The following is a 121,896-nucleotide window of genomic DNA, read 5'->3' as shown; positions in this document are numbered from 1 at the left end:
CATTGAAGTTCAATTGTTGGCATATTAGTTAGGTGAACGAATTATTGTGGTTATAAGAATTTCCTTCTTTCTTCAAAAAAAAAAAAAATGAATTTCCTTCCAATTACTATTTCAAGTTAATACAACTTTGTTTTCAAACTGAATTAATTTGTTAACGACTACAATGTTTGATAGTTTCGGTCGTCTTCCACCTTTAGTGTTGTCTCTTTCAATTCAATGCGTAACATTTGCTCTGGAGAGGAAGATCTTAATGCAATCACTTGCACGATTGCCCCCAGGTGTTTAAATACCATAAATTGTAAGTTTTTATATAAAAATGTGTGTGCAATGCAATGAAGTGTTGAGTTTTTTTTTTTTTTTTTTAAGGAATAGGTTTTATTTTAGAATTATTGAAGAGTGCCTCAAACACTCATTATCAAGACCCTTGAATATTTCAACATTTAATACCAAAATCATCGCAATCTCAAGTGCATTTGAACCATCGATTTTAATTACTCAACTAACTCCCTCTATTTGTCTGCTTGATTTGCTAAAAAACATAGGACTAGGCTAAACAACTTTTTTGTATCATGTTTAATTTAAAAACCGGTCATGGAACTAGACAAAACAAGTAGCAAAAGACTGTACAAAAATAAGAATCCATGTCTCTTAATAAATCCATGAGACAACTTTTTGTACAGAATACAGACTAAAAATACCATTTTATTTGCCAATATAAATTTTTTATTGTACTGTTCTGTCAGTATTTACTGTTTCGTCAATCAAACACACCCTTTAATTCATTTTATTTGAAATTTTTAATTGCTATTTCCAACACTTTTATAGATAGCAAATAAAAAAAATATATTCAATTATATAATTTATACATAAATGGAATGCAAGCATACAACAAGCTGTGAAATGTTCTCTAAAAAAAACAAGCTGTGAAATGTAAGTACTAAATACAACTCAACCCAATTACAACTGCTGGCCGGGAAAACTTGAAATTTTCATTTGATACATGGAACTGTACTTAAAGGGCAAAAAAACACTCATTCAGGTAAACTGAAATGTTTGGTAAGCTGAAATGCCTGGGATGAATGTTTGGTAAGCAATTACCATGGAAAGTGATACTTTTATAGCATATACAACACGACAAATTGGGCACAAGGATACAGGATATATATATTAAAAAATTAGAGGATAATATCCAGGAACATGGTGAACGGTTGAAAAGCAATGCTGGAGATAAGAGAGGGGAGGCCATTTGCACCGTGAAGGAATTTTACTTGCAAAAAATTCAAGATTGATTAACATACAAAACAGGGACCAGTCCAGCCATCTTGCCATCCCTGCCAGGACGTTTCTTCTTAACCTGCAACAAAAAGCAGACAATCAATAACTGATTTTCCCATACAAGAACATGAAAAATCCCAGATAATCCTAGATCTAGTAATGCAATATTACTTCGGCTAAAATATGGTTTTGGTCCCTGCAAATATGTCTCATTTTGGTTTTAGTCCTTGTAATTTTTTTTTGTTGTTTTTTGTCCCTGCAAATATGCCTCGTTTTGGTTTTGGTCCCTGGCCCCATTTTTGTGATGATTTGCACACGTGGCACATGATGACTGAACCCATTTAATAGAAAAATAGTCCCTGCAAAATCTTTTGATTTTTAAAAAGATCCCGGCAAAATATTTTACTTTTGAAAATAGTCCCCGGAGGGATTATTTTCAAAAACAATATTTTGCAGGGACCAAAAACAACAAAAAAAAATTACAGGGACTAAAACCAAATGAGGCATATTTGTAGGGACCAAAACCATATTTTAGCCTTCACACAAGATACAAAGAGATGTCTCCTCAAAGACTTACATAAAACCAGCCATCTACTTCGTACTCAATCTCTACTTCTTCTCCAGCGGTTAAACTCAACTGCCAGGAAAAACAACGAAATTAATCATCTCCATATATGCACATAGAAAGTCAATCATACACTGTAACACATCAACGAGGTGGATACAGCAGCCCAGATAGCCCAATAAAAAATATAACCATCAATATGTGAGTCCTTGTCCCTGAAGGAGTGGCCAAGGCCAGAAAGCCCAATTGAAAACTATATACATAAGGCTTGATCCCTGTTTTCAACCAAAAAAAAAAAGGCTTCATCCTTGCTACTAAACATATCTCCCCCCTGACAAATAACCACTAGCAATTTGTCTACCAAGAAAAATATGGGAGCCCATTACATCGTAAAAGCAATGTTAGAATTTAAAAAATTTAAATCAACTCACTTCATCATCTCCTCCTGCCGTGAAGTCATAAAGTGCACTTCCAAATTGTGGATTTCCAGATGAAATTCGTTCATCCTCTTGAGACTCAAAACTACGAGATCCCGTCCCAGCTAAGGGATTCTCAAATGATTCATTTCTTTGCATGCCAGGAGAGTATGGTGGAGGCTCCTCTCTTATCTGAAAATATAGAGATTTAATAACAAAAACTTAAATTAGAAGAATAAAATGTAGCTAAAAAAGGATCTTACCGGAGAACCAAGACCCTCATAAATAGAGGGACCGCTACCTCGGCCAGCCTTGTCCTGCCATGGATGATTCAGATTATCATAAGTAATTAGATATACAAAATAAGTTGCCGATAAGAGAATGACTCAAAATGTGAATAAAGCAGTGATATTACAATATGCTAAGGTAAGATTGTTAGGAACTCATTGATGCAAAATCATTCTTAGAATATCAACAAAAACATCATAGCATGCGAGAGTGATGCATCATAGATTAGGAGAATATTTGGTACCGTATTTTGTGATGCTCCATATGAATTGGGCCGTGAACTGAACAGTGAAGGGTAGCTCATTCCACCAAAATGGGATGATATTGATGTTTCAACCGATCCAGTTGAATCTGGAGATGATGATCCCAATGACTTCGCATCATCTTCCTGTTATTGCAAGGAGTGGATTTTAGTAATACACGCCCTGTAAATAAATTTCAAGACCCAAAGCATCTTAAAAGGATCTGGCTTAATCTTTACCTCTAGTTCTGTAGTTTCTAGAAGTGTTTTTGCCCACATATCATCATAGCTAATAGAAGGCCTAGAGATTATATTCTCCTCATCAACGTCTGGGGCATCAGCTCCTGCACCCGCCAGAAATTCGTTTACCTAATGCCAAAATAAAAGAGTGTTTTCAATTAGAGTCAATTAAACTTCAAATAACAAGGAATATTAGCATCTATTTTTGCATGCATGTGTATGTGCATGTGTTGGAGAGATGGACTGTAATTCTCTAGAAATATATAGAAAGAAATATACATTTAGTAAGTACAATAAAATGAATTATCTTATCAGATTGAAAAGAAGGAAATAAAAAGACATAAAATCAATAAATTAACAAATTCATACCCTATTCATTGCGGGTGTATCATCACCAAGGTTTGCTGCCCAAGCATTTACGAGGTCATCATCAAGGGCATCAGGCTCAGCAGCAGCTGGTGTTTTGGATGATTCATAGATGAGATCAGATATACCAGTGGCAACAGCTGGATCGCTCAAACCAGTTGATGCACTAATATTGTGGCGTGTACGGTAGATGTCAATGAGCTTGGCACTGTAAAAAATTTCAGGGGAAAACCATATATGTTTCATGGTTTAACCAAAACATCATGATTAAATTATGGATGATAGCTGTAGAGATTTGTCATCTATATACTACAGTGCAGAAAGGAGAATTTTGGTTTATGTTCACTCCGAAAAACCAAACGTGTAAAAAAACATGTTTCCCCCCTAATTCAACTAATTTTTTTTAATGGCAAAGATAATATGTATTATATATATATAAATAGAAAGAATGTACTAGGGATACAAAAAAAAAAAACGAGCAAAAGATGTACTCAAGATGATAGAAACACTATCAGAAATAAAGCAACAAATAATTCTAGTAAGGATAGTAGATTTTGAAATCATTCAATAAATTGAAACTTAAAATAAATATAGCCTTTTTCTGGACAAAAAATTATATTTTTTAAATGAAGTTGATTACTCCTTTCTACTTCTGCTAACAGATTGTTACCAACAAACCCCAGTTGTCAACTTACGAACTAAGTCAAGAATAAAATAAAAAGAAGGTGGATCCTAACACTAAATTGCCTATCACCATAACTCTTACCCGAATTTCCCACTAATCAAAAGAAGTTTCTCCGAACTGAAATCACACTCAAAACTAACCAAACAAACAAAGTGATTGTAAGTCTTCTTTTAGTATATTGACACTCTTCCCTGCTTTTTATACTGCTGCGTGTCAGATTTTCTTTTAAATTGTAACATACCCAACTATTTTGTTTTGCTTTCAAATTCCCGCTCCTATCATTTTTTGATACCATTACCAAGGGTTATTGGTTAAGCTCCCTCCATTGGGGATGCTCTTAAAGGGTTTAATTTCTACAAATGCATAATAAACTTGCGGATATAGAGCTCTAATGCATTGTTTGGATTGGAATAGAAATTGAAAGGAATGAAAGTTAAAGGAATCAGAGTAAAAAGTAGAACGGTTTTTTAGTTGTTTGGTAGGAGTGAAAGTGGAAGGAAGGTGATGGAGAAGAATGTGGCTTATATGACACAAATATCTGTATTTATTTAATGCATATAACTAAAATATTTTTTAAAACATGGACAATCGTCTTTTCAGCACCATTATTTGTCTTTTTGTGACTTTCCTTCCACACTTGAGAGGGTTGAAAAAAGGACGTGGGACCCACTAAAAATTATCAATCCTTTCAATCTTGAAGTTGTTCCAAACGGTGGATGGATCTAGAAAAAAGAGTTATCCATCCTTGCTCAATCCCCTCCCATAATCAGCACAAGCAAACAGTGTAAATAAAGATCTTAAGCCAGAACTGCAAAAAATGATAACACTCAAAAATCTAAACAAAGTTCTTGGCCCGTTTTGAAAAGCTGTCCCACTTTCAAACCACTCCATTTTGAAAAGTTATCCTCACTTCCGATGCACTCCATTAGATACATTTGAATGATTAATCCAAATAAAAAATGCACTTTAATAATTCAGTACCTTATTGGACCCAATGGTAGATACTTTGCTCTTGGAACATAACAAAACAATGAGACAAGGTCTAGCAGCCTTTCATGGGTTTCATATAATTTCTTCAATTCATCATCAGTCCACTCTTTCTTAGCATTGTCGTGATTACGTACTTCCCTAATCATAAGCAAAAGCTCACGAACATCAGTAATCAGGACATCAAATTTGGATCAAGCATGAAATTAGGATACGGCTCTCACTTGATCAAATCATCCTGTGCTTTATACATCTCATCCAGAACCTTTATCATAGGACTTAATAAAACTCCCAGGCCTGTACCACTTGCTCCTTGATCTTCCCCATTGCTAAGATGCACATCAGAGAGCTGTGACTGCAGACCACCTTGTGCCAAAGTGTGCAGAAACTCGTAAATCTGTAACCTGAAAGGTTCACCAGATCTAATTGCCATTGTTGTAAGAGCCTGAGCAGCAATGATTCTAATCTGCAAGTCCATTCAATAGATAATAATAAACAGCAAGAACAAACAACTGTCCAGTAAAAATATGCACAAATACCCAGTGGTTGAATCTGACTAAAACTATGGGGAGGCCAACTAACATTGGACTATAATTATAATATGTATCAACGTTCATAAAAATATAGAGTAATACCACTTAACAAATCACTTCAAACTTTGAGATAAGGGTAGTAAGGTTGTAAATAAGGAAAATGACTCAGATGAGTTATACCTCCCAGCTTCCAATGAATGCACACCTCTGAAGCCTGGTCAAGGCACCAGCAAGAGTAGGATTACGGGAACTAGCAGCAGCTACCATTTTGTCAGCGTCTAACATCATCAACGCAGTACCAGGAGGGGTAGCAGATTCCCAAGCATATTCGGAAGCAGCATAATTTGCATTCTCTCCAAGAAACCAAACCTAAAAGCATAAGTAGTCAGTAAGAAAATAAATTAATGATTGGGTTGCAGAAGCTGAACAAGGTCTTCTGTATAAATAATAATGCTTACAGCAGCTTGGACTAGTCTTTGTAATGCAAGAGCTGACTTTGGATCAGATGCAGACACTTTGTCAACAGAAGTCAGACCAAGCATAGATCCTGGTTGTGGAGGTGGTAGATCAAGGACAATTGTGACTGCTTCTAAAGCTTTATGTTTCCCATCAGGACCAGCTCCAACAAGACAAGTCTGAAAACAGATTCATCATTTAGTAAATCATCCATTCAAGTCGAATTCATTACTGACACTGATTATTATACGAACATAGTATCTGTGTGTATGAATGCAGTTGTATGTGTATGTATCTATTTTATCATCATTTCACCATTCCATTAAAAACAGATGCATATCAAACAAATAACAAGTTCAAAAAATTGTCATAGTAAAACATAAACAAACATACTTTCCAAAGTAGTTGTAGCACATCAGCATCAACCTTTCCTGGAACTTTAGTTGCAAATATTCTGGCAATTTCAAGAAGAGTAACAGCCATATCTGGAGAAGCCTTCAAAGACAAATTGAAAGTAATGTTAGGGAAATTTTATGCAATCCATTTTGTTCATTTGTTTCTAAATTTTATGATATCCATTTTGTTCATTTGTTTCTAAATTTTATGTATTCCATTATCCATGGATACAAAAGTACTCATGCACATTGCTTCATGAATACAAAAGTACACATGCACATTGCTTGCATGAAGTTGTACAAACTTACAAGGCTAATAATATGACAAAGTTATGTCGCATAGGTTGAAGATCATGCCTCTCAATTAAAGCACAGATAATTTTCATCCTAGTTCAGAGACCGGACAAATAATGTTTGAACATTTTTTGACAGATGATAACTTAACCAGAAAAAATATACTATAATACTTCCTCAGTCCCTAAATATAAGAATCAAGGGCGGATCCAATAATGTAGCGAACAGGGGGCTGAATTTTTTTTAATAATAAATATCATATAAAATTAAATTAAAATCACAAAAAAAGATTAGACAACAAAATAAAATAATTAATAATACTATGATATGACTTTAATATATACCCATAAAAAAGACTGATATAATATAAAAGTGTACAAATAATATATTAGTATCTATATAAGTACACATCATATTAAAATAATACTATGGTATATATAACATTAGTAGAGATGTGTCGGAGGCGGGGTCAAGCAGTCCTTGATAGGAGCCCGTTGAGTAAATCACGGGAATTAACAAAGTTTGTTTTGGTATTAAATTTGTTAGCAGTTGATATTATTTTACAAGTTTACCCTTTAGGAGAGAAAATTAGTTAATGTTTTTATCACAGTATTTAGTGCCAAGGTAATCAGAACCGGACCGAACATCAAACCGGTAAAGGCATGGGTTCGAGGTTTAAAGGTTCAACCGGGGTCGAACCGTTGGAATAATTCATTTATATATAAAAATTAGGTAACATTGGAATAAATAAATAATGTTTTTTTTATTGAAAAATAAAATCAAGTTTGGTAATATATTAACCAAAATAAAAAAAATAAAAAAGTTACTTATATGCAAGGTTTTGCAACTTGAGAGTTTACCTCAACTCGTTTTGCTTAGGTAAACTCGACTCGAGAACTCGTACGAGTTTACCTAAAATTAAAATTATATTAAATTTATTATATGCAAGACACATGTAAGCTAATATATTATTGTAAATAGGTCAATAATGCAAAATATAACTTAATTACAAGGGAAAATTATACCAAACTACCATAATAAAACATTATGTTCAACTTAACATCAAAATACAAAAATTAACGCCCAAAATCATAAGTTTCATAAGTCTCTAAGTTTAAGTCATCCATAAACCATCCAAAAAAAAGGAAGTTTCACAATTTCCTAAAGTTGTTAATAAAACTATCTAAAAAATAAACTGGTTAATTTCTTCAAAAGGTCAACTAACACCACCACCGCAACCCTAACTGGCGTCGCAATCACCGGCGTCGAAATCTGAATTTCCACCGTTGGAATGCAACCATAACTGGTATGTGCTCTCATGTTCATGGTTTGAAAACTCAGGGAAGAAAGAAAAAGGAACGTTTTATTTCAGGAACAACGTGTTACTGTAAAGGTAACTATTTAGTAAACGTTTCAATCTTTAGGCTTGTTGAAAAGGAATTGGGTTTTGAAAAAAATGGGCCAAAAAAAGGGCCAATTTTTTTTATTTTTTTTTAAATGTATACTCGTAAAACTCGGTAGAGTTTACAGGAGTTTACCCAGTGTTAACTCGGTCAAACTCGTCAAACCTTCATTTTTTCTTCTATTTTTCAATTACAGTTTTTTAACTTTTCTTAAATCTGAATTTTTGCTTCTTGAAAGGAATCATAGGGTCCAATTCTCTTTTCATCTTCTTCGCGTCCTACTTGAATACTTTGAATGAGGGTTTCTCCATGTGCTGCCTTTATGAAGAAAGGAAGAAAGAAGAGGAAATTGAACCAAGGCCATCGTTCTTGTCTTTTTTTTATTGTTGAAGAAAAGATCAACTGTGGTCCAACCCATCAAACCTCCTGAACCGGCGGTTTTTCCGGTTTCACCGGTTGTTCACCAGTTTGTTTTCCGGTTTTATGGCAGAGCGGTTTTTATACCATTCCAGACCGGACATAGGTCCGGTTGAACCGGCCAGTCCTGTCCGGTTTTAATTACCTTGCATATTACAAAAAAGATGTAACATGATTAAAGACTATTTTGGTAAACAAAAAATTAATACAGTTGAAAATTTAAAGGGGGTCATATAAAAAGTGACAAGCAAAAAGCTCAAGAGGATCCAATATTTAGTGATGGAGATAGTATAAAAGGGATACATGATTTAAGAATAGTACTTTTCTTCCAATTATACCCTTCATTTAAACTTTTTTTTTTTTTGAATCAGCAAAAGTTTATTAATAAACCACACCATCACAGCCTGTGAATAGTGAGCTGAAAAAGTTACAAAAAAGGCACAATAAGGACACAAACAACTTGCCAAAGCCGAACAGCACTGAAAACGAAACAAAAACGCTAAGCAGAAACATACAAGCCCCCTGTCAATACCATAAAAACCCATCAACAGCAACAAAAGACTATTGAAATTACAATTTTATCTTCTTTTTTATAATATTATTTAAATCTTTATTTGAAAAAATTAGCTAAATCTCTTTATAATAGGAACAATTCCATTACAATAGGAACAATAGAAGTTAAATCTTCATTTAACTGTGGGATATTCCAAAAAAATTATAATAAGATGTGATAACATAAACATACAATTATGCGCAATAGAAAAGCAGAAAGACGGGCACATTAGTAACGTGCCCGTCTTTACGCTAGCACTGATTAAGAGTTAAAAGAAAAGACAAGTGCCGGGTATTATAAAATCATTCATAAGATGTCACTTAATAGTTTAAACTAAGTTAAAAGAGTTCTTGAAGTGCCATTGGAGCCTGCATAAAAATTTGACCCTTACTACCCCATTCTTCTAAATTAAGTTAAATCACAGCAAAATGTATCCATGCTTCAACTCTAAAGGGCTCTTGTTAGCCTTTCACCTCATAACTTAAGCTTTTAGGAGAGTTGGTGTTTGGAACCCAGACAAGTTGAAATGAAAGGAAGATAGAAAAGTCAAAATATAAATTATTGAAAACTAATTAGGAATAGAATTCTGGCCAAGGGTTTCACCTTCACAAAGGATCTCTCCTTTCACTCGCAATCTAACAAATATACGGAATGATCCCTTCCTTTCCATCCCTTATTTACTTAACCATCCAGTCTCCTCTTACTAACACTAAAAAAATTGTCTCTGGCAAATTTTCCTTCTCTCTTATCCTAACAATACCATCAGGTCATCACCCCTCAGTTTAATCCTTGTTCTCCAGGTATTAATCTGATAATTCCCTCTTGTTCAATCATAGTAGTTAATAGCGGATAGCGGCGCGTAGCAGCCGACCCCAAAAATGCTATAGCGGGATAGCGCTATGACCGCTATTTCATAAAAACAAAAACAGCAAAAATAAGGAAACAAAGAGAGCATAATAGAGTTTTATATGAACAAAACAGAGGATTGTTTGTACAAACTACAAACAGAGAGAGAATAATGGAGTTTGGAATCAATAATAACAAAGAAAACTAGAACAAAAAAGTAACAGGACAACAGAGTTTTGAGATTGTTAAACAACAAAAAATAACAGGATAACAAAGCAAACACAACAAAGTAGAGAAAGATTTACAGCAGAGGTGAATAAGTTTTACAGAACAGCAGAAAAGCAGAGGAAGATTTACAGAAATACCCTTGTTTTTTTTTTAAACCAAGGACAATTTTGTATTTTCTCTTAAAATGAAATTGCGGTTCTAAACCGCAAAACCGCTACGAAGTGTTGCGCCGCTATAGCGCTGCTATCTCACACCGCAACGTTATGGCTTGTTGCGTACCGCTCCGGCACCGCACCGCGCGGCCGCTATAGCGGCGCTATTGACTACTATGAATCATACATGAACCCAGAGCCCCCATCCCCCCACCTCACAGGTGTCCACTATGGTGCAGTCAGGGCCAGGTTGGTTAGAGTGCCACGGATAGACACATCCCTATTGTGCATGCCCACAGAAACTCTGTACATGACGACTCTGAAACAACCCGCTAACCGTTGCAAGTAGACTGGTGTCCGGCAGCTCCGACAGAGGTGGTAGGTCGACCGAACTGTCCTGAGACTTGCATCATTCATACATTGTCACTTGCTTCCTCCTTTTCTTCTCCACACTTTGCTTTCTTGTTACCTATTTTTTCCACTCTTTACACCATGACTCTCACTTGCAATGACTTTCATATGCTACAACTACTTTAGTATTCTTTTTGCACTCAGCTTCTCCACCATCAACATTCACCTGGATATCCTCTACCCGAACCTCAATCTCAAGCATATATACCAATGGGTCTTCTTTTGTTTTTATCACTTTATATGGTTCTGGTTTTGTTTCTTCATTCTCCAGCACCTCCTCCCATGGCTAATCTGATTTTGGTCTTGCCTGTTGTTTTTCTTCCCATCGGCCAATTTAATTATGTCTTTGCTTCTTGTTTTTTCATCCAACTCCATGTGTCCCTTCCATTAAAGCCAGGCAAGTCCTGTCTTTACCAAAGCCAGGCAACTCCATGTGTCTCCTCTTCATTGAACTTAATTCCACATTACATAGCATTTACTTTATCTCTTCAATCCTTCCATGCTTCTTCATGATCTTAGTGTAACTGGAGAGTCAAGACTCTTATCTTAGAATAGCTGGAACCCCAAGAAGGTGGCTATATCCCCCCTAGAGCTGGTCCCTTGGTTATTTCTTCCTCAATGAGAGATCTAGAAAGCTAAACCAATTTCTCAGGAGCCCAAGAAATTGAAAGCAAGAAAAATAGAAATAATAAAAAAAATAGAGGTGTTACTGAAAACTGAGCTTAAAATGAAGAATCGAATTCTCCCTAAAAGTAAAGGGTTTTCCTTCATGTAAAATCTCCCTCCTTTCACCCACAAGCTAATGTACAAATAACCACATCCATCTGTTAACCCTCTATTTATCTAACTATTTTCATTACTGACTAACTGCCTACCTGTCCCTAACCAGTTTTCCTTCTGTCCTATCCTAACAGTTGGTTTTTGACATTCAGCAAATTAACCTATATTCTTAGCAAAAAAATATGCATTAATCCTAATCATATGATTATATCCACCACTCCTTCAAGTAATGGTTTATTCAACAACCCTGGGGTGCTTAAGAGTGATATATCAGTGATAAGAGATAGTTCAGTTACCTTAAAACGGGCATGTAGAGTGAGTAGTACATCATTCAAAAGAGCTGCTGACCAAGCTGGATCAGAGAGTTCTGATGCAATAATAGATTCTAGTTCATCAAATGAGTCAATTGGGCCTTGCATCCAGATTAATGCCTTGATCACCATTGCTCGTACATAAACGCATTCACAGGCAACTGTTGTCCGTACCACTTCCATTAATGAAGCCAACATACCCGCAATGGTATCTCTACCAGCAGTTCCATTGGATACTGAAGAAGTTCTTCGGATACCTACATCAAGGTATCAATTCTTTAATTAGATAATAGTTCAGCATGCATGGTGAGATAGCCTATTTAGTTATCATTATGTAAGACTACAAATTGCAAACATGCAAAAATAACTAACTTAATCGCAGCATAAATCATAGTATGCCTCCCGATGAGATTGGTTTGATCAAACACTAGACCTATGAAACTACAACGCTGTAAAAAAGATAGATAACAAAGGAAAGAAAAGACAGAAAAGCGATGAATAACGGAATTTCTTTCATTCTCTCAAAGGGAAAACCCTTTCTCAACTTTAATAACAGTTCGTCACACTTTACAACTATAGAAAAATATCACAACTGTGAATGATCAACTTTTGTAAAAGCTTTAGCTGTTTGGTGAACACCGAAGATTGGTTTTATATTTCTAATAATGATATTTAATATTCAAGAACCTTTGTGACTGATGAGTCAATAATTAGTTATTTTAGTATAATATTTGGTTTCGTTTTAACTAGATTTAAGTTTATTTTATTTTAATATTATTTCCTTTTAGAGCTATTTTACTTCAATTGCATATTATTATATTTCAGGAATGAATACTTGATGGATTGAGTCTTGGAGCAAAAGAAAGAGGATTAGGAGCTGATTCGGGTTGAAAATACGAAAGATTGAAGACAAAAATATGTTTCCCCAAGTCAGAAGCTTGGCATGGCCAGTGCCACCAGTTGGCACGGCCGTGCCACCCCCCTGAGCCTCTTTTGCTGCTTTTGCTTCATGATCTTGCCTGTTTTGACCAAAAAGCCCGTGGTTTCTTGCGGAACATTCTAGTGAATAGTTGCTTAGGTTTTAAGTCGACAATAAGAATAGAGTAGCTAGCTATCATAACAATTCATCTTTTATTCTTGGAATTCAATAAGTGACAATTGTCTTTCATTACTTTACTTATTTTCCTTTACTTTCTTGTTGTTTTACTTTATGTTTTTCTTCTTCTTCTCCATGTCTACGATGAACATAAGTGAGTAGACTCTTCTTGTCTTGGGGTTGTTGAATAAGTCTAATGACATAATCCTAATCAAACCAAGTTTTAAACCCTAATTTTATGTAACCCTAATTTCTAATCTAAATTCACCGTTTTAACATGAATTAACCATTATCAAACTGTAGAAGCGAAAGTGGAGGGTTTGATAATTGTTAATTCATCATCTCAAATATCAATTCATCAAACGAAAGTGGAGTTTTGATATTCGAACAAGTGAATTTAGACAAGGATTGCAAAGGCAGCGAAATAGTCTTTGCAATCCTTGAGACATATAAGTTTCGAACTTCAAGGATTCTAATAGTAATCAAGTCAGCGAAATAGGCTTGGTTGCTAGAGGAACCAAAATCTAATAGTAATCAAGTCAGCGAAATAGGCTTGATTGCTAGAGGAACATAAGAGAAACTTGTCTTTAGAAGTTAGGTCTGTCTAACATAAGGTTCTGGGTTTAATAGTTTGGTTTGTGAAGGGTTTGTCATCATGACGGACCAATGATCCCAAGGCTCTCTTTTATTATTATTTTCAACCGTAAAAAAATCAAATCTTTTCCCATTCAAACCTTTTCTAATCATCAATTAAAGTTAATTGAATTGAACAACTCTCTGTCGGAACGATACTCTTTTATTACTACACCGGTAGAACCGTGCACTTGCGGTTCATCCCATCAGTAACCATCTGAACCAATATGTAATTATCCATAACAATGATGATGATTATGACGATGACGAGGATAAAAAAGACAAAAACCTTGTCAACACTTCTAAGCATGAACCATTAAACAAATAAAATAACATTACTTTCAGGGTGTGTACTTTCATCCGAGTCATTCAAATCTGCAGCCTCAGCAAATGTATTGACATGTGCTCCTTCGTCAACATCCTGTATGCCCACAGCGAAAGCAGCGGCGCGACTTTTTCCCATCTCCTGTACAACTCTAGCTGCTGCATGAAGCACGGGTCTAGAAAAGCTACGGAAAGAACTCTCTAACCTGGAAAGCAGCAAATAGTAGGCAGTGTGCATAAATACTAGGTAATTTCTACTTCAAATTTTGATGACTTGAGAATTCAAGGAGACAAAATAGACAAGCACACGGAAAGAAAATAAAAAAAATGAGTCTCTAAACCTTCTCATTACAAGTTTTATAAGAGGTTGTGGTCGTTTTATCTTCTGTGCTTTATCTTTTGAACTTTCCTTCGATGATGCATCTGGTAACTTGAGAATCTCCCTGGTCAAACGGTACCACCCAGAAGCACGCTCCTCGGTCCTGAAATGTAAACAAGATAGGATTACAACCAAGCCAATGAAAAGACGATAAAAATGTTACAGAATTATAACCTAGCCAATCAAAGATTTTAAGGTTACATAGGAGATAATAAAGACTTCGCTATATGATATAAATCAAACCTCTCGGCGCTATCATATTTTCCAAGTACACACAAAATTGCCTCAAAACAGACTCTTTCACTGGGATCCAACAGAAGTTGATAGAGCACTGAATTGAACTGGGATCTAATATCTGGTCTCTCTGTACATGCATGTAAAACAGAAATTCAATCATCACAAACTTCTCAAGGATCAATTTTCATTAAATAAAACAAGGAACTTAACACACCAACCATCTAAAGATCTAGCTCTCGATATTGTACAGCATAACCTCGCTAGAGAAACTCTAGCAAGAACATCGTGCAAATGGAGAACATCTTGTATAGCCCCTGCAACATACACAAAAAATTATGACTAAACATCTATTTTTGTACAACATAAATATAGTAATCAAAACCCATAAAGCTTAATTTCTTACAATTAAGGCAATAAGTTGGAGCAAAAAAACTCAGGAATCGAGTATGTAAACAAATGTTTTGATTTTATGGTATTTTTTTATTCTATGTTTTTTCAAATATCTGAAGTAATGTGGGAGTTCCTCTCCACACACAAAAAATCACAAGACAGATCTTGAGTTATATAGGTGCTTTGATATATTTCATCAACACAAAACTGGCTCTTAGTCCTTAACTATTGGTTTTACTGAATAAAGAAGACCCCACATTCAAAGACATATTCAAACAAACAAAAGGAAAAGAGGGAAGAAAGAGATGCTGAAGATCCAGGACACATACCTCCAGGCTGCACTTGCTTTCCTGCAAAAGAATACCCTTTCAGTATTAGATTTAAGATAGTAGAATACAGAGAATTTGTTTCGAACATTTTAATTACAAAAGAATGTGATAAATCACCATTTCAAGGGAAAATAATTATGAGGATTGTGTTATTACCTAAGGCCATTGCAACAGCATAAGGGTCCCTTGCTGCTATCTCAGAAACAATTTCCAGAGCATTTCTCACAGCAACCGGATCAGCAGATGAAATCCTGAAGTCAACTCTGTTTAGATCTGGGAACTTTTTTTTGGTGAAAAATTTATATCTAGAAACTAAACAGCAAAAACAAGGGAGATATGCAAAAGCTAAAAAACTATGAAAAGCTAATTTAAGCTCCAAAATAAAATAAAAGCAAGTAGCAAAAAATTTCTCAAACAAAGAAAGGCAGTGAATAGTCCTGTCTAAGCCCTGGTTCCTGCAATTTCCAGAATACAGTGTTCGTCTCAGTCGAAAGATACCAGACTACTGCGAATAAAACTTATCTCCACAATATTCTATTATTGTTCTTCCCAATTTTTCAAAAACAACCTAGAAAATGAACTTAAATTCATGTATTTTTATCCCCGGTACATGTTTTAACTAGTGGGCTCAACAAATTATGGTCAGCTTCTGATTTCAAGAAACGGATTGGGCACACGCAGCAAACCAGAAGGCAAAACAATTTTTCATTTGACAAACCGTTATAATTGGGAAGAAAGAAGGAACAAAGGGGGAGATGAGATATTCCCCATAACAGAGAGAGAGAGAGAGAGAAGAATGCAGCAGGGTTGTTCAATCACAATAAATCAGATATTCAAACACCTTTGAGAAATTCAACTAATTGGAAAGCAAAAAAGATTGTAAGAAAAAAGCGTACAAACCACAAGCAATATTCAGCTATTTGGCAGATTAGACTACATAATACTTCGACTTCAAATGTCATTGCCTATGTTTGCTGCCTTCTCATGTCTGACTATGTAATGGCATCCAATATCTTCTATTTGTTTAATTCTGTTTGTAGCATGCTCCTAGAATTTTGTATCTTCCATTAGAATTGAGTAACTATTAGTTGGCTAGATTTAATATCTATAGATAATGAGCCAAGGAAAAGTATATTTAAAGGAGCATTAACGCTGCCATATATCATCTGAAAAACCAAACCAGAAGGCATTGCTAGTTGCTGCTACACTCGGGCAAAGGATGAAGGAAGAGTTTTTTCTTTTAACAGCAGGATGAAGGAAGATTATAACTCAAAGTGAATTTCTAAGGACCCACATGGGTAACATAGACCCTAAGGTTGATATTACATTCATTCTGACAAGGGTGAAAGGCCTTATGTAGCTCTACTCACCAATGTGAAAGACGAGAAATTCTGAAGGGAAATTTCATAAATACAATATTTTAGATGTTTTTATTGAAAATTTTGTTTTCTGTTGGCGCCTAATAACATTTAGTGGTCTATGTAGTCCCCATTGGACCACAGTTTAAGGTCCTTTGTAGTTGTAGATCCTATAGGTCCAAGCCATGAGCCGAAATATGCACAGAAGCCTGAAAGATAAACTTCTCCCTAAGAATATATGTATGTGGGTCTTCAACTACACTTGAGCCAAATACACCACAAAATAGGAAAGAAAGTACAATTCTGTAGCGCATTACTTAAACAAACTCATGCATGTGATATGCAGAAATCTGCATGTTGCAAAGAAAAACTCCAAGCAATAATTAGTAAAGATTAGATATAAGAGCAACTTACCCGAGTACCGCATAATGTAGAAATGCTGGATTTCCAGGATCTAGAGGGAGTCTTCTCAAAGCACTCAAGGTAGCATATTGTAGATTGCTTCGGATGATAGACTATATGGCAAGCAAATTAAAAACATAAATAGGACTGCTACTAAATTAATGCTTCTATTTGACAATATTAAGCTTAGTATAAAATGTTTGCAGATTTTGATAGATCTCGGTATAAAATTACATAACATGAAATTAAAAATACAAAGGTCTCTTATAGGATATCATTCAACAGATGAAATAAATTCCCAAAAAAGAACACCAGCTCTAAAAAGTAAATTAGACCCTTTGAGATAGTGGTTCAGATACAGCAATTTCGGTACCAGATATCGAGAATATTGAAGCCACTATATTTCCTCCTTTTAGCAAAATTCTTTTCAGTTATATAGACTTTAGGCTCAGGGAACCCATTGAATATTGCATGAGGAAAATCTCAAAAAGAACCAATCAGGCAGAAGCCACGAAAAAACTAAGAAAATCAATAGTCTATGCTAAAAAATGTTTAACTTCAAAGGATCTCCCACCAAGCTCTAAATAAAACAGGTGTTCATAGACGGAACTATGCTTCACAATTGAGTCTGCGGAAAGATTCATTAATTCTAAGTGTTTATACCTGTGAAGCACCGACTCAAACACCGGACATGTAAAAAACGGTAATCATTTTAGTAGAATAATTGAATGTAAGAACAATTAGGGATGGCAAAAAAAATAAAAACGTGCCCACAGGTATCCACAGATAAAATCCGCCACAAGCACAGGGCGGTTAGCTTAACGGGTATTTAACTATCCGTTCCTTTATGGATACTGACATAGATTTGATGGTACACATGCCAGTGGGTATCTGCACCCGTTAATAAATTACTAATATTATATATATATATATATATATATATATATATATATATATCAGATTTCGCTTCCTAAAAGAACTCTATATATGTGTAGACTTTTTTTTTTGGATGTTGAAAACTTGTATGGACTCAAGAATTTGTATGGATTAAGGAATTTGTAAGAGTTATGAAATTTGAATAGATTATGTATGGATTAAGGAATTTGTAAGAGTTATGAAATTTGAATAGATTATGTATGGATTATGAAATTTGTATGGATGTTTAAAAGTTGAAACTTCTAGGTAATTAAAAAAAAATCCAATAATCCATGGATATCCGCGAATACACGTGAATTACCCGTATTGTGGGTACCCACGCGGGTATGGGGTAGGCGCTGGTACCGTATGTACCCATTGCCATCCCTAAACTGCATGTCAGTGTCGGACACATGCTCAATGTGAAGCATCGGTGCTACATAGGTTTATACCCCTGCTTCACCTTTTTCTTTGGGGTCTTAAATATGTAGGAACTTCTATGTGTGTAAACATCAATATTAACATATTTGTTATATGATGCACTACAAAGATTCATACAATGTCAGGATCTATTGTTTTCCCCCGAGAAAGAATTTGTTGAAATAGCTAGCTCTCGCTACATTATCTTTAAGAGCCTAGAATTTTGCAGAGCTTTGGATGGCAAGATGAAACAGTTCCATAAGGGACTGAAAAATATTCACTAAGTTTAAATAAATATGTTTAAACACACACTCACTAACCCACATGCATCAGGACAAGATAAAGAATAGTTCAAAGAAATAACCGTACTTCTTTATCAGCACCTTTACCCCCAAGTATGCCTTTCTTTCGCTTTTGCGAAGGATCACCAACCTGAAAATTGAAAAGCGAAATTGCAGAGTATCACCAACCTAGAAAACTGAAGAAAGTTGAAGTACAATGTTTTCACAACTCCTCTAACAGAAATAACATTTGTTAGAATAAAGTTAGAAAGGGAGGAATCTTTTCTATCCAAATCAAGTATACTGACAAATTTTTTACTTAAAGCTACGTGCATGTTGGCCACCTTTTCTAACCAAAGACCTAAATCTTACTCCCTCTGTCCCATAATAAGCGAGCCTTTTGTAAAAAAATATTGTCCCAAAAAAACTGACTCATTTCACTTTTTAATGCAATATTAATTACTTTTTTCCAATTATAGCTCTAATTAATACTACTTTCATCACTCCCAATTCAATATATTCCACTTTGCATTTATGATAATGGAGAATGCACCAATATATGACAAGAGCACTTAAAACTATTTTTCTCTCTCATTCACTTATACATTTTTCTTAATATGTGTGAAATGAGCAAATGGCTCACTTAATTTAGGCAACAACTTAATTCCAAATATAAGTGGCCACGGGAATAATTAAAACGAAAATGTACAAGAGTCAAAATTGTATATGTGTTATAAAGATAATAGAAAAGTACAAACCTTCTCTAGTATGCCAAATACAATTTCGTACAATCTGGACAAAACTTCAGAGTCTGTTGAAGGAGCATATGTAAGCGCCTTCAAGGATTGCAGTCTCCGAGCATGAACTTCAAAATACAAGTTGAACAGGAATCAAGACATTATATCAATGATTCAATATGGATTGAAATTCCCTTTAAACATAAAACTACATTTCTCTTAGCTTCTTTGTCTCATGTACCAATCTCACTTTGGGTCTCCGTAAGCAACTTATCCCAAACTCTGTGAACCTAGTAATTCCCCATCTCTCCCATCTTTTGTTTACATGGATTGAAATTCAGATTAACAGCCCAAGAGCAACGATAGCTCTGTCTAAAATCAAGGCAAATTACAAGTGTGTGTGTGCACGAATATTCACTTTGTGCCATTAAAGGTTTAAAACTGTGAAAGAAAAAAAAAAAAGTGATTAACCCTTACATTCTACATCAGCATTTGTGGCTTCTTCACTAAGCTGTTTAATTATTCGCGGCACAACATCAGCTCGAGTAACACCTCCAACTGCATCGATGTCAGCCAGAGCATCCCAATTAGGGGTGGGTATCCCACCACCTGAGCTCAAACCTTGGGAACCAGTGTCAGATAAAATTCTGGCCAGATAGTAATAGACATATCGCAGTACACTTTTATCCTCACACTGCTGATTAAGCTACAGAGAAAAGACAACAACATATCATTTTCCCAACATACTAAGCAATGGAAAACGAAATTTCACAAGAAAAATGCAGTAGACCCTTATGTTGTACATTTCATAGAACATCCAATTAAACAGTAGGTCCATACAGTAAAAATACAAACTGCCACGAGTTTCAATCTGAATCCAAAACCAACAACACAAGCTGCCGGGGTTTTAAAATTTTTTATCAAAAGGACAGGTTAAAGGGAAATGGAGCATACCATGAGAAGAGAAGGAGCCAATGAAGGATCCACGGAATTATAAACTGCAAGTTTTGGAAATACATGCTGCACTAATTGCCTCTGAGAACTTCTCTGAGACCATTTTCCCATTAAAAAAAAAAAACATTAGAAATTTTCCACATTGGAGTTCAAACACAAAGAAATTTGCCTCAATTACCTGATCAGAAGTAGCAGCTAGTTCATGAATACTTCTAGCAAGTTGTGAATACGAAACAGGCTGCAAAAACAAAGATCAAACATGTTACACGTATAATTACACATTATCAACATTACCTTCTAAATTTCATGTACAAAACCAATGGTATTAAACTAAAAACTAACTAATCCAAAATGCAGAACAAGTTAAGTATAAAATTATATATCACAACGAAGATAAGAAAGAAAGGGTGAAATCTCGGAACCTTTTTCTTTTGCTTTTGAGGCAAGATATTGGTTCTAACTGCAGCTTTAGCAGCGGAAATGGTATCATTCTGGATTTGCATCAGTGCAGATCTCTTCGATCTCTTTTCCGTGGCAGGTTTACCTAGCGTTGAAGATTGAGATGTTGACGGCGTTGCTGACGGAGTTGGAGCAGCGGTCGAAGATGAAGATGACGCCGGCAACGGAGTTGGATCGGCGGTTATCAGATCCATTAGCGTGGTTCCGGAAGAGTCCTGCATAAATCGAAGAGTTAGGAACGTGAAGCGTGAAGTTCGAATTTCGTATAGTGTGAGAAAGTGAGAGAGATTACCGCCATTGATTCTTTGCTGTTTTGTGATTTGTGAAATTGTGATCGCGTTTTCGGTTTTGTGTTCTCTTCTCCTCTGTTTTTGTTTTTTCGTCACCGTGAGGGTGGCCAACGGTGAAAATGGACTATTTCCGGCATTGTTTCATTACATATCAAAATAAAATAAAATAAATCAAGTAAATGAGAATTTAATTAAGATATTTTGTCGATGTACAATTATTTTACATCATGTGTTACAACATTAATCAAAAAAATAGAAAAGTTGTCAAAAAATTTCAAAACGTAGGTTATAAAAAAAATTTATAAAGGTCATTCGCCAAATTAGCATCATTCTCAATTTGTGGATTTTATATATGTTATTGGATGGGTCAGACTCAGAGTCAAACCAACAATAAGTTTCAAATAGCTCCTCCTAAATAAGTCTACTTGGGTTGTGGCATGAGAACGAACAGACCCATGAGAAAGATTGTTTAAGCAGCCCACGACAGAGAAGGACATAAACTAAGGTGAACAGCTAGCAAGGTTCGTGGCACAATAAGAAGGCGGATCAAGGTGAACAACCAACATGGCACGTGGCACAGGAGCATGTACATCAAAAGGTGAACAACCGACATGGCACGTGACTTATAGTTTACCATTAGAGGACAACAATTGTCCTCAAAGGACCATGATTGCCCTTTCAATGCAATTGTCTAGGCAAAGGTAAAGTGGCCTAAACCTTAGTCATCCACTGTAAATATCGTTCTAAAGTTTTAGGTCATGTATGTTTATTGTTCATATAGAAAATTGTATTTATTATTGTCTCTTTTGTTAGTAATTTTATACATTAAACTACAAGATAAAAAATGATATTAAGGGACCAAGCAATTCTTATTGCACCCTCAAAGGTTATGTCAAATCATGTTGTGATCGTAACAAAGGAGATGTAACTCTTTACAAGTGTATGAATCTCTTTCCATTAATGTTTTGTCACACAAAGTTGTTGACAAATCAAGATCTACAAGAATACTTGCAAAATGTTTAAATTTATTATTTGATGTTGCTCCATCTATTGATATAGAAGTGTCAAATTTGGGTGCAATTACAAGCAAAATTTTGGTTTCTAATATTCCCAATTTGAAATTGAGAATGCATTTTATTTTTAAAATTTGGGTTTAAATCTTTTTCTTCCCATAACAACAATCGAAGAGTTTTTAGTTTCAAGAAACATGATCTAATTGTCCAAACACTTCGCAAATATTTCATGTAAGATAAATTGAATTTGCAACACTCATTCTTTAAGGAAACAATCTTAATGGGTTTCATAGAGGAAAATGTTAACAAGTGTCATTAGGGCGTTGTTTAAGCAACTAAAAGTAGTAATTTTTGCATAGAAACTTATATAATTATTACTTTTACATGTATTTGACTTATGTTTTCAAGATAAAGTTTTTTTTAATGGATTCCTTAAACAATACCCTTAGGGCACTTGTGAGTACAACCCATTCATAAATTTAGTAACCTTAAAGCAAAATTCGTCAACCTCTCTGGGAGCTTCACCCTCAATAAGAATCATTGTTCCATATAGTCATTCTTACAACACTTTAAATATGCTTATAAGTAGAAAAATGGCAATTGAATTATATAAACATCACAAACATTGTACAATGTATGTGATAAGGTCTTGTTTTGTGGGGAAGCATAAAAAGTGATAACATAAGAAATTGCAGCAGGTTGTGGTAATTTATCAATGAAGAGTCAAGTGAAGAAAATATCATGTTCTCGTATCTCAACGATGTCAAGCAATGCAAACTCACGAAAGGTGAATCACAAATTCATACAAATGACATAGTGAACTAACCTAATAATTAAATCAATCTCTCGGTCTAGGAAAGAAATTTAAATGAACTTCGTCTGTCTTGTATTGTTTATCTAGTTATATTATCAATGAAGCGTTTATTTTTTTCTCATTGATACATTTTTAATCTTTGAATGCCAACTCAATCAACTACTTCACCAACCACTGGTAATAAGTACGGGAGACACAAGTACGGGACAAAAGTTTTTACTGTTTACCTGTATGCACAATTAACACAATTGAATAAGTGGTCGATTACATATAATATGTGGTTAACAATGTCATGTATTTGTACGGACAAGTAGGGTGTACCTTTTGAGCACGAGTAGGGCGTACCTTCAGTTAACAATGGATTTTATATATTTGTCAACAACATGGCCGTAGAAAAGGGAAAATATCAACGAGTAGTATAAGAACATTATGTAATAACCAATATAATCGTGTATATGTGAATAAGTAGGGCGCACCTTCTGAGTATGATTTGATTAGTCGTGACTAATTATATGGATCTCTGTTGGATAATTCTAGTTTGCTGTGATAATCGAAAGACTAAACAAGTGGGAGCTTGTATCTGGTTTAAACAAGCTCCTTGATACGTGGAACAATTTAGCAGTTATTTGATACTTAGTTGATGTTAAAGTCGGCGTAGCACATTAGTGCTTCTCAAATCCTGTTACCAAGCTAGTCGATTTTACAGCTTGACGTTGGGAGTATATTTTTTGCGGTGTGTCGTACTTTATGTAAATGTAAGCACTTCAGACACTCTTGATTCCTGGCGTAATGATTGGACTGTTATGATGACATGAATGTGCACTTTCATGCGGTTGATCCTCAAAGTAATTAAGTTGGGCCTTTCAGACCTGCACAAAGACATAGTATGTTAAGCAATACATGTCATTTTAGCATTTTTTTTTTATCATTTTTATATGTTACGACACCATTTATTATTTACTGATTGTTTCTATAAATTATTTTAGTTTTTCTTCCGCATGCCAGTAATAGAGATAATTTTCGAAAGTAATATCTTAATATGTCTTTAAGATTAATTACATTTTCTAACATATGCACATAGTGCCAAAGTGGCATAGATATATTTTGAGATAAATGTAGCAGTAATAAATTTTGATATTAAATATCTTTAATAATATATTAAAAAAATTATAAAAATTGATTATTCTGAAAATAATCGTCCAGACAAACTCAACAACATTATATATGCTATAATTTATTTTTATATATTGGTAAAAAAATATGATTAAAATATATTACGTGACACATTTTTAAAGTAAGTCATTTAAACTGGGACGGATGAAGTAATAAGTTTTGATGCATTTTTTTAAGCAACAAAAATATATTCTTTTTAATAAATAGTTTATTTATTTATGGGAAAATGGATAAACAATTAATTACTAAAGGAACTGTATTTTTATGGAAACTTGCGTTGTTATTACATTGAAAATAGATACTGTTATATTGAAATTTTTTATGATAAATTATAGTCAATATTTTTTAAAAATCGATATCCGACCTAATGACCGATTAATCAGAGGGTTCCAATCTCACTGTTCATTTGATGGGTGTCCATTTAAAGCGAGAGCAAAACTCTCTATATATTAGTCCATCAAAATTGGCATTGTAGAGATCGAACCCAAGACGAGCATACTCCAAAATTCCAAAGCCAACACCCTAGCTAAAGACCAGAGTAAATACATATTAACTACACTATCAATTTTTTTTTTTAAAAAAGGAAAATGTTAAAATATACTAAGGATCCAAATATAATAATTTTATTTTAAAAGTCGTGTATTCAAATTTTAAAAATACCCGTTTAATAAAAAATTTCTTAAAAATACAAAAACTTATTTTTTAAATACAATTTTATTTATTTTTAGTTTCTTAATGTGTACTCATACGACACGAGTTTGTATACTTAAAAAAGACATTATCAACTTTCATTTTTTTTTGCAAAAATTAATTTTTTTCATCCTAAAATAACCGAGTCATTTGAAAAAAAATTATCTCCAAAAAATCGATCCATTTTACTTTTCGATACAATATTAATTACTTTTTTCTTTCAATTACGACTCTAATTAATATTACTTTTATCACTTTTAAAAACATGAAAAAATTTACAATGAGGAATATCAACTTTTCTTTCATACTACTATTGAATTCAAAATTTACAATAAGGACATGAAGAAACATAATTGAGGTTAGGGTTATTAAGTCTTTACCCCCTTGTAATATAGGTCATTTATGGTTTTCTTCCTGTAATTTTTTTTTTGATTTACCCCCATAGACCAAACAAAAACCAATTTTTTTTTTTCAAGAATATTTCGTTTTTGTTTGGCCTATTAGGGGGGTAAATCAAAACAATTTTTTTACAAGGGAGTAATTCAAAAAAATATTTTACAGGGGTAAAACCGGAAATAACCTATATTACAGGGGATAAAGACCTGTTAACCTTGAGGTTAAACATTTATTTTAGCAAAAAGATGAAGGATGACGATAGGCCAGGTCATGGTACCGTACATATTTATGGTAAAATACCACATTATCATTGGGAAAAAGCAAAAAGGAGATGAACGGTGAGGATAAAGTAAGATAATGCACGCAAGAACAAAAATGAACGGTGACAATAGCGCAAGTAATGGTAGGTTTCGTTCAGAACAAAAAGTAAAAGGAAACGTTAGTAACAACGTAGAAACCAGGAACACAAAAAAAAAATGTGTGACTACGCGTATTAGTACACCTCCCTCTCCCTCTAACACTAAACCCAACTCAAGTATGTCGTGAAGAGTGCTTAAAATACGGAAAATTAGTAATAAAAAAACTTTTTTTAATTTAATAAATAAATGTGAAGACTTTAGAATGTTAGAAGTGAAAGAAAGAAAGAGACCCTAAACAAACGAAGTGTATTTGATCCGTTAAAAAATAAAATTTTATTACTATTTTTCTGCTATTCACAACACAACTTTTTATCAAAAATATAAATACTAAAATAAGTGTGTCATGTCGTGACTTGTTATTAATTGTTTTGTCTTGTGATGTTCTGTTCGGCATAAATAAAACGCATAAAAAATAAACAATAATTAATTATATTATTTAATTAAAAAGAAGGAAAAAAAGACGAAAAGAAATAGCAAAACGAAAAAAAGAAAGTCGTCAGTTTTCATTTTGTTGTTGTTGTTGTGTGGCTTCTTTGGTACGGGAGGAAGAAGAAGAACAACTCAACTCAACTCAACTCAACTCAACTCAACTCAATCTTGTTTATTTTCTCTTTCCCTTTTTCCATTCTTCTTCTTCGATCTCTTCTCTCTCTTTTCAATTTTCATCATCGGAACTAACTTCAATACTTAAGTCAACACAGGTACTCTTTCTTCTTTCACTTTTCAGATTTTAGGGTTTCTTCATTTCTTCACTTAATCTCTTCCTATTTCATGTAAGATCAGCAAAGATTTTCTTAATTTGTGCTTCAGATTTGATTTTCAAGCTCATCTAAAGAATTTCAAATTCTCGACTTCATTTACATTTTCTCCGTTTTTTTCTCTCTTCTGTCTTAATTTCGTTAATTCTCTTTCAATTTTGCTTCTTTTTCTATTTTATATGAGGGTTATGTTGCTACTCGACCTTATTACCTTTAATCAATCATTTTTAGTTTCACTTTTTTAATTTTAAACTTTAATTTTCATTTATTATTACACTTTGATTTGCTTACCTAATTGTTCTCTTTAATGTTTAAGTAAAGCAAGTTTTTTTTGTTTTTTTGTTGAGCAATTTGGTATAACAAGTTTTGTGTGTTTTTCCTTTTACTTTTTTTCAAAATCGTGCGTCATATGTATTTATTTCTTAGTTTTAGAAAGAAATGATGATGTTGGTTTACCATAAGCGTTTTTTTTTTTTTTTTTTTTTTTTGTTTTTTTTGTTTTTTGTGTTCTTAGAAGCTCTTTGTGCGTGTTTTGTCATAAACCTAAAGTATTATTGTTGGAAGCTCTCAAGTTTCAATTTTTTATTTTTTTATGGTTCATTCAAATGTTGGATTGCTGTTTGTTAACTTTGTTGCTGTGATTGAAATATGTAAAATCAAATGCTAATGTTTTGTACTGTTTTTTTTCTTCCAGGTGGTTGGTTTAGTTTGCAATCTCTGATGCTGAAGAAATAGCAAAGTTTGAAGGCTTTGCTATTCTGCGAGTGAAAAAATGTTGGACGGTGGCGCCAAGTTCCCCATAGATCTCAACAAGAATAATAACAACTTTTACGATTTCTCCCAAGGCTTTTACCACAAGCTTGGTGAGGGTACCAATATGTCAATCGACAGTGTCGGGAGCTTGCAAACAAGCAACGGTGGAGGATCGGTTGCAATGTCGATTGATAACAGCAGTGTTGGGTCCAATGATTCCCATACCCGCATGTTGGATCATCAAGGGTTGAAGAGGCGTGCCAATGATAACTATTCTGTTGCACACAGCGCCAATCGTCGGGGAAGAGTTACTCATGCATTGAGCGACGATGCTTTAGCTCAAGCTCTGATGGACAATAATTCTCCGACTGAGGGGCTTGAAAATTTTGAAGAGTGGACAATTGATTTGAGGAAGCTAAATATGGGTGAGGCTTTTGCTCAAGGAGCTTTTGGGAAACTCTACAGAGGTACTTACAACGGGGAGGATGTCGCTATCAAAATCTTGGAGAGACCTGAAAATGATACATCAAAGGCTCAGTTGATGGAACAGCAATTTCAACAGGAGGTTATGATGCTGGCTACCCTGAAGCATCCCAACATAGTTCGTTTCATAGGTGCATGCCGTAAACCTATGGTGTGGTGCATTGTTACTGAGTATGCTAAGGGTGGATCTGTTCGGCAGTTCTTAACCAAGCGCCAAAACCGATCAGTTCCCCTCAAACTAGCTGTCAAACAAGCTTTGGATGTTGCAAGAGGCATGGCATATGTTCATGGTCTGGGATTGATCCACAGGGACTTGAAATCCGACAACCTTTTGATTTTTGGTGACAAGTCAATCAAAATTGCCGACTTTGGAGTAGCTCGGATTGAGGTGCAAACTGAAGGAATGACTCCCGAGACTGGAACATACCGTTGGATGGCTCCGTAAGATTATCTTGTTTTCTTTTTCATTTGTTTGATATTAATTGATTTGATATGCGCTTTGGCTTCATGTTGCTGAAATCATGTTTTGGGTATGTTCTTTATTACCGTTAACTTTCCCAATGAAAAAATATATATTTATTGATGGAAAGATAGCTAAAATTCTAAGTGTTGGTAACAAACTATTGATCTGTAGACCTCGTAGGTCAACATCATGGTTCTTTAATCACAATTAGTTGTCTGTGATCCTGAACAGAAATGACACACTGCTGAAATAGGAATTGCGCTGCTTTCTTTTTGGGTTTGTTGATTGCTGTAGTATGGAGTATGGACCTGAACATGATTTCTATCTTTGCATATATCTGTAATTCAATTGTTATGTATAGACCTTTGAAGTTGCTTCCTTGTGATCTAGCACGGGATTAAATCTTGGAAATATCCTCTCAAATGATAGGCATGTCATATGGCTATATACATTGAACCCTCCTTAGTCCTCACAATGGTGCATGCTTTGTGCATTGACCACTTTTTTTATCATATAGCAACCAGCGTATGTCGTGTCTTAGGCTGAAGCCTCTCAGTATGCAGTCTGCAATGTCATAGCAGCATTATATGATATACTGTTATGATAGGTGCTTTTAAGACATGTTTTGGTACTTATTTTGGGCTCTTTTTTTCAAGATATTGGGATCCATTATTTAGTTTTTTTTTTATAGTTACCATGATGGATTATAGCAGAAAACTAGAAGACCGTTGAGTTGCAATAGCTTGATTCTTTTTCTGGAAATCTGGTAGAAGGAAGTGGAATCTTTTTCTTTTTTGAAACTGTTTTATAATAATTCTGTTAACTTTTCGTGAATCTTAGGCATGCCCACAGGGCTTGCAGGATTAAGAAAAGAACAATGTTTTAATGACTTGATTATATATGCTATGCTATGCTATTTTTTTTTTTTTTTGGAAGGTAAATGCTGTATTTTTGTGTTTAACATTTTACCCTTGGTAGCTTTTGGTAGTTAGGTTAGACCATGACCTTACCATGTGTTGCCTTCAAAAACTAAAATAAAACATGACATTAGGTTAAAAAAGCTGTACATTTTTTTCTCACTTTTGTTTTGTCAATGTCACATCACATACATGTTTATTTTGTTTGAATCACTTTGGTGTTCTTTAAAGAAGCATCATTCAGTAAATCTCCAATTCCTTGTTAGGCATTTAGAGTAATTGTAATGATGTTTAGGTTTAGTTATTTTTATTTTTTACCTTCTTTTTAGGGCTTTCTTCTAAGGATAACTTTACCATCTCCTTTTCTTTCTTATTTTATTGTTATACTATTTTTCTGTTGAATGAAAGATGTCTTTCTAGATCAAGCTCGCACCCAATATGACAATAACTGTTCGGATATTTATGCAATTAATTTGAGAACCCATGATTAAAATATACTCGGTTCATTTATGAGCTGTATATGATATAAATCTAGTCATGTCTGCATCAGTGCCTGCATGTTTTCATATGTTTCTGCTATCCCTAAAATCCAGTTGATGATGTATCATAATATTTATAAGCTAATTAGATTGAACTTTTTGAAATGCTGAAATTCATATCTGGTTATTGAGACGATGTTTCTTGATCTGTGCAGGGAGATGATCCAACATAGGCCTTACACACAGAAAGTGGATGTATATAGCTTTGGGATTGTTCTCTGGGAGCTCATCACTGGTATGCTTCCATTTCAGAACATGACAGCAGTACAGGCAGCATTTGCAGTTGTCAACAGAAATGTCCGCCCAATCTTGCCCAATGATTGTTTGCCTGTTCTCCGTGAAATCATGACTAGGTGCTGGGATCCCAACCCCGATGTTAGGCCACCATTTGCTGAAATTGTAGCAATGCTTGAAAGTGCTGAGATTGAGGTCATGACAACAGTTCGGAAGGCCAGATTCAGGTGCTGCATAACCCAACCAATGACAGCGGAGTGATCCTGTTAAAAAGCATATGAAAAAGAAAGTTATAAAACATAGACTGGAAAATATGGGGGCAAGATGAGACTCTGACTATATAATAGCTTTGTTTATTTGTGTGTTTTATTTCTTTCTTCTGAAGGAAAATTGAAAATATTATCTGAAGACCTTTTTATTTATTTGGTTTCTGTTTACCGAACCGTCTTTTGAATTAGTAAAGAGATGATGTATGTTATACTTGCATGTATTACAATTATGTATAGCTTCTGAGGGCAAGATGGATTTAACATCATTGTCGAAATCTTTTGTTATGTATGAAGGTTGGTTGCACTACAAATACCCCAGGGATATTGACATTCTCCTGGGGTTGGATGGCTGTCGGGCTTAAAAATTCGGATAGCAAACAAATTTCTTGAGTTGTCAAATTTGATCGCAGCCTTTTAATTACAAATTACAAAAGAAAAAGGCACGCTTTTTGTATTTAAAAAACTGACATTTTGTATCTTATATCTGCAGATAGATCGTATTGGTGCATTTGTACCAAAAAAAAAAAGATCGTATTGGTGCATAACTTCAAGATTTTTTTTGAAAGATGTTCAACAGCATAAATAAGTATTACATTAAATAAATACGTATCATTACAAAATAACAGAATATGGTAGATTTAATGGCAATGACTTGTGTCTATGAAATTTTGTTGACACCGTTGAGATCGAACATGAGATATTAATAGATAGATTGTAGCATGTGTTCTAAATCTAAACATGGACACTCCTGAGAATCGAACACGAGGAGGTATTAATAGAAGATTTCCGATTAGAGGTAATAAAATTAACATCAATTAATAATTGATGCATTAATGAAGTCATTCGTTGCCTTTTAAATACAAAATAGGCAATAAGAAGATTGAAATGTAAAATCAGTGAAACAAAACATGGAAAGAAAATTCAATCTCCAAGAGGGAAAACAAAAAAGTTTAAGTAGAAGAAGAACAGAGTTGCAATTGCAATAAAAAAAAAATCTATTAGTTGCTATTTTCTTTAGCTCCCCCAGTCCAATAAGTTTTTTCCGCAACAAGAATCTTTTCTGGGTTAAAGGGTCCACTTTCATGATCCATTATGTTGCTCTTCCACTTCATTGCATCAGTAACACTTTTAATCTTTGTGAGAAGCTCTACTCCTTCTCTGAATACCACTGTACCTTCTGGCCTCAAGATTCTATCCATCTCCAATAGTATAACAGTAATGTTGCACCTTTCATACATAACAATTAATTCAGTCAAAAACACATGATAACAATTAATTCAGTCAAAAACACATAATAATATGGAAATACCAACCTATCCTGATATATGCCAAATACACCAGCTGCATGTATGAGATCATAAGTTCTAGGGTAAGTTGAGAAAGCTTCACACCAATCATGGTAAGTCCCAATGAAACCTCTTTCAAAGATTGCACCAAGAGTATCATGAGCTGAATTTGAAGGAACAACATTCATAACCCAAACTGGAAATTTTAATAATGCTGCTGCAAATCCACCAAGGTAAGCATTCATATCAATAATGTTTCTATATCTTCCTTGAGCAATAGGAGTGATATGCTTGTAATGTGACATTCTGTCCTTCCATAATTCATTGTCCTTTTGAAATTTCTCTGCAGTGATGCTTGGTATTAAACCACTACTAATTCTAGGAGGTACTGCAAAGGCACGTCTTGGCCATTTTTCTAGTTCCCCTCCAGCTACTTTGCTTGGGCTGGTAACTTCTGGTAATGGAGTTATGCACTTTTCCATATTTTGGTACCTTTTTAAATGTAAATCAAACAGAGAAAAATGGTAAACAAAATATATCAAATTTTAAACATGCAAAGGGATCTTACCATATATCAACTGTAGAAATGATATAAAGAATACTTACCAAGCCATGTCAGGATTATCAGACTGGCAAATATGTGGTGTTTTAAAGACTTGTTTAGTTTGTACACATTCAAGGTGATTTTTAGGCTTTTGCCAAATGGAAAGGTCATCTTTCTCAACAACTTTCTTCCAACATATGCGTTTGGCAACTTCCTCTATGGAATCTTGCTCTTGCTTTAAATCCTCTTCAGTTCTTTCCCAGCCCCTCCAGTATTTCTTCCATCTAATAGGTGGGCCAGAAAGAATCCAATAACCACCTGGCCTAAGGACTCTATCCACTTCAATCAAATACATACCATCTGTGCCATGGAAATTTGCAAAGCTTTCATATTAGTTTATTACTTATGATTGGCATACGATTTTTTTTAACTCTTCTTTAAGAATAAGAGGATTTAAAATGTCTCTTAATTGCAAAATACTACCAAATTGTGTAGCAAATAAAAATAGTAGTAGAAGTGTGAATACCAACCATTTTTGTTCCATGGAATGAGGCAGCGAGAACAATGAGCCATATCAAAAGCCCTTGCTGGGTATGGTAGCCTTTGTGAAGCCATGATACCAATCATAGCAGGAACTCCTCTCTCCAATGCAAACTGTACCTGAGCTTCATGTGTATCTCTTGGTGCAAATGACATTGCTATTATGTCCCTTTTCAAAAGGTAGGCACCCCAACTTGCTACCTTTATAATTAGAAGATTCACATTAAGGTAATATAAAGTGTTAGCAACATATACATGATCCTAACATTTAATCAAGATAAAGTATATAGATGAATGAACTTACACCACACCCTGTATCAATTGCAGTTCTGATATTACCAGTAGTAAGAGGAATAAGCTCATTAATGTCATCAATATACGCATCAGCACCCCGAGGAAACATGGTACCTCCACCGGGGAATCGAAAACGATCGCCTTCAACTTGAATCCAATTTTGAACAGCTTTCTCAATGCTAAGCTCCTTGTGCGGAATATTATCATACCAAGCATAATCTCTACTTTGAGGCCATTTAAAAGGTGTCTTATATTTTGGAGGAGCAGGTATAAGACAATACAAAAGTTCTTCTTTTGTAGGACAATGTCTCTCCCTATATTTCAACATGTTTCTGTCAAATTTTCTACCTCTAGCTGGATCTTGACATGGAGTGTATTCACTATATGTCATGTCACATGGTGGAAACTCTTTTATCCCTCCAGAAGTACTTATTTCAAGTGAATGATGACTAGCAAAATCTAATTTCGAAGACGAAGAAGATGATGAAATTGAGGAAGAACTAGCTGTTGATCCAACATTACAATCTACTTTTGAGTATGCCTCAGATTGGTTAGTAGGTGTTGCTGTATTTTTCCATGCACCCATTACATAGGACAAAATACATAGACCACTTACACCTAAAATCCATGTGAGTCTATTTCTCTTGGATTCAAGCTGATTATAATGCTTTGGTGATCCATTGTAATCCTTGGGCATTTTTTAGCTCTGATCACAAATTTTCAAATACACAAATTCACATTAGATTAGAAAACATAACAAGTATATATTATTGCCACAAATTTGATGAAAGATTAACACATTGAAACCCACATCACATCAGTCAGCCCTTTGGACCGGCTATAGGACTAATCTTCAGTCCGGCTGATTGAGCATAATTTTATCTCTTTATTCTTAGCCCCCTCGATGTGGGCTAATTCAATAGGACATTGGTTGCGTAATTAGTTTCTTTTTTTGTTTATCAAATTAATGGTACAATAATTTGACATAGAAATATTATTACAACTAAATTATGGAAAAATATTGAAGTAATTAATATAATTCTTTTTTTTTAAAGGGAACAAAAGAGCATACCTAATATTTTATAGTGAAATTTAAAGTAGATATTCTACTCAATATTCCTCAAATAATTGGAGTTGTATTATTCTATTCTATTTGAACAACATAGATACAATTATACAAAGACAAGAGAAGAGATTGAACAATGTGATGATAATAACAAAGAAAGAAAAGGAAGGTGAATCTTACCAGAGATGGTAATTAAATATTGAGCAGAATAAAAGAATGTGACAATATTGATGAAGAAGAAAAAAGGATAAAAAGAATAATAGAAAGGTGATGTTTGTTTATTGCTATATTTTGCATATTGCTTAGTTCCCTAACTTCATGTTCATCCAGTGACATGAAGGAAGTTGTGGCTTAAAAAAAAATAGCGTTAAGTTGGATTTAGTCAAAAAAACTATTTTTTGTAAAGATGGTAAATTATTATGATCCTATAAAAGGAGATATTTGAGCCTCTAATTACTCTCCTTTCAACTGTTTCTAAAAGGTGTGTGACATTGCTTCTTCCCGTAATACTCGTATAAGTAACAGAGTCTATGTTCATTTAGTACCCAAAAATAAAGTCTATGTTCATACTATAATATATGACTACTACTAATTTTTAGTGAATAATTGAGTTTTTTTCTTCAATTAATCATATATTTTGGTCCTTTTCTTCTAGCATTCAAAAAATATTCAATGGGAAGAACTATTCAAATAAATATCAACAGACAACAATACTTAGCAATTATTGTCAAAAAAACAATACTTAGCAATTCTTTTTGTCTTTTGATAAAAAATATTTGGCAATTCTAAATAAGATCAAGAGATCCAAAAATCCTATTCTATGAAAAAATATTTGGCAATTCTAAAAAATATTTGGCAATTCTAAAAGTGGTTAATAATATTTTATGGTCCCTTCAAAAAACATATAGATTAATCAAATTTATGTTAAAAAGTGGTTAATAAAATAAGGAAATTGATTAACAAAGCAACCCAATTTTTATGCTACAAAAATCCTATTCTATGAAAAAAGTTTGGCAAAAAATAAAATAAAATCTGTCCACCATGTAAATATGAGAAACAATACAAAATATACTTTTTTGTATCCAAATGTATGTTCACATTTTTTCATGAGAGGCTAGAAACACATTATTTCCCACAATCTTTTATTGAGTTAAATTATGCAAGGGCACACACTTAAAAAATAGGTCCTATTTCTGGTGATGGAACCCTCATAAATTTTATCAAATAAAAGAATAAATAATATTAGAAAGTGTATTGAAAAGATAACGGTGTTAACATTTCATTGTATATATATATGCACACGTCAAAGTCAAAGTATTAGCCAACCTTTTTTGAAGAAAAAGTAGCCTCCACACACTCAAGAAAACACGTTTATAATTTTCCAAAATAGAAATTGCAACATATTTTAGATAGGCCATAATACAAGGCTTGGTAGTGTTTCTTCTTCTTCGTCATTTCTTAGAAGAAGGTGTGAAGAAAGTATATCAATGTTTTTGAGCTTGGTGGTATTAATTAAATCATGACTTATCGGAACAAGATAATAAAGATAAGCCATACTGATAATTAAACAACAATTTTATTAGTAAATCGTTACTCAGTTTATAGAGTACATATCGTAGGACCCTAATTAAATTTGTCTTTTTATGGAGGGAAGATTCTTACAAGTTACAAAAAAAAGCGCGTGGAATGAATTATATTTGGAAAAACCATCTCTATCTCTATCTTCTTCTTGTAAGTTTCATTTCATTGGACGGACAGCTAGCTGTTTGCAAGAATATAACTAGCAAATAAATATATTCATATACAAATTCATAAATCAGATTCCAGAAATAAGAAATTTCCTTCCACTGATGAATTCTTCTACGGGTAATAACATATACTCTTCTTCTCATACACAACCTTCAATTAATGTGGTTCTTCTTTTAACTGCAGCCAAAGAAACTACTGCAACTGCTAAAATGGAGCACAAGAAAGCAACAACCAGGAAAAACACAAGTTTTGCATGTAGGGTTCATCAACATGGTAAGTCACCTCTCTAAATATTTACCTCACATTAGTTATGTGTTCGTTGGTCTACTTGGATCTATAAATTTTAATGTACTACTTGATGTAACAATTCTCTAATAATCAATATTTTTTTAGGATCTTAAATTTTTGTGTTTAATCAAGTATATATAAATTCATTGCAGTAAAACTAGGTCCTAAACTATCAGAGACTCTGAAGGGTAAGTTGAGTTTGGGTGCAAGGATAATACAAGAAGGTGGGAGAGGGAACATTTTCAAGAATATTTTTGGTATGCAAGAAGGAGAGAAAGTGTTGAAGGCTTCACAATGTTACTTATACACAACAGCTGGTCCTATTGCTGGTGTTCTTTTCATCTCCACCCAAAAAGTTGCATTTTGTAGTGAAAGACCAATAACCTTCTCTTCTGCATCAACGGGAGAGTCGCGCAAGATACCGTACAAGGTACGTAATTATTAAGAGTCCCACATTGAATAGTTATATAACAAATAGTAATAGAGCTTATGAGTGGAGTTGATTTGCACTTAATATATAATTTGGTTTTTTACGATTGATTTAGGTTCAACTCAAATTTTAAGTGTAGTTAATCTTTATCGACCGACCTCAACTTTAACATATCAAATTAATACTACTAGTTTTTGTAATCACATTTGTTGTATTAACTGTTTTCATATCAAGGATTTGATTAGGTGCATTTTACTATGCAGGTTTTGATACCAATTGGGAAGATAAAAGAAGTCAATGAAGGGCAGAATGTGAATCAGGAAGAACAAAAGTATATAGAAATTGTTACTCACGATGATTCTGAATTTTGGTTTATGGGATTTTTACGATATGAGAAAGCTTTTAGGAATCTTCAAAAAGCCATTTCAATGTCCATTTAGCCCTACTACACATTGTATGATTTTTTATTTTTTTTTATGTTTGAGATGTACATAGGTCTTTGAAGTTCTATGTAAATGGGATTTTCAATGTCAAGTTAGTAGAATTATAGTTGTTTGTACTCTATAGTCTATTACTGCTAGTTGCTTCATTCCTTCACTTTCCTTGGTGATTATGAACACAAGATTAAGTTGTATGTCATGTAAAAACAAGAAAGGAAACCAAATGTATGTATAAAATTGTAAGACTGTAATAGCTAGCTATGTTATAAGACTGTAATAACAATTAAAAAAAAAAAAACTACGTTCAATTCTCATTGTAGGATTTCAATTGAAGTATTTAGGAACCAAAATTCATTCATTTACAATTTATCCCAATTGGAAAGAGAACAAAGAAACAATTTTCGAAACAAAATCATCTCGGCAAGCATATGTAGCAGAATGCTTTTAGCATATGTTTGATTTTCCTTTAGGACAGAAAATTTGAAGAGCTTTGCTGTACTCATTAGCATTAGTGACACACACATATTGCAAGATGGAAGCATAAATAACAAGTGATTTTTTTTTAGTCAAAACAAACTTAATTCATTTTATTGGTAATCAAATGATCACTAAACAATGGTACAACCATGAAAATTATAGTGGCTAGTATAGGAATAGGATAATCTAGTTAAGCAATGCGCAACCTGGTTGACTTGTCTCTGGATAAATCCACTATTTAATCAGTGTGCAAACTGAGAATAGACTTGCACTGGTTTACAATATCACCCAGTTCAGTTGTAAAACAGGAGGGACTGTTTATGGCATTCACTACTGTTTTACTATCTGTCACGAAAATAACCTGTTGGAGGCCTTGTGAATGAGCAAGCTGTAGAGAACCGCAGGACCAAACTGTTCGACCCCATACGAATTTGCCCTCAGAGTCTCTAAAACAAAGGCCAATTTTCATAACTCTGTTGGCTGAAAATAAAGTAGATTTGACACTGCATTTGAGAAAACCAGGTGGGGGTTTTATCCATCTGTCACGGGATGTTTGAGTCTCACATTGGTGATGTCTTTGCCGCATGATTCACCATTAGTGAAGTGAATCTCGAACGGTCGTGAGAAGGGATGGAACACATGTAGTTTTATTTCCACACAACTTTGAGTTTCTACATTTCCATAGCCTCCAAAACATCATCATAAAGAGACGTCTGTCCTCATCGAGCATCTTTTTCAAGATTTTGAAGAAAACATCAGCAGAGGACTGGGATGTTCCAGTATTGCTTGCTATAATATGCGAAGATTTCCCCAACATTGCTTTGCTATCGGGCAGATAAGAAAAACATGCTTGCAGTCTTCAGGTTCAGAATCACATAGAATACAAATATCTTCACACTGAACCCGTTTATTGATTAGATTTCCGCGGGTAGGCAAGCAATCATGGAGGGATCACCATAGGAAGGGGCGGACGCATGTAGGAATATGCAGTTTCCAAATTACACTCCAATTGCGTTGAATGAATTCACGAGCAGGTTCAACAATTAGCAATTAGCCTCATACGTAAGCTGTATGAAGACTTGACAGAATATTTTCCATCACTTGACACATTCCAGATACGACAGTCCATGATATCTCTGCTAAAAAGAGGCATTTGAAAAATTGCATCAGCATCAAAAGTATTAAAACTAGCACTCCTCGTGTCATTGTTCCAAGAGAGAAGATCAGAAGACATCAGACTGTGTACTGTCAACCCGAGAAGGTGAGGGTATGGCGAATCTAAGGATCATTCCAAATGTTAATTTTGGAACCATCTCCAGATGTTATTTAAAAAACTCACAATACATAATAAATTTAGATGCATACATATACTATACACACTGTTTTTATTGTTCTTGCATTTTTATTTTGAAAATTGTTAATGATAGTAACGATAAGTTTTATCTCTAGAGTAACTCATCATCTTATGGAGGGAATTATGCTATAAAACCTTGGCATGGACACAATGCAATATCACATTCATAAAAAAAGTTGTGCTTTGTAGAAGTGAGTGAATTGCATTGAAGATATGAATATCAGCTGGGTTTATAAACATGCACTTAGGATTACATTCATCTGAGATGGCTTCAAGTTCATGTATCTACCTCATGTCGTAAAATGTAGTGAGAGTTTATTTTTTCCTTAGTTTTGAAGTGTACTACTAATGGCCAGGCCAGGTCTAAGGAATTTTTCTTACAATTTTTTAACTTAACCAAATGAAAGTTAAAAAGTGGAGTGATAAGGAGGTTAAAAATTCGACTCTCATTTTTAAACATAAACATTAACATTTGTTTGTTTAAAAAAAAAAAACAAATAAAATATTCCATTGTTTGTTTGACCCAAAAAACACTAAAAAGAGCATCTGATTCAGAGAATTTAGGAAAAGGTCCAGAAACAAAGCATCTACAAAAGAAGGGTTTACACTTGCACACATACAAAAAATTCAAAAACCAAACACACCGGTTCGGGTATCAATAAAACCCGACCCGACCCGGAAATTGTTATGAAGCGCCAATTTCTTTAATTCTAGTAGTAACAACACTGTCACAGACTCGCCGCCGCATCCCATCGCTCCTCACTCGTGTCCCCTACGCCGTCTAAGTCTAAGGTATGTTACTATCTTCTTCTTCTCTCCTTGTTTTCACTCTTCACAAACTTTGATTTCTGATTATTTTTTTTCTCTCTGCTTTTACAGAAAATCACTGTGCAACCATCATCTCTGTTACTCTGCACCCACCCTTAGTTCAAAAGGTATAAACTTTATTCATTCATTCTCACCACCAAAATATACTTACACACACCATTGTACACTTCTTTTTACTTCGACTTTTGTTTTACTTCTGTAAGTTGTTTTTTCTCTCTCCCTCTCTCTCTATTTCAGAGCTTCCCAATACTTGATCGAGTATATGGCAGCTGCTGGAGAAGTTGGGGTATCTGAATTCCTTCAGGTTCGACTTTACTTTATTCCCTTTGTTTCAATTACCTTAAAAACAAATACTCTTTTTTTCAATTACTTTAAAAGCAATTGACGGGGTTTATGATTTTGTTTACAGGGTACATGCAGACAAACATTGTTTTTGCTAAAAAAACCTCAGAAATCTACAAGTCAATTGCTTTGGGGTACCCTTTGTAACAGGGGTCGTGTTTCAAGTTCATCTCGAAAATCGTTGAGTTTGAGATGTCAAGCTCAAGAAAATCCAAGAGTTGTGGTTTCTGGGACTGCTGCAAGTTCAGTAGAACAACATTCTGGTTTGGTCGAGAAGCCTTCTGCTCTAGTTATTCATTTTTACCGTGTACCGTTTATCCAAGAAAGTGCAGCTGCCGAGCTTTTAAAGAAAGCTCAAGCAAAGATCTCTAATCAGATAGTGGACTTAAAGACTGAACAATGCTTTAATGTTGGCCTTGGTTCACACCTTTCAAGCGGAAAGCTTTCGGTTCTTAGATGGCTTCTTTCAGAAACATTTGAGCCTGAGAATTTAGGAACTGAGAGCTTTCTTGAGAAAAAGAGGAAGGAGGGTCTGGAGAAAGTTATAGTTGAGGTTGGTCCCAGGTTATCATTTACCACAGCATGGTCTGCCAATGCTGTGTCAATTTGCCAAGCATGTGGTTTGACAGAAGTGAATCGTTTGGAACGGTCAAGGAGGTATTTGTTGTATACAAATGGTGAATTACAAGAACATCAAATTAATGAATTTGCAGCTATGGTGCATGATAGGATGACTGAATGCGTTTATACCCAGAAGCTAACATCCTTTGAAACCAGTGTAGTTCCGGAGGAATTTTATTATATACCTGTCACGGAGAAGGGGAGGAAGGCATTGGAAGAGATTAATCTGAAGATGGGTTTCGCATTTGATGACCAGGATTTGGAATACTACACCAAACTTTTCAGAGAAGATATTAAGCGTAATCCAACGAATGTGGAATTGTTTGATATTGCTCAGTCCAACAGTGAGCATAGCAGGCATTGGTTTTTTACCGGAAAGATTTTTATTGACGGACAACCTATGAATAAGACTCTGATGCAAATTGTGAAAAGCACTTTACAGGCAAATCCAAACAACTCAGTTATTGGCTTTAAGGATAACTCAAGTGCAATTAGGGGTTTCCAAGTAAAGCCATTACGACCAGTTCAGCCCGGTTCAACAAGTCCGTTAAACTTGATAGAACGCATCATGCATATCTTATTTACAGCTGAAACACATAATTTTCCATGTGCAGTGGCACCTCATCCCGGTGCAGAGACAGGTGCAGGAGGTCGCATTAGGGATACACATGCAGCAGGAAGGGGTTCGTTTGTGCAAGCAGCTACAGCTGGTTATTGTGTTGGGAATCTCAACACCGCAGTGCTCTATGCTCCATGGGAAGATCCGTCCTTTACTTATCCGTCAAATTTGGCCTCGCCTTTGCAGATTCTTATTGATGCAAGTAATGGTGCTTCTGACTACGGGAACAAATTTGGGGAGCCGTTGATCCAAGGCTTCTGTAGAACTTTTGGAATGAGACTTCCTAGTGGGGATAGGCGGGAATGGTTGAAGCCGATCATGTTTAGTGCAGGAATTGGCCAGATTGACCACCTTCATATATCAAAAGGAGAGCCTGACATTGGAATGCTGGTTGTTAAAATTGGTGGTCCAGCTTATCGTATTGGGATGGGAGGCGGGGCAGCCTCAAGTATGGTTAGTGGACAGAATGATGCTGAGCTTGATTTCAATGCTGTGCAACGTGGTGATGCTGAGATGGCACAGAAACTTTATCGTCTTGTTCGTGCTTGTATTGAGTTGGGGGATAAAAATCCAATTGTTAGCATTCATGATCAAGGTGCTGGTGGGAACTGCAATGTTGTGAAGGAAATTATATATCCAAAGGGTGCTGAGATAGATGTCAGAGCAATTGTGGTTGGTGATCATACAATGTCTGTTCTAGAGATTTGGGGTGCAGAGTATCAGGAGCAAGATGCGATCTTGGTGAAGCCAGAAAGTCATGAGCTCTTAAAATCAATTTGTAAAAGGGAAAGAGTTTCAATGGCTGTGATTGGAACTATTAGTGGTGATGGACGAGTTGTGTTAGTTGATAGTTTAGCAACTCAGAAGTGTCTCTCAAATGGACTCCCTCCACCTCCCCCTGCTGTGGATCTTGAACTTAAGAAGGTCCTCGGTGACATGCCGCAGAAATCTTTTGAATTTAATCGAATTGTTTATGAGCGGGAGCCACTTGATATTGCCCCCGGGATTACAGTAATAGATTCTCTGAAGAGGGTATTGAGTTTACCATCTGTCTGTTCAAAACGCTTCTTAACAACAAAAGTTGATAGGTGTGTTACCGGTTTAGTGGCACAGCAGCAAACTGTTGGCCCTTTGCAAATTCCCCTTGCTGATGTTGCTGTTACCGCACAGACTTTTACCGACGTGACTGGAGGTGCATGTGCCATTGGGGAACAACCAATCAAAGGTCTGTTAGACCCAACGGCGATGGCTCGGTTAGCCGTTGGAGAAGCACTCACCAATCTTGTATGGGCAAAGGTGACTTCACTTTCTGATGTCAAGGCGAGTGGAAATTGGATGTATGCTGCCAAGCTTGACGGGGAAGGGGCTGCCATGTATGATGCTGCCATATCTTTGTCAGAAGCAATGATTGAACTTGGTATTGCTATTGATGGAGGAAAAGACAGTCTTTCTATGGCTGCCCATTCCGGAAGTGAAGTTGTCAGAGCTCCTGGAAATCTTGTAATTAGTGTTTATGTTACTTGTCCTGATATTACAAAAACCGTGACTCCAGATTTAAAACTTGAAGACGATGGTGTTTTGCTTCATATTGATTTGTCAAAGGGTAAGCGTCGATTAGGTGGATCTGCTCTTGCACAAGCATTTGACCAAGTTGGAGATGAGTGTCCTGATGTTGATGATATACCTTACCTTAAAAAGGTCTTTGAAGGTGTTCAAGAGCTTCTTACTGACGAACTGATCTCTGCCGGTCATGATATCAGTGATGGTGGGCTACTAGTTTGTGCGTTAGAGATGGCATTTGCTGGCAATCGTGGATTTGTTTTGGACTTGAATTCACAAGGCAAGAGCCTTTTCCAAACACTATATGCAGAAGAGCTTGGGTTAGTTCTTGAGGTAAGCAAGAAAAATTTGACTAATGTGATGGAGAAATTGAACAGTGCGGGAGTTTTGACTGAGATCATCGGTCAAGTTACTATCACTCCATCAATTGAAGTTAAGGTTGATGGGGTGACTTGTTTGGAAGAAAAAACTAGTATTCTTAGAGACATGTGGGAAGATACTAGTTTTCAGCTGGAAAAATTCCAAAGATTGGCTTCTTGTGTGGATATGGAGAGAGAAGGGCTTAAACATCGTTACGAGCCCTCATGGGAACTGACATACACTCCTTCCTTCACTGATGATAAGTACATGTCTGCTGCTTTAAAACCTAAAGTAGCCGTGATAAGAGAAGAAGGGAGCAACGGAGACAGAGAAATGGCTGCAGCGTTTTATGCTGCCGGTTTTGAACCGTGGGATGTTACTATGTCAGACCTTCTTAATGGTGTGGTCTCTTTGCAAGAGTTCCGTGGAATTGTGTTTGTTGGTGGGTTTAGCTATGCCGATGTGCTTGACTCTGCAAAGGGTTGGTCCGCTTCCATAAGATTTAATGAGTCTGTTTTAAAGCAGTTTCAAGAGTTTTACAAGCGTCCTGACACTTTCAGTCTAGGTGTATGCAATGGTTGTCAACTCATGGCTTTGTTGGGATGGGTACCAGGACCTCAAGTTGGCGGTGTGCATGGTGCCGGCGGCGACCTATCGCAGCCTAGGTTCATTCACAACGAGTCCGGAAGATTTGAATGCCGCTTTACAAATGTGACAATAAAGGACTCACCGGCTATGATGTTCAAAGGTATGGCTGGTAGTACAATGGGGATATGGACTGCTCATGGTGAGGGAAGAGCTTATTTCCCGGACGAAGGTGTGTTGGAACGTGTTGTTCATTCAGATTTAGCTCCTGTAAGATATTGTGATGATGCTGGTAATCCAACAGAGACATATCCTTTCAATGTGAATGGCTCTCCTTTAGGAGTAGCAGCTATTTGTTCTCCCGACGGAAGACATCTTGCAATGATGCCTCATCCAGAGCGTTGCTTCTTAATGTGGCAGTTTCCATGGTATCCAAAGTTGTGGAATGTTGATAAGAAGGGGCCTAGTCCTTGGTTGCGCATGTTCCAGAATGCTCGAGATTGGTGTTCCTGAGATGATGATCACTTTTTTTTTCTCCTTTTCCTTTGTAATGTTTTATGTTGTTTATGCCTAAAGTTTTTTAGACCAGATTATTAATAACTTGTTTACTGATGGAATATTTGCTGTTGCTATCATATTCTACATCTTTTGAATTTCATTTAGTGCTTTCTAATATATGCTATTGGAAATTCTTTAGAATATTGTTACCTGTTGATTTGTGATAGGTCTGCAGATTAATCAATAAATTCTCTCTTTACTGTTGAATTCCATTTTTGTTGATAGCGTTTTCCCTCACATTTTTCTGCGATTCTTTGTCTGGTTTGTGTCGATCTTTTTGTTCAAGGGGTTCTTCTATTTTGGCGTTTTCCTGTGACATGGAGAATGTGGTGGATGTATTATGTCGAGAGATCTATAATTCTCTGAGGCTATTGGTCGATGTTCCGACAGGAAATTCAAATTTTTTGTCTGCTTGTGGATGCATCGCAGAGAATGTCGAAGCTAGGCTACCCCATTACATTGATATCTCTATTTTATCCCTTTTACTGAAGACTATATAAGGATGTGTTTGTGGTTCGATTGGAGCAGGTATCAATTTTCTGATCTGAATCCACATAAGATTGCTTCGTTTGTTTGTTGTGTTCTTCTATTGAGTTTGGGGTTTGAATCACTGATGGAGAAATCAATTGTATCACTGTAATTACATAGCAGCGCCCTGGGAGTTGCAATGTACAAGATGTCATACTTCTCTGAGGATGTGGGAGGTTCCATCCTTTTTGAACCCTCAACAACCAAACTCAATAGAGATGGTGCTTATAGATGAAAAGGTTAGTAAATTGTTCTGCTCCAATGTTTCGTTTCTTCCATCTTTATTTTTTGGGTTCTTTCATTTGTTTCTTTAATTTTTTTTTTTTTTCTTTCTTTCTTTGTTGTGTGTGACTTTGAACTCTGCTATTTCTCCATATATGCACACTACACTGCACGCCATATGTTTGATAAAATGACATAGTGAATTCTGATCAAAATTAGCATCACCATATGTTTGATGTTTAGTTCTCTGCCTTTATTTTTTATTTTAATCAACATATTTGAGTAATGTTGTAATTGATCATGTTGAAAGTGTGGATGTGAGTTTCATTTCAATGCCATTTTTTTTTTTAGTTTGTTTGTGTTAATTGCGTTTGCGATTTTTCAGCGAAGAGGAAAAGTTCGTGTTTCGAGTGGACGATTCGGAACGGTTGCGTTTGAGTCTGATCCTGATCAGTTGAAAAGTGCTAGAGAAGATATCAAGGAGCTTCTTAGGACTAAGTTCTGTCATCCTCTTATGGTAATTTTCAGTGCTTTTTCTTCGATTTTGTTTAATTTTTTATGATTTTTCTGAGGAAGTATATTGCATTTGATTTAGCGTTTTCTTTGTCTGGAATTGAAGCAGTATAGTGTAAGCTTCAATAAATACATTTTATAAGTCTATACATTTTAAACTTTATCAATAAACACTCTTTTTTATTAGGTCATAGGCCTCACAGGGGCATGATAAAAGATATAATTATACTTACATGCTACAAGATCTATCCTATTATTACTATTTTCCCCTTGAATGCATTATGAGCTTTCAATGACTATTTATATCATTGATTTTCTAACATTTGTTGAATTGCTACTTTTTGTATCTTACATTTTTACGGTTTTTTAGGATGAGATTGTTCTTTATTAAGCAAAAAATACACCATTTTAGAAGCAAAGAGAAGAGGAGGAACAAGTGGCAAAGAAGAAGGTATGGTTGATGTATGTTATTTTGTTCTCAATATACCTTTTCAATGGCATTTTTCAACTGCTTTGGATGAGTTTTATAATTTCATTTGATGTATTAGCTGGCAGTGTGTGTAGGAGATTCAGAGTTAGTTAAAATAAAATAGGTGACATTGGTGGTAACTGTGTGTTATTCAAATTGTCCTGATGTAGTCCAACTATAAATAAAAAAAAATCTGATTTACAACTTTTTTCATATTATGTTCAAGCTAATCCCACAACTCTAATTCAAAATCAGGTCCATAATCCCACAGCTCTAATTCGAAATGAGGTCCACAATGCAAAACATTTGGTTCCAAAATCAATAATGTTTTAGTTGTTTTCAACCTGCATCACTACATTTAAACTTGACAATCTTTCTTTTTAGTTGCTCAAAAAAGGCTAAGTCTTTCTATTTATCTGTACGAAAATGTAAAACTATTACAAAAGAAGTTGCAAAAGCATACTATATTTTTTACTGTTGCTCTTTTATATAATGAACAAAGAAGGTTAATTTTACCTTTGTATCTATTCAAGTGATTTACAACATAATACGGTGTATTTTCATAGCCCAAGTGTTTTACCATTTTTTTAATCATGTTCATTCTTCTTTTGATTTTTTTTTTCACCCGTATTCAATGAAATCAATAACTCTTACAGAAGATAATAGCCATTTCTACTATGTATCGGCATTTCCGGTGGGATCGATTTTTTCTACAATTTAATGTGGTTTTCATGTGGAGTGCCTTTTCTCCCGCTGAGTAAGCACTGTAGTTGATTTTTTTTTGTTTTTTTTTGGATTTTCGGCATGCGACAGGTTTGTCTATGTTCCAGGCCTGGATCTGCTATTTTTCCTTTGTCTTTATCCATACATTCCGTCTTTTAGGAAGAGATCTTTGTACCCTAAATTCTCATGTTTTGTTTTGTTGTGGATGTACTTGCTTTGTGGGTGTCAGGTTTTTCTTCTTTTTCGTCGTTTTGTTCCTGAGATATTTAAGTTTGTCTTGTGGTTGAAATCTCTATACTACCCCCTGCTTGGTCTTTATATACGTATGTGGCTTAGATGTTGTGGTCAATTTGCGCTTCCGTCTTTCATTCTTGGCATAGCTAATGTTTGTGTTGTTGAATTCTTGGGTCTGATATCCAGTTCCAGTTTTGTGATGGAGAACTCCTTTGATTTGTTGTCGGAGGTGTTGCCCGGAAGAGAGGGTTTGGCGTTTTAAAGTCAGGGTTCTGAGGATGTGGGAGGTTCCATCCTTTCTGAATCCTGAACAACCGAACTCAATAGAGATGGTACTTATAGATGAAAAGGTTAGGTCATTGGTTATTGTCTTCATTGTTTTCCATTGGTGTATCCTTTAGTGTATGGCCCTTACTTTTCTGTGCAAACTAGGTTACTTGATTGCGATTGATTTATATCATAGGATTTCATGAATATGATGTTTGCTTCTTATATCTTCTAGAGAAGCTTATATCTTTAAAGAATACAGTGGAAGAATTTTAGAAAGTTCCACTTTTAAATGATCTTACTCTTTTATATTATTTTTTACTAAGTTTGCATTTGATCATATTATGAGGAGTTATGAAAAGTTTCACTGTAGCATACTACACTTCCAGCTTCACAGTATGATTTCCCTCCTTGAATATATTTCAAGATGCCTGAAAAGATACTAAAATGTATTTGAACCATATTTCAATTAAAATAAAATAATGAATGTGTGTGTTAAAGGCAAGATAGTATATATTTGTACTACACTTGATTTGGTTTTCGATGATATAGAGCAAATGATTATAAATATTGATATTGATATACATCAACTTTGGCTTGAGGCAGATTTTTATTTAGGTGGTCAACATGTGTAGATAGTTTAGTATTGAGAAACCTTGATGCTAAGTTTAGCATTAATCAACCTGCATGAGTGGCTGCTTTTGCTATTTCTTTTCGCTATTAGTTGAAGATTATAATTTGAAATAGCGATGTTGTGTCGTTCTTGCTTTGCTTTTTCCCTATTCTATATTATGATTTTTTCCAAATTTGCTAGGAAACCTACATCAAATCATAAAGGAACCATAAGTTGTTATTACTGCTATTGTTGTTGGTTTGCTACTGCTGCTCTAAATGGGAGTCATAACATAAAGTTTTTTCAATCAGATTTTGGGTCATTTTCTTCATGGTAAACGGATGAAAGAGCCAAATGTAGCCGAGTTTATATTAGCACTAGCTGGTGTAAGCAAAAAAAAAAAATGGTTATGGCATGTGCTACTTCAGCAGGCTCTACCACACTAGCTTTAGTTGTTGCTGTTAATCAAATTAGTGGTGGCTAAGTCATTTGCATTGTCGTAAACCATGAAGATCTAAGGGCCTAATTCAATTTCATGGTTGGAAAAGAACAAATACCAATGTTAGACCAATATGAATGAGCATTTTTTTTGCAAATTGACTGTAATCTTAAGAGTTTGACAAATTAAATTATTGTTTTTGTACTGCCTTTGCTTTGGCTTGGTATATTTGGCTATTAAATTCTGCAGTGGTGGCATGGTCTGTTTTTTATGACTGTTTAGTGGAAAAGTGGATTTCATTAACTTAAGGGTGTCTGGTGAATAGATTTATTGTTTTTGTACTATTAAATTCAGTTTGTTATGTTTGGCTATTAAATTCTGCTGCGGTGGTTGTGAAATTGTGTTGTGTTTGCAGATTTTTGTATTATGCATATATTTGATTATGCCTTATTCTCGGGCGTTTTGGTCTGCATCTGTAGCAGTGCACCTGTTATGCCTATTTTGTATATCTATTGCGCTGCAGGAAAGAAGAAATATCAGTTTGCCACTACATCAGCCGGAGGAGTTGCGAGCTTGAATGCGCAACTGTTTTGATGGCCTGATTGTGGCACAAGCCGTGGAAGTTTTTAGCAGTGTTTAGTTTTCTCCTGTCTAGCACAGTCTGGGGAATCTCATGTGGATGCTCATGATGGTTTGTGGTTGGTTTCAATGATTTTTGCGGTGTTGTGTTGTGAGGTATGATGAGCTTTTTATCAAGTTTTGGAGAAATAAGTGGTGCGGGGTTGTGTTAAGCCACTATGAAAGCTGCAGCTGGTGTTCTCTTAGTAGATTCAGAAGGACTGTGGAAACTAAGGTGATGTACAAGAGTATTTGCCGATGTCTTTTTTCTTCTGGTTTTTACCTCTGGTGTGCAAAGTTTTCCCGCTGACTATATTTCATTGGTTTGGCTATTTTAGAGCTCTGATTAGTCGAGTGGGGGCCTTGGTGTTAAATCTCATTGCTTGAAGCAATAGGTAGTTCATTGCATTGGGTGTTTTGCAAGATCATTAGAGACTTATAGCATTAGATTGTTTTGTTTTTTGGTGTATCTCTTCCAGGATGTATTGATCTATTTTGTATGATTTTTATGGGCCATAAGATGTTCCTTGGTCACTGTTGACGCTATTTAATAAAACTCTTCCAATTATCGACCCAAAAAAATATAGAAGATATTCCAAAAACAACTTCAAAAGGTAGGAAATAAAATGTTACATCTTTTTGTATGTTTTTATCATAATTGGTTATTTGTTATTTCTTAAAAAAATATTATTTATTTAGTGGTTTATTAAGTTAATTTTAGATGTTAGTGTTTGATTTTTATAATATTAGTTTTTATGTTTCATGCAATATATTTCAAAACACATTTTTTATGCAGGACATGTGCATTTGATAAACACGTTAAAATTGTATCACTTTATATTAATTAACCAATGTCAATCTCACCCGTGAAACCCATTAATATGGATTAAAACTACGTCATGGAAAAAAGAAAACTATAGGGACCAAAATATGTTACTTTTTTTATGAGAACTAAACAAAACTGACTATGCTTTTTAGGGACTAAATATTTATTTAACCCAGAAAAATGAATATGTTCTAGGAGAAAATTTACCATTCGATTACACGATTGAAATAGAGAATTGATGCAAAAATATTATGTAGAAATTTTTTAAGTTTTAGTATTCTACACTTTGTATCTGTGTCGTGGACACATCATTCATTATGTAGCATGTCGTCAACTATAATGCACATAATATTGTAATCATGTGTCGTGTAGAATCTGAACGACGTGTAGTTAAATGTCGACCGTTTTTCACCCGTGCGTCGCGCGGGCACCACACTAGTAAAACTTTACAAGAGTTCTTAAAAGCACAGGCCTGACACTATTTCATATAACATATCATTATATTGACATTTATTCACTTGCACTTCCAGAAAGTGTAAAATGTCTGGATATGAGATTCAATTTATTGTAAGCATACACTTCTGTAGATAACACTTATCCTCAATTCCTACTAGTCCGTTCAGTTTTTTGTTTTGTTTTGGGATTCATAAAATAGGACTGGTTAGATAACACATAATAAAGTTGATTGATGACAATACTTGATAGACCCTGGAAACTATTTTCATGATTAAATACCCAATTTCATTTTCGAAGTTGCAAGGTGAGTAATACCAAGGATGAATTTGATAATAATTTGGAGCAAGTCTTCCATCTGTAATCTGTTTTGGACAGCTTGGGTGGTCACTTATTGTCCTGATGGCGGTCTTTATTTAGGGAGCTTTTCTATACCATTTATTATTTGATGATGTGCATAAGAATAAATCTTTTTCTGAGTGCGCCGGCTTCAAGGTGATTTCTACTTGGTTATACATCCTTTGTGCTTTCTGCTTGGATTGGTTCTTTGTATTATATGTAGGTGGATTGTGAAATGCTTGTGTGGAACATGATGATAGACTGTCCATTCAGCTTTTGGACAAAACAAGCCATTTTCTTACTATTAATGGTGTGTCCTGCATTGTTTATATTAAGAACAACCACATTAATGGAATATATCTCTTTGCTTAACCAAGTGTGCAGAGTCTATTGTTTCTACTTAGTGCATAAGTCAAGCCTGCTTCTTGCTTAGGAATGTTTAATGTGTTGTGAAAGTTGTGGTCAAAATTATCATAGCCACTAGTAGACTTGGTACACAACTGGTCATTGTTCTATTTATATGTATATGTATTTTATGCTTTGAAAGTTATCTATTGACTGTATGACCTGCTAGTGTTAGCTAGAGTATAAATTGAACATGGTAAGGGACATAACTAAGCAAATTCTGTTTTTTGTTTATGATGTTCTAATGATCAATTTTGTTATTTTCAATTCTCTGTTATGCTGTTTTAATGATCAATTTTGTACCAGATCACTTTTATCATTTTTAATTATAAATCACTACCGATAACTTCAGTAAGCTTAGTTTAAACTTCTATTGAGCAAGGACAATAGAGATGATAATCACCATGTAACGTGTAGTGTAAAAAATTACAATTTCATCTTTGTATTTTTGAATCAACACCGTCTGATCTAGATTAGCAGCACTTGTACCAGATCACTTCGATAATTTTCTATTGGAAATTACTCATGATATTAAAATTTCAGTAAGGTTAGATTTAAAGTTCTATTCGGCAATCACAATAGAGATAATGTTCACCATGAAACAGTGTAGTGTAAAATATTACAATTATGTCTGTATTTTTGAATAATTAAAACTAGTGAAAGAATTATAATCTTTTTCACAATCAAAGGAAAATATTTAGCTGGCGTCTTTACACTTGAATTGACAAAAGTATCCTTAAACTTTATGAATTTTCACCATTATCTCGCACTTTTCTTATATCCTCCCTTCGTCCTCCTTTCCATTATCTGTCTTCTTTTCTAGAGCCATAAGTGATATCATAAGTGATATCATGGAAGAGGCATACGACATAATTAATAACATTTTTTCATAGCATGAAACCTCAAGTTCATTTGTGAATTTTCTCTTAAGATGGTGCTGATTGAGTATTAGATAATGGTAGTAATGTTTTGTGAAACTACATGATTATCAGACTAAATTGAGTATCAAGCGATCAGGTTTATTTTGATACACTCTTCTTGGTTGTGAATTGTTTTCATCTCATTAATTCTCTGTAAAGTTCTACCAGTAATTTTGATTTACTCCTTTGTGTCACTTGGGTGTTACACGTGAGAGATGAGTTCATTATCTTGTAAGTTTAACATTCAGTCTTCTTGTTTTACTCCTCCTTTATACTGAGAAGTTCAACCTTACGGTTCGCTGACTGCTTAATACTACTGTTATCTTACATTTAGGTTTCTGACCTATAACTTAAGTTTACACAAATCTGGAGAAATTAAGAAAGTTATGTGTCTGTCTTCTCTCTTTGTAACTACGATCATTTGATCAGTGACTTCGTTTGAAGAATGATGCTACTCTTGCTTCTTTTACTTGGTTTTTTCTAAAATTAGGTGCTACAGCATAATACTTTTGTACACGTGTCATTTGGTATTCACAGGGTAATTGTTACATGGTTTGGTGTACCACAGAAGTCTCTTTTCTCAATCCCTACTGTTTTATTACCCTATCATACTACTGTTCTCTTACATATAGGTTTTTGACATGTATTGTGATAGTTTATATATTTTGCTGGAGAAATGGGACAGCTTGTGAGGGTCTCTTGTAACATTGATCTGCTGTTCAATGGTTTTTTTTTTTTTTTGCAACTATTTTGTCACACTTCTCCATCAAACTACTGTTTTCTTACATTTACGTTTTTCACATGTAATGTAATGGAGTAGTGGTCAGTTCTGAAGAAATTGAGACAACTTTCTCCTTTCTCTACTTCACTGTACCTTGTTTATTTTACTGTCTGAAGTTGAGAAATTGGAGATGAGTGCTTCTGTTCTGTACTATTTATCTTCTGTCAACTAATTACATGAATCAACAAGTTAAATTTTCAATCTCTGTGAGGCTTAATTTGGCGATCTAATTTAGATGTGAACGTTTATGCTTTCGCGCTTCTTCTTGACTCTTCTCATAAGCTTGGATTTGATTGGCATGGACTTTCTTATTCGTCCTTGGGATATAATTGGTCATCTTTTACTTACATATGTGTTCTTGTTTATGAATTGTTGTCCTAATTGTGTAGAAGCTGGTGTTGATGATTTTGTGTTTCTTTCTGTGTTCAAGTTTTCGTGTGTTTTTTGTATGTTGGGGACGACATAACTTTGATGGAGAGTCTGTCTATAGTTTTCTTTTACTGTTGTGATATTATTTGTTTATGATGATGATTTGGTTATAATTTGGTTATATTTCGTGTTGCTAGGATATAATTTGGTTATCTCTTTAATTTCAGTCTTTGTTTCATAAGCAGCATCCATTTTGTCATTTCCTTTGAGTTTTCTGTGTGGGTGTTACAGGGGGAGTAAGCCTATTAAGTGTATAGCATGCAGAGAGGTTCACTTACTTCCCATTCAGCCTTGGGATGAATAAAACTGGTCATTTTTTCTTACATCTGTATTTGTGCTCTGCTAGAGTTGCAGTTTTTATGTTTTTGTTTCAGGAACATTGAGTATGAAGCATACAAGATTCTAAGGTCTTTAGTCTGCTTCTATCAAGAAGTTTATTATGGACTTGTATTTTAATATGCTTTTATCAAGAATATCACAGGCTCTTCTTTGGTGGATTGGTTTTTCAAGAATTGTTTGTTTATTTTTGGATTATTGGATATAATTCTTCATAATTGGATAATTGAGACATGCGTTTATCCGTTTTGCAGCGAGCTGAAGTCTGGAAGTCCAGATTGTTTTGTGATTGCTGACACAACATATACGAACGGAGAACGGCTTCAGATATAAATTGAATTTCTTCAATGATTCATTATTTATTATTTTCAATTTTGAGCTGTAACTACGAGACGAATTGAACTGTGAACATGGTTTTTCTGCAGCCTGGTTTGTCAAAAAATAACCTGCCATTGTTGATCTGCATCCTCGAGTATTGATATGGTGATTGCTAGTAAATTCTTTTCTTTCCTTATTTCCTTACGAGAAGCATATATTTTACACAATCATACTTTTCCATAATCTTTTTTTACCATTGGTTATAAAGAATTATTTGTGTAATTTTTCAATATAATTCTTCCTTTGATAATTGAGAGATCCGTTTATCCGTAGTAACAGTGAACTGGGAAGTAGAATGTCTTGATTCAACAGAAAGTAGAACAGTTCCAGATAGATAAATTAATTTTCTCCGATGAAGCCTCATTATTTTAATTTCTGAGCTTTGATTGGAAGGTATACCAGAGATAAATGAATTTTGATCATTTTTTCTGCAGAACAAATTGTCAAACTATTGACTTTCTTTGTAGCATGGAGTTTATTGTTTTCATTTGGTGATATCTATTAAAATATCTTATTTTTCAAAATTTCTTTATCGATAATGAGAGCATATACTTGTTTATTCGTTATTTACTCTTTGGTGTTGCAGGAGTTTAATCTATGAACATATTGTCTCTTAGGATTCTATCTATCTTCCTTTTGTGTTTTATTCTTATTATTTTCTGGTTGGTTGTTTTGGTATCTTGATGCTGGTTGGTTCTTTGATTTGTTTTTGATCTTGATGTTTGCTGTTTTATTCATATTATCTCTTATAGAGAATGTTTTGTTCTAAGGTATTATTACTATTTGCGTATCAGATAATGGTAATGTTTTGCAATTGCCAATTGAGTCTCAGAAAATGGCAAGTTTTTGCAAAACTTGATGGGTTAATCTGTTCTGCAGCGATCCTTGAAGTCTTGATATAACATACAAGAACAAGAAACGGCTTCAGTTAGATTAATCAAATTTCTGTAATGAGCTGTTCAACTATTTTAATTTCTAGGCTTTGATTGGAACACATATGAATTGAATTTTGAACATATATTCCTGCAGCGTGGTTTGTTAATGAACAACGTTCTTCATTTGGTGATTTTATAAAATAATACTAAACCATTATTTGGTGATATAAATTAATTTCTTTTTTGTTTTCAAAATTTCTGTCAATTTTCAGAGCTCTTGATTTGTTATTTACTCTTCGGTGTTGCAGGAGAACTAATATGTGAACATATGATTTCTTCTGGTTCTATCTATCTCCCTCTTGTTTGATCTTTCATGTGTTGTTTTTATAATCAGAGTCACTTCTTCTTTATGATCAACAAATACATTTTCCGGGCTTCGATTGCAAGACATGCAAATTGAATTTTAAACATGTTCTTAATTTAATTTATTTGATAATCGAGAGATCCTCTATCGGTTTTGCAGCGAAACCTCTTGACACAAGGGACAAGAACGGCTCCCAGTAGATAAATCAAATTTCTTTAATGAAGTGTTTTTAATAATTTTAATTTGATTGTAAGGCACACAAATTGAATTTTGAGCATGTTCTTAATTATTCTGCAGCGTGGTGGTTGGTCAAACTAAGCATGGATTTGATTTGGTGATATCTGTTAAATTATTTCTGTAAATTTTGGATTATTGAATATAAACTTTGTTGGATAATCGAGTCATACATTGGCCGTTTTGCAGCTAGCTGAGAAGTCTTGATAACTGGAACGGCATGATACAACATATGAAAAATGGCTCCAGATAGATAAATCAGTTTATTCAATGATTCGTTCTTTATTACTTTAATTTTTGGGTTTTTGCTGCAAGTCATGCAAATTGAATTTTCAACATGTTTTCCTGCAGCGTGGTTTGTAAAACTATTATCTGATTGATGCATGGAGCCTACGATGTCATGAATTTTAACACATCTGCTGACTCTTCCTTTTGCTGATCGGTTATCAAAACATGTTTAGATTCAGATAGATAGACAAATCTGGTTAACATGTTGCAAACTCAATGGTCATTTTAGAATATTAAATAATGTGGAGATTAGGTTGATATGGAATGAGAGAATGCGAGGATATACAAAAACCAATATTGCTTCTTGCCTTTATTATGAATGGTCTTGGAATCCAAGAGAATGCCTAAAGAGGAGGTAAGGGCTCGGCGTGTTCCTGGTTCTGTACAGCCGCATCTATGCTGCTGCTATATGGTTTTGAGTAGGCGTTTTTCTGCTGTTGTAGGCTTGTTAGGCGTTTTTGCAGTGTTTTTTGGAAAAGCCTTTTGGATGTTTTTTCTGGTGTGGTGCTGTAATTTTAAAGGCTTTGTTCCAGTTTCCCAGCCTCTTGCATGTCGTCTTGTGCTAAGCTGCATCATTTGAAATAAAATTAAGCTGTTTAAAAATAAAAATAAAAGGTTGCTATGATCTTCCAGTTCCGAGAACTAAATTGGATATTTATTTTGAGGTATGAATATTATCATTTTTAATCATTTTAGAATGTGCAATTATTGATTATCTTATCCCCTGTGAAAGAAAGAAGTCGGTACTCATGCATGATTATGTAATTGATTTAATTCATCTGACCAATATATGTATTTGATTATTTCCTTTGACTTCAATGCATGAATATTATTACCTCTTTGATATTTTAGGGAACCAACATTTCTTAAATATATAAAAACAGAGTTTTTATGATAACCAAAGACTCTTTCGATTATAAAATCATGAGAACCAAACATAATTTACAAGACTTGTTGAGCTGTCAGATTTATCATCCTTCTTAGAGTAAAAGGATAAACATCGTTGGCATGGCATGGCATGGCATTGCTTTTCATTAAAAAATTGCAAATTTTGACCGCTGCTAATTAACGACAGTGTTAGCTTGAGGGAGTCTTCATCTTAGGAACGAATTTTTTACTACTAGTATTTAATTTATAAGCGTCAAAGTATGCAAAGGCAACTCCCATATAGTTTTATAATCAATTAGTACTCATTTTTTTAACTTGTATCCGGTCCTCGATCGACCGGTTAATTTAGAATATCAATTCTAATATTCAAACTCCATTTAAAGTTAGAGTAAAAACTCTATATAAATTAACCTACATAAATTGATATCGACAATATTTAAATATGAGATGGGCATATTCTAAAGTTTCAAACCTACACCACATAATAGTATAGAATGATTTGTGGGAATCCAAAAATGACCAAATTTTTAAATACTGTTACATTTTGATCTCATCATTTGAGTCTTTATATACCTTTATTTAACTACTTATAGTTATAACCTCTATAATAATGGCAAATGGGCGGTGTGAGGGTGGAGCTCTCCTTACTATTACTATGTCAACAACAATATAAAGAAGTATATGGCTCTAAAAAATAGAAAGAAGTATATGAATATAGAAAAATAAGAGAAGAGAATCAAAATTTCGTCGTCCCAAAGAATACAACTTACACCTACGTAGTAAAAGATAAAGTCACTAACTATTTTATAGACTCGTACTTAAGTCACAGGTTGTGGGAAGCGTAGTATCTATCAGTTGGCATCCTTGGTTTATTTTGAGTGGGAAAAATGGTTTATCAGAGTAATAGAAGGATGACAAGGATAAATTGTTTTGAAAAGGATAATTCTTTTTTAAAGAAAGACAAAATTGCAATAGTCATGAAAAAACTTTAAATTGCATAAGAATTAATCTCTATTATATTCATCACTATGGTAGTTCCTTAACATAGACTCTTTAAATGGACCACACGTTACACATCACTTATTTATAATGTTTTAATAAAAGTACCTATTAAGGACTCAATGACTCCAATGAAAGTACACTAATATGTCCACTAACTTACAACATTAAACAAAAATAATTTATTTATTAAATTATAAATTACCTCATAATATTTAATTATAATCCTTAAAAAAAATTAAATTATAAAATATTTATTTATTTATATGAAATTAAATTTCTGCCACATTTACTAATAATTTGAAAATGGAAAAATTAACATTACAAAATTTACATTCCTTCGTTAAAAAAAGAATAATAATAATAATAATTTGCATGAATTACATTTTGTTTAAAATGATGACAAATAGATAAAAGAATATTTAAAACAACTATTAATTTTGGTGACTCCTTAAAATATTACTCCTTTTTACAAGTGGGATCAAATAGTACACATTTTATTATTTTTTTAAACATGGAACCCGTTAGTTACTCATGAAAGATAAAGTCCTTATATAATTGTTTGTTCCTTAACGGATACTCATTTTTTCTTTCTTTAACGAAGAGTTCTTAACGAGGAGTGATCCTTATTCTATTTGAGATGCTCTAAAGTAGCAGCCAGCACGAGGGGGGTGAAGGTGTAGAGAGATAGTAGAAATTAAGCAAAGCATCTGATTCGTTGGTAATGAAAGACTTGAAACCAAAGAAAGTGGACTTAGTCAATTCGACAAAAACAATTCTTAAACTTTTCTTCATTCAACATTACACAATTTTACACCTAAATCCATGCAATGATTTTCTCCTACAGTAATTATTTACTAGTAAACCATTAAATTGGTTCTTTGTTTGTATTAAATTTTTAAATTGGTTCCTAACTCTATTAATAATTTAAGATGGTCTCTATCTTTGTCAAACTTTTCTATAATTTGTCTTTGACTCTATTACTTGTTTAGTATTTTGAGTGTTAATGGTTCAATATTTTTTAAATATTATTTAATGGTTCATGGAATAATGTCTTTTGGATGTTATTTGATATGTTAATGACTTAAAATACAAAACAATTAATAAAGTCAGGGACCAATGTGAGAAACGTTTGACAAATACTCCCTCCGTCCCAAATTGTATGTCACTTTAGAAAAAATATTTGTCTCAAATTGTATGTCGCTTTACAATACCAATGAAAAATTAATGTTACTTTTCTTATTATATCCTTAACTATTTATTACTCTCTTATTTCAATTCATTCATTTATCTTTCTCATATCATTTATTGAGGATAATTTTGTAAAACAACTCATAATATCTCTTTCCCACGCAATATTAATTATATTTCTTAATATGTATGAAATGTCCAAAACATTATACAATTTGTGACGGAGGGAGTACAAGACATGAATCATTTTGAATTATTAATAGATTCATATAACAATTTGAGAATTTAGTAAAAGACAGTTTACTCAGTTATTTTTTTTTTTTTTTGAAGGACAGTTTACTCAATTATTTATTGTTTTAATTGAAAATTCTTTTTATTTTTATTTTTTATAAGATTAACTCTTAAACAGAAGTGGGTGTGGGTAGGTATTCCTGTGTATACACAGTGACGAAGATCCCTATGAACGACAATTCTCTCTATCAAGCTTCAAACTTTAACCCAACCCAGGTCTGAATTTTTCCTCTATTTTCATTTCCCTCTTTTTTCTTCTTCCAATTTTCACTCAAATACTTCAAATCCATCTTTGCTTTGAAACAACTTTTTTCTGATACATCTATCATTTTTCCTTTTTTTTGATCTTTTTTCAGCTGTTTCAGATACCCTTTTGCCTAAAACAAACTAAAAACTTGAATTGAGTGAAGAATTTTGTAATATTTGTTCATTTGTAAAGTAAAGTAAAGTAAGGAATCTGTGTTGGGTGGTGAATTGGGAAGAGGGTTGTGGTGTTTGTGGATATGGAATTGGAAGTTGTTGAGGATCAATTCTATGATACAAGGGAAGATTTGTGTTCTGTTTCTGATGATGGTTTTGATTATTGTTTAGAATCTTGTTCTGGTGGTAATATTATTAATAATAATGAACATGTTACTAGATTCAATGTTTGGATTAACAACCTTGATAGTGTTCACCGTAGAAGATTCAATTTTTTAAGATGGATGGGTTTAGAGTATGATGAGAATTCAGTTGAGGGAGATGAGTTTGGAGACGATCCATCTTGTGGAGTTGACCGAATAAGCAGGACTATGTTCAGAACTGTAGAGGGTTTTCCCTCAACCTCAAACCAGATTGTGTTAGATTCCTTGTCAAATGAAGCTTCTAGTTTGTTAGAAAATCGCGATGATGGTACGGAGAATTTGACATGTATGATAAAGAATTTGGATGATGGAACAGAATATGTTGTAGATAAATTGGATCAGGAGGGAAAACTTGATACTCTGCGTGTTCTGGGTTCGAACCAGTTGATTAGTTTCGAAGAGTTTCATAAAAATATTGGGCCGTCGTCGTTTGTTCGCCGACATCTGCAGAGAGATGCTGAAAGTACTAGATTGTTGAGTGTTGCCAAAAAGAAGATGAAGAAAGGGTGGTTAAGCAAACTGGATTCTATTGCTTGTTTTTATCACAATCAAGGGTTTGATGAAACTTGCTGCAACAAAGACTTTGATTCTAGGATACATAGAGTCCGTGTTCATCCGCATAAGAAGCGAGTTAAGGAGCTTTCGTCTCTTTACACTGAACAGGAGTTTAAAGCACACAAAGGCGTTATTTTGACGATGAAGTTTAGTCTTGATGGAAAATATTTGGCTAGTGGTGGTGAAGACGGCATTGTTCGTGTGTGGCAGGTGGTTGAGAATGAAAGATCAAATGAATTGAACATTCTGGACAATGATCCATCAAATATATATTTCAAAATGAATCAGTTTACTGGTTGTGTGGCTCCCCTTGACGTAGATAAAGATAAATTAGTTAAAACAGAGAAGTTGAGGAAATCATCTGCTTCAACTTGTGTAATCATCCCACCAAAGACCTTCCGCATATTGGTGAAACCTTTGCATGAATTCCAGGGGCATAGTGATGACATTTTAGACCTTGCATGGTCTAAATCAGGGGTTAGTTTCCTACAGAAGCAAGCTACTCTTATTTGTCTTACACTATCTTCAAATTTGCTTATCATTTTTTAGTTTTATACAAATGGAACTCACTGTTCTTTGCATTCTTTCGTTTGTTGCAGTTTTTACTGTCATCCTCCGTTGATAAGACTGTGCGCCTATGGCAAGTAGGGATTAGCAAATGTCTTCGAGTTTTCTCTCACAATAATTATGGTGCGTCAATTTACCTTGATTTTTAAGTGTGTCGAATGATTTTGATAATATTGGTTTTCTCCCACAATAACTGTATTTCCCTATATTTTTCTCACCCTAATATTGTGTTTTTTTTTTGTTTGCTGCTAAATAACACTTTGTTCGGATTTTCCTTTGATGCAGTAACATGTGTGAATTTCAATCCCGTAAATGATAATTTTTTCATCAGTGGTTCAATTGATGGAAAGGTGCGCATCTGGGAAGTTGTTCGCTGTCGTGTTGTTGATTACATTGATATCAGAGAGATAGTCACAGCTGTATGCTTCTGCCCTAATGGACAGGTCTGTTTCGTTAGACGTTTAACTGTAAGAACATTGTGGCAGGAAAGTGTCTTTTTTGTTTTGTTCCTGAAATTTAACTCATTCTTGCAGGGCACAATCGTGGGTACCATGACCGGCAATTGCCGTTTCTATAATATCCTAGGTAAACACACATTTAGCTCTGTAGATGTTTGGAATTGTGTTAAAATTTGAAGCCTGCATACAATGAGTGGAATATAGACCCTGTTTGGATAAACAGCTTAATAAAGCTCTTATCATATGCGTGCTTATGTATAAGCTGTATCTGTAACAAAATATAAAGTAAAGTCAAACTATTTTTTTATGAGCTATAAACTGTTCTCATAAGCTATCATGAAGAGTTTATGGAAATAAGCTGAAAACAGTTTGTAGACATGTCATACGCTATTTTCATAAACTTTCCCAAACAGTTTCACATGTGATTACGTCGGTAGATAGACCCATGTAAGCCATTCAAAACAGGCATATAATACTCAATGTATGAATATTGAAAATTTTGTATACGAGATCTGTAGTAAAAATTTAGCAATTTAATTTGAGCATATAGTGTGAGGATTTTGTATCTTCCTTTCTAACACACACACTACACAACTGAGTGGTAGATGTGTATATGTTCAAACAATGGATCACTGTTTTTTATTTTGATATTTTCTTATACTTGTGACATAAAAGAGAGGTTCAAATTTTCAATACGAAAAATGGTTATAAGTAGCAGTTACTAGTTTCTAATGATGATTTTATTCTTTTACCTTCACTTGTTTAGATAATCATATGAAAATGGATGCTGAATTTTCGTTACAAGGCAAAAAGAAGACATCGGGGAAAAGGATCACTGGCTTTCAGGTTGGTTATTTCTTTCACACCACCTTTTTCTGCAGTTTATTGCCTTTCTTTCTCTTCCTATATAAAATTATTGACAAGCGGGTATTAATCTTGTATGATTATTTCTTCAGTTTTCGCCCAGTGACCCGACCAAATTATTGGTTGCTTCTGCCGATTCACATGTCTGTATACTCTCTGGAGTTGATGTCATCTACAAATTCAAGGGTAAGTTCTTCATATATGCTTTCCTCATATTAGAATATTCTAAAATGCATCCCTTAAAACCGGTTTGCAAGATATAAGCACTACAAAGGTCATGTCTAGGCGATGTGGGACTAGAACCACCCCCTTACACCCAACACAATGAAGGTGCTAGAGGCTGCTATGAATGCATCCCGAATTTGCCGCAATTACGGCGGCTAGGAGTGGTCAGCAATTAAGTCCAGGGATTGCTTTGATACCATTTTAGAATATAATTTGATACCATTTTAGAATAGGTCTGACTCAACTCTACAAAATCAACTTATAAGGTGAGGTTGTCCAAGCTTTATAAGCATTGCAAAGGTCGTATCTCTAAGTGACGTGGGAGTAAACCCACTCCCTTACATTCAACACACTGAAGATGCTAGAGGCTGTTATGATTATGAATGCATCCAAAATTTGCCTCAATTAAGGAAGCTACTGCAATTTTGGCGGAATGTCCTGCATATCTGGTGTGTTCCAATGTGTATTTTAAATTCCTTCAATGAGGACATGATATTGGACAATGGACATGCATGGGATTTTCGCTTTTTTTTTTGGCTTTGAGGACTGATTTCTCCCATTATTTTCATTTGTTGTACAATTATGTTCATTTTGGTAGTAAGTCATTATACCTCTTCTTTTTTTGCCTTCAGGTCTGAGAAGTGCAGGTCAGATGCATGCTTCCTTCACCTCTGACGGGAAACATATCGTTTCACTTAGTGAAGGTTCAAATGTTTGTATCTGGAATCACACTGGCCAGGATAGGAATACTTCCAAAGCAAAGAAGATTATGTCTTCTGAGAGTTTTCTATCCCACAATGCAACAATCGCCATACCTTGGTGTGGCATTGAGTCAACGCCGTTGTCTCCTTCACTCGGAGAAGAGTTGATTCAAAGGTCATCTTTGTCTTCTCCTGATTGTTTCTTCATGAGTCGCGGATTTCTTTCCGAGTTAGTCCCAAAGGTTTCTGCAACATGGCCTGAGGAGACGCTTCTTGACTCGGGTCAAACTGTTGTTTCTCCTACAATATGTAAATCAGAGTATAGGTTCTTGAGAAGTGCTTGCAAGGGAATGTCTAATTCTCACTTGTGGGGCCAAGTAATTGTAACAGCAGGATCTGATGGATTCATAAGAGTGTACCAAAATTATGGCTTACCCGTTCGTGTTTGAAACACGGTAGTTTGTTGGAGCATCCAAAATTAAGTTATGCAGCTTCATCATTTGGTAGCACACATGGATACCATCATGTAATATTATTCTCATACGAAAGTTGATGTCCGTTATACGATTCTTTTATTTTTAAGGATTGTCAGTTAAGAAAATGTAAGTTTCAGTTTTGCTGATAGTCCTTGTCAAGATGTAATTCCTGATTGTGTATAGTATATAGAAGATTTCATTCATTTTAATTTATAGATACATGAATGTATACATGAAATGCATAATGACTATGCAGCTGTTTGCACTTGTCTATGCTTGCATAAATGCAAAATGAAATTTTTGGTCTTTGATTTTTTTTTTTTGCAGACATTTTAGAATCTGAAACTTGAATTCTTCAATAGTAGTATCTACTTATTTAAGAGTTAGAATCAAATTTGATTGCATAAAAACTAGATATCCCACTGCCGACTTGTGGATTCATCTCGACTCATAACTGTCCAAAGGGTCTAAGTTGTGGGATGTCTACTAGGGTCAAAGATTCTAATTATGGCTGGTTAGGGATGACAGACTAAATTTCCTTGCAAAATTAGTTTATGATTACACATTATCATGTAGTAAATTGTTATGATTTGTGAAATCTTCTTTTGGTTAGGAAATATTGTCATGTCTTCGAGTGGATAACTTTAATTGGTGAGATGTTTTTTTTTTTTTTTTTTGTGGTGTCCAGGGTTCGAACTCCGGACTTTTCATATATTATGCATTGTTCTTATCAACTGAGCTAAGCTCACGGGGACAATTGGTGAATTGTCTATGATAATTCAATAATTTTAGATTGTTTTAAAAATATACTACTGTGATATTTCAAAATAATTTTAGATTGTTTTAATTTTCAAAGTATTAATAATGATATTCTACATCGTGTCATGTGAGTAGTTGACCTTGGGCCCAACCAGAAACATTAACCAATTTTGTGTGTAGAAGCAGTGTCCTGAAAAGGAATATCTGATTGGATGGATGATTCTAGGATAGCATTTTGTCAAACAATTTTTGTTATACGGATTTCTAGAAACAATCGTCTCATCTCCCTCTGATTCATGTTTTGTGGTTTCTCTTTGAAGAAAATTTGCGTGCCATAATCATTTCCATGTGATATTTGATGAACAGAAGAGAAACATTTGTTGCACAAAGTATATGATAGATATTGAACATGTGGCTGGAAAAAATTTGACTTATACATAAAAGCAATGGACTGCATCGTTTTGAGCCACTAATTTTACTTTATGTGGATTATGTTGAAAGTTCATACATGCTTTGCTTTATTCAAATATAAGACTTGGAAATATTGCAGTAGTCTTCGTTTCTGATAATGATGATCAGAATTAGATCAGACACCAACGATGTGTCACATTGGTGAAGTGTCTAGTGGCTACTGGTACTACTAATAATATTTGGTTTGAAGCGAGCTAGATCATTTCATTGTTAGAAATGCTTGTTAATTTTCATTTGACATGCAAGGTTAGTTGGAAGAACTTAGGGGTGTATTGGATTGAGATTTTAAATGACTATTTTGATAGAATTTTTTTTGAAGATTTTAAAAAACGGATTGTATTTATTTTGTGAGATTTTAAAAGATATTTTTTAAAAGATTTTTTACAATCAAGATTCTTGATGCAAGATTTTAATAGATTTATTAAGATTTTAAAGGACTTTATGGATTTTCAAGATTTTAAGGAGGTCAATGAATTTAAAGATATATTATAATATACGATATAATATTATTAGACATATACATCAATTGCAAAAAAAACTTTAATAAAAAATTGTAAAAAATTAAAAATAAAGTACAGTAGTTATAAATCAAACAATAAAATAACAAACGTGTAGACTTTCTTAAAAAAAAATAACGTATATACTTTACTTTTAAATATCATTGAATCAATGAACATATAAACTTTCTTAAAAAAAAAAATGAACGTATAGACCGTTAGAGGTATAATGCAGCAAGTTGATTGATTATAATAATTTGATATATAATTAGACGGATAAATTCTGTTAAGAAAATTGCAAGTTACAGCTATGAAGATTTCAAGGATCATGTTTGGCAAACAAAAGAAATAATATGCACTTGTCATGGCATAACATAAAAGAGTCTCGTAGAGTATCACAAAATCTCAAGAGTTTGTGTGAGATTGTTAGATGAGTCTATTTTAACTAAAAAGTCTCACACAATCTATTCCACAAATGAATCCATTAAAATCTGTCTAATTTTCAATACCAAGAGACATTTTATAAGTTCCTAGAAATCTCAAATGAATACCAACGAATTTCAATGTATTTAAAAAAAAAGTCTTGATTGAATACCACATGATTTATTCAGATTTTATAAAAGTTTTGATTGAATACCACCAAACTTTTTTATCATAAAAAAATCTTTTAAAATGCTTTGAAATCACAATCCAATACACCCCCCTATCTTCTGTAATCTTGACATGTATTTTACACATTCGGTTTATATAATTCAAACAAATAAAATGATAAAACGATCTGTATTTAAAATATGGCAAATGATGTTTTTTACAGGTTTAGATTATAGAATTCAAATGTGTAATAAACGTAAATTATACATTGGGATCTAAACGTGTAAGACATAATTTCTTATATATGGTATAAAATGCAATGACCGCTTGTGTGGTTTACAACATACTATTAGTTTTTGTGGTCTACAATACACAATACTCCTACAATTTTTGTTATCATTTATGTTCACGAATCTCATAGTGGGAAGTCAGTTTCTTTTAGGATCAAATGAATGATCTTCTCAACTACAACGACACGAGAAGGGTGATCAATGTTGAGTAACATCATTTGTCAATCTATTTAGATGGATGCGTTCAATTCACCAAGATGAAACTTCAAAATAACGACAATGTGAGAACCATGTTTTCTACATTTGACCATTATAGTTTCAAGGGACCAATTGAACTACGCATTACCTTAGTGAGATTTGTTCATGTTATTAGGGAATGTTTGATTAGTCTCAGAACACTCGAAGAAATCAGGTTGTGCATAGTTGAATCAATGAATAAAGTGTGGCATCTTGCGACAGTGCAACTATTTTGCAATTATTTTGGCTCCTCCATGATCTTGTTTGTGTTTGATTTATGTTTTTAATTTTTATTGTTGGTGGTGAATTGTATAGTTGTTGAATTTTTTTTTAATATAGTCTTAGTCAAGTTATTTTTGCATTCTAGTTTTCAAATTATAGAATTTGGACACAAAAAATACGTTTCATATTCTAAAATTTGGACAATGTTAGTTTTGGAAATTAAAAGAATGGTGTATATGTGTGTGGAGTGGGCGTGGGTTTCACCTTTACTAGATATGAATATATCTATACAAATTGTTAGAATATGTTTGCCATACGATTTTTAAGATAATTGAGGATTTATTTGTTTATAAAAAATTTATATGAAAAAGTCAAGTGTTTGTTTAGGAAAAAAAAAAAGCAGGGTATTGATACGTTATATGATCCTTTATCATACTATTATTTTAATTTTATAAAGTCTCAAATATATAAGACAATATAGACCTAATTATCTAAATTTTTAATCTCCAAATCTTTTCAAAATTCTTCATAAAAACATACCCTTAGACGCTATAACCCACTAAGTAAATAAGAGAAATTTTGTCTAGAAGTCCTATCTCAACTGCCAAATGCCGAAATTGCAAAGCCAGACGTTATGATTGGGTTTGAATCCGAAATTTCACAGTTGTGTGTGAGTTTAATTTCAGTAGTTTACCACTTTATCTAAGACAACAAAAAAAAAAAAGAGAGAGAGAGAGAGAGAAATTTTTGTAAAAAAAAAAAAAAAAAAGTAAATTAGAGAAATTAATAAGAGGCACGTTAGCAATGTATCTTCTAACTCTTGTCTTATTATTTGGATGAAGTCAACATAAATCACATTACTTTGTATTTTTCTGAGAAACAAAATATATTAATAGCACTGTATATTCCAAGTACACGAGGGGGAAGAAAAATATAGCTACAAAGTAAGTATAGACTTCAAACACGATAACATTGTGTCAAAAATAGCACAAAGATAACATTACAATCTATAAAACATGCTCATACAATATCTATAACAATATATAAAAGGATCATGTAAGATTTTTTTTTATTATACCCTTAAACAAATTTATTTTTAAGAATATTATATTATTGAAAAAGATAAGAATTTTTATTATATTGTTGAGAATATTATATTATTGAAAAAGATAAGAATTTTTATTATATTGTTGTAAAAATATAACATAGTTTGTTATTAATTTTTTCTGAACGGTTGTTAATATATTTTTTATCAAGCAGTTTAATGATTGAAATTCACATTTTAAATTGAATAAGTAGGATGTTCGAGATTTAAATTTTAACACCTACATATAACAATACATTGTCAACTGAGTTATGCTCACGTGGACATGATTATTAGTGCTTAAAAGTGACAAACATCCATATATAATTTGAATCAAAATAAAATTTTCATAAAAAAATTGCTTATAGTTTGCACACATTATCATAGTAAAAGAGACAGACAACCAGACACGAAATGTCAACGCTAGTGCTTATAAATTTAGGTTTAATTGCACTTTTGGACCCCTTTCTTTTTAAAAGTTGCGGTTATGGACCCCTAACTAATTTAAATACAAAACAGCCCCCTATGTTTTGATTCTTTGGCAGTTTTGGACCCCCAAGGCAAAAAAAAAAAAATGACACGTGACACCTCACTTAGGATGCCACGTCAGCGTTGATCGAGTCAACACTGGACTGGGGGTCCAAAACTACCAAAGAATCAAAACATAGGGGCTGTTTTGTATTTAAATTAGTTAGGGGTCCATAACAGCAACTTTTGGAAAGATAAGGGTCCAAAAGTGCAATTAAGTTATAAATTTATTAGTAATTGATATGTATTTCTTACGATTTCAATCAATTATAATTGTTGTTTCAAAAAAAAAAATTATATTGTTGGAACATTAAAAACATTAGAATAATTTGTTAAAAAATATTTAAATCTAACTATGGGTCCGTTTGGATTAGCTTATTTTAGAGCTTATATAAAATAGCTTATGCAAATAAATAAGTTTTTATGTATTATTTATAAGTTTTTAAGGTAGTTTATGAAAAAACCGTTTATGAAGATACAATTTTTGTTAGTGAGAACTTTTAAATTAAAATAAAAGCTTATTTATTTACATAAGCTATTTTTTCAAGCTCAAACTAAACGGGGGCATAACTACTTTAAAAGTCATATAAATGATGATTTGTAATTAAAAGAGCACATAAAAAAATTACACTTGCAAGACAGATGCAGACATCGTAATTAATTTTTTACATAACAATAAACTTTTTAAGGAACATAACAATAAACTTATTGTTCATAACATAGCGATCAACATTTTTTTTACCTTGTCAAAGAAAAACTTTTTTGTTTACAACAAGTCTCCTAAAAACACTTATTAATGAATAAAAAAACAAAATTAAAGACAAAATTATGAACAAGAGCTTGTTTTAAACCTTTATAAAGTAAAATATATAATTTTAAAAATAATAAACCTTTATAAAGTAAAATACATAATTTTAAAAGTAATTTTTGGCTTAATTGATCCAATGGTCCCCTAATTAATTTTTCAGTTTTCATTTTGGTTCTATAACTCGAAAAATCAATACTTTGGTCACTCAACTTTTGCTCCGTTATTCAAAAAGGTCAACGACTGTTAACTTTAATTCCAGATGTCTATGGTGGACCAACATTAAGAGTGGTTCATCATAGATCCTATTAATTTTTTAATTTCAATCATTTATTTCTTAAGGACACTTGTTAGGGATCATTGGACCAATTAAGTCTTATTTTTTTATTCTTTAAGGGCACTTGTTAGATTTTTTTGATAGAAATGGCAAGTCATTTTATATGTTTTGGAAAACACACCTCTAAATGACGATGGAAATCAATAATATCCTTAAAAAAAATAAAATCGAAATCAATAATATGTGTAAAATATTATTTGATGACAATGAAAAGCTATTTTTTATTTTTTTTGAAGGGGAGAGTTTGAATCGAATTCTACTAGAGAATGTATATTTTTTTTTTTTCGAAGGATTAGAGAGAATGTATAATATCACCTTCTTTTTTAATGGTATATGGCCTAATGATTTTGTCTCAACCCTATATAAATAATAATATTCCCTCTACACCTTATTTAAAAAAATAATAATGAAAGACTACATTATTCAACAAAAACTTTATCATTGTTTTTAGGGATGTTATTTGATGATATTTTTTTACTAGATTATTTGATGATCTTTTTTTACTAGATTATTTGATGATCTTGATTTGTTCAATAGTATGACCAATGAGTCGTCATTGGACTTGATTTTCTTTTTAAAAAAATCCCTTGAAGAAATATTTTTTATAAAAGCACGGTCTCTCGTACAAGAGGCGCATGTTAGTAGGTCCCATGCAAAAACACAATGAGAATTGAGAAAGATACTCTTCCAATAATAACCACCACATGGAGGAGCCCCGACCCCATGTTCTTGTTGTCCACTTCTTTTTTTGATTTAAAGAGGTATATATATTGTTCATTTTGTATCATATGATATCCCCTTTATATATATATACAAAGTACAGTTAATTACATCACAGAAGCAGCTTAATTAACAATAAAAGTACAGCTTGAGTTTTCCAGGCACTTTCACTTGTAATCTAAGATTCATGCTAACATGATTCAGGCTCCATAATCATTGTATTAATCATAGCACCCAATCTAACTAAGCAAATTATTTTAGACTTCTAACAATAAAATAAGGAGAATGTTAACCGGTGTTTCAGGGACAAAGTTAAGGATCCAAAACAAGTAAGTTTTCATGAAAAAGTTGTGCAATCTTTACTTTATAAAAAAGAACATCTTATATTTCAAAGACAAAATTTCTATTAATAGATTCTTTAACCATTACCCTGAAGACACCGGTTAACAAGACCCTAAAATAAAACCTTCCCATGATTTTCCCTAATTAAGTAACCAATATATATATATAGTTATATTATACATTGAAACAGGTAGTTATTACTTATACCCTAGATCATAAGACTAAATTGACCACATCTAACTCTGATTCTATTGTTCTATTAAAAATCTAGAGAGAAATTTTATATATGTATCTTTTCCATACTCAAATTCTATATATGTTTTTTTTCTTCTGCATTGTCCCAATAAACTTCAAAATTCAAGGTTATTAATTAGGTCAAAGGCAGCTTTTGGACCCTTAGAAATCATTAATTCGGATACTGCCCATAACCTTGAAGCTTCAGTTATGTTGGATCCCAATTTGGAAGTTGAGGTTTCGTTGCAGTCAGCAAAGTACTTGCCGGACACGTTGACGAGCCTTGGGTGAGTTGCCACATAACATGTTGTTGCTGCTGCCTGTATATAAGTTTATTTGCGGTAATTAAATCAGAGCTCAAAAGAAAAATACAACAACAAATTAATGGACATAATCTTTTAATGCAAACAACAAAAAAAATGCATACATCCAATAATGTATTCACACATTGTAACAACCTCTCATTCAACGACTCTACTTCTACACCTATAAAATATATTTGTCATCACAAATTTAAAGTATACACTTTTATTCATTCAATATTATCTCTCACTCTTTGCTCTCTTTTCAAGAATATCTTAATATATGGGTACATGTATTTTTATTGAAAATGAAATAAGGGTAAAAAGTAAAATAAAAAAGTAATACATCTTAATGTGCGACTTTTTTTATTATTAAGAGAAGAGAATGGTTCAAATATTGTTTTGAAGGCGAGGCTTATGCTAACTTTAAAGAATTGTAGGTAATTTATCCATCAACCAATTAAGATTTGTCAAATAAATAAATATACAAGTGGTATCCACAAACTAACTTCACTTTCTATACAATTTTCCTGATCAAGTGGGTTAATTTTGATTAATTGATGGGTAGATTACCGACATTTTTTTAGAGGTAAAATAGAAAAAAAAACCTGTTTTAAAATGAGACGTGAGAGAGTAAAAGCTAGCAAAGTTTACGTAGAACATGCACAAATAGAGAACATTAAATATATAGTACAAGTTCTACTACTATATATATAGTGTATTTACCTGGGGAATGGTCTTTAAGAGCTTGGAAGCCAAGAAGAAAACTAAATCTGCATTTGATTTTAGAATAGAAAAGGAAAATTCCGAAATCAATTAAACGGCTGCATTGCATAAATAATAAAAAAAAAATAAAAAAGGAACCAAACAAGAGTGTTTATTGTTCCTACCAACCTGTAAGAAAGCCTTCACGCTCTCTGGTGAGTCTGGTCCTCACGACACCCGGATGAACGCAGTTCACAGTCACGTTGGCATCCATTTCCTGCGCAAATTTAATACCCCAAATTATTTATTACTAGTATTTTATTTATGTATTTATACGTGCTCATTAATAAAATAAACTATATAAACTGGAGTAATAATAAGCAAGAAACAAATGAAGTCGTGGGGCATTTGATTACTGACATAGCAAACAAACAAATTTCACTTTTAAATATGTAGATGATAGTATCCACTATAGTAGATGAGATCGAGATGGATATTGCATGTTAGTTAATTAAATTAAATAAAATAAAATACGCCATGAATAGATAGTGTAGTGAAATTATTATATATGTTTACCTTGAGTCTGCGAGCAAGCTCGTTAGTGTGGAAAACGTTGGCGAGTTTGGAAAGAGCATAAGCACGTGTGGCGTCGTACTCACTGGGGACATCACACAACACAAACATATTTCAATCCAACAAAATTAGTAAACAGAAACACAAATGTAGCGTAGTGTTTGGTAAACATATCACATCATTTTCATTTCAAGTACGGCTTGATTACGTGAAAAACCACATTTTTGTAACTACAAACACATTCATAAATGGTTATTTATTTTTATTATTAACAAAAGAATACACTAGAGATATGTTTTGCAATTCTAATATATTTAACGCCTATAGTAACAACACCTCACATATAAAGACCATAAGTACATGGTACTGCTAGCCCAAAGTTTTGGCAAAATTGCAGGTTAACAAAAGGTTATTTATTTTTATTTTTTACAAAAGGTAAATTCTTAGAATAAAACTAAATTAAAGGTGTAATATCCTAAATTTCATTGGCTCATATAAGAATTTACTCTTGTGGCAAAATTAAAACTAATTTTAAAATAAATTAATATAAAAATATAATATGACCTTCTTTATAAACAATGTGAATACATATCCAAGCAATCCCCAGAGACAAAGACAAAGACAAAGAGTGTTGAGCTTAACCAAAATTTCATTAATTGAAGGTGTAATATAGAATAAGTCAAATAAATTGATAAGATAATAGTAGTTATTTGTCACCTTTTGTTGCGGCATATATGAGCCAAATAGGAGATGACGTCGCCAGTAAACCAACCGTGTATTGCGGACGACACGTTCACTATCCTTCCTTCAATCCCTGTCTCCTTTGCCGTTTCAACCATCTTCTTCATCAACATTTTTGTCAACACAAAATGACCTGCACCACAATATTAATTAATTATATTATATTATATGCATATCAAATTAAAAAAATAAAAATTGTTGTAATCTTACTCACCTAAATAATTAGTGGCAAAGGTCATTTCAACTCCATCCTCAGAGATTGCGTGCTCTTCTGCAAACTTCCCAGCATTGTTTCTAGTAAACAGCAACAACACTAGTCAACAATCAAGTGCCATAACTATTGCATGAAATGAGAGTATATACATATACATACATGAGGAGATTTAGAGGGAAACCGATGGAGTGAAAACGAGTAACGAAGTTCGTAACAGAATTGACAGAACTGAGATCAAGTGCCATAACTATAATCTCCGCTTCAGGACACTCCGTCACTATTCTACCTCTTGTTTCCTCCGCATTTTTCATGCTACGCGCCGGTAGAATCACCCTCGCCCCTCTCTTCGCCAAAACACGCGCCGTTTCTGCTCCAATTCCTGACGTACCACCTGTTATGATAGCGGTGATGGAGCGGAGATCGCCGCAGGTTTCCGTGACTTGTTCGGCGGTGGATTTGGATCCAAAACCGCTTGGACCCGCCGATCCGATTAGGTATTTAATCGTTTCAAGCATCTTGTGAAATTAAATCTGAAGCAAGCAATAGTGGTTCTGGTTTGGGTTTATTTGGTGAATCCACCGTGAAATTAATAGGTGGTTGGTTATCTTTTACATACACTGTCAGTATGCTATGCTTAGATGCTATATATACAATTCGGCTCTGTCGTCTCTGCGTGCATTAATATGAATATCGAAGTACACATACTCATACTCATGCAGAATAGAAAAGAAGAAAGGAAATTAGGATTGGGAAGAGAAGCAGCGTATAAAGTATTCATTCACTCAGACTCAGAGACAAAAAAGAGGGGAAAGTGAAGGAGAAAGGGATCTTCACTCTTCAGCGTGCGTGATAACTAAACTGCCACACAATACAGTACATGTACATTGTTTAAATTAAAGCCTATATACCAATTCAAATACCTACTTATATTTTTTTGGAAAATTAATAATACTTAGACATTTATAATTCATAAAATGATATACCAATACCAGTGATAAAATATCCTTTTTTTTTATTAAAAGGAGTATATAATCAGTTAATTAGTTTTTTTAATTACTATTGCATTAAAAAAATTGTTAATAAACCATAACTAAATATATAAAGTCATGTTATCCTTGTAAACAATTTTTACGTTATCAAGTATAATTAACTATTATTTTATTTTATAAAGTATTTTGTCCGTTTTAAATGTAAGTCTTTTATGATTTTATCTTTTATAAATGGTGTTTTGTTGACTGTGAGTGTTTTTTATAAATAACTCTTAGCTTCAATTCTCGCCCAATGGTGAACTATGCCGAAATAGATGTTCCGCAATCGAGATTAAAGGAGATCGAGAGTTCAATCTAATTTCCACAAATAGCATCAATAATTTGTCTAGTACGATAGATGATAATGGTTGAAACTATAACTAAACGCAAAGTTGTTAGGTGGTTGTGTCTTTCCTTGCGCATTGTTTTGGTAATATATGAAAATTAAACTCTAAACTGCTATATACTATTTTTTTTTTTTTTGTAACGAAAAGTGGTCTTCCTTCGTCACCAGTGCTGTCCCTTACTTGGGAGGGTGATAACTGCACATAGAAACAGAAATAATCAACAACAAAAATATAAAAAGGAAATTAAAAATAAAAAAGAGTTGTATTGTACAACCTACATACTTGTCACGCATACAAGATAAGAGTAATTAACAATATTTAGAATAATGTTTAAGTGCATGACTGAGATTATATTTTTCCTTAGTTATAGTAGTATTATATCACTATATTATTATTTGATCAAGTACTTATATCACTTTAATTACTTTTTGCTTTTGGCTTTTGGCTTTCTCTGTATATATATGTGTGCCAGGGAAAGACACGAAAGAGATCATATCATACTGCCTTTATTTCTAATTCTTGGCACTATCTTTGCCCCGATGATTATCTGGTTCTGATACGTCAGTAGTTAATTAATTAATCTAATTAATTAAAGATAATCTAGCTAAAAAGAGAACGAACATAGACCGTTAACTTTTTTCCACGAACAATGACAATGTGTCAGGTTCAGAGATTACGCACTGTAATTATCAGTTTGACTTTTACAAATGTAATTAAATAACGTGGCAATCCAGTCTTCTCTTTTTATCATCATTCATTGGAATTATTTTTTTTCTGCCCTACTCTATATCAAAAAATACAAAAATATCCTACTTTTTCGTAAAATTGCGAAAATACCTTATTTTTCAGGTGTCTCTGGTACCACTCTACTTGGAGTTGCGGGGTACTTTCACTATTTTTTTTCGAATTTTTTATATACCCTTCCATCTTGACTTGCGGGATATTTTGTGGTACCCCGTAACTCCAAGTAGAGGGGTACAATAAAGACAAAAATTTCATCACTTTTTAGGGTACCCCGCAACTTCAAATGGAGTGGTACCAGAGACACCTGAAAAAATAGGGTATTTCTGCAATTTTTTGAAAAAGTAGGGTATTTTTGTGTTTTTTGGCATAAAGTAGGGCAGGAAAAAAAAGAGTAAATAGTCAATGTCCCCCTGAAATTGTAAGTTTCATCAATTACCCCCTGAAATTGCATAACGTTAGTCAATTTACCCCTCCGTCAAATTTTTCTGTTAATTGTTTACGGTTATGATCAAATACCCCCTGAAATTTTGCACTTATGTGCAAAATGCCCCCTAAATTTAAAAATTTAGATTTTTTTTTTCTTACCAAAAATCATACATTTAGTTCTTCAAGCAGTATATTGTACCTATTGTCATAAAAATTCTATTCACAAGAAAATGAATGAATATATGCCAAAGAAATCATGGTTTTGTCATGTGCAACTTTTTCATTCATATTTCATATTTATCAACAAGGAGCAAGATAAAATTTTTACAAAGTCTTGTGTACTTTATGACTGCATACTCTAACATAATTACCAACTTGTGTGAAAAAAAGTCTTCAATATATGTATATATTTAAAACACATGAGAGTAACATACATTCCATAAAGATTTATATGATCAATAGTTGCATAAATATACATTCCATAAAGATTTATATGATCAATAATTGTTAATTGTTTGTCTTTAATATCTTTTGAGTCAAGGATAAAAAAAAATATAAATTTTCAAGTTTAGGGGGCATTTGATCATAATCGTAAACAGTTAACAGAAAAATTTGACGGAGGGGGTAAATTGATTAACGTTATGCAATTTCAGGGGGTAATTGAAGTTTTGTTAATTTCAGGTGGGTAATTGACGAAACCTACAATTTCAGAGGAAAAATTGACTATTTACTCAAAAAAAAATTAAAAAAATCCATTCATTGTTCTTTTTTTCTTTAATCAGTGGTTAAACTTAAAATCTAGTATTGGTGGTTGAGAATTCATCTAGTCTATTTCAAACTAGCAAAAAGATACGTACATTTTACTTGGGTCGGGTGATTTGTAGTAAATGATTTATAAAGTTGGAAAAATCATAACATGTGCTCTTTGACTTCATTAACATAACGATACATGCTAGCAAAATTCATAGAGTTTATTTTTTTAAGCAATGATAAAACTAGATCATTTAAAAAGGTATATCGTAAAATATGTGAGAGTTGAGATAAATAAGAAAGCTCTACCTATATAATAAAACTCACAGCTAGCCGTGTTTGGTAACGCAAACTTATAACCTAAGTAGAGGCATTAAGATGTTGAAAGGTATTTGTATTCTAAAAAAAACTCACAAATAAAACAAATCTTTATATCTAGTTATAATATCGAATTTCATTACGAGGAACACGTGATAAATTAACAACATCAATTACAATTTTACAATCGACTCAAAGATAAGAGATTGCAGAATTGTGCAACATAAAATTTGATAGCCTCAAGGAAGCCTAAGGCTTCTCCCTATGTAGAAGAGATGCTATAGAATGCGTAGTTTGCATATCCACAATAATCCTTGTAGAATCATTGAAATGTAAGCATAACCTGCACAAACTAATAAAGTTGTGTAATTTTAATTATTGGAATATCTTTTTATTCTATTTTTTTTTTGTTATAAATGATTCATTTGTAATTAATATTTTCTAAAAATATATTTTCAATAGAATTAGTAAAAGTGAGTTACACACACTATACTAACTACTAAAAAAAAAGGGAAGTGATACATATACCACCTTAGATGACATGTATCGCAGAGTAATGATACATAGACATCCTTATAAAAATCTGACACGTGTTCATGTGGATCTCACATAAGCACACTTTCTCTTTCATCTTCTCTTCTCTCTTCCTAGTGCATGGGGTGTAGAAGGGTGTATGAGAATAAATGGTGTCTATGTAACATTTTCCTTTTCACATACTCTCACATGGAGGTGGTACAATATGTGTATGGAGAAAAAGGTGTCCATGAAAACATTTTCCCTAAAAAGTTGGTGCCCTAGGCGATCATCCATCCGCCCATGCTTAGGGCCACCCTAAGAACCCATGATAGAATTGTTGTTAAAAAGTGCACAATCAATGTTGCACTTCATCTTTGGGGAAGGCGGTTTGAACTAAGTAACATCATGATTTATATTTGGACCGAATGTTTTGCTCTTTGCATACAACGACACTCCTTGAAGAGAGTCATTTGCTCAATGTACAATGATATGAGGAGCCCTTTGCTCTCTGCATGCAACACCAAAGTCAAATTCCGTCAAATTAATAATTACATCACCCTTTTATATAAAAGTTGTTTTTTTTAGTTTCTTAAACAATGCTTTAGGGCATCTTCAATGGAATCATTTTAAAGATCCTATTTTGAGTTTTGTACACTACTAATAATAAACTAATCATGCAATGTTATGTCACAATGCATCTCAATCATCAATATTTTGCTCCAATGGTAAAATTTAAGTCACGATATGATATCAATTTTCTTAGAAGGGATTATAAGACATCGTATTATGATGATATTGTATGTTATTTAAGCTATTTCTACAATTTTTATGCTACTCATACATGAAATTTCTCCTAGAGTGAAAAATTAAGAATTGAGTTCATCCTTCAATAAAACTTATTTAGGTTGTGTTTGGTAATACAAAAAAGTTAGTTTATAGTTTGTTGGATTAGCTTATAAGTTTGTTTTGATAGAATGATGTGTTTGGTAAAAAGCTTTTCTTACTGGCTTATAGCGTTTTTTAAGAAGTTAATTCAAGTAATTTTTTAGCTTATAGCTTTTTATACTTTCTTCCATTTTTAACCTTTATTTTTATTTTATTATTTTTTTTAAACAAGTGAGCACTAAACCCACGTTATCAAAGTAACTACCATTTTTTCTTCTTCTTTTCCGGTTTGCTGAACAGCCATGCACTTTCTTTTTTCCTTTTATATATAGATCCTCTTTCATTCTATTAGTTTATATACTATTTATAATTTCAAATAAAACTATATAATCTTCAAAAAATAAAAAAGATATATTATATGAAAGTTCTTTTAAAAAAGATATATTATATCAAAGTTAAAATGTTTAATTACACAAAAATCACAATTTAATTTAATACCACATTTACCATTTTAAAGATGAAAATAATTAAAATATTTAAAAATAAATATATTAAGTGAAATTGTTTATAAATAAATAAAATAGATATGTATTTTTATGTCATTTTATATTTACCAGCAACTTCAACCACCAACTTTACCAAACACATTAATTTTAATAAGCGAGCTTTTTCAGCTATAAGCTATCAGCCATCAGCTATAAGCTAGCTTTTCAGCTATCAGCTAGCTTATAGCTTATTTTTACCAAACACACCCTTAATATCTTCGTTAGAGATACTTTTTATGACATTTGTACTACCCAACACACTGCAAATTAGTATTTCCTCTGTTTCTTTTTAATTGTCATGTTTTGACTTTTTACACAAACCAAAACAACAAATACTTTTACTACTTTTGATGCAACAATTTATCTTTTTCATATAATAACCTTATTCATTTAATACCTCATTTCATATATTTATCATTCTGCAATAAATATCTAAGGGTAATATAGTAAAACAACATTTAATGATGTAATGAACTTTAAAAATGAGAGTTAATTAAAAACAAATTTTTTATGCAAAAGTGACAATTATAAAAGAACGGATGAAGTACCGTAAAAAAAAAAACATTGCAAATGTGATCAAACCCAACATATTTCGAATATGCGCTTAAATATCATGATGGAGTAAGTAAGTACTTAACGACTATTGTCGGTTGATTAAAAAATAGCACATGAATGTAAAAGTATTAGGAAGATGGGTCAATCACGGGTATCAATGCATGTTGTGGAGTATGAATTGTCAAAGGCTAGAAGGAATCACCCCGCACGTGAGGATTGAGAATTCATTTTGGTTGGTCCGTTTGAGAGCAGAGTCATTAACAAAGATCAGTCAATCCCTTGGGGTGAAAAACTTACAGGGTCAATCATCCTTAATACTCCACTTGCTTATAATGTTATGTTAGGACACTTGTTAAAAATTTAGAGAAAATAAATAATGAGTTTTATGTAAAAAAAAAAAGCTTTGGAAAGTTTCAATGTAGTAGAAAATAATTAAATACATTGTTTCTTAAATAATTTTTTTCATTAAACTTCTTAATTAAAAGGGTATTAACATTTAATAGTCATACACATTCTAGACAAATTTATTACTTCGACAACTTTTTTAATATTAGTGCTTTTTAATACAAGATCCTATAAAAATGGATAAAGGAAACTAGATTTATTTAATAAACCGATTAGTATGAAAAAAATACTATTTGTTTTTAAATAGATAATTCCTTAAATGGATTGTAGTTATCTTAAATAATTAATCTTTGGAGTTATGTGTGAAAGATATCATTGGTCTATCGAATAAAAGATAAAATAAAAAAATAAAAAAAAATAAAAAAAATTATGTCAACTTTAGAAAGTGATATTTGAACAACCAAAATGCAACAACTTCTGAAACATCGTAGAAAAACACATCTAAAGTAGGTGTTATTACGCCTATGTTTGGTTGTGCGGTACCATTTTCACATCAAGCCAAAATCACGGCAGGAATTCACGTTTGCAGTGAAGCTACATATAGTTGCTTTTTCAAATCACGGCAATTTTTGCTTTAGGACGCGAGAAAACTTGTTCCACGACACATCCAAACAAAGAGAGAAAAATTATAAAATTGACAATAGTATAAAAAAACGATATTGGAAAGCTTGTCAAAATAACTTTTATGTAACGTTAAGATGTACTTCTTCTGTTTTTTTTATAAACAAAAAAATATTGTTCTGCTCATCCCAAATTATGTCGCTTTGGAAAAAATTTGTCCTAAATCATATGTTGTTTTATAATATCAATAAAATATTAATGTTACTTTTTCTATTATATCCTTAAGTATTTGTTACTCTCTCCTCTTTCATTTATCTTTCTCATATAATTTATAATAAAAGGACAATTTTGTAAAATAACTCATAATATCTTTTTCCCACACAAAGGGAGTAGTATTTTACTCCCCCGGTCCTATTTACAAGAGACAATTTATTTTTTAGATACATTAAATAATTTATATATTTGATTTAGGTTCTTGACTAGATACATATATTATTTAATGTATCTAAAAAGTCAACATTCTCTTGTAAATAAGACCGGAGGGAGTATTCAACAGTAGTTTTTTATAAACAAAAAACATTAGTAATTTTTTGCCTTGAATGTGAAAATAAAAAGTCAATAAAGTCAATTAACATTTAATACTTCCTAAATTCAATATACATACGTTAGTCTTTTATTATGTAACACATGATTTGGTGGCCGGAGTGGAGAAGTTAAGGAGTGAACTGGTAACGATTTTCAGGTAAGATGGTGGTGAATAAGAAAAATGGTCCAAAAGAAACTGACATTGAGGGAGGTAACAAGTTGAAATACCAGCTAAGTAAACCTAACTCCTTAATTTTGCCAACTGAAAAATATAAAAAGAGAGAGAAAAAAGTAGACAAGCTGAAACACCTTGCTCTCTTACATAATACTAACATTGGTTGTGTTTAAAAAAAAAACAAAATTAGCAAACAATAATTTAATAGTTGCTCTCTCAACAAAAAAAAAAAAGTAATAGTAGCCACATGCAAATTATACGCATTAGTCTTTTTTTCAAATATTTTTTTATTAATAACATAAATTTGTCATAAAATATTAGTACATTTGTATGAAGAGAGTAATTTAGTAGTAAGCATTTACAAATTACTAGTATACACATTAAATTGTGTAAGAATATTAAAAAGAAGTGCCAAAGGATCTTATAGATAGAAATTGTTGTCTTTTATTTATGAGTTTTGCTAACCAATGGCTTCATAGCAATGGTTAAGGATTTAAAAATGGAAATAATTTATAAATTTTATGTAGAAAAATTTACTTTTTAAATTTTCAATGTCTTGAATGCATCATTTTCAAGACAAAACTTTTCATTTAAACTTCTTAATCAGTGCCATGAGGACAATGATTAGCATTAATATAAACTTTTATTTTTCATTTCTCGAGATTAATTGTACACTCCTTTAACCCTAATTACATAACCATTTGACACTTTTTTCGCAAGTAAATTGTAGTGTCTATAAATTAATAAAGGGTTAATAGGTCTTTACCCCCCTGTAATATAGAGCATTTTTGGTTTTGCCCCCTGTAAATTTTTTTTTTTAGATTCCGTCCTTGTAAAATGAAGATTCTTCAAGATTGCCCACTGAGCTCTGTGACTTAGCAGAATCTATGATGTGGCACCTACATGACTTTTTTTTTTTTGCTTGCCACGTGTAAAAAATAGTTTACACGTCATTTTTATTTTAAAAAAATTAAAAATTAAAATAAAATTTAAAAAAACGAAAATCATATTTTAAAAAATCTGAAAATTAATTTCCAAAATTTTAAAAAATTCAAACTATTTTTTTAAATCGAAAAAAAATTAGATTTTTTTTCCAAAAATTAAAAAACATTTAGATTTTTTTCCAAAATAGAAAATTGTCTTATCTTTTTCGAAATTAAAAAACATTCAGATTTTTTTCGAAATAAAAAAGTTTTTTTAATTTTTTCTACAAAGAATGAAAATTCTGGAAAATATTTTAATTTTTAAAAATTTGGATATAAATGTTTTTAAATTCCAACTATTTAATCTGAAAAAAAAAATTGATTTTATTTAAATTTTTAAAATCTTAACTTCAGATATTTTCGAAAATTTTAAATAAATCCGAATTAAATTAAAATTATAAAATTCGAAAAAAAAAGTATTATCTAATTTTTATGAATTTGTAAAAAATATTTGAATTTTTTCTAATTATTTAATTTCAAAAAAGAATTTATAATATTTCTGGAATAAAGATTTTGAAATATAAAATATTTTTTTTTAAAAAAAAAATAAATTAAAAAAATCTGAATGTTTTTTCTGATTTTAACAAAAATCCGGAACTTAATTTTTTAAAAATATCTGAATTTTTTTTCGATTTTTAAAAAAAATAAATTTTTAAAAAGAATATGGAATTAGGAAGTATTTTAAAAAAAATCTGGAACTTCATTTTAAAAATAAAAATTTCAATTTTATAAATTTTTGAAAAAAATTTTGTAATTTTCTTCTGATTTTTAAAATATTTTTCGTTTTTTATAAAAAAAATAGTTTTTTTTATTTTTTTTAGTTATAAATGACATGTAAATTATTTTTTACACTTGGCATTCAAAAAAAAATTGAAAAATAAAAAAAAATGCCACATCATAGATTCTGCTGAGTCACAGGGTTCAGGGGACAATCTTGAAGAATCTTCATTTTACAAGGACGGAATTTAAAAAGAAAAATTACAGGGGGCAAAACCAAAAGTGCCCTATATTACAGGGGGGTAAAGACCTATTAACCCATTAATAAATATGAAATCTTAAGTTCTCTGATATACTTCCTCCGTTTTTAAATATAGTAAAATTGATTTTTTAGATTCATTTATTTAATGATGTAAGTGGATGAACTACTTACATCATTAAATAAATGAATCTAAAAAGTTAATTTTGAATCACTTACATCATTAAATAAATTAACCTAAAAGGTCAATTTTATTTATATTTAGAAATAGAGGAAGTATATATAATTTGTAAATAACAGAGTTTTACCTTATCATTCCATAGCCAAGGGATAAGTAGATGCTTGTACACAAGTACTACTATATGTAATTGGCCGGTGCCATAGAGTTTATCCTCATCTAAATTGTATAATTAATTAATGGGACTATTGACCAATATACTTCCTCAGCTAGACCTTGTACCTAAAAGTTGCACTCTCCCAGATTTGTCCCTTCCTATAAACACAACTCATATCAAGCCCTAGATTTTGTAAGTATTTTCTAATTGCCACAATCATAAATCAAATCTTCCCGTTTATACTTTACTTTGGGTCATTGATTAGTGATTGCTAGCCACCTTTATTTGACTAATAAGTTGTGGAACTTGAGAAGCAAATTCCATTTTCAATTGTATACTTTGCTATTATACTTCCCACTCACTCATTATAGGGTGGCTATATGCACATAAAAGTATATTATTTACATTATTGAGTTGCGTACGTCATTTGAATGCAGGGATTTTCTAATGATTGTTAGCTCTTTTATGTGTTAGAATCGAATCTTCAAGGACCCGCATCCTTGGTATTAGGATTAAACCTTTTTTTTCTAGTTTCTTAATCTAGATATATAAATTATTAAACGAATTAGTGATACTAATCATCCATCCACCAATTAAATATATTGTATTATTATACCGATCATATATCAAAATAGTTTATAGCTATGTACATGTGTTGATTGGTAAGGTAAGGTTGGTAAATCTCCACCAAAAAAGAAAAAGTAAAGAGAATCAGGTGTGGGGAGAGAGGGAATGGTTGGTGACAAATGCCAGAGCGCAGGTGAAGTTTTCTGACTTATGAACCAAAACTGAGATAGTTATCTTAACGGACACATTATAAAGATAGCAAATTGATATAGCAAATATTTATATTTCATTTGATGAATGTCCTACACAATACACATGTATCATGTGGAGGAGGAAAAGGTTAGCCAAGGCCCATGTGGGCCAAAGTTTACAAAAACAAATTCAGTTGCTTCCACCATATTCATTTTGTACATATGATTAGATTAGGTCTAGTGTAAGTGGTTGATACACCGTTTAAGTAATAATCTCAATTGTTATGAAATTTTGATGGATGGACTTTAGTTGAAACCAAACATTTCTTTGAGAGGAATAGTTGAAACCAAACATATTTACATCAATTGATGACATTTGAGTGTGGAAAGACAATTTAAATGGAGAATACACACCAAAAAATGCATAACACCGGAGCAAGAAAGTTGGGTTTGAAAGTTATTACTTTCAGCTAGTATGCAATTTTTTATCTAACAAGTTTGTCATAATTTTATTTCAACTAAATTTGTCATACATCATCGAAGAGTGAGAGTTATTACATGTCTATGTTGTAGTGGGTAAGATAAATCTATTCTTCATTGCCTCGTCCTTCAGCGGTTTGTTGAAGTGTGGTTTGGGTGTGGATTCCCCAACGTGTCTTCGTTGTGCGCTAATACACTTTTGAGTAATATCAGAGATATAATACAAATGTTAATTAGCAAGTCTCCCCTATCATAATACGGTACCTATGGTGCACTCAAAACAAGTTGGTGTTGATGGTATCCAACTAATAGTCTCAACTACGGTTTCAGTTTATTCGCAATTGCAAGTTTCACAGTGCACATTCAACAATATTGTTTCAACCAGTTGAGTTAGGCCCACTCATGAAGTATGTTGGCAGCATGGTGATAATGATAAAACGGTACTCAATGTGGATGGAAGCGTTTTAACTAATCCAGGTAAAGTAGACTATGGTGAATTGGTTAGGAGTTTTGCCTTCTATGGTAGTGTAGGTTTGTCCAATATTTTGTATGCTTTGCTGGTTATAAGAAACTGATTTGTTTTTTCGGACTCTCTTTATGTGATGCATTTAGTGTCAAAGGAAGTGATGAGGCTTCACCGCTATGCGGACCTCTTGGAGCTCATTCAGGTGTATTTGTTTAAGAAGTGAGATATTTCCATTCATCGTGATTTTGGAAAGGAAACTCTTGCGCATATGTACTTGCTAAACTTGGCACTAATCTCATTCAGAGTATTTTGTGACGATGCTTCAACCGTTATCTTGTCTCTCCTGATCCTTGCTAGCCGATGCTATAGAAGTAGGTGCCATTTAATTTGGGAAAGCAAACTTCTTTTCCATCATGGGAAAGTAAATCTCAACCATTAGATTCAAGAGGAACATTGATTTTATCATAGTCTTTCTACATTATATTTTTTCCCCTTTATCTTCAACCTTACAATCATCAACCAACACAAATAAACCCCACCAGCAGTAAGTATGTTTGAGTTCTTAACCTTATGTTGGAATGTAGATCATTATTATGAACAACTTTACTCCAAATGATGATACTAATTTGATTCAAGTAAATATCTGTTGATCCTGATATGTCAGTTTCTTATTGTATTGCTAACTTCCAAAATAATTGCGTAGTTTGGAATTGCATTCTATAGTATAGCTTGTCTTGGTTTGATTTTGGAGGATCTTTAAATCTAATTAGTAATAGTGTTTATGCACGAAATGGCTTGCATCTCTCGGATCGAACTTTACCTATTTTTAGGTGGGGTTTAGCATGGGAATGGAGAGTTGTTTCCCATCATGGGAAAGTTTTTTTCAACCATTAGATTAAAGAGGAGTATTAATTTTATCATGGATTGCCTACACCATATTTTTCCTTTATCTTTTACACTTTTTTTTGTTCAGATCTGGAATTTTTTTCTTTGATAATCCGGTAATCATACTCTTGCGCTCTATCAATTTCAACATTGATTTCATTATGTTTATATGTTTTTTCTATTGCTCTATTACGTATAAGGCAAAAAAACTCAAGATCTGGAATATTCTCATGGACATGAACATTCTTGTTCATATTCTCAAAGGATAGTTGAATTTCTATTGCTGTATTTTTATTTCATCTCCTTCTTCTTCTTTTTGTGGTACTTGAAACCTTTGTTTCATTGTTGTTTGTGATGTTTTGAACTACATAGTTATGTGTTTCTAATGAAGTTTTGCACATGATTGTAGTAACATTGTTGCGTGTTAATAAACAAAATTATCCAAATGATGATGATGAAGCTAGTTTGGATTTTGATGGGATTCTATCATAGAAGAAGCAAGTTGATGATCCAAATGATGGTTAAGTATATAAGCATGGAAAGAAAAAAAATACAGATCTGAACAAAAAAAAAATGTAAAAGACAAAGGAAAAAATATGGTGTAGGCAGTCCATGATAAAATTAATACTCCTCCTTAATCTAATGGTTGAAAAAAACTTTCCCATGGTGGGAAACAACTCTCCATTCCCATGCTAAATGCCACCAGTTTTTTATGTTTGATTAGGAATATATTGGAGAATCATCAAATCAAGTTGAAATCGAGTGGTCCTGCTTGTGATGCTTATGGTTGATGATTGTAAGGTTGAAGATAAAGGGGAAAAAATATAATGTAGAAAGACTATGATAAAATCAATGTTCCTCTTGAATCTAATGATTGAGATTTACTTTCCCATGATGGGAAAGAAGTTTACTTTCCCAAATTAAATGGCACCATAGAAGTAACCTTTATTGGGATGTAGTTTTTAGTTTTTACTTTTTTTTTTTTATGGATTTCTCGTGAAACCTAAAGAAAGAACGTAGACTTTGTTAATTGGTCTGACCTATTATTATCATTCTTATGCACAAGTGTCGTGATTTTTTTCAGATGCATACATATGAACTGATGTTGGGGTGAGTCAATTACCCAGAACAAATAGTCCGTTTATACATTATTCTTTGGGTCGGTTTATTTTAGCTTTTGATAAAGTTAATTTATATAAAATTATATTAGTGAATCGATTATTATGTAAATTTGAAATTAAACAAATTTATCTTTATAAATAAGATTTCAGAGGAAGGAAAAATGTAAGCATACTCTAAAAAATGAAGTCACGTATATATAGAATCAGTTTATATTAGAGAAGAAAAAAAGTTAAAAATTTCACTTCAATCAATAATTAATTTTATCCATTGTAATATGATTTTACCTGCAACCATCTTCTACCCAAACACTCCTGATTCAGAAAAGTTTGCTGCCTTAGGGTGAGAAGAATTCCACAAATGGAAGAACACTTTGGTGGAAGAGATTCGCTAACGCAATAATTTGTGATAAAGAATTGATATGTGATGCCATGCATCACATTCCATATCATCTAAACATTCTGTACTTAAAAAAAATAAAAAAAAATCGAATATTGGATATGCCAATCAAGCTCTTCATTATCTCTGCTTTATTTATAGCTTTAACAAGTAGCTTTTCAAGCAAGCAATTATTAACAATTTTTCTTCAACCACTTGTGGAAAAAACTAAGTAAATTCTTAAAGCATACCGAACTTATTGTACCTTTCATTTTTAAGCACATTAGCATTCTATTTTACGATCTTCAGGCCACCCAAACTCCTCCAAGAATGCCAGCACAACTCCATTTGACCAGCCAAAACCAGTCTGCATTGCAATACAATCAGTCAGATTCATATGGAAGGAGATATTATTTACTTTTTTCCCTTTGAAATAAGAATACAAGTAATAAATATATTGAAAATATACTAGACTAATTTCCTTCCAATCATACACAAAAGCCACAGCCTAGGTTTCTCAAATGTTTCCCTGGACCAAAAATCACAATGACAAAGTATAGCCATAGTCCCAATGTCATACCTGGGGTACATATTCACCCCCACCTCCAAATTCTCCGCAATGCTCCACGTCAAACTTTTCATGCATTACACCCGTTTTTTTGTAAACAATATAATTTGTTGTGATCCATCTTATGGCAATTTCTTCAGCCAACGACCTTGCTTCTTCCAACCCTGATTTTATAAGGCCTTCAACTAACATGTGTTGAAGTGGAGCCCAACCATTCGGGAAGTCCCTATTGCAAGTTTCATAAGAGTCAATATTACCAAATGCAGATTAAGTAAAATATTTTATCTCTCCTTTTCTGCTCCCTACATATGTAGAAAAAATTTCACACTACAACATCCCACTAATTCAAAATTGCTTATTGCTTACCACTGCTGTCCTGAATCACTCAAAGAAGTTGCAACTCCAGCGGCACGAAGCAGGCCAGAGGTTTTGAGACTTTTAAGAACATTACTCACTAGCAAAGCATCTTGATAAATATAAAACACATTAATCATCAACACAAAATACATGAAATTCTTTTTAACATATCAGAGAGAAAGATAAAGTCATTGTGTAAAGGATTTATGCATTACATGTAATCGATATATGTTTTTGGACTGTGGTGCATGTTTGGTATCAAGCAAAAAAAAAAGTCAAGAGAAAATGTGCTAAAAGCGTTTTCTAATCTATATTCCTTCATGTGCATTTAACAGAAATTCCTTCCTATTATAAATCAACAAACGACATCAATGAAAAGTAAACTAATCTCACACCGTTGAATAGAAAATCAAGAACATTTATATTCAACAACTAGCAAGTCCAACATCTAGAAATGGTCTGCATAGATTAGATATGCATGTAGAACGTGTATACCAATCAACAGTGTAATCTAGGACAGACATTTCTTCAATATTAAGCATATAGACTTAAGGAAATTATTGACATCTCTATATGCTAACCTCAAATTATTTAGCATTCTATCCAAATGTTTAAAGACCAACTATTTGAATAATCATACCGAAGACAATCACAAACAATAATAAGTCATGGATCGAACAATTATATGTCTTACACTTCTATTTGATCCTAAGTTCCTAATTTTCCATAGATATGCATGCACATTCAAGGTAACTGTGTTAATAAACTTCAGGATCGCTAATTAGAAAAATAGCACCACTGTAACAACAAGCCATGCACTTAATTTAATTGATACTAGAGTTAATGTGGATATATTATCATGAATACCTGAGTAAAATGGCTTCATCCACAAAGGAACAAAATTGGAAGCAAATACATTTTGATTCTGGTGCAAGGTATCCCAAACTTGAACCTTCTGGAAGTATGAAAAAGACAGTTAGCAGAAGGCTAAGACAGCTCCCCATATGGTAGATTTATACAAGTAGCACTTGAAAATACCTCATGTGTGGTATTGCTGAGCCAGGAATCAAGCCATTGTTTCATGTTTGCATTCCAGAAAACCGAGTTAATTGCCTCCTTTCTAACATCAGAAATTTGCAGGAAGTGTTCAGCAGTCCTATTATCTCCAGTAACATTTGCAAAGAAGGCAATATTAAGTTCCATCTGGATCAATGATGATCAAAGAATTTAATGATCAGGTTGCAGAATACTTATTTTAGGTCATCTTTTACTCCATGGTCTGCAACTTACCCCAAGTAGAAATGCATTTAAATCAACAGGTATCACTGATGTTGTAGACAATGTTGTGAAGTTGGGAGGGTGTCTGCATCAAAACATGATTTCATTTCATAGTATTGTAAGTATTATTGATAACTTAAAAAAAGCAACATGTTAGAAACAAGCTGACGTGTGTTCTATGAAAGTGAGCTTTTGATTGAAACTGCATTTGCTTGCACACACTAGGCAGCCTAATAAACACACATTTAGATGACTCGTATATAAAGTAGTACCTCATCCATCTTGTGCTGAAATCCCATCCTGATTCAGCAGCTGATGCTAGTTCACGGTAAAAATGTTGTTTTTCTGAAACAGTCGTGAACTTGGAAGCAGATGCCTTGTCCTATGGCATGGAATTACCCAAAGTTGAACATTAAATATTATTTCATTTATACCTCGGTTATTAACATACCACACACACCATTGTGGACGATTCTGGCCTTGGTTTGTTCCACCTTGCATAATAGCGATTTAAAGTGCGAGTGCAACCTTGAGCATCCGAAATGTTCACTTTATGTATATCTATAAGACAATGAAAGGTAAAACAATAAACATGGGCAACCTAAGAGGTGTGTATATTCAAGCATAATCCAACCTTAGATAATAACCTCACAAGTGATATAGGCACACATTTTGGCATAATACCTGAATTCCAAAACTCGTGCTCTTTCAGTAGTGCAGGCAGAGACCTTTTAACTAATTCTATATCACCAGTCCTAGCGTATATCTCATAAATCATAGCACTTAAAAGGGGAGGCTGGCTGTAAAGTTATAGTTAAACTCATTGTTATCTTTCTGTTTGAAAGTATAAAAATTAGGATATATATGTTGCAAAAATAATTAGTTTAATTGCAAAAGGTGCAGTGCAGTATAGATATGATCACGGTAAAACAAGGAGAGTAGGATTATGCTATAATATCCTGTTAGAATGCGTTCATTAAGTTACTCTTAGATCAATAGAATAAATTACAAAAAAAAAATTAAAAAAAAATTAAGTGCAGAAAAGGATCAAAATCTATTTCAACAAAAATATAAGCAATTAAACACCAACCCTCGCTATAAAAGGTACTCAAATAAGTTGACTGCTTATAAAACAAAACAAATTAAAAAGGTTAAAGTTGAGACTTAGACTAGTCATTAAAATTGATGATTTAGAAAGTACGATAATTCATTAATACTGTTTTGAAAGTTATTCATGGATTTGGATTCCACGCATTAAATGCATGGCGTAGTAATTCATCTTGGTTGTTATATGATCTCAAATCAAAGGTGTAGATTATTTAAGGATGATTTGGTAAAGATGCAACAAATCGGTCTCAAATCAATGGCTGAGATCAATTAATTTTTGTAAATGTTTGTATTTGTTAATGCAGAGAATCTGGTTCCGTATTTCACACCAAAGCACGTTGATTCCACATTAGCAGTATCCTATTCTAGATGGATATAGTATTAAATATTTCATAATTTCATAGAGATGACACAAGTTTGCAATCAGTAGAAAATGTTGGGGCACACCAATGCAATCGATAAAATTACAGAAAGTAATAGCAGGGTACCTCCTGTTGGTGTAGTATGCTCTAGCACCATTAAGCACAAACCCGTATTCCTCGATCAATGAAATGAGATTGGTGACAATAGATTTAGCAGTCTTATACATTTTACTCACCAACAACCCCCTGAAAATCAAAGACAAAAACAGAAATGATTTTTGTACAGCCAATATTAGAAACTTCTGTGACAATATTTTAAACAGTTGAAATAGGTGATTAATTAACTTAACAAGTGCCGAAACTCATTAACTCACAATGTTGGACACTATTAGTATTAACCGCAATTGACTGTTGCAAAAAATGTGAAATTTTAGTTCAAATAAGAGTAAAAAAGGAAGAAACAAACCTAATTACCCAGTAGGAATCCCAGTAATAAACTTCACGAAATCGAGAGCCAGGAATAACAACAGAACCAGGAACAGGAAGCAGAGTATGGTAGTTAGGATGAGTCTTGACCTCACTGGATACTTTCCTACTCAAATTTTTCCAAAGAGAATGAACCTTAATTGCCCATGCTCTGACCTCAGGGTTTTTCACTTTAGGCAAAAAACCATCAGGCTCAGGGACAAAATCCTCTGGATCAGAGTACACGAGATCATGACCTGCAGCATGAAAGTAAGTTTCTATAAAACGATTCAAATCATGAACGGACACTGAACCGGTGGAGGATTTAGAAAGATTATGGAAGGCGTGATCCGTAACGGAAAGGGGGAATTTGAGAGGTAAATCGACGTAGGTTTTAGGATCGAAATTGGAATTGCCGAATGTGTTGAATGCGGTGTGTTGGAGAATTTCGAGAAAGGATACGAGAGGAGTTGAAGGCTTGACGTCGTCCATGGATTGCGATGATGATCCTGTTACTGTTAAGGTGAAGAGTAGTAATAGTGTTAGTAAAAAGTATGAAAAATTATTCGCCATTGTTGCGTGAGAAACAAGGTGAAGGTGATAATGAATCAATGATTTTGTAAAGACAAGAAAATGGTGATAATGATTGTAAAGAAGAAGAAGAAGAAGAAGACAAAGAGAATGTGACCTGTGAAGTCGGCAGTTGACTTGAAGCAAAGTGGCGGACTTTTGTTTGCTTTGGTTGGAATGTCTCACTTTTCAATGTTCCCCTTTCTTCTTCCCCTCACTGTTGTTTTTGCTCTTCCTTCCACCTATGAGAAAATAAATGAAGAGAACAATGCAAAATCAAAGGAAAAAATAAACATAGTGAGCGACAAAAGCACTTCACAAATCGTTAAATTAACCTTAAAAAAATCATTAAATTATTTTATGCATTCTAAAAGTGGATTGAATATATATTCCAACCATGTACATCCTATTTATTCACTTTAAAAATAAATATAAATTGTTTTTTTTAAAATAAATGTTAAGGACATTTTCTTATGTGTTATTATCGTTTGTCTTTATTAATAAAGAATTTATGATCAAAGTATATTACGAAAAGTTATTTTGAGATGAAAGGAGTAAATCATGATTTGAGATATGTAATAGAACATGCAATGGACCAAGAACGATGAACAAATGGTTGACCAAATGGGACAAGACTTTGTCTCTTGGAACGTTGGAGTGGTATCTACAAGCATTTTGAAGCTCGAGTTAGTGTTTGATTTTATGGATAGAAAACGTGTACCATTTTTCGTAGGGACCTTAAGAGCCTGTTTATAATGATAGAAATAATCAATGAAGAATGTGTTCGCAGTGCAGTTTGTATCGATTATAAAGAAAAAAATTATTTTGATCCAATAATTAAAATATTTGTTGTTCAGTTTGTTTGACTTCTAAAAAAAATTGATCACAACCAATTTAATGCAGTTTGATTTGGATCTATTTTCGAATATCAAAATTACAATTTTGTTAAGAAAAAAAAAATTCAAAATAACATTTTAACGACACAATAAAATCATAGGTCCGATGTAAAATATAACATAATATACTAATAGTAACAATTAAGAATGAAAATAAACGATTATTTTGAAACATGAAAGTTGAAAAAGTAAAAAAAAAATTTTTTTTTTTTTGTCAAGAAAATATATTAAATTTAACTAAGAAGTATTGTTAAAATAAATTAAAAACCAACAACACAATAGCATAATACAATATTGAATTTGAGAGGTTCCGTTAGTATCTTCGGAGGGAGGTAAATGTAAAAGCTTTTATTAGTACTCTTTAAGCATGAAAGTTAAAAAAAAAATTGAAGGTCTTCACTGCCTTGGATTGTAGCACCGTCTATTCACCCTAAATTTCTTAAAAAAAAATAACTCATAGTTTAATACAATATATTATACTAAAAAAAAATAAGTATTAATATTTATGTATGTGATTTGGTTCAGTTTGGTTTGGTCTTGGAAAATGAATTCAAAATTTGATCGATCGAAACGATTGCTAAAAAAGAACATCCTAACGCATCCAATTTTTTTTTTTTTATATATTGTGCCTTTTTTGGTTTCTTGAATCGGTTTGCACTTTATTTTTATCGGTTTTGATGTGAACATCCATACAGGAATATACCAACCATGGGTTTATCCCCCACCTCTTGTTTGCTACTAACTAATCAGGAATTGAAGTGAACATTACAGAAGATGCAGGTTCATGGAGTTAAGATCCTCTCCGTTTATGATTCTATTAATTTTTTCCATTTTGAGAGATATATATACACACACAAAAATGAAAAAAATAAATAAAAAGTAATTAATGATGGAGGGACACACTTAATAGTACAATCCACTATCTATTTTACATGTATATATCTCTCCAAATTATATACTTAATTTATTTTATCAAATGAAGAGGATCCTTATCCAAGTTCACGGACCTTTGAAGAAGCTCCATGTGGATTGGATTTATTTTTTCACCTGATGAATCAGGGCTTTGGTCTAGTGTAGGACATTATGCTCATACAATTTTTATTGTAATAAATTTAAACTATTAACAAACACTGTGTTTTACAAGCTAATTGAGTATATTATTAAAAATATTTTTTTATTGATGTTTGCAAAAAAAAATAAAAATGCCGGTAGTTGTCGATCCCTTCAATGGATCTTAGTTGTTAAGAAAATAATTATTCGATCTGGATCAAGATGTAAGCTCTGTAAAAGACAATCGAGCAGCACTTCGTGTTTGTTAATAGAAGGTGTTACCTGCAAACACTTCGACGCTCAAGTATTTCCATGGCTTCTTTCAGGTGGACACAATTGTCGATGTTATGCCTGTTGATCTAGGCAAACCTACAATATTTTGTTTTGTCTACTCTAGGTCGAGTTAATATTGGTCTGGAAAATTGGATGCCTCCTTATATGAACTCAACGTTTGCATATTCTTTGAAAGTGCGTTCAACATATGCGGTGAAATATTTTTCCTTCGTTTTTCTAGAAGAGTCTCTTCGAGAGGTGTCCTTTTTCCGACCATCGTAGGACATCCTACTTTCTTTGCTTGATTCTCCCCAAGTCTAGCTTCTCTTCGTACTAGATGTAAGCATGTGCTCTTGCGGATATTTTTAGGTTTCCGAAGGGTGCGCAAGAAATATCGAGGGTGGAATAAGAATTCTCATCTTATAACTCTCAATTGGGCTGGTTATCCATATATCATGGGAGTTGGCCAGTCTTTTGAAATTGCTCTACTCAATTAAGAAATAGCTAATTCACACCTGAAAAAATACACTAATACCTCCAATGACAGTTAACTCCCGTTCACTATCGATGGCAGTAAACTATCACTCGCTAAATGAACCAACGGCCGTTAACTGCCGCTACATTGCAAAAAGTGAAGAAAAAAAAAAACTCCAGTAACAGTTAAGTGTCTTTGGAGCTAACTATTTAATTTATATGATCATTTTTCATCGTGTTATTCTTTCAAAAAAAATTAAACCTTAAATATATATAAAAATATAGACTTAACTCTCTAAAATCCATCAAATCCAACTGTCAAACATAAGGTATTTGGGAGGGGAATGAATTCTCTCATATTATTTCTTCTCATGTTGAATCTTAACTTGTAATCTAACAATGTTGAATATGTGGTATCATATATGTTGTTAAAAACGTCGTTTTAGGAGGGGTTAAAAATATGGTCCCCTCATATTATTAATTTTCCAACACGAGAGAATCCACAAGGGATTAGGATTCAATATGATAAAAAGTAACATTAGAGGGGGGGGGGGGGGGTTATATTTTTATTGCCTACCATCAATTCCTTATCCTCACTTTTAAACACACTATCTCTCATTTATCATATCATATTAGATAATGGGTTGAAATTCAACCTTAAAAATATGAGCATGGATTCATTCCCTAGTGTTCGAGAAAGGGGAAGATAGACAACTGCATGTCTAAAAATGAGAAGCTAAAAAAATGTTGTAATTCTGTTGACACAGCAGATACTTGAAATCTCAAAAAATAAAGTTATTTTTATTTTTGAGAGATGGGAACAGGAATCTTAGTGAGTCGGAGTGCAAGTGCAAAAGTATCATAAATAATCTGTATACTTATGTCTCTATCAAATTTGACAGTTTCACGCAGAAGATAAAATTAAAACCACAGGCAGTGAGTCAAGCTTAAGCATTTAATTATATTGCTCTAGTAAATAAATATTAATATATGGCTTAGATGCTAAGCTGTTAATTTGTCTTTTGGCAGTAAATAGAGAAGCAGAGCACAGAACAGAAGACATCAGTCCTGGGATTCCGGACGTTAGACCAGAGATGCCAAAGACCACTACTCAAAGCACAAACTCAGCTCTATGTTTGACCAAAGTAAACAAACTTCAATTCCTTACTATATTGCCGTTACTATCACCATCTTCATTATTATTCAACCTCAACCATAATTTGTGTATTAACTCTTACCAACTCAACATACATAAACTGAAATATTCCTTATACACACTCTTGTGCTTGATTGACTCAAAGGAAGAATCCCAACTGGTAATAAAAAAAGCAAGAATATGGAACCTTCTACATCTTCAGAAAAGCAGCTACCAAAAGGAAGAGTTTTGAAGGAGAAGAGAGCAAAGTTTTACATTATTCGAAGATGCATAGTCATGCTTCTCTGTTGGAAGGATAAAGGAGACAAGGAATAATACCGGTAAAACACTCACTCACTTCAAAGAACACTGTTTCTACTGTTCATGTATATTCCATTGTTCTAAGGTAAATAAAAATGGTTATAATATTGCAGTTGTTTTATTCTGCTTATAGATTACCAGAGAAGCACTGCAAGATGACTAGCCTATGAAGGTCAAAAGCAACGTATAAAGAAGGCTTTTTCACCTACTCGGTGAATTAGATGTTGTTGATCTACTATATCATTCTTTTTTACTTTGAGTAAGTTTGTAATTTTTGAATATACAAAAGCAATACATCTGTAATAGGAGCTACAGAGAGTGAATCAGTGATTTTATCCACACACAAGCACAGGCAAAGAAATAGGGTAGATGTAGAAGATGAAACCTAGAACAAAGAGGAAATATAGACCTCAGCTTAGCTCAAATTAGTCTTATATGGCATCCTCTATACATGTAACATGTTGCTTTATAGAGATATTCATTACCCCATGTTTCCCATCCCCCATAACCAAATGTAACGGGCAGTCCACTTGACAACCTTTCCTTGCCACATAATCTTTTTCATTTTAGCGCAAAATATGATTTGAGTCCTAACTAAAAGAATTAAGAAGATTAATTTGACAATCAAAATTCTTGTCTATACTCATATTTGATATAAAGTATTGAATTATATGAACAAATTTAAAGGTTTTGCTAGCAGAGAGTAATGTCAAGATTAATTTAAAATGATCGACAATTTAAAGGTTTTACTACACATAAAATAACTTTTTCTAAGAATTGCTCTTATTTCAGAGGCTAATGGCCTATAATTTCAGAGATCATTTAAAGGTTTTAACACATAAAATATTAATTAGGCAGAAATTCTTGTATAGACTTCATTAGCCTATTTGTTTTAATTAGGCAGAAATTCTTACATTTTAACGTTGGGTCAATTGTTCTTTTTTACAAGGATGATGAGTCAACTGTTAATGGGTTTAATTTGCATAAGCCTCTAATGCTAATAGCAAATCTCAAGGACTAAGTAGAACTTTTAATCTGCGCTAAAATTATGACGTAGAAATTGAAAATCAGAGTTTGGAGGTAAACAATACCACCATAACAGTTGTTCCATCCCTTTAAATTTTGTTATCTTCCATCCTATCATACAATAATTGTAGCTAGATATAAATTTTACAAGTGTCGTAACAATTAAAATACTATTTTAGACAAAATTAAAAAACTCAATGAAAAACCTTGATAAGTGTCGTGACTCGTGAGATGTTTTCCAAGTGTTGAGTACGCAGATTCCATTAGAGCTCCGTCAGGTTCAAGCCATAAACTAACGCAACCATTTGACATCCTAATGAATTAAAACCAGGACTTGCAACCAGCTAACTGGTAAGCATCAAAGGCATTTTAGTTTACATGTCCATCAAAGGCTAATTAGACTGAACTTTTATCTTAACCTCTATTATATAAAGTAGAGGTGACCAAATGACGGGTTGGGACGAGTTATACTTGTCCTTAACCCAACCTTAAACTTTTAACTCAAAACATGATTCTTACAATAATACTTTACTATGAGATTTCTACCTAAAGTAACATATATTTCACATCAAATATTGTTTATAAAGCCTCATTACCAGAGTAAAAGAGCTAACGTGTGGCTGAGTAAGGGACGGGTTGGGACGACTTATACTCAACCCTAACCCATCCCTAAATTTTGGTAGGGTCAATTCTTTATAGCATAACCCGTCCCTAGACCTAAACAAACCCAAAACTTTGAGGGTCAAGTGGGACAAAGACTAGACAGGCTTAGGATTGGGTCCTGCTTACCCTTAGTATAAGGTGGAAGCAGCTTGCAATGACATCTTTCTGTACTCACCAAATAAATCAAAACATTTCGCTGAATGCTTACGCTTTCACATCATAACTAATCAACATCTACACAAAATTCATCACATTTACTTAAACCCAATGTTATGCTTCTAATCAAATCCTAAACCTGGATAGCATAGTCATGAACAGAATTAAGAGATTGAACTATATCAGTTTGCTACATTAGAATTTAAATCCAAATCATTGATTAATTTCAACGGTTTCCAACAATTTAAATTCGAACACAAAACCTATTTAAAACAACACAATACAAAATATGGAAGAAAGAATCAAATGATGAATGAAAGAATAGAAAGAATAACATCAAAATTAATATGTATGATATAATAGGCAGCACATATAAGCAAAAGAGGCACAAAATGGAATCACATGTTCATAATTCTGACATCGCAGTTCTACTTGATAAATTTAAAATCCAAATCCCTTACTTATACATGAAATAACAATAAAAAAAAAAAAAGGTCTGTACAGCGAACCAGCAGCGACGACGACGTAGCATCGTTTTCAAACGGGGAGGTTGGTGATATCGTTTGGGGTCTTAACGGAGGGATCAGGATTGTTGACGGTGGTGGTGGTGGAGGTTGGAGTGGTGACGGAGTCGGAGTAATCATCATCTTCGTCGTTATCAGGAGGATCAGAAGTGGTGACGTTGACGCAAGAAAAGCGTTCCAAGGAAGAGAAGAAAGCGGAAGAGACGGTGGACCCCAGCCAGGTTGCCATCGAATCCAACTTCTCTTTAGATATCAGGCTGCCGTTGTTCTCCATCGTGGTATGGTCGACGCCCAATCAGATCTAAAATCTTTTTTTGTTGTTCTAAGAATTACAACAACCACCCAAACAAAGAACAATAAACAACCTCCTAAATTACCAATTGCCCCTCTAAATACTAATTATTACACGTTTCCGCTAACTATAATTTCAAATCATCGCGTCATTAAATTGGTCCACTCCATTCCGCCGGATTTCATAACATGGATTTTAAAATTTACCGTTAATTGTTCAAATTACGTCTAAAAAATCTAAAATAAAAAAACACATTCTAATATATATGTGAAGTTAAAAAAAAATGATCTAGATATTAAATTTTTCATGATTTTTTTAAACATGTTTTGGACGTTAAAAACTTTAAATATAGTTTTACATAAAAAAAATAGAATTTTTCGACTAAAACAAGTTAATTTTGAATTTTTAAAACTTAAAAAACTCAAAACAAAACAAATGAAATTTCGTCATGGAAGTCGAATTTTAAGATGAATTTTTGAAGAGACATCTATAAAAATACATACAAAATATATGCAAAGTTTCGTAGTATTACAAATATGCCTCGATTTATTTTTATTTCACAAACAAAACGTGCAAATTGCAATTTTGTTTCCTGATTTTGTATGTATGATTAGAACATCATAAGAACCGTCATCAAGAATTTTCGGAGTTTTTAAACAATAGACGAATTTGAAAAAAAAAATGTGATCGAGAACATTTAAAAAATATGTGATCAAGAACATTTAATAAATATCTTGACATTCTTATCCAAAAAAAACATTTTAACATAGTTGGATTCCAACCTTGTCATGTTCATAATTTAATATTTTAACCTTGTCAATTGAAACTTCTTTGATTTTGAACCTTTATGACTATTGACCGTGTAAAATTGATGAGGTGGTACCCTAGCTTGGTTTCTTATGAAAAAATTCAATTATTTTTATTCCAAGTGCTTTTTTTACTAGATACTTAATTTAAATAATTAAAAACATTTCTATACAGAGTTTGTTCTGGCTTTAAACGGTCCTCCGCAAGTGGGCGTTAGGATTGGTCCCTTCAGATAAGTCAATTATTGGATCGAATACCAAGTTTTAAAAAAAAAAAAATTAAAAACGTTAAAAAAATCAAATTAAAAAAGATAAACAAATGTGAATTTATCTTCATACATATCCTCGACACCAGACCTAAATCTTCATCTCACAACCCACACAAAAACAAAATCGAAAGCAGAAAAAATTATATGCAATCAAATAATAAACAAAAAGAAATTATATAATTATATCGTTCCAATTGCCTTCGTAAACCCATAATTTTTATCAACCCGCACTCAACTTGCTCTTTTAAATCTGGTTTGGATGCATGTTTGTCCTTCGATCACCCTCTTTACTTATGATCTTGTACATCCTTTTCACGAAGTATGGTTTGGGTCCATGCTCTCCATCGTTCACCCTCTCTCTTTCAGATCTAGTTTTAACTCGAGCCTATCAATCTGACGCTGAAACCTAGCGAGTCATGTACGAAATGATGTGAATATCACCACATCGTAGAAGGTGATGAAGGGGGAGAAATAAATTGTTTGGATTTTTTAGGCTTATAGGTGATTAAGGAGGGAGATAAATAACATGGGTTTTCAATGTTTATCGATTTTGTGCATTAATTTATGTTAACAGGATGAAGGAGGAAAGTGTCGAGTTGATTTGCAAAAATTTTTGGGTTTGTAAGCTTTGTATTTGTCTTCTTCGCTTTTGTGTTCATCTTTATGTTATTCGCCTTGGTGTTCTTGTTGGTGTGTTGTTTCTGTTGTTGTTGTCGGTTGTTTGCTTGGTGTTTTTTTTTTTGTTTTCTTTTTCCGTGTATGGGTTGTTTGGTAGTGAAAATAAACATGATTTTTTGGGATCATGGAGGGTCATGAACATCAGGGTTTATATGAAAACAAAATGATGAAGATTGTGGGGTTTTGGAGTATTGATTTGGGGGAGATGAAATTTTTTAGGGGCGGGTTACGGGGAAGAGATGGATTGGGGGTAGTAAATTATTTATGGGGTGAAAGGATAGAGGCATGCGTTTTTTTTTTTGTTGTGAATTTATGGGTTTGTGCCATGGAGGTTTGAATTTTTGGGTCTGAGTATAAATATTATGGGTTTGAAGTATTGATCTGACCTCATCAAGAGAACATTGTCAGGTGCAATGAGCTTCTTGCTAGTTGTTTTTGAAAATGCAACGGGAAGGGGGTGGTTGTACGTGCAGACACATTGACGCTCTAAGTCGGTATTTTGAGCAAGAAAATAGGGGGTTAAGGATAAAAGAACCGTGCCTTGGAGGATGAAAATAATCCTTTTATACAATGGAGGTGCAGGTAGCCAATTGTTATGGGTTTTTAGTCGTTGGTCAACTGTTACAAAAGGCTTGGTATGTAATCACCCAGCGTGATAATTAGAAGGCTATATAGACAGTTACAGTTCAGTTTTTAAATTGATCCAGTATTGTTGTCAACACACCTGCCCAGTAGAGGAGGGTGTGAATAATATGATTTGGCTAAGTGGATCTGGGTCCAGTGTTTAGATCCTGGATTTCGAGCAAGACCCTTTAGGCAGTCAAAGACAAGTATGAAAATCATGATGGTAGGAATGATGAAGGAAAGAGACAAAGTAAAATAAAAAAGAATTTATTTTGTTTTTAATTTTGTATTAGTTTGTATTTAATAACAGAAATGCCGTGTTAAAATAAAAAATGGGATTTTTTTTAAAAAATCAATTTAACTTGTCACATCATCATTTTACACATTCAGTTGTCATTAATGTTCAAAATCAAAGAATTTTCAGAAAACAATGTTGAAATCTATTTTTTTTACAAGGTTTCAACCAAATTTTGCTCAAATGGTAGGAAGCAAAACACTATTTAACCCCTTCTTTTGTCAGGTGTTTATGGCTGATTCGTTACGCTTTCAATGGTCTCAGAGCAAAGTACCAACTAGCAACAAATGAGAATGACAAAAGGCTTGACGTGAAGCAACAAATGAGAACAACTGAAGACTTGAGGTGAGATGTATTGTATTTTTCTAATGATAAATGTTAATTTGTTAATTCTTATATTAGTCCTTTCTCTTGTGAAATGAATTACGCATCTTCCACTAATACACTAAACTTGAACACAAAAAATAATGACTATCGAGATTGATTGCTAGAACATCCACTCAAAACAAGCAAACTTCTAATACATAGATAAAACACCTTTGTGCTAAAGAAAATAAAACTTTAAGGGGTGTCATGGGCCATAGCACATCCCCACTATAGAGAAGGTTTGTCCCTAGCTCCCTGCTTGTGTCACGCTATGTTATTGATGCATAATATTTTTTTCATTGATAAGAATGTAAGATGTATTATCTGAGTTGTCATTTGCCAATTTTTTTCTTTTTACTCCTAGCGTAAAAAAAATCTTAAACAGATATATTATTTACATAAATCAATACAATTTCTTTAAATTGAAAATACTATGTTATATCAATATTATTAGTGTTATTGTTGTTTTCGGTTGTTTGCTTGGTGTTTATGGGTTTATGTTTTTTTTGCATATATGAGTTGTTTTGTGAGTTTATGCAAAAAAGATAAAGATTTTTTGAGTTCGTGAAGGGTGATGAAACATGGGGTTTTGGAGTAATGACTTGTGAGAGATGAAATTTTTTAGGGGTGGGTTACAGGGAAGAGAGAGGTTAGGGGTAGTGAATTAGTTGTGGGTTGAAAGGATAAAGAATTGTGAGTTTTTTTTTTGTAAATTTCTGAGTTTGTGTAATAGAGGTTTGAATTTATGGGTTTGAGTTTCCTACTTGTTGGTTGTTGGAACAACGGTGGGGGAGGGACTAAGGGTGGTGGTTATACATGCAGACACTATGATGCTCAAGTTAGTATTTTGAACAAGAAAGGAGGTTAATGATAGAATAAATCGTACCTTGGAGGATGTAATTGATCCTCTTATATAGTGGAGGTGCATGGAGTCAGTTGTTATGGATATTTAGTTGTTGGTCCACTGTTACAGATGGTGTGGTCTGTAACCGTTGAGCGATATAATTTGGTGGCAGGTATTGACTGTTATGATTCGATGTTTACATCGATCTAGTACTGTTGCGAGCACACATTCAGGTAGAAGAGGGTGTGAATAGTGTGATTGGATCAAGTGGATTTGGGCTTAGTGTTGGGATCCTAGACCGCAAGCAAGACCCTTTGGGCGGTCCAAAGAAGTATGAAGATCATTGTGGCAGGGATGACGAAGGAAAGAGAAATGGGAAAACTAAAAAGAATTTATTTTGTTTTTAATTTTGATCAGTTTATTTATACCATATACAAAAGGAATACATAGTTTTAGGCTGATCTTAACCAAATTTGCCTAGAATGCCTTAATCGTTGGTGTCTTTTAAAAAGATAAGAATTTATATTATATATTTGTTGTATTGTTGGTGTCATTGAAAAATATTAGTATATTTTGTTATAATATGAAAGTTAATTTAATGTGATACATCATCATTTTACATAGTCAATTTTCATGAAATTCCAAATCAAAGAATCTTCAAAAGACAAGGTTGAGATCCTTTTTTTTACCGCGGTTCAGCCAAATTTCGTTCATATGGGAGGGAGCAAAACACTATTTAACCTTTTTTTTTTGTCAGGTATTTATGACTGATTAGTTACGCTTTCAATTATCTCAAAACAAAATACCAAGTAGCAAAAAATGAGAACAATGGAAGGCTTGAGGTGTAGCAACAAATGAGAACAACATAAAGCATGAGGTGATATGTATTACGCTTTTTTATAAATAAATGTTAGCATATTAATTGTTATGTTAGTATTTTATGTCCAGTGAAATGAATTATACATCCCCCGCTAGTACATATATATTTTTTTTTGAAAACTCGGTATCCGATCCAAGAATCGACTAATTCGAGGGGACCAATCCCATCGTCCACTTGTGGGGGCCCCGTTTAAAGCCAGAGCAAGCTCTGTATGGACTTAGCCCACCGAAATTGGCAACAGAGGGAATCAAACCTGACACCTCTGGAGGAGAAACTCCAAGATCCCAAGCCAACCACTAGGCCAACCCCAAATGGGTACTTAAAACATAAAATGATAACTAAAAACATAAAATGACAACTATCAATATCGATCGCTAAATCATCCACCCCAAACAAACAAATTTGTAATACATAGATAAAACACTATTGTGATACATATATTTACCGAACATAATAAAATTTTAAGGGGTGCCATAGACCATGGGACATTCCCGCTCTAGAGAAGGTTTGTCCCTGCTCTATGTTTGCGACACACTATGTTAATGTTGTATTACATTTTCAATTGATAAAAGGAAAAATTACACTCACCTCCCTTGAGTTTTCTTTAAATGATAGGGACACCCCCTCTAGTTTTAAAATAGACACTAACATCCCTTAAGTTTTCATTAAATATATTGATATCTCCCTTCTCTCTTAACACTCCCTTGACATTGTTATCTTTTTGTTAAAATGCAAATAGATTTGAAACTGAAATCCTCACAATCTCTGACCATTCAAGTTATTTTCCTATTTTGAAGATACCTCTTCCCATTGAACCTGTGAATTATTTAACTCCCTTTAATATCTGCCACAGTAACGAACCAAGAACCCTTTCCATCATGACCAATCACAGATATGCTAAAAAAAATTGTGGGTATGAAACAAAGTTTCACGCCTTCACGATGCAGTAAAAGCATACACGCTAATTTAAATACACAAAAAACTAAAACACATCTTTTTAAGGGGACTTTAAATTGAATTTCTTGTGTGAAAGTTGATGTTTATTAAAAAGAGTTTAGAGATAATTATGAATGAATACCAGGGCAAGGAAAATATGGGAATATATGTGTTTTTTAGTTTTATGACTAATCAGTATAAATGAAAACAAGTTGAAGAGGAATACAGTGTCATCACATCATTGCCTGTGGCCTATGTCTAAAGATTTGGATTAATACTGCTGGGTTGAATTAGTTGCAGAGGTGTTGATGTACTCAATTGTATAGGGAGTTCATAACACTAAGGCTATCTAGAGTCTGAACTAACAGATGGTTAACAGAGTTAGTTTGAGGGGAGGTTACTGTATTTTTGAAACTAGAGGGGAGGTATGTGTCTTTTAACAAAATTTTTGGGGAGGTCTCTGTAATTTTCTCTTGATAAAAAGGTTAGATATATTATTTCAGTTGTCATTTGTCAAAAAATAAAAATCCCTTTTTTACTCCTTGCGTAAAAAAGATTTGATTTAGTTCGGAACAATTCAGTTCGGTTTTGAACAGTTTGAAATGCAAATAGTTCATTTATTATTTAAATTTAGCAAACAATTATGTTAAGTTCAATTCTGTTTTCATCCGGAGCCGAACCATACCCACCCCTAAAAACAAGCATGCAAGAATGCAGAGCATAGACGCCAAACCGTACAGAAAGCTGTAAATGTATTATCTCAAAAAAATAAAAATAAAAAACTAGGCACAAAAAAGGAAGTTACTAAGTCATTTATCTATGAATGAAAATTTCATGGGAATTCTTCTCAACTTTCCCATGATCATAAAAATTTAACAAACTAAGATTCCGCTTGACCTACTAATTCTCATCATTTCAGGCTCAGAAGTGGGAGCCAAATGTGAGCAAACACAAATATCTCTAGAGCTCGTCGCGAGAATCTTCATCTTCATCCTCCCCTTCCCCTGATGCACCACCTGGAGCTCCACCTGACCTCTGGTAAACAGCAGTGATAATTGGGTTGCAAACGGCTTCAACTTCTTTAAGCTTCTCTTCGAACTCTTCTTTCTCAACAGTTTGGTTGTCATCCAGCCATTCAAGTGCTTCTTTCACCGCGGCCTCAATTTTTTCCTTTTCATCTGATTCCAACTTGTCAGCAAGTTTGTCCTTGTCGCTGATTTGGTTTTTCATGTTGTAGACATAGGTTTCAAGAGCATTCCGAGCATCAATTCTTTCCTTCACTTTCTTGTCTTCCTCGGCAAACTCCTCGGCTTCACGAACCATCCGGTCAATTTCCTCCTGACTCAGGCGTCCCTTTTCATTTGTAATGGTGATCTTTTCTGATTTACCTGTGCCCTTGTCTTCTGCCCTGACATTTAGAATACCGTTTGCATCTACTTCAAAGGTCACTTCAATTTGAGGGGTACCTCTGTTCAATTACCACAAGAAAAATCAATTAATTACAATATAAACACCAATAGAGAAAATATTCATAGAAGACAATATGATATCACAAAACAAACCTTGGAGCTGGTGGGATTCCAGACAGATCAAAGTTCCCAAGAAGACGGCAATCCTTTGTGAGACTCCTCTCACCTTCAAACACCTATTACATATAAAAAACATACAACACCCCGGTTGAGTTCTACACCCCTCATTACTCAATATTGTATCTAGAAGGAAAATGTCCTAACAATATGCAGTGGAATAATGGTACAGTACCTGAATAGAGACAGTTGTTTGCTGATCCTGGTAGGTGGTAAACACCTGGGATTTTTTGGTGGGGATAACAGTGTTTCTAGGAATCAACTTTGTCATCACTCCTCCAACAGTTTCAATTCCAAGGGTAAGAGGTGCAACATCCAAGAGAAGGATATCTGGATACGGAGAATGGAACAACCATGAGAAAGTGTAATACTTGGAAATCTACATGCATCAATAACAAATAATAGCTAACTAATGCAATTGAAAGGCTAGAGTATAGACTATAATGGTACCTTTTGTTTCTTCACCACCCTCCCCACTCAAAATGCTTCCTTGCACAGCAGCACCAAAGGCAACTGCTTCATCAGGGTTGACGCCCTTGTTTGGCTCCTTTCCATCAAAGTAATCCTTCAAAAGTTGTTGTACCTTTGGAATCCTTGTGCTTCCACCAACAAGAACAATCTCATCAATTTGATTCTTCTGTAATCCAGCATCGTCCATTGCCTTCTTCACAGGTCCCATTGTCTTCCGGAACAAGTCATTGTTCAACTCTTCAAATCGAGCACGGGTAAGTGGCTCAGAGAAATCAACACCATCAAAAAGTGACTCAATTTCCACACGGACTTGGTGCTGGCTACTAAGAGCTCTCTTGGCACGCTCACTCTCCCTCCTCAGCTTTCCAAGTGCTCTGTTGTCCTTGCTAATATCCTTGCTATGCTTTTTCTTGATCAATTTAATGAAGTACTCCATTATTCTCTGATCAAAGTCCTCACCTGGTAAACAATTGAAGAGTTAGCACTTGGCAAGCAATAACAACAGAAGTAAAATCTGTCTTAATCTAATCTTATTCTTTCTCTTATACATATATAAGTACTCACCTCCAAGATGGGTATCTCCATTTGTAGAAAGAACCTCAAAAACACCATTGTCAATTGTCAAGATACTGACATCAAAAGTTCCACCTCCAAGATCAAAGACAAGAATGTTCTTCTCTCCACCTTTCTTGTCCAATCCATAAGCAATGGCAGCAGCGGTAGGTTCGTTAATGATTCTAGCCACATTCAAACCAGCAATGACACCGGCATCCTTGGTGGCCTGCCTCTGAGCATCATTGAAGTAAGCTGTAAATTCAAAAGAAGACCAGAAACGTTAAAATGAAGACAAAATGGGGAAGAAAATAATCAAATTGCATGAGGAACAAGTTGTAATTCACCTGGGACAGTGACCACGGCATCACGAATAGTCTTGCCAAGGAATGCTTCAGCGGTTTCCTTCATCTTAGTCAGAATCATGGCACTGACTTCCTCAGGGCTGAACACCTTGGTCTCACCATCCTTTACTCTGACCTGAATGTATGGTTTTCCATCCTTGTTGACAATCTTGTAAGGAACAAGCTTCATGTCTCTTTGAACTTCTTTATCCGCAAATCTGAAGAAAGAAACAACTCGGTCAACATTGATCCCGTTACATCAAATTAACAAATATTAGTCATTATAAACTGCAAACATATAGAATGATGTCTTACTTTCTTCCGATAAGTCTCTTGACATCAAAGATGGTCCTTTCAGGGTTGACAGCTGCCAGATTCTTAGCAGCCTCTCCAATCAATCTCTCATCATCGGTGAAAGAAACCCATGATGGTGTGATACGATTTCCTTGGTCGTTGGCTATGATTTCAACATGGCCATTCTTGTAAACACCAACACATGAATAGGTTGTTCCAAGATCTATCCCAATAACAGTCCCTAACTTGGTGGTCCCTTCCTCTTTTGCAGCAGATGTTGCAAATAGACATACTGCAATAAACCATCACAATTACTATAACTATAAAAACTCAAAACATTCAAATCGGTGTCAAATCAAACCATGTAATCACATCCCATAAAAGCATTACCCGAAAACAACATAAACCAACTATTTAAAGGCAACATTACGAATAAAACCTTAAACGGAAAAAAACATGATTCATGGTACTATCAAAACAAGACTATTAAAAAAAATGTATCCATTTGAAGCCAATAATGCATGTATTTAATTACACTTGTTTGTACCTGAAAACTGATAATCCAAACAAATAAAAAGGTCTAATTGGCATCTACTTCTAAGATTCAAAGAAACCGCAGGTAATTGTATTAATTAACAGTCTTTAAAAGGAAATAAGAAAATCAACAACACATAACAATAACAGTCCACAAAATTCAAAACAAAGCAATAATTAAACACTTTCGATTGAGTTCCTTAGATGCAGATTGCATAGATGCATATTAAAACTATAACTCATTGATTGATGCTAACTACTTAATAATAATAATAATAATAAGTAATTAGAATGTGATGCAATTAGGGTTAAGATCTCGATCTAATCAGATCCATATAAATCAAAGATCTAAAACAAAACAAAAAAAAGCAATGAGAAAAGGAAGGTGAACAAGATCTGAATAGTGAATAAAGAGAAGATAGTGAGATATGTGATAATTACCTAAGGAGATGATGGTGAGAAGAAGCACAGACCCGCAAGAAGAAGAGCGAGCCATGGTGTTGTGAGATGTATACTGCACCGTCTTGTTGTGATTCAAAGATGAAGATGTGTTGATGATGCGAGTGTTCCTCTGCGCTTTTTATAGTGTTTAGTCTTAATTTCGAACATGTCATTGGTGATTACGTGGACCAATTGAAAATTGAGTCAGGACGGTTTTAGCCAATGGGATTGCCTCTTGTGTGTGGGAGCATGTCACTTCCCTTTGTAAGTCGCTCTACTGCAATCTTATTTATTTGTTGATTTTTTCTACTTTCCTTACGCTTATTCGTTTATAATTATGTTTTATTTCATTTTATTTTACAAAATTAAATAAATAAATTTTGTTGCAATACATAAATTAGTAATTATATATTGGCTTCAAATTATGGATTTCATTATACTATATTCGTTTCTATATTTGAATGACGTTTATTTTTATGTAAAATCAAAAATTTCATATTTAGGTAACAATATGTTTTTGTTTTTGGAAACAACTATTAAATCCTTATATTTATGACAATTTGTTCGAGTTCACAATACCTATCAACAATATTGCCAACTAGTGTTTAATTACGATCTCATTCGACTTAACTATAATTGTGAATCGCCTTAGTTGTCTTCGTCGTCACAATTGATTTCTACAACTTCTTAAAACAATTTTGAGCAACATGACCACATGTACTATAATTTTTACACAAACATGCAAGCCCTCACATTGTGCTTTCAACCACATCCCACAAAAATTTGTGTCCAACCACAGTTTCATTCATATAAAGTTCAACTCAAATCCGAACATATTTTCTATTAAATCTCTCCATAGCTTTGACGTCAACTGTAACTAAATTTTCAATAGCCGCAGCAAGGGGGAAGAACACACTCTCACTCCGTATTACGTGATACCCAAGTTTGGATTACAAATCTATGTCACGGCTATATCAATGATGCAGCTTTCTGAATCCAAATGTTGAACCTAATGATTCAACACGAGACAATGGTAAAATGGTTCTATAGTTTCTCTGTGTGAATTTTGCTCTTTTCTAGTGAAAAAGCGGTCACTAGGTCTATCGCCCGATATGAGATTTTTCATTACGTTAAATTAAACTCCATTCAAATATAGAAATGAAAGTAGTATAATCAAATGACCGTGAATTTAGACATTTGCCAACCATAATTTGAAGCCAACATAATTACTAATTTATGTATTGCAACAAAATTTATTTAGTTAATTTTGCAAAATAAAATAAAATAGAATTATAAACAAATATAATCAATTGAACTGATAGGATCAAATGATTATAGCCTAAGGAAAGGGAAATAAATCAACAAATAAGATCGTAGTAGAGCGACTTTCAAAGGGAAGTGACATGTTCGTTCCTACACACACAAGAGGCATCCCATTGGCTAAAATCGTCCTAACTCGATTTACAATTGGTTCACGTAATCATCAATGACTTGTTCGAAATTAAGAGTAAACAGTAAACACTATAAAATGCGCAGAGTAACACTCGCATCATCGTCAATACTACTCCATCTTTGAATCACAAGACGGTGACGAATACATCTCACAACACCATGGCTCACTCTTCTTCTTGCGGGTTTATGGTTCTTCTCGCCATCATCTCCTTAGGTAATTATCGCATATCCTACTATCTTCTCTTTATCACTATATATTCAAATCTTGTTCACCATTTTTTTTCATTGGTTTTGTTGTTTTAGTTAAGAAGGGAAAGAAAAATTGTCGGAATTCTAAGATGCATGAAAGTAAAGGCAACAAATTTGAATTATTCCAACTGACCAACAACGAGACTAGAAAGGAAGTTACCTTAACTTTTTCAATAAGACGGCGTCTTCTCGCTAGAAAGGTTGGATAAAAATAAGAGAATAAGGCAATGATTAAAGAGTGGTTGGTTGAGGCAATGATTGGAGGACCCAATAAGATAACCCTAAAATTAAAACCCATGCCAAATCAATTGATAATTCTACTTTATTGCATGACCATTTTTCTTTCCATAAGGATAACTTTCTTTACTCTTCGGCTATTATTATCCCTTCTCCGGTTAATAAACAAGAAAGTAGAGGTAAGCAAAATAGTAGCATTGCAAACAATGATATTTGTATCCTTCAAAAACCTAAACCTTCATAATTGATTTTTGGTGTGGTTAACATGCATGTTGAAGTTATTGCTAAACAACTTGTTGATTGGATGAAGTGTTTAAAATATCATGAAAATATGGATTCTGAAAATGACCAATATACGCCCCCACGATCCAGTTCAGTTGTCCCACTGTTTGTTATTGTGTATTAATGAATCATCTTATTTGGAACTGCAAAGGTGCAGGTGGGTGTCGTTTTCCTGGTTACATTTGTGAATTGTGATATAACTCGTCCTCATAAGCTAAGCCTTCTTGCTTTATCATAACCATGTCCTAGTGGTGCTCGTGTATATAAAGTCATTGATTGCTTGGGCTCGATGGTGTTGCTAGAGTTGAAACGACTAGTTTTTTCATTGGTATTTGGTGCTTATGAGATCAAGGTTACATTTTCAATCAATGTTATTTTTAACGTCTTTGCAACATGTGGTTTTAAGGTGTCTCCTCTCACTAAAGCCCCTTGGATTATAAACAAAGGTCTATGAGAGTCTCAGGTTAGAATCTTAAGATTCGTTGACCGAACTTTGTAATATGCATCAACATCATAACCTACCTCAATTTTATCATGTGATTTTAATATAGTAATTCTCTGTTGATATGGAAAGTTTGTAGATGTTTCTACTAATACATCATCGGCTTCAAAATTCTCTCGATATCTCAATGAGAGCAATTTGGTCCATTGAAGAGTTAAAAAACCTGACCTTACTTATACTAGAGGCAACATTCATGAAAGATTGTATGTAGCTCATGACAATACTTTATGAAATTTGTTTCCCAACTGGTCGACTACCGGTCTTCCACTCTTGTATTCAGATCAATTTTGTAATTTGGATCAATATGGGATTGCTCAAACAAATTATAAGCCCTACTTTAAATTATTGGCTCCTTGGTTAAATCATGGAAACGTTTCTACTATTCTGACTAATTTTTGGTGCAACCTTGATACTTGGGAGGTCAATATGAATATGCTAATGCCCTACTTGACAATTATATATATACACTAGAACGCGGACCCGTGCGCCGCACAAGTCTTATGAGCCGGAATAATTTGATACACAATAAAACGAAGGGTTAATTAAGTTTTTGATCTCTATAAATATATCAAATTTCGTTTTTAATCATAAATATTTTTGACAGATTTTGCTCCATGTTAAATTAAAATTTGTATAATTCATTACATGTTAAAAAATCCATCCTTTTAAATGTAATCACACTACATTTTTTGAAATAATACAATGTTCATGTTATTGTTTTATACACTTCCATCAAAATACTCTAAGCATTATTATTCCAAAGCATAGCAATTTGTCGCATGCCTCTCCAATCCCCTGATAACAATAGCTTGGAAAAACTAATATAAAATGACAACATAATTATAAGGAATTGTTTAAAATAATGTATTGATATCATTTGAGATCATGTTCTTTCTTTTTGAATAGCAGTTGCAAATATGTTTTGTCATTCATTGAATAAAAACTATGATATATGTAGTTGCACATAAATATTTTTTTTCCCCAAAAAGCATAGATGCCAATGAGTACTCAATAAAAGACATCACAACTAATTATACGAAGACAACAAAGCTTTAAAAGATGAATTTGACAGAGGCAAGGATTATCACTCATTTACAACATCTTATTATAAACATCTTCTCATCAATTTTCTTTTGGAAATCATACATAAAACATACACCATTTGACGTTACATTAGTATCATCATCATCTTCATTGGTACCAATGTCTTCAAACCTATCACACTTTTAAAAAATAACTTAATGGAGTTACAATATTGTAAACAAAATTATCCTAACATGCACCTCAAGGACATTTAGAATCTTATCAAAGCTTCCATTTAATTTGCAATGTAAAATCCTTGCATTGTAAAATCCAGATGAATTGTATAAAAGATTGAACATAGTCCCGCATTTTACATGCTACTATCAAATTTTAGCCATATCTTCATTTCACAATCTTCCAAACCTGCAAGAGGTAAGATAGAGCATGAAACCAAAATTCAACAAACAAAAAGCAATGCTGCTTATTATAATAGAATTAAAATAACAGAAAAGGATTGTAAAACAAAGATGAAGATCATAGTATGATAGGGAGCTAGTGAGACTAAACAAAGAAATATTAGGAAGCTTGTGAACATAAAAATACTAAAGCTATGGGAAAAACATATATATGGCAGCAAAATGACATTGGTCTTGCTCTCTAATGCATTTTAATAGTCCAAAGATGCAAAAGAATTGAGTCATTAATAGAATTTTTGTATAAGTGACTTAATAATGAATGTTTAAAATGTCAATCAATTAATATTGACCGATCATTTTCCATGTCAATGTGTTTTTATAAAATTATCTTAGGGTGATTCCATGACAATGACTCCTCCCTCCCTCCAACAACGATTTTCTGAATAAGATTGTAGACCACAACAAAGCTATAAATAGAATATATAAGCTTACTCAGATGCAAAGTAAAATAACAAAATATGTTTCTTACACTATACATCAAACTTTCTAGAACACCCTTTTAGAGATAAATTTTTTTAGGTGGCTTGAAAAAATGAATTCGCAAAGTAAATATAGATTTCTAATACACCAGAAAAGTCTACAATCAATTTCACATGTGTCAACATAGAATAAACTTATCGAAATAAAGACCAATGACATTGAAAAATGTTAGCTGCTAAAAAAGGCCTAAAGGAGTATGGTCAATGACATTCAAAAGTTTCAAATGATTGCTTTAGTCTAAAAAGGACTCCTTAATTTCTAATGCAAGTTGAAAGGAAAATTACTTCATGAATGGATTTTCATATACTTTAATTTGTTTTAATCTTATAGCTAATTAGTTATACATTAAGCTGTAAAGAACAATGAAAAATATTTCACTCCTAATCACCAAAACAGAAACTATGTCTATAATATACAAACATGCATGCATATGCATAAGCAAAAGCAAAATAATCATGCAATACATTTCAACTCAAATCCATGTCCTCTGAACTCTCACATTGTGCCAAAATACTTTGATGGTTACTCTGATATTACTGCATTCATGCATTAAATTCTCTCCTTACAACAAATATCCTCCTTATAACTAAGTTTTTTCAATGACATCAAAATCAGACATTGATAATTTATGACCATGTTGCTGAGTTCAAATTAACCAAAAGCTGATCAATATCAAACTATTGGAAAGGTGAAACCCGCAAAAATGACCAAAAACATGATCACCTAGTCCAGTCCCGCATGCCGCAAAACATCTTGAAATTGCGACATATACGGATAGCCTCAAGTTTTTTGTTTGTAAAAAATTATAATTATTCAAAGATAAACAAATCCAACATGGTCAAGTACTATAATTAAATAAGAGAAACATAGTGATAGATATATACCACAAGGGAAAGTAAACAATGCAATCTTTTGACTAAAAACGATTCATTATAGTAACACATAAACTCTTGTACATCCAACTTCACGTACCTAGCTCCTCTGTCCAAAGTGACCAATGTCAGTAGTTTTGCACTAAACATCTCATACCCACATACACATACACTTCCTTGTTTGTTTTCAAACCTGCAAATAGGCAGTATTATTCATTATAATGTCATGGTGTTTGGTTGTGATGAGTAAAAGAAACAAAGCTAATGCAGTACAACTGAAGATCTTAAAAATTCATTTAGTCAGTTACAAATGACTACTGACGTCACTTATTAACTACAATATCACCACTAAATAATGATCAGTATTTCAAAAAAAGAAGAAAAAACTTCTAAATTGCGGCATTCTTGAATCTCGATCATAATCAGTCCATTATTTCATAAAAGTATGATTAATGAGAACTCTATTCAACTACATTATTGCTATCAAACAACAAACAATAAACAGAAAAAAAAAAAAACAATAAACAGGAAGAAAAAAAAAACTCTAAATTGCGGCATTCTTGAACGATATCAGATTGTTGAAAAAACAAATTGATTATTATGTCTGATTGATACATGAACAACATATAACTCTAACAGGCAGCAATGTTTATATATGAAGCAACCTATTATTTGTCCTTCGATTCAGATTTAAACAACATACATTGAAGATACCAAAACAAATTCAAACAAAGTTCTTGAATCACACAATTAAAAAAGAGGTCAAATAAAAATTCTTACATGGATATCCGTTAAGGAACCAATGAACCTTGCATCTCAAATCTTTTGAACCACATTCCACCAGCATCATTGATTGTATACATCAGAAGAATGCAGTTTAATTAGGAACCAAACCTTTAAAAAATAAAGGACTTGTAAGAACTAACAAATATAAATAGAAAAACATTAAGGAATAAATAATGTCATCCCTTAAAATCATATCATTATTTGTTGCTTCCTACCACCAGGATGTATACAATCAATGCTAGGAAAATAAACTTCATATACCACTCACAAATAATTGATGCTTAATTTAGATGTTTGTGTCACAAATAATTGATTCACAAACCTAAAGTTACATAGGATAACCTAATAAGCTCCAAACCATAGTGAAGAAGTTATGCAAATCATTCTCCAGTATAAGCTCCATGATTTTGGTTTGAAGCAAACAAACCAAAATCATGGATTCCATTTGGCATGCTCAATGAAAACTGAAATTTACATAACAACAAATCAGTACCTTCTATTTTAACATAGTAACAATAAAATTATCTCAAACTAACACATAATCAATGTCAACAAATCAGTAGCTAAATCTCCTGTTGTGACTTTTGAAGAGACGGACATTAAGCAAACAAAAACTGTAAGTCACAGTCTAGATTGGTGCTTATTTTGAACAACATAAACAATATTTCTAACAATCTATCCATCAAATTCCACAATTTGACTCAATGTCTCAATCACACCTAAAAAGAACCTAAAATAAGGGAGGTAAAGATAAAAAGGAACCACATAATTGGAAGCAAACGGAATAAAAGTATGAAAAAGTAAAGAAAACTATAAGCAGCAATATTGGAGAATGATTTGTGAAATATTTACAGCATTAGAGAGAAAAAAGGAAGTACCTGATTGGAAGCAAAGTTGAAATCAAATCAAAATCGAAATTGAATCTCCAAAACCGTGAATTAATTTCAAAATCACAAAGTCATGTCACGCTCATCGATCTCGCACATGGAGAAGAACAAATGAGCTTCTGGCGCAGAAGGTGCCGGTAGAGTCGACGATGGTGACGACGTAACGGAGAGAATTGGTGAAGGGGAGTGATGAGATGGGAAAGACGATGGTGACATTTTGGGGTAAATGAGAGGAAGGAGGAGGAAGAAGATGATAGAAAAGGGTTCAGTGTTCGTTTTTTTTGTTTTTCTGAGGGGAGAAAGGAGTTTCAGTGTTGGAAACGTAATATATTGGAAAAGTGAGAAGAGATAGCATAGTTCACTGCAATATGTGTTGGAAACTTGGAATAGCAAGAGTGATTTTGGAAATAACAAATAGCAGTAATGACCGGAATTGCAAGTGCCATAAATAATCAATCAACGGCTGATATGTGTTTTTGATTTAAATCAACGGCCAGAAATAATTGGAGGGAAAATATTAGGTTAAGAATTAGGGTTACTAATAGCTTGACCAAACAAGCTTTAGTAAGAAAGATATTTTGTAATACTTGTCGTTCTCTTCCAAAAAAACGCGATGGTGGACTAGTCACGTGAAGGAAAATCTTTGGAAATAATATTTCGATATTCATCTGCAATAAGAGAGTTATTGGTATCAGCAAGATAAATCCAAATAGTATTTTTGTGACTGTAATACCCATTTTTCCGTCAATCTATTATTATTCATATAATGCATAATCACATTTCAACTCTTAATGATATTTTTACCAATTTTGCTCGTGATGTGATTTATGTCAAAAACCTTGTTCATTGCAACACATCATTCCAAAGGTCACATGTTTTCCTCTAGCCAAGAATTTGCTATTACCAAGCATTTCAATGTTGATTGTCATCCTCTTTATCCTCCAGTTACTAAGCAAGTCAATTGGATATCATGCTTCTTGGTTTAATACATCATTTGATTCCTTAATTTATTTTCTATTTTCAATTTGATTCCCTAACTATTAAACGTTTCAAATTGGTTCTTTATCTTCTTTCCTTCATTCAATTTGGTCTCATTTTATTCATTTTAGTCCACAAAAAAAAAAAAAAAAATCGTTGGATAAATGAGGTCTATCCTGTGTATCACAACACCTGATTTATTTTACTTTTCTTCATCTTCTTCCCTCATCTTCATACAACCTATCATGAACAATCCTAAAAAAGAAGAAAAACTCACCATTGTTTCTCTCAATTACACAATAAAAGCAAGTCTGCCTGAAGCTACAAGGTGTAGCTTCTCTGTTTTCACGGCCATATAGTCATAAAACACGAGAAAAGAAGAATTTAGGCTAGAATTTAACGTCAAATAAATGAACTTTCTACCCAGTTAAACTTCCACTAAAGACCATAATCACTTTTAAGACTAGATCCATGATTGAGTGATGTATTTGCCAATATTGCAATGATAATAAAAAATAATGCCGATCCAGAATCAGCATGGTGACATATGTATCAGTTTTTACTTTGTCCTATTGATTCAAAATTTCCAATGAATCCATTTTCTAGCTTTCTTGCAATGTAATTCCTTCTAGAATTAAGAACAGATTCAGTCGAGTCAAATTCCTCAAGTTCTTATTTTTTAATCAAAAATAAAATTAAACTTAATCAAATGAACCAATAATCAAAAACAAATACAGTCAAATTCCTTTTAAAATAATCTCAGTCCCCCCAAAGAAAGTAAAGAATAAACATAAATTATTTTTCCTTTTAAAATAATCTCAGTCCCCCCAAAGAAAGTAAAGAATAAACATAAGTTATTTCATTGAAACTGCATTTATACATGAAACATTAAGAAAATAAAACTAAGAGGCACAAGAACTTTACCATTAAAATCCTTTATATCTAATCCTGGCAAACATGCAAACCCTAATTGCCTAACCCTAATCCTAAAAAAATAACTCCAAATTGTTCTGGCCGTCAGATGAATCTATGTTATAAAAAATGGCGCCTCTATTTCAAATTCAAATTTCAAATCTTCCTGCAACCCATAAGCATTAATTACCGGCATATTCCCAACAAAGCATTCCACCGTCTTCAACATTGGAACAAGAAAGCATGGGTATTGGTAACATGTCGTGAACTACACTTTTCCATCAAACCCTCTCCCTCTCCCTCTCAAACCTTCATCCTTCCTTCTTCTTCCTCTCTCAAATCACCTTCTAATCCTCTTTCTCTCTCTACAATCCCATTTCACATTTTTATTAACTTAGCCTTCATCCCCTTTCCGGTCTCTCTTCTCTCTTGCACCCTTTCAACACCAAACGCCGCTTCTGCCTCCATCAAATCTCCTTCAGAACCCGACTCTCCCTATGTTACATATTTGGAGAATGCACCGGAACAATCCATGGCAACAATCCAGCCTTCCGGTGAGGTTCCTCTCCTTCTCGACGACGGTTTATGCGGGTGCTTTCCGTTCATGCCCTCTATCTTTCCGGTGAGGTTCCTCTCCATCTCTCTCATATTCTTATACAATCGCCAGAAATTTGTCGTCGTCACTCTCCACCTCTCAATTTATCAAAATAGAGCAATTGGGTTTTCAGGTTTTACAGTTTTGAACCAGTTGGTAAATTGGCTCGATTGGTGGTTGTTAATTTATTTATTTTTTGGAAAAGTTTTAGCTTTGGTTAAAAATTGTTGAAGAACTAAACATGATTGTGAGTTTCTGTGTTATATAATTTCTGATATAAGATGATGTATTTTTGTGTCTATTTGTTCATGATGTTTAGCTCTGTATTTCACTTTCTTTTTTTCCTTACTTATGGTGGTTGTTTTGGTTTTTGTTCTAATCATGGCAAATAATTAGAATTTAGTGTTTCAGCTTGAATAGAAAGAGGCTACGAGTACATTGAATTCACTTGCTTTTTGTATCTTCTTATAGTTTGGTGTTCTATGTTAGAAAAAAATTAAACCACTGCCATACGATGAAGCAAGAGTATTAGAATCAAGTGTTGTTCGACAGGAAGATCTCTCTGTAATCGAAGACGTCTTACTTGATGCCACTGTGTTCATTGTTATTTTATATTACTTTATCATATTCTATGATTAATTATTTTCCTTATATATGTATAGTTAAATCTGCATCTTTATTTGATGATTCCAAAACATCACGTTTGCTCCTATGCACAATAAGAATTTCCCTAATTGAATTTGCTAGATAATTATCAATTAACTCATGTAGTTTTGCATTTAAAAGAGAAATGGAACTATGAAGCAGAAATTAGCCTACACATTGGTGTTTGCGTATATTTTTAGTTCATTTGTAAGTGTTATCTTACTATTGCTTCCTTTTCTCTCCAATCAGATTTTGTTCTAGCAGAAAATGAAGAATCATATTAGTTCTATTAATGAGCTTTCTAAAGTAGTATTTTTATTTTTGGAAGACTTTAAATGAAATCCATCCAAGCTTGAGTGATTCATCAAACAGAGCACCACAAAGCATTATCAATGACACTCTTGCTGGACAAACTGGGGGTGTTCATTCATTGAAGCAGGAAAAGAACAAAAATATAAAAGGTGACTTTCTCTGATGTAGATGAAATACTATGAGCGAAATTATACATGTTTGTTATTGTGTTTCACTGTTGCTATTGCAAGTAATACAAGTGGATCATCTCATTTGATACATCAATTGACCGCACATCATATTATCACTTTTAAAGTTTATCGACATTGTTTTATATATTTGTTTTTCAGCCCTGCATTTTATGCTCACTCATAAAACATTGAACCTCATTTCACATTTGCCTCTCTTTCATCCCTACAGTTACTTTGTACACCCTCATCTTCTTAATAGTGGTTATGACGTCGTGTTCTTCGACTATCTCTGCCACCACTAAAATCCAAATCAAACCAATCACTAAGAGAAGCTTCACCACCACCATGCTCACAAATGGATGGCATAGAATTTTGTCAAAAGACTGTCTAACCGTAGCATTTCCATGCAAGTGCATTTGCAAGTCCTTTAAATCATGTGTATCCTTAGCTATTTTCTATCTTTTCTTGGTCATTGTTTTCTTGCCCTTCTAGATTCTTTCTCCCCACTTTTTTAATATGCTAAATGCAAATTGCCTAATCTTTCTATTGAAGTGGCAAGGATGATTGGCTATGTAATTATAAAGGTTGAGGTCTGCACATTATTTTTGTCTATTCATAAATGCAGAAACATGATATATGTGATGAGCAGTATACTGAGTTCGTTTTTGTTTATTTTGCGTGCCTTCAAATGTATGAAACATTACTTTGTTGAAAAAAAATCATATTTAGTCTTATCTAATCGTCTGTGTTCACATGTTTTTTTTGTTGGCTATTGGCTTTGCATGTGCACTTTGAGCTGGACATTTTGGGACAACCATGAATTAATACAACTTACAATATTTGTCTGTCTCTTAACCGTCTATTTATGTATTGTGTTCCCTGGTTAAGTTTTTTGCTGACATTAGGACCTCAAAAGATTAGTTTGTTACCGCATCTCTTTATAAAATGCACATCTTTTTTTAAATACTAGAGACATACTATTATTCTGATTGTGTTTTGTTTTAGTTAGTTAGTTAGTTACTTGGTCTACCAATTGTGTTGTTTTCTCATAGTTTTTTATATTGTTTTTAGTTTTAATAGTACTATTTATGATTTTTTTTTTTTGAAGTACCATTTATGATTGATGACAATTGACTATTGTAAATGTATACCAATTAAAATCCAAAAAGAATGCATGTCTTGGTTTCGTAGCAAGTTTTTGTAGCATTTCAATGCATCTTGCATGCTTAGGAATAGTACATGAAGAACAATGAGGATAAAGATGATGGACTTCTATGAATGGGTAAGATGGTGGAAAATAGAGTTTGATAGGTCAATGGCAACTCTGAGTTGTTGATCCTGTTCTCTCCCTCTCTCACTCTCTACATTTTTGCTAATTTCTTATCCTCACATCTAGCTTTGTTGTATTGTTTTTTTATTTTATTTTTGGCCTATAAATGATATGCAAGGAATGAAGTGGGTATGAAAGTCCTCTTCTCCTCCCTTTATATATATATTATCAAATTGCATTACTTTTTTTACATTGGATTACTTTGTTGTTTGTTATAGTTGAACCCAATAATCAATTGCAAGGTTTGAATGTTTGAATTATTTTGTATAAGTAAAGTCTTAGCAGTTAAAAGTAACAGGACTAGGACTCAAAATAGAAGATGTCTTCTTGAAATAGTTTTGGATTGAAGGCAAAATATCACAACTTCTACCTGTAAAATTATGCAGCAAAGGAGGTGGTCAGAATGTTACTTTACTATTTAAAGGAATTTTTCAAGTTTGGTGCCGCTTTTTTACATTGTCATGGAGCTGATTAAGTTGCAGAAATTAGCTCATTATGGGCTTATGGCAAGGGCTGAAAGGCATGTTCTAGGAGTGGTGAAGTTTTGCCTCAAATATCATTTATGGATTGGTAAGGCTATGTTGAATTGAATGATGGATGACATTTGATTATGAAAGGATGGTCTCTTGATGAGGCATCGAAGGATATGCAGAATCTTCTTCCTCATGCTGCATAATCTTTTATATAAATAGTGTTGCATGTTCTATGAAACAATTATTGTTATTAGTGATAATCTATGGTAGACAAGTATCGCAATGACTTTTATCAATTTCACTTTATTACGATAGAGAAGTATTACAATGACTTTTATCAATTTCACTTTAATTTGTTTGTCACAATTTGACAGTATAAATTAGTCTTTGAATTATTTAGAGACTAAACCTGTTGAATAAATGAGAATCTAGCATATTTTTTTTTTTTTTTTACATTTCTAGAAAAATGTATTTCAAGAAGAATTAATCATGTAGAACAAGTTTTGAAGGAATGTATTTCAAGAAGAATTAATCATGTAGAACAAGTTTTGAAGTATTTAAATTTTGGATTAAATATGTTTTTGGTCCCTATAAATATATCAATTTTTCGTTTTAGTACCTCTAAAATTTTCCTTGAATTTTTAGTCCCTATAAAATTTTCAGTCACTACTTTCAGTCTCTATTTTTAAGTTATTTTTTGTATTTTTTAATGTAATTGTGCAAAAATGTGTAGAATTTTGTAAAAAAAAATCACAAAAAAAGTTAGAATTTTTTAACAAAACACAAATTTAATATGAATTTTTAACCGTAAAAATTCATATTAAATTCATGTTTTGTTAAAAAATTCTAATTTTTTTAGGGAGAGATTCTTATAATATTAAGAATTTTTTTTGAAAATCTTTATTTAAAAATATGAATTCTACATA

The 121,896-nt window shown here is 33.1% G+C and overlaps 9 protein-coding genes and 3 long non-coding RNA genes across 18 annotated transcripts; 6 read left to right on the top strand and 6 right to left on the bottom strand.

The window, feature by feature from the left end:
* Positions 1-833: 833 nt before the first annotated feature.
* LOC25502250 (uncharacterized) lies at positions 834-21,210 on the bottom strand. 3 transcript variants are annotated; one of them, XM_013591820.3, is made up of 27 exons: positions 21,049-21,210; positions 20,720-20,971; positions 20,476-20,535; positions 20,298-20,390; positions 19,821-20,049; positions 19,365-19,471; positions 18,695-18,757; positions 17,003-17,103; positions 15,387-15,481; positions 15,231-15,251; positions 14,730-14,825; positions 14,518-14,638; positions 14,237-14,377; positions 13,911-14,101; positions 11,828-12,099; positions 6,446-6,547; positions 6,055-6,231; positions 5,777-5,965; positions 5,288-5,529; positions 5,058-5,204; positions 3,395-3,599; positions 3,026-3,154; positions 2,789-2,932; positions 2,520-2,573; positions 2,272-2,448; positions 1,853-1,912; positions 834-1,354 (listed from the first exon to the last, which is right to left on the bottom strand). In XM_013591820.3, the coding sequence occupies exons 1-27, from the start codon at positions 21,052-21,054 to the stop codon at positions 1,280-1,282; spliced, it is 3,549 nt and encodes a 1,182-aa protein (XP_013447274.1). In that variant the 5' UTR covers positions 21,055-21,210; the 3' UTR covers positions 834-1,279. The 3 variants fall into 3 exon arrangements, with proteins under 3 accessions (XP_013447274.1, XP_039685406.1, XP_024627575.1); XM_039829472.1 differs by having other exon boundaries at positions 13,926-14,101; XM_024771807.1 differs by lacking the exon at positions 21,049-21,210 and having other exon boundaries at positions 20,720-20,977.
* A 4,844-nt stretch (positions 21,211-26,054) lies between these two features.
* Positions 26,055-30,256, top strand: LOC25502249 (serine/threonine-protein kinase STY13). The gene is made up of 3 exons (XM_013591819.3): positions 26,055-26,252; positions 27,004-27,986; positions 29,620-30,256. The coding sequence occupies exons 2-3, from the start codon at positions 27,082-27,084 to the stop codon at positions 29,957-29,959; spliced, it is 1,245 nt and encodes a 414-aa protein (XP_013447273.1). The 5' UTR covers positions 26,055-26,252; positions 27,004-27,081; the 3' UTR covers positions 29,960-30,256.
* Positions 30,257-30,676: 420 nt separating this feature from the next.
* LOC25502248 (probable methyltransferase PMT18) lies at positions 30,677-33,335 on the bottom strand. Its single transcript, XM_024772453.2, has 5 exons — positions 32,642-33,335; positions 32,328-32,538; positions 31,860-32,157; positions 31,281-31,745; positions 30,677-31,194 (listed from the first exon to the last, which is right to left on the bottom strand). Exons 1-5 carry the CDS (start codon positions 33,326-33,328, stop codon positions 30,966-30,968), a joined length of 1,890 nt encoding a protein of 629 aa, XP_024628221.1. The 5' UTR covers positions 33,329-33,335; the 3' UTR covers positions 30,677-30,965.
* Positions 33,336-35,131: 1,796 nt separating this feature from the next.
* Positions 35,132-36,855, top strand: LOC25502247 (putative GEM-like protein 8). 2 transcript variants are annotated; one of them, XM_013591815.3, is made up of 4 exons: positions 35,138-35,563; positions 35,630-35,719; positions 35,887-36,164; positions 36,428-36,855. In XM_013591815.3, exons 1-4 carry the CDS (start codon positions 35,548-35,550, stop codon positions 36,602-36,604), a joined length of 561 nt encoding a protein of 186 aa, XP_013447269.1. In that variant the 5' UTR covers positions 35,138-35,547; the 3' UTR covers positions 36,605-36,855. The 2 variants fall into 2 exon arrangements, with proteins under 2 accessions (XP_013447268.1, XP_013447269.1); XM_013591814.3 differs by having other exon boundaries at positions 35,132-35,719.
* Positions 36,856-39,080: 2,225 nt separating this feature from the next.
* LOC25502246 (probable phosphoribosylformylglycinamidine synthase, chloroplastic/mitochondrial) lies at positions 39,081-44,115 on the top strand. Its single transcript, XM_024772667.2, has 4 exons — positions 39,081-39,227; positions 39,315-39,370; positions 39,501-39,567; positions 39,673-44,115. The coding sequence occupies exons 3-4, from the start codon at positions 39,526-39,528 to the stop codon at positions 43,861-43,863; spliced, it is 4,233 nt and encodes a 1,410-aa protein (XP_024628435.2). The 5' UTR covers positions 39,081-39,227; positions 39,315-39,370; positions 39,501-39,525; the 3' UTR covers positions 43,864-44,115.
* A 308-nt stretch (positions 44,116-44,423) lies between these two features.
* Positions 44,424-48,219, top strand: LOC120577376 (uncharacterized). Its single transcript, XR_005643444.1, has 2 exons — positions 44,424-44,436; positions 47,679-48,219. It is a non-coding gene; the product is annotated as an uncharacterized lncRNA (long non-coding RNA).
* A 10,377-nt stretch (positions 48,220-58,596) lies between these two features.
* LOC25502243 (uncharacterized WD repeat-containing protein alr3466) lies at positions 58,597-63,306 on the top strand. Of its 2 annotated transcripts, XM_024772710.2 has the most exons (8): positions 58,597-58,747; positions 58,888-60,186; positions 60,309-60,399; positions 60,562-60,719; positions 60,810-60,861; positions 61,501-61,580; positions 61,691-61,784; positions 62,456-63,306. In XM_024772710.2, the coding sequence occupies exons 2-8, from the start codon at positions 59,035-59,037 to the stop codon at positions 62,971-62,973; spliced, it is 2,145 nt and encodes a 714-aa protein (XP_024628478.1). In that variant the 5' UTR covers positions 58,597-58,747; positions 58,888-59,034; the 3' UTR covers positions 62,974-63,306. The 2 variants fall into 2 exon arrangements, with proteins under 2 accessions (XP_024628478.1, XP_039684759.1); XM_039828825.1 differs by having other exon boundaries at positions 58,639-60,186.
* Positions 63,307-69,589: 6,283 nt separating this feature from the next.
* LOC25502242 (short-chain dehydrogenase TIC 32 A, chloroplastic) lies at positions 69,590-73,530 on the bottom strand. The gene is made up of 7 exons (XM_013591808.3): positions 72,812-73,530; positions 72,653-72,732; positions 72,415-72,571; positions 71,701-71,782; positions 71,314-71,401; positions 71,146-71,192; positions 69,590-70,437 (listed from the first exon to the last, which is right to left on the bottom strand). The coding sequence occupies exons 1-7, from the start codon at positions 73,165-73,167 to the stop codon at positions 70,234-70,236; spliced, it is 1,014 nt and encodes a 337-aa protein (XP_013447262.1). The 5' UTR covers positions 73,168-73,530; the 3' UTR covers positions 69,590-70,233.
* A 13,350-nt stretch (positions 73,531-86,880) lies between these two features.
* LOC25502241 (trehalase) lies at positions 86,881-91,857 on the bottom strand. Of its 2 annotated transcripts, XM_013591804.3 has the most exons (12): positions 91,698-91,857; positions 91,011-91,524; positions 90,671-90,790; positions 89,760-89,875; positions 89,536-89,636; positions 89,348-89,457; positions 89,088-89,160; positions 88,836-89,000; positions 88,665-88,752; positions 87,807-87,906; positions 87,453-87,666; positions 86,881-87,239 (listed from the first exon to the last, which is right to left on the bottom strand). In XM_013591804.3, exons 2-12 carry the CDS (start codon positions 91,499-91,501, stop codon positions 87,156-87,158), a joined length of 1,662 nt encoding a protein of 553 aa, XP_013447258.1. In that variant the 5' UTR covers positions 91,502-91,524; positions 91,698-91,857; the 3' UTR covers positions 86,881-87,155. The 2 variants fall into 2 exon arrangements, with proteins under 2 accessions (XP_013447258.1, XP_013447260.1); XM_013591806.3 differs by lacking the exon at positions 91,698-91,857 and having other exon boundaries at positions 88,665-88,749; positions 91,011-91,654.
* A 9,357-nt stretch (positions 91,858-101,214) lies between these two features.
* Positions 101,215-103,248, top strand: LOC112417259 (uncharacterized). The gene is made up of 2 exons (XR_003007841.2): positions 101,215-101,406; positions 103,029-103,248. It is a non-coding gene; the product is annotated as an uncharacterized lncRNA (long non-coding RNA).
* Positions 103,249-104,808: 1,560 nt separating this feature from the next.
* Positions 104,809-108,462, bottom strand: LOC25502238 (luminal-binding protein). The gene is made up of 8 exons (XM_013591801.3): positions 108,310-108,462; positions 107,356-107,626; positions 107,044-107,258; positions 106,709-106,951; positions 106,124-106,603; positions 105,849-106,003; positions 105,650-105,732; positions 104,809-105,555 (listed from the first exon to the last, which is right to left on the bottom strand). The coding sequence occupies exons 1-8, from the start codon at positions 108,362-108,364 to the stop codon at positions 105,048-105,050; spliced, it is 2,010 nt and encodes a 669-aa protein (XP_013447255.2). The 5' UTR covers positions 108,365-108,462; the 3' UTR covers positions 104,809-105,047.
* A 3,620-nt stretch (positions 108,463-112,082) lies between these two features.
* LOC25502237 (uncharacterized) lies at positions 112,083-115,956 on the bottom strand. Of its 2 annotated transcripts, XR_003007839.2 has the most exons (5): positions 115,547-115,956; positions 114,991-115,132; positions 114,663-114,776; positions 113,983-114,075; positions 112,083-112,477 (listed from the first exon to the last, which is right to left on the bottom strand). It is a non-coding gene; the product is annotated as an uncharacterized lncRNA (long non-coding RNA). The 2 variants fall into 2 exon arrangements; XR_003007840.2 differs by lacking the exon at positions 114,991-115,132 and having other exon boundaries at positions 115,547-115,954.
* Positions 115,957-121,896: the final 5,940 nt, after the last annotated feature.

Source organism: Medicago truncatula, chromosome 8 (assembly GCF_003473485.1).
Source record: "Medicago truncatula cultivar Jemalong A17 chromosome 8, MtrunA17r5.0-ANR, whole genome shotgun sequence".
Lineage (NCBI taxonomy): Eukaryota > Viridiplantae > Streptophyta > Magnoliopsida > Fabales > Fabaceae > Medicago > Medicago truncatula.
The sequence above is the reverse complement of the archived record's forward strand: the minus strand, read 5'-3'. Positions and strand labels throughout refer to the sequence as shown.

Coding starts and splice junctions, on each gene's coding strand:
- LOC25502249 (XM_013591819.3), top strand. CDS start 27,082: ATGTTGGACGGTGGCGCCAAGTTCCCCATAGATCTCAACAAGAATAAT. Junction 27,987..29,619: donor ACATACCGTTGGATGGCTCC/GTAAGATTATCT, acceptor TGATCTGTGCAG/GGAGATGATCCAACATAGGC.
- LOC25502241 (XM_013591806.3), bottom strand. CDS start 91,582: ATGGCGAATAATTTTTCATACTTTTTACTAACACTATTACTACTCTTC. Junction 90,791..91,010: donor GATTCCTACTGGGTAATTAG/GTTTGTTTCTTC, acceptor TTTGATTTTCAG/GGGGTTGTTGGTGAGTAAAA. Junction 89,876..90,670: donor GCATACTACACCAACAGGAG/GTACCCTGCTAT, acceptor ATAACTTTACAG/CCAGCCTCCCCTTTTAAGTG.
- LOC25502250 (XM_013591820.3), bottom strand. Junction 6,232..6,445: donor TGCTACAACTACTTTGGAAA/GTATGTTTGTTT, acceptor ATCTGTTTTCAG/ACTTGTCTTGTTGGAGCTGG. Junction 2,574..2,788: donor ATGGAGCATCACAAAATACG/GTACCAAATATT, acceptor CATCCATGGCAG/GACAAGGCTGGCCGAGGTAG.
- LOC25502248 (XM_024772453.2), bottom strand. CDS start 33,328: ATGCCCAAGGATTACAATGGATCACCAAAGCATTATAATCAGCTTGAA. Junction 32,539..32,641: donor CAATTGATACAGGGTGTGGT/GTAAGTTCATTC, acceptor CTAATTATAAAG/GTAGCAAGTTGGGGTGCCTA. Junction 32,158..32,327: donor CATTCCATGGAACAAAAATG/GTTGGTATTCAC, acceptor TCCATGGCACAG/ATGGTATGTATTTGATTGAA.
- LOC25502243 (XM_024772710.2), top strand. CDS start 59,035: ATGGAATTGGAAGTTGTTGAGGATCAATTCTATGATACAAGGGAAGAT. Junction 60,400..60,561: donor TTTCTCTCACAATAATTATG/GTGCGTCAATTT, acceptor CCTTTGATGCAG/TAACATGTGTGAATTTCAAT. Junction 60,862..61,500: donor CCGTTTCTATAATATCCTAG/GTAAACACACAT, acceptor TCACTTGTTTAG/ATAATCATATGAAAATGGAT.
- LOC25502242 (XM_013591808.3), bottom strand. CDS start 73,167: ATGCTTGAAACGATTAAATACCTAATCGGATCGGCGGGTCCAAGCGGT. Junction 72,733..72,811: donor TTCCCTCTAAATCTCCTCAT/GTATGTATATGT, acceptor GCTGTTTACTAG/AAACAATGCTGGGAAGTTTG. Junction 72,572..72,652: donor CTTTGCCACTAATTATTTAG/GTGAGTAAGATT, acceptor ATTGTGGTGCAG/GTCATTTTGTGTTGACAAAA.
- LOC25502247 (XM_013591814.3), top strand. CDS start 35,548: ATGAATTCTTCTACGGGTAATAACATATACTCTTCTTCTCATACACAA. Junction 35,720..35,886: donor ATGTAGGGTTCATCAACATG/GTAAGTCACCTC, acceptor AATTCATTGCAG/TAAAACTAGGTCCTAAACTA. Junction 36,165..36,427: donor CGCGCAAGATACCGTACAAG/GTACGTAATTAT, acceptor TTTACTATGCAG/GTTTTGATACCAATTGGGAA.
- LOC25502238 (XM_013591801.3), bottom strand. CDS start 108,364: ATGGCTCGCTCTTCTTCTTGCGGGTCTGTGCTTCTTCTCACCATCATC. Junction 107,627..108,309: donor TCTCACCATCATCTCCTTAG/GTAATTATCACA, acceptor GGTTTATTGCAG/TATGTCTATTTGCAACATCT. Junction 105,733..105,848: donor AAACAACTGTCTCTATTCAG/GTACTGTACCAT, acceptor TATATGTAATAG/GTGTTTGAAGGTGAGAGGAG.
- LOC25502246 (XM_024772667.2), top strand. CDS start 39,526: ATGGCAGCTGCTGGAGAAGTTGGGGTATCTGAATTCCTTCAG. Junction 39,568..39,672: donor GGGTATCTGAATTCCTTCAG/GTTCGACTTTAC, acceptor TTTTGTTTACAG/GGTACATGCAGACAAACATT.